This window comes from Ixodes scapularis, unplaced genomic scaffold (assembly GCF_016920785.2).
Source record: "Ixodes scapularis isolate PalLabHiFi unplaced genomic scaffold, ASM1692078v2 PGA_scaffold11__112_contigs__length_91849675, whole genome shotgun sequence".
NCBI lineage: Eukaryota > Metazoa > Arthropoda > Arachnida > Ixodida > Ixodidae > Ixodes > Ixodes scapularis.
In genome coordinates this window covers 36,130,320-36,274,498 of record NW_024609837.1, presented here as the reverse complement: position 1 = coordinate 36,274,498, position 144,179 = coordinate 36,130,320, and the positions used below count along the sequence as shown (strand labels likewise).

The 144,179-nt window shown below is 45.8% G+C and overlaps 1 protein-coding gene across 1 annotated transcript; it reads left to right on the top strand.

The window, feature by feature from the left end:
- Window positions 1-25,974: 25,974 nt before the first annotated feature.
- LOC8031585 (motile sperm domain-containing protein 2) lies at window positions 25,975-137,887 on the top strand. The gene is made up of 14 exons (XM_029985572.4): window positions 25,975-26,095; window positions 57,875-58,021; window positions 64,411-64,497; window positions 72,392-72,546; window positions 83,743-83,803; window positions 85,421-85,459; window positions 87,547-87,671; window positions 106,543-106,611; window positions 107,146-107,267; window positions 119,645-119,747; window positions 121,174-121,270; window positions 123,570-123,696; window positions 125,785-125,995; window positions 137,524-137,887. Exons 1-14 carry the CDS (start codon window positions 25,975-25,977, stop codon window positions 137,674-137,676), a joined length of 1,617 nt encoding a protein of 538 aa, XP_029841432.3. The 3' UTR covers window positions 137,677-137,887.
- The last annotated feature ends 6,292 nt before the right edge of the window (window positions 137,888-144,179 follow it).

The window sequence follows — 144,179 nt, the reverse complement described above, 5'->3', positions numbered from 1 at the left end:
GTGTCATTTATTCGGATAACGCTTTGACGTTTAAGCGGGCCTAGAAGGAGCTATGCTAACTGCGGAAGACTCCGAGACCTTGGTGTGATGCATCATTTTGCCAGTGCTGGCATACACTCTCAACAAAAGGGTTGTCGTAGGGTACTACACCTGGGGTCGTCAGAAGCCGTCACAGATATCGCTACCCCCCCCCCCCCCCCCCCTTCGTTATACTAACAACCCCATGGGCAGTCACACGGCACGCAATCAGCAGGTAATCACAGTGAGCACCCCCAAAAGCAACATGGCGGCTGGCGAGCGACAGTGGAGCAATACGAGTAAGGCCTATCGAGCTGGACTGCTTTTTGCTAAAATACGATTCACAAGTGCGTACGCCCGTTCGCTGCCTTCCGTGCGCACAAAGCACTCCGAAACGCGCCTCGAAGCACCGGCACCGCACCTAATACGAGTAGGGGCGACGATGTGAGGGGGGGGGGGGGGGCCGCATTCGAGGGGGTTTGTCCGCGATTGCTTTCGCGAGGCCGGCTGCATTTACTTCGCGGCCAGAAAACATTCAAAGAAGGAAACAAAATAGCGACAAATGGAATAATGTCTTTATTGAACAGAGCATCTGCTTGCTGTGCTTGCCGCAAGTGATCCGGCGTTTTCGGTTGACAGCGGCGAGGCGAAGCATCACCGATTTAAGCGGCGTCGGTTCCGATCGTTCAACGCTCCTGCTCACCTGTTAGCATTCGTTATCCACTTTTAAGTCCCTGGTAATCCTCACCGCGTCTGTGCACGCACTTGGCGCTATTCACCGCACGGAACACCCATTCAACTGGCTATGCGACTGATCCCATTTGGACGAGAGGCCAGAGAGGCCGAGAACCGAACCAGACCGAACTATGGTGTACTAGAAGACTGGGCAGTGTAGCGAGCGCCGGCGGAAGGGGGGCTCTTTCAGCGATGACCAAATCGGTGGCCGCGAGAGGGCGCAACGTGTAGTAGGCGTGCTGCCGGAGTGCGGAGCGAAGGCAGCGGTAGCGCTTGGCAGGCTTGGCGTTCCGCACGAGTTCGATTGTTTCGTATGGTTTGGCTAACTACTTACGGTATTCTTTATTTCTGCTGTTTCACATATTATTTATCGCACTAATTCGTTGCCAAATGCTTTGCCCGAGACATGCATCTTCGGGCAGGACGCCACAGTACACATCCCGACACTGCTAGCGCGAACAAGACATTGGTGCTTTCTCGGATTTACTTCAAAAGAGTATTAGTGGGGACGAACTTTTATCACCTGCATTATAGACCCGAATGAGCTTTTTCCCCAGCAATTAGAACTTTGCTGAGATCTTTTGGTTTCTTATAGAAAACCGGCGGTCGCTTGTTCGCGCTAACAATGATGCGTTCTGAATAGGCGGGAAATCCATCCCCCAGGGAAACGTTCGGGAAGTCTCTTGAAAGAGACGTCCCAAACGTATGTAATCCCCTGGATAACGTAGGATAAGCATGTTGTTGGCATGATACCTAAACAAATGCGTGCTTTTGTAACCCTATAATTTCGCTGTCACTGTAGTTGTGATCAATGCGTGGTTGAAGCGCACTACCCTAATGAATTGTTTCAACGTTTGGGAAAACAAAATAGGGCTTACAAAACGGATTATATCGTGTACTTTCGGAGGCTGCATGGAGGTGCCACTGTGGACTCTCGCAACTACTTCCACGGGCTTTCGAAGGAATTTCCAGCACTATACTCGGCGACAACTTTTCTTGGCAATGCAGTGGAGGGTACAGGCCCGCGTCCCCTCTCCCATATTGAGTGTGCGCGGGCTCTCCTCTCCCCGGAAATAGGGAGAGGAGGAGAGCCTGCGTACACTCAAAATGGGAGAGGGAACGCGGGCCTGTACCTTCCACTGCACTACCAAGAAAAGTTGTCGCGGAGTATAGTCTTTATCATGTTTGCTGTTACTACGTAGGGTCTTCAAACAGGACTGTGCGATTAGTTAGAAAAATGTATCCACTCACCAGCTCTGGTAGTAACCACAGTGGATAAATTCTTATTTATCCACTGAGCACCAGCTATATTGATATGTGTTGGCACCAGGGCACACAGATAAATTTTAAATTATACACTGGGCGCCAGCGCACAGATGAGATTAATGAGGTGCACCCAAGGATTCCGGAGGCGACGGTACTTGCTTTTCCCAAGAGCTCGGGAGAGGGGGGCTCCCGAGCTCCCCCGAAGTCGGCGCCTGTGGCGTTTTGTACATTGTACCTCTACATTCTCCAACGTGAGGTCAGGATCTTGATGAGCTTTGACATCTTCAGGATAAATGACTCAGTATCTTCCGCTGGGCCATAAAACCCTTCAATTTTCTTGTGGTTAAAAAAAAAGAGGCCTTTTAGCACGTCTTCATTGTAGAGACTGAGTGCTGGGCCAACCCTCATCTTTTTAAAGCCGTTAGGAAAAAAAATAATTTGCTTATGTGAGGCCATAACCTTTAACGTAAAAGTTTTACAGTCACTTCTCCAAGCCTTTCTAATGCAGTCAGCGTGCACAGGACCCTTCGGTGTGTCCAAACCAGTGTCTATAAAACCGATTTAGCAGATACTTTAGAACGCAAAAAGTCAGAAAAAAATTTAGAGGACGACTGTCATGACTGCCTGAATTACATGAAGCAGAGTCTCCCTGTCACTCCTTTTAATGTTGCGGGACGCCGACTGACGCCGATCGAACCCGAGAGGGGCACGAAAAAGGGAACGGGCTTCTTTGCAGGACCGGTAGCTACTGTTGCAACCCGGCACGGGCCCTAGGAATTGAGGTTAGGGAGGGGGGGAAGGGGGGGGGGGGGGTTCGGGGGGGCATTGAGAATATAAGAGTCGTTGCGAATTAAAGGGGTGCTTCGGAAAAACAAGGGTACACCCCCGTAGAGGGGTGTCGGGAAATCACTGCCCCGACACAAAACACGTCCCGTCTCTCTTGTCCCGCCGTTTTTCCGTCATTGCACGCGTTGTCTACATCCCACTGAACGGCACCGATCACAATCTATTTCACTCAATTATTAAAAAAAAATAACTGCAGCAAAACAAGGCGACGACGCGAACCACGCGATCACAAGCAGTACGAGCACACGGCAATCCGAGCGGGAAGGAGCACGCCTGTTACCCGCAGCGCCCCCTGGCGTCCTTGCGCGCCGTCATCGCTGCGCCGACCTCCTCCCTCCGTTGCTTCTCGGCGCGGACGACACACTGCCCAGTTCTAGTACACCATAACCGAACCCTTTGTGGCTGTACGTGGAGCCATGGAACGCCTCCATGTTTTTCACTCAAATAAGTAGACACATAAACGCGCGACTCCTTGAATTGGGCGGCGACACGCGCCACCTAACGGACAGTGCTCGAACTAAAGAAAAAAAGAAACCAGCAATTGCTTTGAACGCCCCGCCAGACAATGCCGTATGCACATACCCCATACCACACTCATACGCGACATACAGAACATCACAGCATTTTATACAACAACGCATTCAGAAATAGCACAAGATACAACATCACATATTGACATTCTGCATTCCTATACACACCTGTAGTCGACACCATTGACATTCTGCTGTATTTTATGTGACCGATTAGGATGGTGACCACTGTCATATTTTGCATAAATACGAAAAGACTGTGCAAGATTTAGCCGTATATATTCTTTTCCTCTACTGCCCTTAGGAAAGCGCTCGTATCTCTAATGTAGGGCCATTGCAAAAGTGAACTGCAGGTTATAAATAAATTTGAATAGTTGCTACACGTCACATTTTGAACAGTTTCGTTTTCTCGCTTGCCTACACTTCGAGTATACAGAAGCCTGTTTAATTAATTGTATTAATTATCGAAACTAATTTCTGCAATCACAACTTTCTGAACACACTGATGCATTTTCTTTTCTCTTTTTACATATCCCGACTGACTTTAGCGGCGGTTGGGTACACGTTGAGTACACTGAGCACGCGCAGGTGATTTTAGCTCAGGGGGGTAAAGGTGGGTGAGGAGGAGTGGCTAATCCCGTGCGCCGACACCCGGGGTCCCGAGTGAACGATCGCAAAAGAGAGCGACAGAACACGAGAGAAAGAAAGCAACGTTGTCATGGTAAACGCGAAGAGTAAAAACTCTCAGCAATATAAACAGTGATAATTTACGTTGTAAACTAAATTCTGAGCTATTCTGACGCTTATAAAAAGCAATAAAGCCATTGCGCTGCATTAACTGCCCTTCTGTCGAAATCTCGAAAATCTGGTGGTTGCGCAGTTTTGTATTCCTCAACCGCGCCCACCCGCGCCCCACTTGCGAAGCCGGGTATATGGTTTAGTTTAGCGTTAACGCGAGGCCGTACATCTGCGCGCTATGCAAAAAGAAAGCTTCGAAAGGAACGTGAATATCTTACCACCGGTAAGTTCGTGGATTGTTGAAGTTCACGAAACTGCTCTGATGATGTAACCGTGTTTGGGACCCCGAGGGTCTGCCTGCATGATCCGCCGCTTGCGGCAGCCAGAATGTATGAGAAAATGGCGGAGCTTTTCCTCTAGAGTTAGTATGTATGATCTCTATGTTTTAGCTAGAGCACTATATAGCTCCTTCGGAGCAGAGTAGCGCAATCTAGAACGCCGTCTTTCGGCGACTAGCGGCGAACGCCCGGAGGTTCCAACTGCGGTCAGAAATGCATGGAGAACGTGAGAAAATCGTTGTTTCTTCAGTTTTGTGGGGATGTGCAGAATGGAAATCATTTTTGACATAATAATGAAACATTTTAGAATAATATGCGATAAGTTTTGTGCCATACAAGGACGTAACTCTTTTTTAGACATTGCCTGAGCGGCATCATGCAGCAGACGACACGGCGACGTCACACCATTCACGTGACCCGCTCCGGCCAACCCGAAAAGCCGATCTCCGCTGCGAGCAAAAATCGTCTGCTTCAAACGCCATTGCCTTGGAAATTGCCTTCTCAAAATTTGCACACGCATCCGATATTATTAAAACTTTGATAAAGTGTTTAGCGCTTTACTAACTTCACGACAGGCTAGTTTTGAAAAATGTGAACTCGCCGTTAGTTTTTTAATCAGCCGTGTTATGTCGATCTCCATATATTCTCCCATAAGGCGGGCCGCCTCCTGGAACCCTGAGTACCACGTGACTCGCGCCGAGCCGCTCTGTCGGTCATGTTGTCAGCAAAACACGGGGTTCAAAGGATTGCGCTACTCTGCTCCGAAGGAGCTATATAGTGCTCTAATTTTAGCGAAGCCCGTCCGCCGGTCCTCCCGGAAGCGTTATTTCAGTTTTCTTCTTTTCGCTAAATATCCGTTCTATGCGCTCGCGGTCGCGCCAAGAGGACAGTGCAGAATTGCTGCTTTCGGGCCCGTGCCTTCACCTGCAACGAACGCGAAATACGTATGCTAAATTATCTAAATCCTGGTTGAGACAGTAGTGTTTGACTGCGTGCGTCTGACTGCGTTGCGGCAGCAAGAAATCAGGACATCCCTGCTGCTTATATCGCGTGCCAAGATGATTCCTTGAATTGGATTCCACGCTTGATACGAAGCACAGACGTGCCGGTGAGTGGCTTTCGGTTCTCGACGCAACGCTGTCAAACGCTAGTGTCTGAACCGGCCTTGTTTGAAGCATTTTTTTTATCGAGTATGCTCGATGAAATGTGCCAAATGAACCAGAGAAGGCGAATCATGTACCTCGAGACAATGAAATAGTGAAATACACGGACATGATCGCAGATATCTGTGTACGTTCGTCCTGTCCGGCCTCAGTCGTGGTGTTCAATGCTTCATACTTCACTGCACTTGAAAGCAAAACAATTGGGTATGACAGGCGCGCAAGTTCGGCGGAACCGAGGAGGCCAGTTGCAACGGATCTGCACGCAGAACTGACCGATCACACCTTTATTGAGAGCACGCTCTTTACTGAACCGCACAATAAAAGGCGACGAGAGTATCTCGTCCGGCGTACATTCAAGTCAACTCACGCCTGTGCGTTGCTTCCTGTGCTTTTCTAGAGATTTGGTTAAATTCCTCGAGCACGACGCCAGCTGCCAGCTGTTTACTGCTGTACATGGTAAAACCCGAGACGGAACCAAAAAGGACAACCGCGATACTTTTTATCTGCCTCGGGTTTTAGCAGGTGCCTACCAAGGTTGCCTGTACTTCTTTGTTTTCTGCCAGTTTAGGCGAACTGAGCCACACGCTTGTTTCGACCGGTTCAAATTTGAATAAATGATAACCAACGTACAAAGAAAACAAGTTTCAAGTACTTTTTGAGATTTTTGAAGTGACTTTTACTATTGAACGACTGCATGCACTTGAATGTTCAATTCAAGAGTTTATAAAACGTGACTACCCCATGCTTGTCACCTGCCAACAGGGTGCTAACTCTCAATGGCTCGAGCCCAGTGGGTTGTTAAGTAAGCCTGTGGGGTAGTTACAGCCGTCAAAACGCACGATGACGAGGGGGGGCGCTCACTTTTTTTTAGAGTGTAGAGCGGCGGTTTATTGTCGAAGGAGCGCCATGAAAAGGAGGATTTTATAAGAGGCTCGTGCGCTCGGTGAAAGTGCCATTGAGGAAAGTAATCGGGAAGCAATGCCTAAGCGAGGAGGAATTGACCATGGTTCTCACCGAAATTTTAGCGGTGGTGAATTCGCGGCCAATGAACTTTGTTTAGAACGAGCTTGGATAGGCCGATCCCTTCACGCTGGCGAGCTTTCTCATGGGTAGACGGCTGACGACGCTGCCGGCGGTCCGTGGGTGGCTGCTCGCTACGGCACCGGAGACACTTCGCGGTCTGTGGCGACAACGAAAACTGGTCTTAAATTTATTTTGGGGGGACGTGGGGGGCGGAATAGCTCCGAAAACTGAGGTCTGCTTACGTTCATCACCAAAAGCAGTTTCCCCCGCCCCGAGTGGGCCAGTTGGTTATTTTGAAAGCCACTTCCTCGACTGCTTGGAAGCTTGCCGAAGTTGAGGAGGCTTTTCATAAATATGACGCAAGGGTACGTTCATAAGAAGATTCGCGTACATCGCGGTACTATTCTGCGATGGCTAGTTCAACTTATCTACCCCCAAGAGATGACAAAACTCTAGAACGTGCTCGCGCCAAAAATGGCAGTAATGAAATTACTGTAATTGAATTACAGTAATAAATTACTTTTGAGAGCAATTTGTAATGTATCTAATTACTTTTTGATACGGGTAATTTAGTAATGTAATGAATTACCCTAGTGGCGGTAATTGTAAGTAAAATCGTGATTACTTATTGGATATTTCAGGCATGTTTTTTCTTTGCAAGGAAATTAACAAAAAAAAAGCAATTCTTGCACTTGCAAAGAAAATGAAGCTTTTTTATAAACTGACTACGAAGAAAGAACAATTGCGGTTTTCGTTTTCGGCCGCTGGCTTGTATGACGGTCGGAATGGGTGCCTTTATGTGCGCTTTGCTTGAAGGTCGGACTAGAAAGTCGTACCACCTAAATCCTGCTGGGTTTGTATTGCTGTGACCAAGACTAGGCTTCCCCAAAACATGGCTTTTTTCCCCCTTGAAGATTATCTTGCCCTGAAGTTCACACAAAGAAGACACAGCCCACAGGAATAATCAATAGCTAGGCAATCTGAACCCAGACGCATCCGGGGATCAACAGCGTGCCCAGTAGAGACTTGGGGAAGACGTGAACCCACAACACAGGCAGACCCGAGGTAAGTCGGTTCGGTTTGGGAGGACATTTCGGTTCGCCTTACCCGTCTTTTGGTTTTGCCCACTGGCTTGGCGTGGGGTTGACGGTTGTTACTTTGCAAATGCAGAGCAGAGTGGGTCCTTTCTTTTTGTTAAGCTCCTCCTTTAAAATATATAAAACAGTAACTTGAAAGTAATTTATTATTGTAATTCATTACTTTCGTGTAGTGGTAATTTGTAATGTAATTTAGTTACAGTTCAGTCGTTTTTAGAAAAGTAATTAGTAATGTAAGTTAATTACAATAATTGAGGAGTGTGTTGTAACTGTAGACAACGGCATTCGCTTGCCTCTGCAGAGACGATTGGTTCGAGGGGTGAACTGAACTTTGTACCGCAGCGGCCGTAGGCAGAATGCAGACGAGACGGACAGAACGAAAGCAGTGACGAACGCGATCGGTCGCCTTTGATTGTTTCTCTTTGTCTTGTGTATGTCTTCAAGTATTAAAAAGTTGTTGATTTATCCGCATTTATCGAGTGTTGAAAGGGAAGTTAACGAAAGACTGCAACAAGCATGCCAGGAAGGATAAAATAACGCAGGAGACGTCATTAAGAAAATAGCCAACAGGGGGGACCGCAAGGCAGATAGATAGCTGTGGTACACCAGAGCTTGCCTTATACAACAAAGAGGACATCTTGTTGGGACCACCAAGGGCTTCGCTATCCGAAAAATAAATTTTAATTTAGTCTAATACCCACTCACATAATTCGTATGAGGGAAGCTCCAGTAAAAGTATGCTATGATTAACCATATCGAAAATCTTACTTTGTTATAAAACTTACTTCCAAGTCGGGTAGTCTTAGCATCCAATCCATTTGATATCTGGCTTCATTGAGAACCTCAGTTACATTTTTGTTTGTGCAATATGTACTAGTACCGTATACGTAATTTCTTGGTTTCGTTCCTTATAGTATCGCTATGAACAACATCAAGTTACTTCGCTTCTATTTTATAAAGTTTTGTCTTGACGCTGTTGACAAAGAACAAAATGAAAGACGTTTAAAGCTTTCTGTAATGCCGAATTAGAGCGCAGCTCTTGAGGAGGAGGGGAGGGCGCGGAGGGGAGAGTATGCCCCCCCACCCTTCCTCCCCTCTCTTTTCCTCTCCCGCTCCCCTCCCATTTAGCGGGAAATTTTCGATACATTTCCCACTAAATTCAGTGGAAAAATTCCCCCTAAATTTAGCGAGATAATTTTTTACATAAATATAGCAAAAACCAATTCCCCGCTAAAACTTAGCGGAAAAAGTTTCCCGCTCAATTTTGCGGAAAAAGTTTTTCCCTCTAAATGTAGCGGGGAAACTTTTCCGCTAAATTTAGCGGGAAATTTATTCCGCTAAATTTAGCGGGGAATTTTTTCCGCTAAATTTAGTGGACAACAATTCCCTCCTCCTCCCTCGTTACCCTCGTGACGTCACCCGTGACCCTCATGAGGTCACACGTGACGTCACATGGGACATAATTATGGGAAACGTCCCATAATGCAAAGCGCGGTTACGCCGACGCCGACGGTGGCAGCAACGCCGCTCAAGCCGGAAACGGGCCCCTAAGAGCTGCGCTCTAGAACGTCCAGGTTGATAAGGGAATCTGACCTAAGCGGTTGCTCCCTAAGCCCGGAGGGTTTATTAAAACGCGCCCTATTGTGCTCTTGACGCTGGCATTCTACTGGTTCATTAATAATGCAGCAAGCTCAAAATTTAGTCGTAGCAAGCAATGGCCTACAAGTTCAATTATAACACCGGACCCCCCTGCAAAAGCGACCCAATGCAAGTAATTTGTTCTTGTTTGTTTTGCTTTGAGAAAGGGGGGGGGGGGGGGCAGAACCCTTGGACTATGTAGTATGTTTTATTTAAAGAGAAGCAGGAAGAGCCCTTCCTTCAAAGTCCCCCGCTCGAAATGAATGCTCGTTTCCTCATCTCCACTCACCTCCTGTCCACTCATGTCTACCATTCGCTCTGCTAAAGTGGAGAGGTTGGAGAGCTACATCGGAGGTGCTTGTGCAGCCATTTTATTAACCTGCACCAGGCTATCTGCCACACACAGCATCATTGAACGCACCTGCGTTGCTCTGTCTGCCGGAGCTTCGGTGGAAGGGTTCAAGAACTAAATCAAAATTGTCAGAAGAGGATATATAACAGATTTAATCAAACGACGCGCGACACGGACAAGAAACGGGGAGAACGACATCGAAGGGACGAAGCAGAAGAATCTTGACATAAACAAGGTACTATTTCAACGATATATATTGGTTGCACATTGGTTGGTTTACTCGACCTGCTCGGGTAAATCAAAATGAACTACCATGGTTATTTTGAGAATCGTTTTTCGTCATTTTTTTTCTAGAGGACGTAGAAGGAATACACTCTAAAAAATAAGTTTGAAAAATAACTTCTTGGAGTTCTTCGGCTTGTCCATATTTTGCACCTTAAAAAGTTATTTTAAGCACCTTATAAAAAGTTCTTTACGAATAACCTTTAAGGAGTTCTTTTTCGAACTAATTTTTTAGGGTGTATTCCTTCTACATGCTCTAGAAAAAAAGTGACGAAAAACGATTGTCATAATAACCATGGTAGTTCATTTTGATTTACCCGATTTACTTCATCTTCGTCATCTTTTTTTTTTTCGCTATTATACACATGGAAGCAAAAAGAAAAGGAAGCTCTCTACGCAGTGGTAGCCAACGTTACTGGAGCGAGCTCATTCTCGCAGCTCTTTATTAGGGAGTTTTCGTAGATCGTTTTCGCCGTCCCGCAAGGCCCTCCGCAACCCGCTACGATAGCGGGAACTCCACAGTCAAGGCTATCGGCGCGCAGGCGCAGTAGCAACTTCTTCGTTGCGGAACACTCAGCGGAGGGGGCAGCGCGGTCTACGAAAACTCCCTATTCCCGCCTGCAGAGGCGAGTGGCCCGGGTGGCGGTCACGAGAACTAGCGGCGCTGTAGTCGAATCTTGCTTCCCTCTCTCGCGCGTTCTCTGCTGCCACTGCGTTGAAAACTTCCTTTTCTTTTTTTTTTTTTACTTTCATGTGTATAAAAGCAAAAAAAAAAATGATGAAGATGAAGTGTAATACACCACAGAGATCAGAGTCAGCGCATTGTGAGTGTTCTTTCTTTGAGTGTTTGAAATTTAGTTTTGTGTGCGCCTGTTTCCTTGCGCTGTGAAGTGTTAGTATGAATCACCGACTCGCCCAAGCTCAAGTATTGCTACTGAAGCTTCGTGGGCTAGACAATCCGGAAGAAGACTCGACTGCAGCGCTACTAGTTCTCGTGACCGCTACTGAGCCGTGGTCGCAGGCGGAGCTGTGAAACTGAACTTGCTCCGGTAACGTTGGTGGTAGTAGACAACACGCGAGACAGGGAAGCAAGATCCGACTGTAGCGCCGCTAGTTCTCGTGAACGCCACCTGGGCCACTCGCCTCTGCAAGCGAGAATAGGGAGCTGCGAAACTGAGCATGCTCCAGTAACGTTGGTCAAAAGATAGTGGCTTGGGGAACCTACGGGGCTTACGTCATGGCCCCTTTCAGGTATTACAAGCTCTTTGAACAAGGGCATGACTAGTGTCATTAAATAAGCTACGCTTCAGAGTAACGACACTTGGCCATATTGTGGGTTAAAATCGTGGCTACCAGTTATCTGAAGCTTTATCTAAAATCACAGGAAACGCTTTTCCGTCCTCCAAGAATGTTTAAACTGTCCGCGACAGAGCAAAGAAATATTGCATTAGCTTCCTATACCGGATCTAATGCTGAGGAAGTCGCACTTTTAAATCATGACGATCGGCAGTTGCGTTTGCTCTGTACAAGACCTAAAATGGCGGCGCCCACAACAATGTCGGGGAGCGGGGTGCCGATACTCTAAGCGAAGCTTATTTAATGGCTCTAGGCATGAAGTGAACTCGGGTGTAACGTTGCTGGAGCAAGCTACAGTAACGTAGCTAGGGTGTATTCTTTTTTTTTTTTTTTTCGTCTTTATTGTTTATTGATTTCAGTCATATCGAATAATGAACACATTATATCACACTACGCTTGTGTAATTATTTATCATAGATTTATTAACCTGACCCAGTACCTAAACCATTCGTTTGTCAATAGTAAACCTTCCAATGTATTTTCTAAATGGGAAGGTAAAAAAACACGGACATTGATGATGATACAGACGCCAACGCCGCCCTCAAAAATTTCTTGAACATTAGAAATCAGCAGTTTGGTCTGTCATCCGGCCGGTAGCGCTACAAAACACCCAAACCGTTTTTAATTGTTTTTAAAATTAGCTAAGCTCTAAATTTATCAAGAAACCAAAGCAAGACCATTGTCATAATCTAATACATTGCAATGTATATCTATTCCGTACAATAAATGTTATTAGATGCTAATAAATCTCTTTGATGTCCATAAAAGATATGCGTCAAAAACCGGTTAGTTTGAAGGGCTCTTGGAGCGTTATGACTCTGAAAATGAGGGAAAGAAAAAACAAAACATCGTCCACTTCTTGGCAGCCGTTGTAGTTTTAAATGTTCTAAAAATTTTTATTATGGTTTAATTATTTCCTCAGCGGCATTTGAAGTACCGTGATTCAAAGCACAAAAAAGTGCTAAGTTTGATATAAAATATGTAAAAAAAATAATTGACACAGAATTAAATTTTTCTTTGCATATCACCAATTATAAGCACTACATCTGTAGCTAATTTCATTGCCCTAGCGCATGTAATTAAAAACATATTTGTGCTGAAAAAGTACAATTTGAGGGCAATATTTGCAGAGATGAACAAAACAAAGTAGTGCAAATATCAAAAGTATACCGTTACATTTTGCTCCGACATCATCTTAACAATACTGCTCCAATGGAACTGTGTTATCTTTAACAGCTCGCTCATGAAATATGAGCCAGCAGAGCAAGTGAGGGTCCGCGCCATCAGATTCGCGACGCTACAAATGCATATGCACAATATAAACCAATACATACAAAATATCAAATGAAAGAGGATTGCATTGCCTTTCGAACAACATCAATCCCACAAAACAGTATTCAAAAGAAGATGAGTAATGACCTGCCAAAATGTCCCTAAATTGCCACATTCAGTGGGACCGTGGCCTTAATGAGCGTAGCATGTACGTGCTTACACTATACATTATACAACGTCAAACTTTACCCGTTTGCATGTTTTTCATTTTCGCACACCACTACTTGCGCTTATAATTCACCAAATTAAGACTGGTAAATTGCTTAAACTCTGTGCAAAAGCTATCCCCAGACCCCAAATCTTCGCCTGGCCAGTCATTGCATTTATCACTGAACTCGTATTAAAATTAATTCGTATCAATTATTGATCTCGGCTTTGGTCAAAATGAACACCCAGCTACCTATATGAGACACCTCAGTGCGCAAAAAATACTTCATTTGTTTTGATTTTTTAGTAATCTAATTCCTCAAGCTAGAACTTTGGAAACCCAAGTCTATCACGTCATCACGTTTTCCTGGAAACCCACAAAGAGCCAAACGCATGCACGACAAAATGGCCGGCCCGTCATATAAACCTGATCACTCTGAAATATGTGTAATTGGCCGCCGAAATCCCCGCGGGGCGCTAACGGCACACAGGCAATTTTTTTTTTTCAAAGCGTTAGTTGTTTTGTTGTGTATGTGACTCGCCCTTTGGCTCAGGACGATTTTCGCGTTTTGTACTGACCACATTCGCTGGAGACGTGAGCGCGGCGCGTAGGGAACTGACCCCTGTGCACGAGAACTGGCGCAGCACTGCACGTTCCACCGAAAGCTCGTGCAGAAGAAAACAAGTGAAGGATCAGGGATGTCAAATTCAGGATCCAGAAAAATACCCCACTGTATTGAATCAGCGCCACCACACCCAATTTCTCGCATTGACGTAACAGGCCTGGTAGGCGATCCGACCCCCATCTGTTGGTTCAGAATCCCACTAACCAAGGGTGGGGTTGCACCTTAAGCTGAAACAAAATTATAGTAACACGTTACCAGTAACACTGTTACTTGTAACGCGTTACTTCCAACACTGGCCTCAACCAACGACGGCGTGCGCTCGACTGCCTCGTTATCACGTGTTCCCTGCGCCTTCCCCATATTGACCTTTGATTGGCGTGTCCTCCTCGCTTTCCTATGCGCCAAAAGGCATTTTGCAATACTTGCTCGGCATGCGGGTTTTCGGCCCGCAACGCGTGGCTCAAATGCCACAGGCTCTTGCATCTTGGCGAGCGTATAAGTGGGTCCGAAAGCCACTACGCCTGAGTACGATGATCAGGAAGAGCCTCTTTCAGATAGCCCAGTCTTCAGCATAACGACACGTCGGCAATCTTGTTGCCTAAAATTAATTATCTGAAGCTTTACCTTGAATCGCAAGAAACGTTTTGCTGCGATCCAAAAATGCTGAAACAGTCCACAGCAGGGCAAACTGACATTGCTTGAGTTTCCTAACACGGCATCTAAATTTAAGGATGTAGCCATTTTTTTCTTAAATCGCATATTAAGCCAACTGCGTCCGCTCTACGCTAAGTACCAAAATCGCGGCGTCCAGGAGAAAATCAGGGAACGGAGTGCCGCTACTCGTGTGCGTAGATTCTTCTGTGGCTTCAGGTCAGACAAGCCGCCGCTGACATGGCAACGAACGGGCCGTCGTGGTATGGTGGCTGGAACGCGTCTTTCTGACTGGAGTGTTTACCACGTTCAGAGAAGTAGTCCCTCGATTTCCGCTCGGTGACGTCATAGAATTGTCATGCTGCCGCCGGTCGCGATCCTGGCGGTGTCCCAGCAGCGGTGATGGATGTAGCAGACACCTGTTCTGCTGCACGCCGCTCGCCAGTGTGACGTACAGTCTACGGAAGCTCCGGCAGCGAGGAGTTGGGACGCCGTGATGACGGCGACACTCGCGTTCGCTCGTGGTTTTCGCAGGCGATTCTACGACCAACCGCAGGGATCGCGACATCTGACAGCATGGCACCCCGGCTCTTGTGACGTCATTTGTTGCCACATTTGCACCTTGTATGGGCAGCGTAGGACGCTAAACACACCAGTCGGAAACGCGCTCCACGCACCATAGTTATGGAGGACCTTGAAGTTGTGTATTTTGTAAGAGGATATATATAAAACGGAATAGACCTTTTTCTTTTTTTTTTAAGAAGTGTTCTGCACATGCGCGGGTGCTTCTCACGTAGCGGCGAAGGCTCGAACTACTGTTGGCGTAAGAAAAAGAGGGTGGTTGCGCTACCTCTTTCCTGCCTTTTCCGCCATAGAGGTATTATAATGTACGCTAGAGGTTCAACTGGCGCTAGTGTTTATGCGACTTCCGGGAGGCAACTTGAAGCAGACAGCAACCAGTCTACATTTGGGCCGCTCCTGTGCGTTCCTATGGGAAAACATGCGTGCGTTTTATCTCTTCGTCAAAAAATAACCTGAGTAACTTTTATTTTTTTCGGGTTTACCGGATAGTATGTACCTTTATTAATATTGGAAAAGTGTAATTGCATTAGTTACAGTATTTTTCTTTACCACTGACCGATGTTAAACTTCGCTATATTTCTGGCCCAAACCTCTGTTCCATGGCAGGTATGTAAACACGAGCGACGATTCTAAGCAAAATAACGATCCAAAGGAATGTAGAGTGCGTTCAAGGTTCGCTAGCATTCCGGTGGCGCTTATATATTGCTAATATGCCCGTCCTGTCATTGGATGAAAATTACTCCGTCGTGCACCTTTACGATCGGTTAAAGAAACATTCAAACGCAAAAAATAAAGCAGGTGAGCTACGAAAGGTGTGTGTTTTTATTATTTTCTATGTCGGGCAGTATTTATTGGGCACCTCTTCTCTGGCTTCTCCCCATTTGCAAAGCTATGGAGCGTTTGGGTAATGATTTGAACCCAGAAAAGTCATCTTCGCACATATTCAGAACAGAAAGATTTAAGTCGTACTTATTTATTGTAAATCGGACTATATTTCGTGGCTTTTAATTTATTTTGATCTTCTGCATAAACAAGGAGTTACTTATCCAGTGTTACTGCGTAGTTCTTGCATGTCCCCTTGTCCTTCGTTCGTTTGGCACGTATATCCCCTATGGCGGAAAGCGCCGATGCCGTGTTCTCGCTAACAGTGTCTGAGAGTGCACATAAATACATGATCGAAGCGGTTTGAGCACCGTTTTTCATGCCACGATTTTCAAATAGAAACTCCGTATCCGACCAAATATTTCGTCTGCGTGACTGAGAAATGTTCTAATGTGCCTAGTACGTTCGGATTATTCGTAATATTTGCTCGTATAATCGAGCGCAGAGAGAAAATGCACTCGCTTTTTCTAATAGAAATGAATTACCGCAGGAAAATTTCCGACTGGTTACTGTCTGCTTCAATTGGCAGTAGCAAAATAGCGCCAGTTGAACCTGTAGCGTACATTATAAGAACTTTATGTCCTCCGCTACTCGTCTCCGAACAGGCAGGAAAGAGGCACCGGGATACGCCCTCCGAACTCCAATCGCACTTCGTGCTTTCGCCGCTTGGTGTCGTTTTTATGCGGAAAAAGGAAACAAAGTTCAAAACACCCGATTCAAAGAGAACAGCCTCAAAATGACCATCATCATCGTCATCATCATCACCAGATCTGGCGAAGTTTCCCACAGACGAGCTCCAATCGAGAACGGGCACATGACACACCATATTCGGGATGAACTTGTAGCTCATCGAATGCAGAGTGCCCTTACAAAAACCGGTAGTGCTTTTTTGTTGAAAGGCTATTGAAAAAAGTCATAAGACGATATGAATGTAGACAGTTTTTATCTGACTTTTTCTAGCTTTTCTGTTGAATATCTTTTGAATATTGGCCCTTTTTTCATATAAATGTCAACATACTTTCCTCGCCTGTCAGGTGCTTTTTCTTTAGCTTCTCAATCGAAAAACTACAGACGTTTAAACATTAAAAAAAATGCTTTACACTATAAATATTCATTCAGCGAAGTTTTGGTAGCTTACTACGGCTTTCCACTCTGCTCCGAATCGGCTGCAGCAAAATAGAGTAAACAAAAAACACGCAGTTTTTAAACATCATTTTTTATTTTTTATTATGTTAGGAAATAGCGTCCCTGGATATTTGAACGCGCTACATACACCCGACATATACACATTAACAACTAACAAAAACACAAATACCTTGATGCACTCATCATCTGAGTTACAGTCCCGTTGACTTCTCCAGAGCCTTAAATAGTCTACATTTTGAAGGTAATAATTTGGCCGGTAATTTCCTTAGCACTTATCAAAGTCACCAAGTACCCATCTCCTTCTCGGGAATCTGCCAAAGGGAAAACAGTGTTTCCAAGTTTGTGGACTTCGTCTCTTACTAAAAAGCATTGAAACAACTAACAATAATTCGGCGCACTTGCTAAAACAACATCCAAAAAATTACTCCTAAAAGTAATGTTATCGCTTCTCTGCATATCACCACTTAGGGCGAAGCGAGTCAAGGCAGTTGTCCCACTTAACTATAGTTATTTTGCTTTTTTTTTACTAGTTGACTAGTTTAGTAAAGCTAATAAGGTCACCATAGTCACTTTCAAGGTGAAAACGGCATGCCGTGTCTTTCGAACACCTGAACCCGAGCACGCGCTGATGCCTTCCGTCGTGCTTTGACTGTGCGCACGAGCTCAAGGTGCGCGAGAGGCTGAAGCAATGTCAAGGGTAGAAGGCTCGCCCTGGAGGCGGGACCCAACTGAAGCTACTCCCCACCGTTCTTATATTGTCAGAATCTATTAAGAAACTTAGTGACATTTGACATCTAGTCAAGATGTACTACGGTCAATAAAAAATCAACAGAAAGTCTGTTGACTTTCTGTTGATATTGACACTAACTACAGAGAGTCAACCGAACATTTTCAACTCCAAGTAAACAGAACGTCTGCAGTTTTTTGATAACACTATAACCAGGAAATCAGAAAAAAAAAAAATCAACGTAAAGTAGAAATGAAACAGCTCTCCTTTTACCTCAGGCTGAATAAAACCATCAGAAACGTTTCAACACAAAGTCAGCAACCTTTCTGTTGACCGAGTCAACAGGAAGTCAACACGTTTTCAATAAAAAAACCCTCAAAAATCATTTTTATTGGGGTGTGGCGAGTTCCCAGCATTTCATTAGCGCTCCTCAGCCAGCGAGACGGCGGCATTCGCCAATCAGAACGCAAGATAACGAATCGCAATGCAGGAAGCGTGAATTAACGCAAGAAGCCACGCCGGGGGTTTCTCGAGCTGCGTAAGTTCGTCTGTTTCCTGCGCTGGGGTTGCTGCGAAATCATCACGTCGAGCTCTGATCGGCTCTGGTTGAACGGATAGGGCGTAGACCGCGATGCTAGCTACCTTGAGGTCTACCTCCTATCATTCCGATTGGAGCCAATCAGAACTATGTGTCTTTCTGACGTCACCGCAACCCCCCTGCGCAAGAGGCAGACGAACTTGCGCTCCGCATAGTATGCGCAAACTGAACTCTCTGACGTCACAGCACTGCGGTGGCGCTGCTGTCGGCACTGCGCAAGCCCACACGCTACGCTTCACGCGAATCTGCGCACTGCCGACACCTGGTGTGGGAAAACGTTAACTCGTTCGTGAACAGTGTGTGCGTCTGTAGGGAAGAGAGATCTACAAGATAAGATTGGTAAGGGAGGAAGTGGGTTCTCAAAAAAGATGTTTTGGTTATTGGTTTATCTCAGTTATTTTTGGACAGGCATGCAGTTTACTATTCTGATATCATAACTGCTATTAGATTTCAGATATCTCTTCTTTGTCAAAAGTTATCAACAAAATAAAATATTAATTAGCTAATTTCAGGACGAGTTTTAAAAAAACCTTCTTATTAAAATTTTAATGACGAAGGGGTATCAACTGCATCCTAAAAGCTCCATACAAGTCAAAGTTATTTTTATTGCTTTAGCATCATATTAGCGTGTAAAAAAAATAAAGTAAACAGAATACAACTAAGAGACGTTAAAAGGACGTCTAATTATCAGATGCCAGTTCTATATACCAAAGAAATATCCTAATAAAAATAGTTTTAGCTTGCAGTGTAGTTCATTTAAAAAAAAAAAAGTACGACGTTTATGAAAATCGGTTGAGCGCAAGTGAATCAAAAAGCCTACCAGGCCGGAGAATATGCATAAAAAAACAAAGCTGGGAGAATAGACTTCTATATTTGGGTATGCATAAGTAACAATGATGAAGCTTTAGATGAATGAAATGACTTCGGATAGAATTGTATATAAAAGGAGAGACACGGGTAGGGAAAGCAGCCCCATATGCAGCTTTTCATTAGCCCTAAAAGCTTTTTTTTTCTTTAGGCATTGGGGAAGTGGTTGAAAAACGAACTTGACCCAGTCGCGTCCACCAGCGGCATCGGCAAATTCGACGGTTTTCGTCAATGCGGAGGTCTTCTTGTTCCAGGCACGTCTCATCTTTCTTTCTACTCTCTGCGTGATGACTTTTAAACGGGCATCCCCAGCCATCGAAACTCGAAGAGTGCAGGACGAAACAAAGAAGAACGACGCAGGAAGGCAAATATACGCGAAGAATGAAAGCTAAACAAAGAGGAAATATCAAAATATTTACAGGAACGATGCGAAAAAGACAGGGTACATACGAAACACAAGGGAAGCACGAAGAAAACACTGAAAATATCGAAATAGGAAGCAGAGAAATGAGATTGTAACGCGCGTCTCGAGCGGCGAAGCGAACGAAAGCGGACGACGCGGGAGCCCGCGGAGCGACATTGGCTGTGGTCCAAATCTCACCCAAATGAATCCGAGTTACTCCGGTGGGTCGTGTTACATGACAGCACAGATTGAAAAGCGCTGGACACGGGAAGGTTTTGGAACGCCAAAATACAAAACCTTTACCCTGGCGTAAGGTCGAGTAAATTTTGGGAGACGGCCTGGGACGCCGCGCCGGGGAAGCTGCAGGAGAGAAGGGGCACGTCTTGACCAATGAGAGAGCTGCGCCTCGGAGGAGCGCGCGCTTTGCCCAATCAGCGCCTTTCTAGTGCTCGTGACGGCCTTTCGTACGGCTTCGAGTCGGGTCCGTCAACGCTTACAGATTGTCAATATTTCCCCATTTAGAGATCGAATTGTTCATTTATATTTTGTAAGGACTATATAACCTCAAGATCGTGAAATTAGAAAAATGGCATTTTCGCGATTTCTCTTTTTTTTTTTTTTTTAATTTCAAGACCTGCTTTAAAAATACAAAGAAATCACATTCAGTTGTGGCTGAGCGTTACAAATCACAATAAAATACAATCATATTTTTTTCTTGCAAAATGGGTGCCGACCAGGGTATTAGGTGCAGTACAGTAAAAAAAAGCAAAACATTAAAAAGAAAACAATCTTTTAGAAAAAGCAGTGACAAAGAGACATATTCCTGGTTTTGTTGATTATTTTTATGTGATAGCATTCTTTAGCTACTTCACCCGGTTTTCGCGATACAGGATCTGGCCTATAGACCAATATCCATCTTGCCCATTTTTTAAGGGATTAGAAACGCTTGTCAAAACTCGCGTACAAAGTTTTTGTCATCGACATGAAATAATAACTGAAGCCAAAGTTGGCTTTGGAAAAGGAAGGTCGACAGAGTCAGTGCTCTTACTCCAGAAATAAATAATTATAAATAACATGCAAAACAAGCTTTTAACACTAGGTATATTTATTGATTTTAGTAAGGCCATTGACTGCCTCAATCCTCAAATACTTCTTAAAAAATGTAAGTGTTATCGAATACGTGGTCTAGCATTGTCACTCTTGGATTTCTATCTCTCAAATCGCCAGCAGTGTGTCGGCATTCTGCGGCGTGCCTCGGGAGAGCCATACTGGGCCCTCTACTCTTTAATATTTTTTTATAAACGACGTGGTAAATGTTAGTACTCTTGCGCAGTTTGTAATATATGCCTATGACACCAGCCTTTTTGTGTCGGGCGTAGACACATAAAGCTTAATTATTAATGGGAACAATATTCTCGCGCAATTTGGCGGATGGTATCAGGTGAATTGCCCTAAAAATATGGTAAACAAAACAAAAACAGTCATATTTCGGTAATCGAATAAGCATGTCTCCATCACTAAATCCCTTACCTTAGGTGGTACAGTAATCGATATAGTTAAGCACCACAAAACGCCAGGGCGTAATCTTCTCTGAATATCTCTCGTGGGATCGCCATATTGATAATTTGGTCAGCAGGTTGTGCAGAGTCATTGGCGTAATTAGAAGGTACCGCTCAATATTGCCTGTTAACATTAAACTCATGATTTATCATGCTCTTTTCCCGTCTGATATAAATTATTGTCACCTCGCGTGGGGCACAACAAGTTCGAATTTAAACAAAATACTGTTACTTCAAGCAAAGATACTACGTATCATTGCTGATATTAGCTACCTATATCAGATTAAACCGCTGTTCGAAATATTCAGGATTATTGTCATTAAAAATATGCACCTTTATCGTCCTTTGCCTTCCTTTTCGGAGCAAATGAATACATTGAATTTCTTTGGCGCGTCTCGGACTTGAATAAATAGGAAATCTCAATCAGTATGCGCTGCTCTGAGATACAGTATGTTCCTCATTCCCACACGAATTATGCTTTACAATCCCTTCGCCACACGTTACCTTATGTACTCTACAGGTACCATCTAAAAAGTACAGATATATACTCTCTGACTAGAGCTGAATTGTATATGTGTTTCATATAACGCGGATGTCTCTGTATGACATTTTTCTTTTTCTCGCTTTCGCATAATACGCATGCTGCTTAACGTTTGTGCGCTCTCACATGTTTACTCTGCTTATTGTTACTGAAGAACGTACCTAGTTGGCAAGAGAAACTTCATATGCCGTATAACGAGGTTTTTCAATGTATCACATTTTTCTCCCAGATTGCTATGCTTGCTTTGCTTTAGGGCTCCAGAACCAATCAAGTTACCATACGGTAGCTTTTTGTCTGGAGGACCGCCAGAGTAAATTTATGAAAATAAAGATTTCATTTAATTTTATTCAAATGCGCCGCGCGTACGCAGGACGTCCGCATCTCTCGGCCCTAGAGGCCGAGAGATCGTTTTAGGCGTCGTCCTTTAGGACGTCGTCCTCGACGCTGTTATGGACGTCGTCCTTGTAGTCATCCCAGAGGTCTTTCTTGACTTCGCCCTAAAGGTCATCGTACAAGTCATCCTCGACGTCGTGTTTGACGTCGTCGTCCTAGCAAGCAGATAAACCCGCGCTTCGCACACACGGAGCGGCAGTACGCACACATTCACATTTGCGCCCAAGAAGCCGTTATCGGTTAGAGTTTAGCTAGTTGGAACATGGTCAATGATGATGGTGAAGCTCCTTGAACATTGAGCGATTGCACAGAGACAGGACAAGACAGACACACAAAACTGTAATTAAAGTGGTGAAAAAGCTTAAATATGAAGCGATTTAAATGATACAGAAGATTAAACGTTTACACTGAGACGAAGCATTCAGTCAATTTCGGATTGGCGCGCTGGAGTCGCCCTTCCGTCAAATATTGCGCCTAGAACAATTCATAAAATAAAGTGTTCACACAAAATTCAAGTCGTCGTATTCACAGTGAGCTGTGTCTCGAGTCTCATGACGAATGCTGTCGCCATTCATAGACAACCAGCAATAGTGGTTGCTGTAGAAATTTGGTTTTTCTACACATGTCCAGCATATCGGGCGGCCTTTTGTTTTTCTGTGTAATCAAGAGAAGGGGACTTCAAACCCCAGCCCGCGGAAGTCCTCCGACCGACCCGCGGCTGGCCCTTCCAAGGAAACCCGGCCCGCGGTCCGCTTGCAGCAAAGCCGCTGCACCGTCGCAAATAGATGTGCGCCTAAACAAACACCAGAAGGAACGCGAGAAACTGCATCGTAATTGGATTCTCTCGTTATGACTGAACATTGTCATCCCCAGCATCATCATTCTTCGTGAACTGCTTTCTGTTTCTGCAGCCATTTTAAAATTACTTTGCGTTTTAATGTACTATCGTGGACACTAGCTGTTAGCTATAACACCGCAGCGGCGGCCGTCCCGTACCCCCAGCGCCTCATAGCAGGCGCCGTCCGAAACTCCACGCATGCGCCGTGTGGCGGACTCGCTCTTCCCGTTTGCGAGCACACCCTCGCTTTGTCGTCTGCTAGGCGCAGAGCAGGCGATGCCGCAGTGCTGCTCGTCTGGTACCCTGATCCTAGCGAACTGGTCTCAAACTCATTTTAAACCGGCGATTTTGATTGGGGGAGATTGCAGAGTCATTGAGGCATTATTCCTGTCTACGTTTTTTTTTTTTTTTTTTTTGCTTTTTCAGAAACAGGTTTTCGCAATGCATCTTTCACAATATGCGCTGGCACACCAGTATAAGCGCAGCAGGTGTGATACAGAAATAGACTTGTACTCCGTTTCACCTAAAGTCCGAATGCAGCGTGCGCTACAAAACGGCATAGCCAATCAAATAGCGGCAAAGGTGCAATGTCACGGAGTGCATCACCGGGGGACACAATAAGGTGCAAAAGTGAGCTTTTGTCGCTTTTGGTTGGCCCTATCGTCTCGTAGCGTCCGCTGCGCTTAGACCTAAAGTGAAAGGGTGTATAACTGCAAGTTTGTCCCATAAAAAAAAAAAAAAAAGTAGTCTACCGTGATATTACTATTAGTGGCGATGATTATCCTTAGCCAGCGGAGTCAGGAAATCAACCGTGGACACCACTTACGCGGTGGTTTGCTGAACCGTGTTCAGGGAAAATTGGCAAGCGCTGTGGCGTCGTCTGCTCCGTGCCTAGCAGACGACAAAGCGAGGGTGTGCTCGCAGGCAGGAAGAGCGAGTCCGCCATACGGCGCATGAGCGGGGTTTCGGACGGCGCCTGCTATGAGGCGCTGGGGGCACGGAATGGCCGCCGCTGCCGTGTTATAGCTAACAATGTCCACGATAGTACATTGTGTCCGCATTAGTTTTATCATTCTCGATAGTCTTTTGCACTGAGCGAATGTTCCTAAATTTTTGTGCGCTCTGATGTATGCTTGGCGAGCTTTCGGGGTCACACTTGTGGTGCAACCTCATAATTGGCTAAATATTAAAGTTCGAACTGAAATACATATGCATTCATCAAACTTAAGGTTGTTGGGTTTTTTTTTGGTTTTTTTCCTAACGGTTTCTCAATCATTATTTTTTAAATTCTTACCTAGGTTTATAAATTTAGTCTTTCCTCGTTTACAATTACTCTTTTTCTTCCCTGCCGTCGAGACAGCGACAGATACCTAACCCGGCCCCCTAGTCGAAAAGGCTGGAGACGTTTGATCTGGAGTGTCTCAATCAGAGTTCATTTGCCTAATGTGCTGTGAAAAGAAGCTAAAACAAAATTAAGTTCCTGAAATTTACGCGAGTACAAAGGGGGGGCCCCGTGGTTAACGTCAGAGCAAGACATCGCGAGCAGGGTATCTCTCTCAACGTTAAAGGGGTCATAAAAAGATTTTACAACTTTCGCTAAATACTACTTAGAAACGCTTCCTGACGTCAATAACTAAATACATTTGCTTTAGTCTTTTTTTTTCTTTCCAGGCAGTGACAGTCGCCCAAGAAAATTAAATAAATATAAGCATCGTTCATCCCCTCAACTCGGAGCCAGAACAAGCGTCTACATGGTCTGGTGCCTATCCTATGCCACCAACGTTAGTCATAGCCACGCACTGGGGTTGGCAAAGAGGAAACTTGCGTTTTGAGCTCCAGGGACTGTTAGAGTTCGGCTATCCTCATCACTGCAGTGGTTGGACACGAACCACTACCCGAGTGTCCGCCGAGGCATCGATTGTTACGAGCCGAATTCGAGTGCTCACGTAGTTGTCGTGTCCAATCCTTGAGCCACGCCCCACTGTCGTCAGGCGGGTGGTTTCGATCCCCCAATCACGTCATCAAGCTTTGCGAAGGCAAGACTGAAAGAAATAGTCCCCTTTTATCCTCGCAATTTCACCGCGACGAAGAAGCTTCTGAATCAGTGGCGGTCTGTGTGAGTATACTTGAGTCGTACTAAGACCAGCACGCCTCTAAGAGTCAGGAACATCCCTGCAAGATATCGTTTTATGACCCCATTAATTTAAATTTAATTTTTTGTGCATTTACATTTTTTCTCAGCAGTGAGCACAATTAACAGCAGAAATAAAATTAAGACACACAAGGAACCTATTCTGCGACGACACTTTCGCAACAAAGGACCTTGAAAAAAGACAATGACAATTTTCTCCCCTTTGCGTTTGTTTTTATTACCGCGCGCGAGACTCTTAAGGGGAAGCAGGAAGGAAATGCGATTCAGAACAGAGGCTCATTCACTACGAAATTAGACGAGAATAAATGCACGGGTAGCCAAAGTGTACATGCAGCAGCGTTTCAAAGGGAAAAACATAAATAGGCTCAAGGATTGGGCGCCGAAAGCACAAAAAAAAACATATATGGCTATAAAAAATCTAGGCGTCTACGTGATGACGTACCACAAGCACAAACATAGAAACTAAATAGTGTGAGAAAAAAGAAAAGAGCGGAAAAGGCGCCGAGAGAGAGAGAGAGGGGGTGGAGGAAAAGAGGCAAATGGCGTAGCGAGTCACGTGACCATACGCTCCGCAAGAACAGGTTTCGGACGGCGTCGGCCCAGGAAGAAACCTGCCGAAATGCCTCTTCTGCTATCGCAAACCGAAAACAGCGCGCGCACCGTTTTTAGCGTCTGCTCGCAGACGATGACTCCGCGTTCCTTGTCGTCTGCTCGCGTCTGAACCTTGCTCGCGTTCGTTGTGGTCCAGTGTTCTTCCTTTTTTGTTGTTGTTTTTTGCTGAGTCACCCGAGAGATCTGTGATGTTCTAGTAGACGGCTGACTTCAATTATTGGCGCGATTCGAGTCCTTTCGTCCCCAGACGAGGCCATTTCGACGGAGGTGCCTAAACTCGTCCAAGCCAGTCGCGTTTCTTGCCGCCTGCGAGACAGCGAACCTAAATTGCGACCGTCTCAGCTGAAGTCGGCTGTTTCTAGCGAGCCATCGTATAAACGTCGTGTGTTCTACGAGACCTATCACTTCAGCTCACGTGCGGTCAAGCTTCACCGGCGGTCAAGCCGGCTGACAGTGAGTGAAAGTGAAGCTGTCACGACGAATACCTTCTTGCGTCGAGAGCGGGGTGCTACGCAGCTGAGCGTGACGGCTAGGCCATGGTTCAGCTTGAACAGCAACAGAACGGCGACACGTTCGGCGAGACGGAGTACCTCGTTAGCCCCGCTGACATCGAGGATTTTCGAAAAGGGATCGAAGAGGAAGCTCAACGAGATCCAGGTATGAACGCGGGTAATGAGCTGTAGACCCAGCGAATTGACCCTGACCAACTGATTTGATTTACACTATTTGATGTCAGTATTTGAGAGAAGATCTAACTCTCACGACCCTAGTGGTTGACAAGAAAGTACTTGTTCGTTCTTGACGCAGCTTTCGGCCGACGCGGCCACACTCAGCGCCGGCATTTGCTTGGAGCTCATGTTCACTTAGTGAAACTCCGATTGATCGTGAGTTCAAGCCGAAAGCGGACGCAGTGCTCGTGTCGAATTCGGGCCGCAAACTCGATTGGGTAATATAACAGTATGAATACAGTCCATAGGCCTTTCATGAGAAACACCCAGCTGCGTGGCAAGCAAGCTGAAGTGGCATCTTTTGTCTTGTCGAAGTTTAGCATGGCGCAATATCTACAGGGTGTCACAAAAGAAATTTTACACGGTCTTTTTTAACGCAAAAATAAACTAGGCATCGCCGAACGCTCATTCTCCGCCCAAAGGTAGAGCTAGAGGTCACAACCCGATGCCAAAGTTACAGCCCAATCCGATAACTTAATAAAAAATTATAAGTGATTTTCTGAAAAAGTTAAATGGGAAAATGGAGCCCATTTTTGCCCGTTTTCGGTTTCTAGTGCAATAGAGCACCATGTGTTTGAAAACTCCGTCGGCCGCCATTTTCCCATTGAAATTTTCAGGAAATCACTTATAACTTTTGATTAAGCTATCGGATCGGGCTGAAACTTTGGCATCTGGTTGTGACCTCTAGGGCTACCTTTGGGCGGAGAATGAGCGTTCGGCGATGCCTAGTTTATTTTTGCGGTAAAAAAGACCGTGTAAATTTTCTTTTGTGACACCCTGTAGATGTGTACACATATAAAGTATACTAAATACTTTTTTTATTTTTTTATTAGGAAAAGTTAGAAGAACAAGTGACCGGCGACTGGGTTTGGTATATTTAACCGCTTATAATTTAGAGTCTCAATAGATTGACTTTTATACATCTCAATGAATTCTGGAAATTCCCTCGCTTATTTTGGGGTGATTTAATGTCAGTTGGAGCGACGAAATTCTGCAGAGAAAGATATTACTGGGTTTATTATTGGCACGGGCCAGTAATGAAACGTAAAAACTTGTCATCTGGCCATGTCTTCGATGATCTTGAAGTAAATATCTAGAAATTACGACATGAGAACAAACAGTTGGTACCAAAACGTATTTTGTCGCTTGCCTTACTCTCCATAACAATTTTGTGTCCCTCGATATTCACCGTTCACACGCGGGCCAAGCACGGCGGAACGAAAAAAGGGCGTGTTCGAGAATGGGCAGCTAAAAGGGGCAACTTTTGTATAAAACATACCCAGAGGGTAAGCGACTTTCGCAAAACGATTCACTACCCGGTTGCACATGCGCAGTCTTTTTTTTTTAAATTAATATTAAGATATCTCTTAACGTCATATAAAAAAAATATTTTTGCGGTTTATACTTTACAGTAGTCTTGTGTAAGTAAATAGAACTGCACTTCCTCATCCGAAGTTTGGTCTGTGATGAGAGTTTTGAATGCGACCAATATCAGACCATGCAGACAATGAAATATCAATCGGAAGTTTTTTCGTTTTTTTTTTTGTGCAGACTATAGTTGGTAAGGAATGATCACGGCAGTGCGTGTTTTTCTAACGCCCGCGGCATCCAACACGAGGTCCGTGCCTTCCGCCGTGCTTTAGGCTGCGCACCAGGGCTCCAGGTGCACGTAGACGCCGAAGCATTTTTGAAGGTAGGAAGCTCGCGCTAAGGGGCGGCGCCACCGAGGATTCTCCCTACCCTTCTCACCTTGTCAGGAACTAGAAACACAATGGACGAAGCAATGGTGCGAGAACGGTTTCGATTGTTTTATGAAGGTTAAGGGAGCATTCATGACGCACTGCGTAACAGCATGACGTCTCTTTTCTGGTCGCAAACGCTTTGGTAGAAGGAGCGAATGAAAATATCCCGGGGAACCGACGCTTTAGAACTTATTATCTTGCAACACATCGTTAAGTTCTAAAATCATTACTTGACGAAATTATTACATCACACTTCAGTAGTACAAGTGTCTTTACGATGAATATGACAAAGGTACGCAAGCCCCAGGTGACAGACTTATATGACCAGGGAATCCGAAAACTTGTGCCACGATACTATGGATGACACCGAAGAGCTTTTCGATTTTGCACGGACATACTATGTCGTAAACGAAAGGCGTTTTCAGAGTTTATATAATATTTATCGCTCTGGGCGCGCTGCTTCCTGACAAGGTTGATTAATTACTGTTCAGTGTAATGGAACAAGCAGTGAAAATGAATTTATGTAGTGAGAGATTGACTTACTCGTTTCAGTTCCGCTATTACGTGCCAGTCGTCCACATGAACTGGGAAAATATATATTACATAATAGCTAACGTGATATGTATTTTAATTTATTATTTGAGTAGATCGAATTCACTGTCAAAGCAACGTATATTTTTACTAAAACGGGAAAAATGACTAAACGGTTAGAGTTAGTCTATTTCTGCCATCTTTTCCACTGGATTCTCGAAATGAGAAAACATCGAGGACTTCTTTGAAAGAATTCCTGTTTCCGTCCCCGTCCTCGATGTTTTATCCTTTGAAGTGTTCGTATCTATTCACCAACACACTCGTTTTCAATTGTCTTACACTGGAATTGTTCTTTTCAATATATATATTTCTTTTCATCACCTGAAAATAAATTCTCGGAAAGCGAATCTTTCCAGAAGAGATCAGCTCAATCACTACTAAAAGTTTCGAAACTACTATCTGTAGCTCTCAATTTGCGAGCCCTTAAGAAAATTTATAATTGCGCTGGAACATACACGATCTACCTTGTATCTCCGTTCTAGTGTAAAATTTAAAATTTCATGTGTCTTAGCCTGCGTTCAAATGAAACAAAACAACAACGAAAAAATGCGAGCTGAGTAATATTTCACCCTTTTATTAATACCTCACTCTAACCTATATTTCACTTTAACCGATATTTTACTTTAACGAATCCGTCACTTTAATCAGACTCTCTTTACGCTACTGGTCAGGAAACGTTGGCTAAAGTTTGGTTAAGGACAAAAAATTGCCGCTAGGTGCGCCACTTTCTTTAGAGGTTCGCTCAAGTGCGTTTTGAAGAGGCTTATTTTTAATAACAAAATTTTTTTTTTTTTGTGTGTGTGGGGGGGGGGGGGGAGGGGGGAGGCATTTTCCTATAAAATGACGAATTCTAGATGCCATAACGTCCAGTAAACTCACAGCAATAGAAATACACTGACACAATTTTCTTTTGAAGGGCCGTTTTCGAGTCTCCGCCATTTCCATATAATGAGACCAATGAAAATAGTTAACTGCGTGGAGATTCTGAACGTTACTATTATTATTTTTTTTAGGCGCGGTGTAAAATATATTTTGACAAGAAATGAAAATATTTATGTGTAGGAGCCGCAAGGGGGGGGGGGGGGGGGGGGGGGGGGGGAGCAGCAATTGATGTTTAAAAACGCCGTCCGAAAGCGGGGTGTGTCTAAAAGAGGGTCGGATCACGATCCTTGATGAGACTTTGAATAGGGAAATCGGACTCCCATGAGCGTATTTTTTTTTAGCATGTTTACTGCTTGTGGGTTATCACCATAAATAGGCGATATCAGATTCCACTTGAGTGCCCCTTTAAAGGGACCCTGACACCCCTAAAAATAATTTTTTTTTAAATATTTTGCCAGACGATTCATTATGGTTGTCAGAAGACTAACCAATCAATATTTCGCTTCAGCGTCACATATATTTTTAATGAAGTCGAAAAACGATACTGCTCGAAACCGAAACCGAAACTGTGCTGGGGAAGAAGATAAAATCTAGAGGAGGAGAGGGAAGGCGGAAGTCAAGTGGCTGGGCTACTTTTTTTTTTTTTCCACAAACAGCGCATTTGCAGCCGTTTATAAGCCACAAAATGGGTATCATATTTCTTTTATATTTTTAAAATTGTGTGCGTGCCTTCGATGACTTAACGACTTTGATTATATTTGGTGGTTGTACCTAAACCGTAAAAAAACGGCCCGTGGCCACGGAGAATACAGTAAGTGCGACTCAAACCGGCAAGTTCTCGATCGGTTGCTTTCGGTCGGAAAGAAAAGGAATTTCGAGCCGCAAATCGTTTTCTGGGATAAAAACCTTGGCGAGCATAAATACCCAGTGTTCCTTTAAGGGGAAATTTTTGTTTGGCCCCTTCACTCTGTGTACGCTACTCTAAATCGCGGTAACGAGTGTTCACAAAAACAATCTCCACTACAATTTCTTTATACGCCTGTAGTTTATCATCTACGCAAGTACCGGTCATTTCTTATAGACTTCTAACGACAGAAACTACGCACAATCTTATTGAGACGTGCATGTCTGTCCCTTTGTCGTCCGTTCGTCAGAAAAAAAAACTATGTTTTTGCAAGCGAAAGAAAGCTAGACAGTTGAGCCTACGGGTTTGCAGTGCCTCTACTGGATGGCACTGCTTGTAGTGATGAAGTATTACGGTAATGGTGGTGATGAAAAAGTCAGTTTGAGATACGAAAACGAAATGAAAACGATATCATTTTGGAGATCGCATCAGATGTGGAAGCTTGTGCAGTTTATTTAGGACAGACTTCTCGTTGACAGGCTCCAAGCGGTGCCGGCTAGATCGGCGGCTCTGAGCAACGCCACCTAGACCTTAAGGCCTCTCCGCTCTTCTTATGACGTCACGCTATGGGTCCGGCCGCCTGCCATCTCCTCTATTTTTCAGTCATTCCGCAATGGCGGAGGAGACTATGCGGAAGTGCGTTTCATCGAATTCGTTTATATGGTCGAAGTGATTTTTGACCGGGATGATCAGTACTTGACAGTGTGTGATAAGATGTGTAATACTGTGAGATGAAAGGAATGTGCGAAAAACGTGGGCCCCTGGATACCTGCACGGAAAGGAATTTGAGGTCAGAATAAGCAGGAAACGGTTTCGATTAGTCTTCGTTTTGTTGAACTTGCAGAACGTAATTTGTCTTGACAACTACTCTACTGCTTTGTTTTATGGGATTGCAAGTCGTTTTATGCAACGGTATTTCTACGTGCCTTTCTTTAATGACTAAACGTTAAGTGATTCAAGTCCAGTGTTAGAATTCTGCTCCGCACGAGAGCTCACTAAAGGAAAGACGACGACGAACCCCCACGAAACACGGAACGATCTAGACGTTCGAAGCTGTGTGTACATACACATTAAATATCTTCTACCTTTGACGACGGCGTATTCTACGAATTTGACAACGTATTTGACGAAGTGCGAACAGCGTGGGTTAGAACTAGAGCCCCTTGATATTTGGATCTGACTTACAAGAATCGTCAAGTGCGAAAAACACGAGGTCCGTGCCTCGTGCAGCCTTGGGAAGCAAATGGCGCCGTAGCACTTTTCTGTGTTATGTGTATGTTTATACAGCCTGAGGTTACTCTGCCAGAACTTGGTGACATGGTTACCCGCTGTAGATGAGCAATTTAACCAGTGCAGTACAACCCCTGTCCGGGGGTCTTTAACGTGCATCACGCAGTAGTGATACACGACCGCACGTCGGTACGATGCTCAACCAGATCGAAACAGGCAGGGGTAGGGATTGAACTCAGGATCCCCGGGTTCTGCAGCGCGAGCGTTCGCTCCACGTGCTCCGAGTTGGTGTGCGCTAGCCCAATCAGTCACCTATCCACTCGACGCAGCACCGAAATAAGCCGAATGGCGGCACAGCACTCTCTCGAGGCGCGTGTTCCACAACAATTGTTGTCGCTACTTGGAAGAAACGCGAAGCGTGAATTTTATGAAGGGGCTTTAGCTAATAGAGAGTTTGAGTAGATCGTTCCCATGACTCCAAACTCAAACTCTTTATTTCTCTCCGTTTGGAGAGGTGAGACAGAGAAAAAAGCAACTCAGTTGTTGCTTGACGAGCCTCTGCCTGCCCACAGCAGCGAAAGAGGACAGCATGTACATACAAATGTTTTTTTCACCATCACACTTATAGCACAAAAATAAACAGCATTAGATGGGGGAGGGGGGAAGGGGGAAAAGTAATCGATTTAGCCAAGTTTACAAATTCCAGGGGCACTCTCTCAAAAACATGGAACGTACATTTTTTATGGTTTCATTCAAAACATTTACATTCAACTCACTCAGGCGATTTAAAAAAACGAGGTACTATATATTTCAATGTCTGAATTCCGTAGTTCGTTCTGGAGTGCGGCACTAACCATGCGTCTGCAGACCTAGTTTCATAAGTAACCTCCCTCATCCGAAGGTTGGAAATAGATATGAATATATTTTCTTTTTGGCGAAAAGATCTTTTCAATGCAATAAAAAGTTTATAATAATACTGATTAGGAATCTGTACAATATTCAATTTAATAAATAATGGACTAGTATGACTCCGATAACGATACCCGATACTCCGCCACCGCCTTCTTTGCGCATGCATAGTATCGTTATCGGGGCTATCGGAGGTATCGGAACGATCTACTAAAACTCTCTAATATCGCTTTGATATCGGACATCTTGTTGTTATAAACAACAAGATGTCCGATATCAAAGCGATTCCATCCGGGGTACCCCAGGGTAGCATCCTTGGGCCCTTGTCATTTAATATATATATTAATGACGTAATAAATATTGATAATGATACCCAATTTGTTATGTATGCCGACGACACCAGTTTAATTTTTAATTCTTCCGATATTAAACAATTAATAAATCATGCAAATAATTTTCTCGATAAATTAAACCAATGGACCCTGTTGAATTCACTAGCTATTAACAAGTCCAAAACAAAAGCTGTACTTTTCAGACCTAAAAATCAGAAATAAAATATTGAGAACCCCCTCATGATTGGGACTTCTACTGTGGATATTGTGTCCTCAGTTAAAAGCCTAGGAGTTGTATTTGAAGAACACTTAGTTTGGAGCAAACATATTGAAATAATTGCCAATAAACTCTCTCGCGTTGTAGGTATTCTTACAAAGTTGCGGATTTTTCTACCCACTAATATAAAATTGCTTATTTACAATTCCCTGTTTCTTTCTCACATCAACTACTGCCACCTAGTTTGGGGGATTACAACCACGTCAAACCTTACTAAACTCTTTTTACTACAGAAAAAAGCCGTGCGCGTTATCACTGGATCTCCCTACGATGCGCATACCGAACCACTTTTTAAAAGTCTTAAGGTACGTCCAGTTCACTTTTTATATATGATATACTGCTTAAGAGGTACTATGCCGGCAAAAAACTAAATAACAACAACATAGAACAATTATCTAGATTAACAAGAAACACTAACATTTATAACACACGTCACAGTGAAACATGGATCATTCCTCATGCACGTACGAATTACAAAAATCAATCTTTATGTTACACATTACCATTTGTATTAAATTCACTTTATAATTAGAAATGAAAAATAAGTGTTTCATGTTCCATGCAGTTTATATATCTAGATCTATTGTTTCACCTTGTATATCTTCGTGTGCATTGATTGTTTAATGTTTAGTAATTAAGTGATGCTGATGTTGCGTTACTCGTTTGTTATTGTGTATCATTACCAGTGCTGTTGCCGAATCTTCTTTGCTTGTTTTTTTACATTGCAATGGGACTATGCATATGCAGAGGGGGCTCAGACCCAGTCAAGCCGCACCCTTGCGGCTTTTTGTCAGAGCTCCATAGATCATTTGTTTAGTACTTTGTACTTGGTGATGTTAAATAAACTTTGATTTGATTTGGTTTTGATACTTGCCCGGCGGCTCGGCTTTGTCGAGCCGAGTCGAGATGACCTGAGAAGCCGGACACATCGGTTGACGTCACGGGATGTAAAGAGGAGGTATTAGAGAGGCCTTAGTCAGTCCAGGTGGTGGTGCTTTGAGCGCTCTTGTCCACGCGAGCGCCGCGCGTGGTCGCTTTTATATACTTTAAAAGGTTAAAAAGCGCGAATTGAAACATGGACCAAATAAGAAACACGTATGACAATGACAGGCGTTAAAGTGCGTATTTCCGATTAATGCAAAATCATTAACTGTCTTATGGAGCGAAGCCGGCATTGTCCGTAACCGTCTGTAGCAGCGAAACGGCAGTTAAATTCCCATTGGCCAAAAGCGCAGCAAATCAGATGCATCGTCACGGAAGCCGTGGAGCGGGCGGGGTTTGCCGCGCCTGCGCAGTGGGGGAGCGTCATGTCACCGCCGGAGCGACGTGTGAAAAAGAAAGACGTGGCGCGCCGCTTGTAGGAATGCGATGCATGCAGGAATGCTTTCGCATTTCTACTCATAAACAGTCTTAAGTGTCTTTAGCGTACGCTATAGACCGACACGCTGTTGACAAACAAGCCCGCATTTGCCCACACCAGGTGTGGGCACTGCGCGTGAGCAGAAAACAAATTTGGGAGGAGTGAAGCGTCTGCGCATGCGCTGTGCCACCGACAGCGCCACCGAAGCTGCATGACGTCAGGGCCGCGGGTTGGTCTATAGTTCTTTTTTCGTTTGTGTTTAGTTAGTGTTTAATAACCATTTAAATCATATGAACAAACTAGACCCAACCAGTTCCATAGCGTTACGGAGAAGCCTCGTGACCAGTAGAGTATTCGAGGACTCCTCTTTCACGAATGCTTTACTTGTAAGAGCATTTCATTTCAACAAATGCTTTGCTTAAACGAACATTTTACTTCAACGAATATTTTACTTTAAAGTAACTTTAGGCTAGATAATCGTTTCCAGCAAAAGTAGCCGCGGTTGTCCTTCTACTTTGAATGAAACAAGAAGCAACCCGTGTGCGGAATCACGTTCTCTTTCCTCAATAGCCAGAGCGGCAAAGCGTCATTACTACAGAGGGAAATGTAGGTCAGTCGAAGGGTTGTTGACTTCTTAGCCTTTCCTTCCCCGACCCCCTCTCGCGTTGTCTCTATTTTTCACTTTGTATTTCTCACTCTCACTCTTTATCAGCTCGTCTCTCACCCGAGTTCTCTGAACTTTGATTTTCAAACGACTCGAGCCCCGAGTGGTCTAAAAACGAAGGAAAAAACAGGTTGTTTTTTATCGGAAGTGTTTTTATATGCCAAACCACACCAAATTTGACTTTCTTGTTTAGACACCGCAACGTCGGTCTGCCTTTGAGGTATGGGAACATTGGTTGGGTGTAGCACGATTGCCCCGCGTGCAGTATCCCTGTCGCAAAAGCCCCGCTTCATTTGCCGGTAACGCTGTAGGGGACACATTTAACCTGTGCAGTACGACGTGCTGCCCGCGGGTCTTTAACACGCATCGCGCCGCGTGGTGATACACGACCGCACAATTGTACGATGCTCATCCTGATCGAAACGGGCAAGGGCAGCAATTGAACTCAGTTTCCCTGGTCTCAATGAGTATTTCAAGTCTACATCCAATAGCCCCATGAACAAGGCGAGATTTATGACCATATTGCCACGCGCGTCGCTAAGTAAGTGCGTGCGTGGCCGAGTGGTTACCGTGCTTGGCGTTCGTGCAGAGGTCCCAGATTCGATTCCTGGGAGTGGCGTGTCTTTTATTTATTCTTTCAATTTAGTGCTCTCGTAAGGTCGAAAACCTTGTCATCTGATCGAGGTACGAATGTTTAACGCGCCGGACGTTCTACGCCAAATGTTCCAGAGATTCACATGGGTACATAAGGGGCTCCGTGAGGCGAGCGTTCGATCCTGCACTTTCGCGGCCATGGACGCCTGCGGCGCTAGCCTTTTTCAATTTTGTTGTGGGCACAGGTTCGCCTTATTAAACGTTTAGTTATCTTCAGCTTTTGTCGCCTCCTCAATTGTCATTCGTGACATATTGGTGGAGGAGCGGGGTACCGCATTCCATGCCCGTGAAGCGTACCCCTCAGAAGATCTGTCGGGCCCGATCTTTCTCAAGTCCAAGAAAACTAATCCCCGTCGACGAACCCCGCGACCCGAGCCAGTCGCTGCACCCAAGGCCAGCCTCCGGAGTTCGGTCAACTACCAGAAGAGCCGAGGAAGAAGAACTCGCCGAAGATAAACACCAAGTCGCAGCAAGATAGAACGCCACCGACATCCATCGTCTATGTGCAGGGCCCACCACGGGCGCTGGTGAACTTCAGTGGCGATCTTCATGAAGATGTGGACGACTGGTTGAGGCAGTACGAGCGCGTCGCCCGGTTCAACAGATCGTGGCCTAAGCAGAGCCTACTGAATGTCTACTTCGCTCTGAAAGGAGAGGCGTGCACCTGGTTCGAAAACAATGAAGCGTCAATTTCGTCGTAGGTAGACTTCAGGCAGAGCTTCGACGCACCTTTGCCAGCCAGCAGCGACGTCAACGGTCTAAAGAACTTCTCCAAGCAAGAAGCCAAGGGCCAAACGACAGCGTCACAAGCTTTGTTGAATACGTTCTTCGCCGCGTGAACCGCGCCGACCCAAACGCTCCCGAAGAGGAAAAGTTGCGGTTCCTGATTTGGGGAATGGAAGAGAACATCTTCGGAGGCCTTGTGCGGAGCCCGCCTGCCACCGTCGAAGGTTTCATCACTGAGGTCACAATCATCGCACGTGCCCTTGAAGCACGGTCCTCCCACTACCAGACGCTTCCCGCCTTCGCTGCCCTCTCGCCGTACAGCAGCAACACCCCGGACATCCGCGAGATCATCCGGAACGTCGTCCGGGAGGAAATCGAGAAGCTACTGCACGCTGTCAACCAGGCTTCTTCGCTGTAGATAGCCAAAGTTGTCCACGAGGAAGTTCAGCGGGCATTCCAACTGGAGGCTCCTGCAAGCGTACCAGCACCCGAAGAACCCTCTCTGACCTACGCCGCGGTAGCTGGGAGACCGGCACCAGCTGCCCGGCAGTATTCGAAGCCACCTTGACGTGACCTACCAGCGACGCAGACTTTCCGGCACCGTGAAAGGCAGCCCCAGCTTGTCCGCATCGAACAACCAGCGCCTAGAAAGACAGATATGTGGCGCACGGCCAATCGATGACGGCTGTGTTATCACTGCGGCGAGGTCGACCACATCTACTGGAGGTGCCCGTACCGACAAATGGGCCTGCGAAGGTTTGCGCCGAGCGGCCCGCGACACCGCCTTGGGATATCGAGGAGTACCTCAGACGACCTCTGTCCCCAGTGCAGACTCTACAACGCAGTTCCCGTTCGCCGTCGCCACGACGTGCGCTTTCACCCTTCCGCCGCTCCGGGTGGGACAGCCTGTTTCCCCTATCTCGTCGGGATAACTAAGTGCGGCAACGCCTGCAGGTCGCATTGCCGAAGACGACCGAAGTAAAGAGCCTCCAAGAGCGCCGGAGTGCTCCCACTCACCCGATGCCACGCATCGCAACGACGCTGCTGCAACGGTGCTCGAAAACCTAAACGTTGTTATCGATGGCCACGACACATCGGCACTATGGACAGCGGAGCAGGCAACTCCGTCTGAGTGGGAGGCTCTCTCACCGCCTGCGAAATGTGACAACGCCACGGGATGGACCTCAAATACGAACCGCCGGAGGGCGCCTCATCACACCAGTCGGGAGATGCACTGCTTTCGTCGAGCTCCATGGTGAGACATGCCCTGTGAAGTTCGTCGTTTTGCAAGTCTTTGCAAGTATGATCGCGTCATCGACCTCGGGTCAAACCAGTTGACGCTGCAAAAGCCTATTCTGCCACCGGTAGGGCCTAATACGATGCCAACAGCGATCCGAGTTATTGCCGACCACGTGAACCTACCGCCGCGGTCGAGCGTACCTGTAACCGTCATAACTGACACAGCGATGTGTGGTGAAGCTCTTCTGAAAGGCAGCGTCCAACTGCTGCTTGAAAAAGGAATTGGCGTCGCACGAGGTGTAACGGACCTCCAAGAAGAACGTACAGCTGTTCTCGTGGCGAACTTTCAAGAGAGGCCGCAGCACCTAACAGGGTACCACCGTGGGCTACGTCGAGGAACTTCAAGCGCCACCCGTGGTCGTTACGATACCTGAGGAAAACTCGTCGTCAGAGCACGAGAGCACGTCGCCGCCGCAGCTCGACATCAACCCCGTGCTCCCAGCTCCAAAGCGGCGGCAACTGGTTGATCTAATCGCTGAATACAGTGGCTGCTTTGCCACGTCGTCGAAAGCTCGCAACAAGAGCAATGGCAAAACATCACATTGTTACCGACGGTGACGTGCACCCAGTCCACCAGTCTCCGTACCGTGCCTCTTTGAAAGAGAGGGAGGTCATCCAAGAACAGGTTCAGGAAATGCTCAATGAGGACATCATTCAGCCGTCATGCAGTCCATGGGCTTCACTTGTGTTCGTAAAGAAGAAGGACGGAACCTTGAGATTCTGTGTGGAATATCGTCTACTCAATGCTGTAACAAAGTAAGACCTCTAAACGCTCCCCGAGATCGGCGATACTCTAGACCAGGGGTGGCCAAACCGCGGCTCGCGAGCCGCGTGCGGCTCTTTGCTGGTCCAAGTGCGGCTCGCGGATCCCTTGTAAGGGACCTCTCCCCCCCCCCCCCCCCCCGGCCCGCCACTTTCCTTCTTTCTTTCCTTGGCCAAAGAAGGACATTTTTTCCCCCTTTCCCCAGGAAAGAAAGAAAATATTTCAGAATAGAAAACAGCTTGCACTTCGGCAGTTTTGTGCCACCATAGGTACAGTCGAACCGCATTTCACTCGTATGTTTCCACAGATCCTGTTCCTTTCATTGTTTGAGAGAGTTTGCTGGACCCTAGGGGGAAATGCATCAGGGACAGGGATTGTCAAACGATGCATGCACTTTGGCTTGGGGTCGAGGGAATGTTCTGTCTCCCGGCCTTTGTCACTTGCCGGTGATACTTGCCCCATTAGGTTAATGAATCTTCCCCCACATCGTTTATTGTTGAAGGTCGCGGAAACCCGGGTTGACCTCATTCATGGCATCCACTAGCCACAGATGTTATGTTCAAGTTCACAAGGGACCGAGAACATTCTCATTATTATTTTTATCGGCTCACAGTTGTGACCCAGAGGCTGCTTGGTTCTACTTTCGGGGGGGGGGGGGGGGGGGGGGGGGGGGGGAAGGGGGTGACTAGCAGCGGTTAGTGAAGGCTGTCTAAAACACTTGCATGGAAGGGCAAAACGTTTGTTGTATCAAAGTCGCGCTTCGATTGGAAAAGCAGACATGTGGAAAAAGTTCTAAATGACTGTCAGAATTCCATGCGAGGAGGTCATCATTTCTTCAGCTGCTTCTACGGTGTTCTACCTGCTCTGCCGAGACAAGAAGTTAACTGTTGCCTACGTCTAACCACCCTGGGCCAAGTTGTTACGAGGCTCTGCGGACGTCGTCGCAATGGCGTCGAACAAGAAGCGTAAGTACGAAGATGAACATGATTGTAAATCTGAGACTGGGGCAGAAAGGAGAACAAAACTGAAGGTAGAAAAAGAGGAGGCAACGTCTGTTGAGACGTTAACTCCTGTTTTTCTACCTTTTGTTGTGTTCTTTTTCTGCCCCAGTCTCAGGTTTACAATCATGTTCAACTTACACCAGCTCGCCTGAACTCTGACTATTTTTACGAAGATGAATATCGGACATTCCTTCCTGAGTGGGAGGAAGATTTCGCCTTCACTGAGAAAAACGGTAAGCCCCTCTGCCTCATCTGTAATGCAGCAATTTCGCACCACAAGGCAAGCAATGTTCGACGGCATTATGAGACCGATCACGAAACCTTTTCTCGGGACCATCCAGCTTCACCTGAGTTGAGAAAAGTCAAACTGGCCCAGCTCAAATCGCAACTTCAGAATCAGCAGTCCTTGATAAGACCTTCAGCAAGGAATCTGACGTAGCAGCCGAAGCAAGCTTTGCAATCGAATGGAACATTGCTCATACCAAGCGAGCTTACTCGGAAGGAGAACTTGTGAAGACTAACATCTCCAACGTCGTGACATTGTTGGATCCACACAACAAGAATCTTCAAAGCTTGGTCAACCAAGTCCCAATTTCACGACAATCGGTCGAAAGGCACATTTCACAGCAAAGCGCCGACGTCGTCGACAAGCTTCAAGAGGGCCTAAACAGCTGTAAAGCATTCAGCTTAGCCCTTGATGAATCTACGGATATACAAGACAAGCCACAGCTTGCAATCTGCGTTCGTTATGTCTTATCCGACGAAAGCGTGAGAGAAGAGCATCTGGACATGGTTGCCCTCAATAATGATAATAATTGGGGTTGTGGGGATATTTATACAGCATGTAGTTGGTCTGCCATTAAAGTTGCGACGAGTCACACGCTGTAGATGAGCAATTTAGCCAGTGCAGTACAACCGCTAGCCTGGGGTCTTTAACGTGCACCACGCAGTAGTGATACACGACCGCACGCCGGTACGATGCTCATCCAGATCGAAACGGGCAGGGGTGGGGCTCGAACCCAGGATCCCTGGGTTCTGCAGCGCGAGCTTTCGCTCCACGCGCGTCGAGCTGGGTGTGCGCTTCAGCCCACTCGGCCACCGATCCCCCCTGGTTGCCCTCAAAGAAACCACTCGTGGTGTTGACATTAAGAATGCGTTGTTAACAACGTTAGAGAGGTTCGACGTTCCTCTGCAGAAACTTGTCGCTATTGCCACTGATGGTGCGCCTGCTATGGTTGGTAAGAATGTGGGCTTGGTAGGTCTTCTGCGGAGCGATCCCAGCATTCCAGATTTTCTCCCAATGCATTGCATTATCCATCGCGAGCACCTGGTGGCGAAGCACTTCAGCTACAAAGACGTTATAAGCACCGTCCTTCGAGTCAACAACTACATACGATCAAATGCAAAAACCCACCGGCAATTCCGCAATTTCCTCGAAGAACTGGAACTTCATGAAGCACCCAACGACGTTTCGTTTTTTTGTGCGGTACGCTGGCTGTCAATGAGCAACGTACTATCAAGGCTTGTGGATCTTATGAAGCCAATTCAAGCTTTTCTGGAAGCGAAAGAGAAGCCATGTCCTGAACTTCATGACGCAGGTTGGTGTGTTGATCTCGGTTACCTCACTGACGTAGTTCAGCACCTTAAAACTCCAAACATGTCGCTGCACGGAAAAGAAAAAATAGTATCGGAATTCTCACGAACAGTCTTCAGCTTTCAAAACAAGCTCAAAAAGTTTTAAAACGACCTGAAAACAAAGCGCCTGATCCACTTCCCGCGGCCGAAGAGCATGCTGGATGCAGAACCCGAGTTTGAACTGGCCGATGCTGAGCTCGGAATATCTCGTAAAGCTCGAGGAACTCGAGAGGGACTTTCATTCCCGGTTCAAAGATATGCACCAACTCAAGCCCTTGTTTTGCCCTTCTGGTGAATCCTTTTATGTTTGATGTGTTGAGCGTCGACTGTCCAACCATGAAAAACTTGGCAGGAAATGCAGGAGCCTTGGAACTGGAACTGCTTGAACTACAAGAATACGAAGGGCTGAAGACGTTCCTGCAGTCTCAGAGAACTGCAGTATTCTGGGGGCAGGCGCCAGAAGCAAGGTATCCCCACGTCAAGCTCGCGGGCCAGAAACTCCTCTCCATATTTGGATCAACATACTGCTGCGAGGCTGTGTTCTCAACAATGAAAGCGGTAAAGTCAAAACAGCGCGCGACCCTAACGGACGACCACCTGACTGAGCTACTCCGGAGCGCAACGACGTCGTTCGAGCCGAACTTCAAGCGGCTTGTTTTACGAATGGGGAAGCCCAACACAGACACACAATGAGCAACCGCTGCATTAGTGTAATTCACTGTGCCCGCAGCCGTGATGAATGAAATAAACACAGCTACCACGCGCTTCACTAAACTGTTTCTTTTTTTTTTTTGGTTCATTGCATATGTTTCTTGGGGGGGGGGGGGGGGGGAGGGGGAACTTTTGGCCAAAGGCCCTAAACAAAAGTATGCCCCCCCCCCCCCCCCCCCCCCGCGGCTCTTAGAGGTTTGGTGGTTTTGTTTGTGGCTCCCAGGCCGGGTCAGCCTGGCCACCCCTGCTCTAGACCGTCTGCGCCACTCCCGTTACTTTTCGCCGATGAACTTGAAGAGTGGCTACTGGCAGATTGAGGTTGACGAACGGGACAGGGGGAAAACTTACTTCGTCACGCCCGACGGACTGTACGAATTTAAAGTGATGCCTTTCGGAGTATTCAGAGCGCCAGCAACCTTTCAGCGTGTCATGGGCACCGTGCTTGCAGGCTTAAAATGGCAGAGTTGCCTCGTCTACATCGACGACGTTGTTTTATTCGCCAGCAACTTCCGACGAGCACTTACGATGATTCCATGCTGTACTTCAAGCCATCAAGGCCGCTGGACTAACTCTGATGCAAACGAAAAGACGGTTTGCTTATGGTAACCTCCAGTTCCTAAGACACGTCGTGAACAGCGAGGGTGTTCGTCCTGACCCCAAGAAGACGCGCTCCGTATCCGCATTTTCCCCGCCGTCGGACAAAAAGGCCATAAGAAGGTTCCTGAGCGTCTGTGCCTACTACAGGCGCTTCGTTCTAGATTTGGCGAAGCATTCTGCGCCACTGACTTGCCTTACAAAAGACGCAGTAATGTTTCAGTGGACAGAAGAGCACCAGCGGGTGTTTGACGAGCTTAAACGAAGACTTCAAACACCTTCCGTCCTTGGCCATTTTTACCAGAATGCACAGGCAGAAATTCACACGGACGCAAGTAACACGGGTCTTGGCCTGGTACTGGTCCAGATACAAGAGGAAACAGAGCGGGTAATCGCCTATATAAGCCGGACAACGTCCAAGGCGGAGGGTAATTACTCCACGACGGTGCAAGAATGCCTCGCCGTCGTCTGGGGGATAACCAAGTTTCGCCCGTACGTGTGCGGAAGTCCGTTCCGAGTGGTTACAGAGCACCACTCGCTCTGCTGGCTTGCTTGTGAATCAGAAAAACTCCCCAGGACGCCTCGCCCGGTGGACTCTGCGATTGCAGGAGTTTGACATGACCGTGCTGTACTAGTCCGGCCGAAAGCACAGCAATGCCGACTGTCTGTCAAGGGCCCCCGTCGAGGCCGGTCCTGCCTGCACTGAAGACGACGACGACGAGTGTTCCCTCGGCGTACTAGATATCAGTGACATGACAGCACTCCAAACAAATGATCATGAAATGCGAGGACTCATCGAGCACCTAGGCGGGCAAGGAAGCGCTGTTCCCCACGTTTTCATATCAACACTGCCAAATTTCTCCATCCAATAAGGTGGGCTTAGAAGGAAATTTCAGCGAAAACAACACTAGGTGGCTGTTGGTGATTCCTTCCACTCTTCGAAAAGAAATACTTCAAACCTGCCATGATGACCCGACGGCGGGACACCTTGGCTACAGCAAAACTCTTGCCAGGATACGTGAAAAGTACTACTGGCCCAAGCTTGCGAAGACAGTCCATCACTACATCCGATCTTACCACGACTTCCAACGACAAAGGAAACTACCGACGAGACCGGCAGGACTTCTTCAGCATATTATGGCAGCTTCTGCCCCATTCCAGCAAATCGGAATGGGTTTACTTGGACCGTTCCCGCCATCGACGCAAGGAAACCGATGGAGAATCGTCGCGACCGATTATCTCATACAGTACGCCGTGAAGAAAGCCCTTCGATCAGGTATGGCTGTTGAAGTCGCCAAGTTAGCAAGAAGTCGCAGCCTCCGGCACGGTGCCCCCGATATCCTCATTACAGACCGTAGATCATCGTTCATGGCTCAACTGACGCAAGAAATCCTTCGCCTCAGTAGCACCTGCCACTGTCGAGCCACTACATACCATCCGCAGAAAAATGGACTAACAGAAAGTCTAAACTAAAGTATCGCCGACATGATCTCCATGTATGTCGACGTAGAGCACAAGACGTGGGACGAGGTGTTACCCTTCGTCACGTTTCCTTACAACACGACGGTGCAAGAGACCACATGAGTGACACCGTTTCAGCTGGTGCATGGTAGAAAAGTAACGACCCTGCTCGACGCGATGCTGCCCCACAAACCAGCTGACGATGCGTGCCACGAAGCCCAGATGGTTGCTCAACGAGCTGAAGAAGTTCGCCAGCTCGCCCGATTCCGGGTTCAAGATAAACAACGTGCCGACGCTACCCGGTACAACCCTCGTCCGATCGACGTTCGCTTCAAGCCCGGAGACCGTGTGTGGGTCTGGACCCCTATACGACGACGCGGTCTAAGCGAGAAACTTCGAGAAGTGCTACTTCGGCCCCTACAAAAGTCTTCGTCGATTCGGGGATCTCAACTACGAGGTGACGCCCGACGGAACACAAACTTCATCAAACTCCACGACCGGAAGTCGTTCACGTCGTTCGCCTCAAGCGGTAATATGAACGATAGGACTGTGAACTGCATTTTTGTAGTACGCTCGATAGGACTTTGTTTTACAAGCCTCCGTAGTTTCCCATCATTTTTTTTTTATTGTTTTGCTGCTCCATTTCCCGGCGCGTTGCATCGAGATGATGCTCGTTTTAAAGGGGGGAGTAAAACCACGCGCGTCGCCGAGTGAGTGCGTGCTTGCCCGAGGGGTTACCGTGCTTGGCTTTCGTGTGGAGGCCCCGGGTTCGATTCCTGACGCGTCCGACGCCAGCCTTTTTTAATTTTGTTTTGGGCACAAGTTTGGCACATTTAGCGTTTAGTTTCCTTCAGTTTTCTTTGCCTCATCACTCGTCATTCCGTACAATATAAGTAACGTTGATTTCCGACCTTAATTACCTGTTAACCGTTTAATACTCAAGGGCGAGCCACTTAATAGGTTAGATGCCGTTTTTGTAGTTGCTTGATGTTATGAGAATAATTTGCGTCCCTGAATAGGTGGCGTAACTTCGTTTCGCCACCGGTGTGCGCAGTGCTCAGCGAAACGAAGTGATCTAATGCAGCGCATAATCTCGGTAGAGTAACAGCGAAGCAAAAGAAAACTTGTCTGTACGTTTGTTTATACAGCCGGAAGTTAGTCTGCCTCAGTGGGTGTCTGGTGTCTGAGCTGCCGATGAGCAATTTAGCCAGTGCGGTACAACCGCTAGCCTGGGTTTTTTTTAACGTGCACCACGCAGTAGTGATTCACGGCCGCGAGTAACAGCGTCGCTTAAGTAGCGTAAAGGTTACTGCAACCATATATGGCTACACTATCCTAGAGCAACAACACGGCTCCGCCCTTCGGTTAATCTAGTAATCACTAGAGTCACCGTATCTGCGCGAAGCCGCCTATTCCACTTGTCCATTTCGTTTCGCTGAGAACTGTAGTACATTCATGCAAATATCTAGTTTTAAACTCCGCTTTCGTGGATTTGTGAAGACACCAAAATCACGAGCAAAAAGGCGATGATAGCTCAGCAAAAAAGAAAAAAGAAAATCGAAGTGTGTATGCTTATACAGCCTGAAGTTAGTCTGCCTTAACTGACGACTTGTTTCTCAGATGAGTAATTTTACCGGTGTGGTAGGACCGCTAGCCATGGGGTCTTTAACGTGCACCTCAAAGTAGTGATACACGACCGCCCGCCGGTATGATGCTCATCCAAGCCGAAATGTGCAGGGGTGGGGATGATAGCTCAGCACAATCTGTGGCACTTGCGGTGACGTCAATTTTGGTTCGCATAAGTAACCAGCCAGATCAAGCGGCCACGGCCGCTCGATCTCTCTACCATATGCGCGCGCACATCAACGAGTCACCTTCGGTCGTCAACTCATACGGCATCTAAAAATCACGCGGTACCCCCGAATGGCAAAACTTTGACCAGAGACTCGTCGTCTGACCCCCTGACAGCCCGCCAAGTAAATTATAAAAGCATTTGTAACGCGGATTGTTTTTAAGGAATTTTGGCGCCTTTTGCCGTAATAGATCGGTTAGGTCTCGTTACTTTTAAACGGGAATATTTGACAGAAACCCGCGTCGTTGGCGAAATAACAATTAAAGATTTTGCACCGTAGTCACTCACAACCAAAGAAGCGCAATTATTATCTTCAAAGTTTTTGTTTCCCGATTCGTACTTAGGCGGTCTTGTCGGCTAGTGCCGCAATTTATTTGGCTGCGGAATGACGGTAACATGCTCGGTACGGGGCACACCCAACGTTTCTTAAGCTGTCTGTAGTTTTTAAAGCGTTATCAGTCGCATGCATTGTTATGCTATTTTCACATTACGAACGCAAGGCGCCCATCTTTCATAACGGTACGAGTTCGTTCAGACCGCGATTGCTTGCATTCTGAAGTTAATCGTTCCGCCTCTTGCGCTTGCGTGTGTTACGAAAGATCGGCACCTCCCGTCCGTAGTGTGAACATAGCATTGTGAGTTGCGTGTTGCCTACGCGTTCTCTCGCATATTCTGTTCAACCCAGGCTCAACGTCGTCTTGTTGCACGAAACCGCGAAGACATGGACAGCGTGTTGGTTGTTTTTTTATGGAACGAAATCCTACCTAGTATTCATTTCATCTGTTGTTAAGCTATTTTTGTTTTGTTCATAGGCATCAAAATCTACACGGAAAAACAGACAAAAGATACATACCGGCGCGTACACACACACACAAAAACAAAATGCATTGCGAAAAACCAGGAAGTCATATTGGTTGCGGGAAATTATGCTTGTTTCTTTTAATCCATTTCACGTCCGCATGGTCAGAGGAAAGTCTGGAATCGCTCGTCCACTTTCCTACACGCTAGCAAAAAAAAAAAAAAAAATATCTGAATTTTTTTTTTTTAACAGCAACAAGTCTTTTTTTTTTTTTTTCTGTTTCTGATGTTCCCAGGCTAATCCGAATGGCTGATCAATAAGAAAATATCCTCTGCAGGTACTGACAGTCTAAAAACCGCAGAGACGTGTCGTGTCCCGGGCATCTTATTACCGTTCCGTGGCCAATGAGACTGATATATTAGCCAATAAAAAATTCGAACAACGAATCGCAATACTCGAAGCATTAACGAGTCACGCCCTGCGTTGCTTTCGCTGTCAGCGGCCATTATGTAATAACATATGTTCTCGACGCTTTTTTCTAAGGCGAACAATTAATTAACTAGGATAACGAGTATGACTTCGAGCGAAGTGATGCATATTTCGTTCAATGATGGGCTTTTTTTCGCGCCTTAATTAAACGAAGTAAGAGATCTGCATGAATTTGCCCCATGACTGCGTAGTATTTTCCCGCGGAGTTATGCCCTGTAGCTTAGAAGGTTGTTTTGCAGCTACGAACTCCCACTTGCTTCATCATACTGCTCAAGTATAGACGCTTTGCAGCAGCTCTACATCTTGTGCCGCCATAACCGACCTTCACTTTGTGTTTTGTATTATTTTGAACACTTCGCTCAATCATTCACGCAGCAGGACAGGCTAATGCATTAATAAATTCCACTGTGTCCTCTCCAGCATTGGCCTTTGTGGGGGCTCGTCAATGCCCGCTTCAGTGGCTTGGTATCTCGATTAGACGAGATAGGGTCAGCAATGGCGGCTGTAATCTGGCGGGTCTGCATACCCAAGCAGCACATAAACGTGAAGAAAACGTCGAAAGAACGTCGAAGACGTCTGTAACGTGACGTCGTAAAACGTCGAAGGTCCGGACGTTACCTTCCTTCGACGTCGATGAAACCTTTAAATGTCCGCGAGAAAAGGTGCACAGAAGGTCGAGGGGACGTTCCAAATGACGTTTCTTGCACGTCACATGCACGTCTCAGTGGGCCGTTGCGTCCTCCCTCGACGTTTATGATACGTGTGTTTACGACATCCGGACTACCAACGACGTTCACAGAACGTCAAGAAACCTTTCCAAATTACGTTCCCTAGCCGTCGTGGGAAAACGTTGTGGTCCCCCCCCCCCCTTTCCCCCCCCCCCCCCCAAAAAAAAAAGAAGGAGTAATTTTTCAGTATTATTGCGAAGGCAAGTTGCTATCAAGCAAGTACGAAGGAAGCAACTAAAACACAGGTTTGGCACGAACTGTTTATTTGAGCATGTTCAGACACGATATGCTATACGGAGCGCCTCCAAGAGACGTCCCTGGATGTGCCAGCCTCAAACATATAAAATAACAAACAAATTCACGTAAATAAATGAACAAGAGACGATGTCACGGGGCGCGGAATGTTCCACCGCTTACCTCGTTCGGCTTCTGATTAATGCGCTGACGCGCGTGGTTTAGCCGTCCTATTGCGCGTAGCTGCTGGTACTCTCACTGCGTGCACGGGAATGGTTTCAGAAGGGGGATCCCGTCCGCTGGGCGTTCTTGATTGGAATCGACGGAGGCGTCTGAAGGGTCTTGATCGGAGACTGGACTTGACGCGCCGTTATGTGCACTGCCACTTGTTTTCTGGGGGGCGTCATTCATATCCTCACAGGCACCGTGATCCGAGCAGCAGTACGATTCAACATGTGAAGCGTTATGGCCTTGAAAAAGATCCTCGAGGCGTGACTGAATACGACGGCGTTTTTGGCGATCACCGACTTCTTCATGGGGGCGACTTGACCGACTCATCCAATCGCAGCACTTATACTGTATGCAGACTCAAAAAAAAAAATCATGGCGACATAGCAGCCTGCCTCGTAGACCCGTAGACGTGACGGCCGGGACTGGCTTTCGGAAAAAGCTGGACCGGGTTCGAAGAACAGAACATTCGGTGAAATATTTTGAGAACGACTGAGAAAATACGCGCGCCCGGAACTTAGGCTTGTCAATTGTTCGTCGTTGCTATCTTCACCCACTTTTCTCTCTCGCCCTCTTCTTGCTGACTTTCCCGACGCATCGCATGGGGCTCTATGGAGATGCCACTGGCCCCTCCTCTGCCTACCTTTCCCCCTCTCTCTCGCGCCGTGTTGACGCCGGCCCTAGTTTTTTTTTTTTTTTTTTTTCGTTTTTGTTTTTGTTGACACTTAGGTGCAGGCTGGACTTGAACGCTTCTTGGACCGTCATCTGGGCCATTCAACGGATGGCATCATGTGTGCCACCTACACAAACTGTTGACAGTATCTACCGGATTTCGTCATTGCCGGGCATTTTATTTTTTGAAGTAGTGTTCAAAAATGCGCAAGTGTGCAGTGAAATTGTGCTCTGATTTTGTGTGTGCCGGCGTGCAATTTTCGTTTGGGTACGTCATCAGTGCCAAAGAAAGCAAGATCTGTTTTGACAGTCACGTAACAAGACTGCGCACCGATCTACTGAAAGCGCTAATGTGCTGGAAGTTGGTGTTGGGGATGAACTGTGATGTTGATGCTAATTTTGTGGTTGCACGCAAGTGATCATGGGTAACAAAACACGAAGAGAAATTTCCGAACCTTAAAACAATCCCAGGTGGTCGCGGAGCAATATGAATGCTCCTAGGAAATGATGCATGCCTGAAATCACCTGGAGAGGGGCTAGTGTGGCGACGCTCCCGTGACGCGTCCCAGGACCAAAGCAAGACGACAACACGAGTGCAAAAGACGAGAATGGCACAATTCGTTCCGGACGCCGTGGGGTTCACTTCCATGGGCTTGACTTCGCAAATTAAAACCGTAATAGTATTTTAAACAAACCAAAAATATAACAAGCACATGTGAAAGGAATGATATTCCCAACATGCCTTCATATTTTTTTCCCTTCAGTGTACATTGAGTTTTGTATATGCTCTGCCTAGTGTAATCCCATGCGCAATTAATATTATCTTGAAATGAATAAATTGATGCTTAAATAATTTTCTCAAACTCTCAAAAATTAAGTTTTGCTTGCGGCTCTTGAGCAGTGTCACTTTGAACACAGCTGTAATTAAGCTTTTAACAGTGAACGCGTACTATACGTGATTCTGCGGCTGGAGATGGAACTGTAAAAGCTAAAAAAACACCAAACAAAGGTTGTGGCATGACATCGCCAAGGCGTAAATGACAAGGCAAAAGTGAGACGTAATTTAGATATGTCGTCAACGTTGAACAAAACGTGAGTGGTCAACGTTGCCAGTACGTCCTGTATGACGTTTACGACAGTTAGGGCTGAACGCGACGTCGCTGGAACGTCACTGAGGGGACATTAATGTAACGTCACTGTTGACTTTATTTTAACGTCGAAGAAACGTGAGTGTTCGACGCTGCTAAAACGTCTTGTCGTGGCGACAATGACGACGTAGAAGTTGAAACATGACGTCGCCAGCACGTCACGGACAGGACGATAATGGAACGTCATTTATGAACTTCACTTCAACGTCAAAGAAACGTGAGCGTTGGACGTTGCCTGAACGTCGTGCATCGACGTCGTGGGAACGTTGGCGACGTTTGAGTTGGAATACAACGTCGTCACAACGTCACTGATTGGACTCTAATGGAACGTTATATAAGGACGTCACCTCAACATCGAAAAAACGTGATAGAGGTCACGCGGGACGTCACGGACGTCAGGAACCTTTTCTCGACGTTTCCACGACGTTTTGTGCTGCCTGGGTAGCATCTATAGTCAGGGACGAGTGACTGGGAATGCGCTCTAAGACACGGGAGCGCGTGTCTTAACGCGCTTCCAAATTGCACTCCTTTCTTTAAAAACGCCGCAGTAGGTTGCTCTCGAGGATAATGCTGCAGGGAGGAATGCTTACCGCAGGGTTTCGAATCTGGGTTAAGCCTTCAAAGTGAACGCATAAATGGGCTTGATAATGTATCGCGCTACAATTCACCAGACATGTGCCCAAAGGTAGTGGGAACATCGCATCAAACTTTCCAAGAATAAACTTACCTGAGTCAAAAGTGAAAAACAAATAAAGTGATAAGTGGTTTGCTTTCTACAGCGCCCATCTGCTTATCGCGCGCACGCTGACTGGCGCAACCGCCGAGAGATAGTGGCAGCGGCCCCTGTGGCTTATGGCAACTCAGCAGCTGCCCAGTCGCACCAAAAGACAACACATAGCTGGAACTACTCGACGAACCATCGGTTTTATTTGTTTTGTGTTCATTCAGTCCGTTTTATTGGAAACAAATAGAAAACCATGCACTTACCGTTATAGCACCGAAAAAGAGCGTGCAGTTTATGATTAGAGAAGGCTGTCTGCTTTTGGTTTAACCGAATGCCTGCCGAGCTGCCGTAAGCTGCCGTAAGCTGCCGCTGCCGTCATCTGTCTGTTATGATGATAATGCAATTAAATGCAAAGGTGCAATCGAGCTGGATAAGAATTACGATATTATCCCTGGAGAAGGGGAAGAAGGGGGACAAAAGACAAACACAAGTTTCTGAACACAGCTGGGTGAATGGTGCGCGATCGTAAAAATACGTCTGGTCCTGCCATCAAACCCACACCTCTCCATTTCCTGTGGAGCGCTGAGCTAACCAGGTGTTAGACGTCAGTATAGAGCAAACGGCTTTTATCAACTGCCACCAGTCTAACACCAACAAGAGTGAACGGCCAGCATCTTCACCTTAAAAATGCAGGCCGCTCACCCTTGCTCGTTTTAGTTGGTTCCAGCTGATAAAACTCGTTTGCTCTTCTAAGGTCTAACTCCTGGTTAGCTCAGTTGGTAGAGCACTCCACTGTAAATGGAGAGGTGGACCTGGTGAATTTTTCCAGTCGCGCAACAGCCACCTTGTTGTGTTGGAAGATAAGTGTTTGTCTATGGTCCCCCTTGTCGTCCTTCTCCAGGGATTATTTTCGTCATCTGTCGGTTGTAGCGCACGCGAGAAAGTGTGTGGTTAACAGAAAGGCGCCTTAGATAAAAAAAAACAGTTATTGTTTGTTTGTTTGCTTGGGATAGTTTGTTATTTGAAATTTTCATGCGACGCTTCCACCACCTTCAGGCACCTCCGTGGTAAATTGTAGCACGATACTTTACCAAACCACCTTCCGCGGTCACTTTGAAGGCTTCACCCAGATTCCGCATCCCGCGGCACATTTATTGTTTTTATCCAGGAAGCGTTTCCCCACACAGTCTAGCACTAAAACCCTTCATTGGTGTGTAAATATAGTATACATCGATTCGTGTTTTCCAGCCACATTTAGCTGTCGAACCTCGACAGATGGAGGCACACGGTTTCGCGGAGCGGTGTCCCTCTAAACGCCATTACGCTTATAAAGTAACGACTTACTAATAACATATCTGTCTTGTCACTTGCTGCTTATAGTAACTGATATACTAAGAATCGCAAGGCATGGCCTTTTATGTTCACGCCCCCTACCAGTGTTGTGGAATGGGCACCCCCCCCCCCCCCCCCCCCCCATTCCATTCCAATTCCATTCGGGGAATTAGAGTTTTCGATAATTCAATTCCTTTAAACTCCCAGGAATGGGGACACTGGGTACATTCCCACTCCTGGAATGGCTGAAGCGTTCCATTCCATACCTCTAATTTTTAAACGTAAAAAAGGCACTTGACAGCTACATTATTTTGCAGGGTTGGGCAGAAATACGCAAAAATGTATTCGGAAATACAAATACTGGGACAGATGAAAATAGTAGCTAAAATACTGATACTCAAATATATCTGTAAAAATGCATCGCGATAAGTATCGGAAATACATTTTAAAAAGAGGCTAGAAGTCTTTGGAAATACAAACACAGGAATACATTTTAGGGAGGGCAGTAATAGAAATACTTATAATGCAATAGATTTTTTCAAATTTCTTTGAGACACCAACTGAGATGAGGCTTTAAGTACGAAGTGCAAGATATTTATCCCAAAATTACTATCCCGCAGGCTTGGCACTTCGCTTTGAAGGTATTGGTTCCGGACGGAGAGGAGTCTCCAATGGGTTCAAAAAAAGGTTCCATCAAGGATTGACCGCGGTCCCTTCACTGACGTCCTGTCTGTCTGACGACTGATGTGAAAATACTTCGACCTCTAAATACATTCCATCATAACATCACCACTCCCTCTCCAATAAGGGCGCCCCTGTCAACACTGATCACATGACGTCACGGTGGAATTAACAAGTATTATTGTATCTGTAGGTGTTGCCTTGGACATGAAACTTTACCCACGCTGCTGTATGAAAGGCCAATACGTACTTTTGTTGTAGGTGACGTCGTTGAAGAACATGCAGGCAGTTGCATTTGGAAATTTCGAGAATAGTGAACCACCTGAAGCCTCCTGGCGCACACGTCTTATCTTCTGTTACGGTTGAAAAATCGATGCGGTGGCATCCCTGTTGTGACGGTCTTTCCTGCCGACCCTCCGCCTCCAACACATGAATGGTAGTCCTTAAGTTTTGCCTAGCATCATCCAAACAGAGACCTCGTGGATTGCGACCGGAAATGGTTGGCACAGGTGCGAGCTCTCTGAGAAACAGCGCGCACGAGACGAGTCGCAGGTTAACGAAGTCTGGGTCGGCACAGTGAGGCCAAGTCTGGCCTCCTTCCTGGTTATTGGATCACCAGAGCAGCGGGTCACGTTCACGTGGGCTGATGACGTACCCTTGAGCAGTGCAATATTACAGACGCAAACGCATTCGGATAGGTGTTAAATTTCACTGCGTCAGTCCTCCTACTATTTCAAGTCAAGCACTGCCAGACTTGTGTTGCAACGGACTGTGACTCAGCTACTCGGCCGCAGGCCAAGCAACACTTGCTTTGCTTTCCGATTTCCTGTTTCTCAAGACCCAACTAACTAGCAGCGGGCATTGGATGCCAGTAAACTATGACTCATTAAATCCCTACCGAAGGACCTGCGGTAGAAGATACTCTGACTCGACTCCTGGCAGGCTACATGATTCGAGTCCCGACTACGCAACATTTCTCAGAAGAGAGAAATAATTTGGAAAATCTGAAGGAACCTTGCTCAGCATAGTAACAATGCACCAACATCTCCTTGATTTTAATGCCCTCAGATATATGCATATATAAAAGCGTTCAGACTTGTATTTTGTTTTTTCGGGGGGGGGGGGGGGGGTATTTTTCAAGATATGTAACGAAATACATTTCATCCTGATTGCATCGCAATAAAAAGAAACATTCCATATGTATTTGATACAGGAATAAAGATGCTGGTGAAAAAATGTATTGCGATACAGAAATACAGATACGAAATGCATTGCTGAAATGCGATACTGCCCAACCCTGTTGTGCTGCCGGCCTAAGCCGCTGAAAGCTGACATTATCAAAAGCATAAACTATTGCAAAAAAAAAAGCTAAATTCCTAAAAAAAACACTGATTTTACTAAGCTCACGGTGCTGGATTACCTGGGGTGACTCGTAGCGTCCGCAGTGGTCCATCGCAAGGTGAAACAAAGTATGCAGAGACTAAAGTGAAAGAAAATGAGCGGAAATCCGCTTGATTGCTTGTAACCCTAACCCACCTGAATGCTAAAGCATATAACACAGAAAACAAGCATCGGAACGAAGAGCAAGTAAAAGGCGAACCTACACGTAAAAATGCAGTATAAAAAACATGCTTCGGAGCAAAGCGCAAGAGGAGTAGAGAGAAGTGAATCTCGTTTTGTTTTAATGCCGAAGCAAGCCCAGATTTCGCACTGCAAAGGAGTGCGCGCGAATGAACGTGGAAGGCAGCAGGGTTGGCCACCTGCTAAACAACGCTCCTCGAACTCTACTCTGTTTCAAGTTATGATTTACCGCAGGAACGGCTACAAGCACGAGCTCCTTGCTCTGGGGCACATCTCAGCGGCACAAGCTCTCGTGACTTAAGAGCAGCTGGCAAAGCCATAGCTTTGGCAGCTGCTCTTAAGTCACGAGAGATTGTGCCGCCGAGATGAGCTCGCGCTTCTAGCCATCGCTGCGGTACAACATAAGGTGATACGAGGTATATAAGAAAACATCAACTGATCCTCTTTTGGTGGCGCGCGAGTCAACGAGTTATCAGAGTTCTGCGAGTTATGAGTCGCCCCATCTCCCACATCTGTCTGCGCGCGCGCATGCTTTCTCCATGCCGTCGCAAATATAGACGCTTTCAGCGCGCGCCAAATTTAGCCGCCATAGCCGACCTTCTCTTGTCTTTGCGAGATGCCGAGCCAGTGAAGCGGGCGTTGATGGGTCTTCACAAAGGCCTATGCTGGAGAGGAGGACACAGTAACACCTAAAATGGCAATGACCTGTCCTGCTGTGGTAATGATGAAGTGAAGCGAACGGAATAAGAGGGAATATAAACTGAAGGTCAGTTATGGCGGCGCCCATGCACAGCGGCCTGAAAGCGTCTACACAGGGTGTTTCAGAGAACGCAGGCCAAATCGCTCCTGCGAAAACTACTCATCGCAACAAAAAAGGCTTGTGGCGTTTTGGTCCTTGGCCAGGGGTCCATTTAGGAAAATTATTGAAGTCCGGGATAATTAACTTGTTAATTATTTTTGCGTAATTAACTTTTTTAATATTGTGTTTAAGGGCATGGTTTCAATTAGAAAATTGCTCAGCATCATCGAAAAAAACTAAATCAACAAATTACAGAACAATAGAAGGCACGCGAAGCTTTTTACGGCTTTCTGAAAAACCGCACAAAATCGACGGGTTTTTAAGTTTCGGTTTGCTATCGGAGCGCATCTCAACCCCGGCGGCACCGCGCCCCGTGGAGAGATAGTGCAACCAACCACTGCTGCGCTGTCATCGCGCGACGCAGCAGAAGCTGGTTGCACTATCTCTCCACGGGGCGCGGTGCCGCCGGGGCTGAGATGCGCTCCGATAGCAAACCGAAACTTAAAACCCCGTCGATTTTGGGCGGTTTTTCAGAAAGCCGTAAAATGCTTCGCGTGCCTTCTATTGTTCTGTAATTTGTTGATTTAGTGTTTTTCGATGATGCTGAGCAATTTTCTAATTTAAACCATGCCCTTAAACACAATATTAAAAAAGTTAATTACACAAAAATAATTAACAAGTTAATTATCCCGGACTGTAATAATTTTCCTAAATGGGCCCCTAGCCCAGAACGAAAACGCCACAAGCCTTTGTTTGTTGCGATGAGTAGTTTTCGCAGGAGCGATTTGGCCTGCGTTCTCTGAAACACCCTGTATATATAAGGAGTATTCACTGGGCGCCATATTTGTGGGTGCTGTTTAGAGCGCATGCTCAGAACGAGCCCACAGTAATAGGCTGCTAAGACCGGCAATCTTCAGGGTGCGGAATGCACGTTCCAAAAGAACTGTGGAAGCTCGCCATCAGCACGCGCTCAGCAGTCGCGCACACGGCTATGGCCGTCAGTGAATAGTTCCTATATACTGCAACCACTCATTTTTTGCGGGCTCAATATTTCGCAATTTAGCTCAAAGCTGATGCTTTGAAATAATTCGCGGGTTCTAATTTTCGCGACGCGGTGAGATCTCAATGCAGATTCCAATGTGTTTACATTTTACCGGAATTGTTCGCGGGACCTACTGTTCTCAAATTGTAGGTGATTCGCGAAATTCACGAAAATGAGGTCCCGCGAAAATTAAGTCGTTTACAGTATATATATATATATATATATATATATATATATATATATATATATATATATATATATATAACGGGCATGGTGGCGGGAGGCCGAAGGCGTGGGTATAAAACTGAGAAGAAAAAAACCCTTAGTGAAAAACAGCAACAACGGACGATTTATTCTTCGACGTTTCGGCCGGAGTCCGGCCTTCGTCAGGAAGACTTCCTGACGAAGGCCGGACTCCGGCCGAAACGTCGAAGATTAAATCGTCCGTTGTTGCTGTTTTTCACTAAGGGTTTTTTTCTTCTCAGTTTTATATATATATATATATATATATATATATATATATACCGGGTGTTCATTTTTAATTCAAACAGATTTATTTAAAACAATCCGTAAAAGATGCACTGATACGGTTTGTGGAGGTGAGTTATACGGCCAGGGGGACATATTATAGGGGGCTAATCGTAACGATCAGTTGGCCAATTAATTAAAATTCGTTAATTAACTTTAATTAATTAGAATAGACATCAAGTTCCAATTACAAACTTGCACAGCGTCGCCGAAAACCACTAAGTCAGTCATTTTCAGAAAGACTTTGAGCGCGTGAGAAGCGTAGTAGTGCACTAAAGTTACGACTTGTGGAGCAGGTACAAGGCTGGGGCTATATAAGAGACGGAAAAATCGCACAGGCGCCTTACCGCAACAGCTATATATATATATATATATATATATATATATATATAGAGAGAGAGAGAGAGAGAGAGAGAGATAAAGCAAGACAAGAAGGACGATGAGGAGCTCTGCATGGCTGTTTCTTTCTTTGCCGCACCCTTCGTTTCTTTTGCTTGGTGCTTGGTTTCTTGTTTCGCTCTCGTGTAACACCAGTGAAGCCCGACGCTAGCGCGTCCATGGAAGGCGCCACCGTCACCCCCCCCCCCCCCCCCTCCCGCCTCTGCTCTTTGCTTTGACGCTTGTTTGTTGTATTCATTTTATTTCTGGACAACTGACTCGCTGACTGGCTCGGTATAGTTGAAGGTAACCCCCTCCCCCACCCCACCCCCCCCCCCCCAAAAAAAAAAATATATATAAAGAACTGGGCCCATTCCATTCCCATTCCATTACGGGCAAAAGGCATCTAATTTCATGCCCATTCCATTCCCCTCAACGTTGCCGCCATTCCATTCCCATTTCATTCCGGGGTCGCGAAAATGCGGCATGATTCCGGAATCATTCCAACTCTGGAATGGCAACTCCGCAACACTGCCCCCTACATTGTGATTGGCTCTCGAGTTTTTCTTATTGGAGACTGCCACAACCTTATTGGCCGTCGAGCCATGATTTGATGCACAAAAACCCTCAACTCTCTGCGTTTCTTAAGACGTCAGTCACTGGCGGCTTAAGAATATCGAATGGAATAAAATAGAAAATAAATATAATATATAGTAAGGATAGAACGAGTCTTGTCGGCGTGGTTGGTTTTCCCGCAGACCAGTTCCACCCGGCGGACGTGCAGAAGCTGACGGACAGCGATGAACTCTGCCGCCGCTTCATTCGCCAGAAGCGCCGCAACGTCGAAGATGCCCTCGCCATGGCCAAGGCGGCGCTCTGCTGGAGGAAGACGTTCGAGGTGAACGGTGAGTTCGGCCTCCACGTCTCTACGAGGGACACTCGTCTAACAACCTGACATTCTAACACAGGTTGTCGTTTGTTTTCTAAGCACTGGAGTGAACTTAGACTTCTAAAAAAATTTATTTTAAGACCCATTAATCTTTTTTTTTATGTATAAAGCCATTGTCTTGAGGAAAATGGCTTACTTCGTTTAGCTGCCTAATACGAGTGTTCATTTGTTTAATGTACTGTTATTACGTTTTTCTTTGCTGAGCAACCTACCGTCGTGTTCGGATGAAACGCGAACAGTGACGGAACTTCGAGCCCACTACCGGCGCAGACTCGAAGTTTGGGTTGTGCATGGCGAGGTTCAACGACATTGGAGTATAGGGCTGAATTAGGGTGGCGATGTGGGGTAGATGGTTTATACTGACAAAAGGGCAAACAACGCGCAAAAGACAGGGACAAAGTAGAGAAAGTTCTCACAGGACAAGCACTGACTCTCAACTGAACTTTAATAGAAAAAAAAAAAATGTTGGGACTCCAATCTGGGAAGGTGGTTGGACGGCGAAGCTGTGGTGTCACCTGCAGCGATTGCCCGCTGCATTATAAACCATTTTTTATGGTAAACACCTCCAGGTGGTGCTCCAGCCTTTGACGTCCCAGAAAATTTCCGGTTTATAAAAAGAGTGAATGAAGGCCACCTTAACACCGCTGCTTGAAATGTAGATAAAACGTTGAACCACCAATCATCCATATGAACGCCAAAAGAAAGGAGTGCGAATAGTATGTTAAAATGTTTCGAGTATTCTTGTAAACCAACTTGCCTCCTCCAGATGTAATATTGTACAACCGAAGGCCCTCATTAAATCTCCAGCTTTGTTGTTCGTGTAACATTTATGTTTTCTAGCACTGGTGACACAAGCAAGCTGAAGAGGCTTGCAAAGACGGTGCGACCGGAGTTCGCTTGGGACGCAACCGTCAGTTCATGTTTGTAAACAGCGAAAGGGTCTATACCAAATGATTGACGAATGAAAAGTAAATGCACTATACCAAAACTTTTTATATAAGAAAGGATAGTGACGTCCCTTCCCGCGTCGCAAGCGGCCGTCGCCGCGCTGTAAAAGAGCGCTGTAAAACAAAATCAGCAACACCGAACACATCACGGGGTGGTCAGTCAAGAAGTGTCTGAAAACGTCATATCTTGGCTGTGTAAACTCAGCGACGTCTGGCTGACGCATTTCGTACCTTCTCTTTTAATCGCATAGGCTTCTAAAATGTCCCTTGTCATTCGGTCTGTTCTTGCCAATAATCTCTGCCTCTTTGAAGATGGGTCGACACCCACATCTAGAACAATAAAGGTGTAAGAATCCCCCACCACTCCCACTTCTGATCGCAACGACAGGTGATGCTTGCTCAATCTCTGGTTAACGCATCTAGTAAAAAGAAGTACAGCTTTTTCTTGCCTACAGGCCGCCCTCGAGATGTCGTGCTACCATGTGGTTAGCAATAGTTTTGACCGGCGGGTAGTACGGCTGACAACGACGGGTTTCCCAACATCGATTTTATTGAGCGTTGCGGAAACCTTGTTAAGAAAACTAAAGGAGGCACCTCGCCCCCAGAGGGAAAGGCCGAGAAAACGATCGCATGTCATTCCGTACATACACCAGATTTCACACAACTTGAAAAAAGTTGCGCTGCGGTACGATGTACCCCTGATGCTTTCTGCCCACTGCAAGTTGCCGCAACTTTTCCCTAGAATTGCGAATAAAAATGATAATGGTCCCTCGCTCGGTAAGGTACGAAAATCAGTATGTTGACTGAAAGGTGGGAGTTGTTTATAATGTTCCGATTACGGTGTAAGAAAAGCCTACATATGTCAGACGGGCAGATGCGTTAACCACAGATTGCGGGAGCATGACCTGTCGTTACAGTCAGAGGTGGGAGCTGTTGGGGAAAGGGGCGGGGACTTATTTTTTATTGTGCTAGCTGTGGGTGTCAACCCGTCTTCAACAAGCAGAGGTTATTGGGAAGGGAAGAAACCGAATGACTAGGAAAATTTTAGAATCCTATGCGATTAAAAGAGGAGGTACAAAATATGTCAGCAAGACGTCGCTTAATTTACGCAATAAAGCCCATTTTGTGTTATGGGAGTAAATAAAATGAATTGAATTGAATTGAATTTTTAGACTCGTGTTGATTGACGACCCCGTAATGTGTTCGGTGTTGCTGATTTAGATTTGTATTAAAGTTCAGCTGAGAGTCGGCGCTTGATTTGTGTGCATTTCTTCTACTTTGTCCCTGTTTTTTGCGAGCTGTTTGCCCTTTTGTCGGAGTAGGGTGCCGCGAGGTTGCGCGTCCTACTTCGATGTGTTTGAACCTTGCCAAGCACAACCCAAGCTTGAAAGCTGCGCCGGTAGTGGGCTCGAAGTTCCGTCACTGTTGGCATTTATTTCAACACGATGGTACAAGCATGGTAAGGCCTCTTCAGGTAAAGTTTCATTTTTTTTGCCCTGCCACCCGTGAATTAAGATTATCATATCCACCGCCCTTACTGTGCGAGTTTTCCCCCTTTTAGGGGGGGGGGGGGGGGTTGCAGGACGCACAGGCAGTTATCCTTTTTTCTCGTTCCTTCTAAACGTACCTCCTCCCTACCCCACCTTCCCCCCAAACTCACACACACATACACACGCACACACCATTTCAGTTGAATTTTAACAGCGGTGATTTTGTTCTGCGTTTTTAGCTAAGGACTTCATATTCAAAGACGTCTTGACTTAAGCAGTTTTAATATGATGTTACAGCTCTAGTTGTACCAAGGAAAAGCGACAAATAAACAAGAAAAAAAAAACTATAGCTGTAGCACGGTCGCTCATTGCGGATAGTACGGTGCCGTACGTACCTGAGGCCGGAAGTACGACGTGGTCAATTCTTATAGTCGTCGTGGGTGGCATCGTGGATGCCACTGACGACCGCCACGAGTGCTCGGTGATCCGTGAAGTAAGTGGGTAAGCGCGGTGGAAGTTTCTAAAACCATCCAACATGACGTGAAGAAACTGGATACTTCCAAAGTGGGGGTTCGCAAAACGCGAGTAATGTTTGAAAACAAGTCTTTGAAGCAGACGACAGAATGACTCTCCCTTCGTCGCGTTGTTTCTGGCCGGATGTCGGGGCTACCCGTTCTTCTGTCTCCGCGCTGCGCTGTCGACGGGAAAACCCGACTTCCCAGGTCTCGCGCCAACAGCGGAGAGAAGGTTTTTTTTTCTTCTTGGAGCGCGCTGCGACGACAACGGACGACGTTGAAATCTTTGCAAAGTGTCGCCCGTTAAGGTGTAAATTAACAGGGGGGCTGTGTATACGACACGGCCGCAAGGTTCAGGCATGACAGCATCTACGTACCCACTACGTGTCTAGTGAAATGAAACACATGTATCGAATCTACCAGACATGTACAAATTACTCAGAAAAGGTAGTTAAGTTAAGTTACTGGGTATCGACGCCAAAAGTAATTGGAGTAGAGTAGAAATTACGCATTTGTAATTGTAATTGAGTAAACTACTAACTACTGTAAAAAGTACCGAGTTACTTTGAAGTTACTTTCGAAGTTACTTTCGAAGTTACTTTTTTATATATTTGTGGTAGCAAAATGAACAGCAGTTTTGATCAATGAAAAACCCTGCGACCCTAAAAGAAATGCAGTCTGTCTGTGGCTTGCGTTTTCGCCAAAATAGTTTATTCGCTCGCAGAAGCAATTGACTTTCAAAGGTCTTTATAGGAGAGTTTTCTTCTTTTCCTTCTAAGGACGTCCCCAGCCAAGCTAAATAGACGTCCCACCGACGGGCTGGATGGAACGGCAGCGTTGAATTTGAGAAACAAGCTGTGCAGGGTCGGGTAAGCGAGTGTCGGCATCTTAGGTGTCCATGACTAAACATGTGAGGTTTGCCTCGGGTAGAGGATCTTTTATAACAAACTTTCCTCCTTTTTTCTTTTTTCTTCGTCAAGTTGAGATTGTTATGACTGGCCCCTCTTTATTCCGACGTCGTTCTGAGAGTACGCTGAGCGAGTGCACCAGACCGTCAAGGATTCAAGTCTCGCGCCACTACGATGAGGTCATCCGGACGACTGCGCGTCCCGTTGTAGTGCTAGTACTACGCTACTGAAAAAAAATTGTTTTGGTTTAACAGATGATGAACCGAAGTATACTTCTCCGCTGACGCCGGGTCCAACAAAATGATCTCCCAAGGGTAACTCGCAATCCTCCCCGGCGACTACAATATTCTGATGCGCCTGACACGCCTGACAAGTAAACCGAAAGAGGAGGCCTCCCAGGCATGGATGGTCGGAAGGACGCGAAGGATTACGTGAACAAGCATCGTCGCTCGTATACAGTTGTAGCTGGAAGCGGGAACGTGCTCCCATGAACGGATTATCCGTGCCAGGGTTTGTGCGCGGGGGAGTCCGGCTTTGCAAAGGCGTATGCGCTGACGACAAGGCGACCATGGGAACAGGCGCCCAGCTGCGAGGTCATTCCAGTGGCGCCTCCCGTGGAACCTACCGCTTGAGTCAGAACTCACTAAAGACAAACAACCCGAAAACAATAACAACTCTCGGAGTGTCCCCGTCTTTCATGGTTGCAGCTGGAAACGCGGCGCCTGCGTGCATTACCGGATTAGGTCAATACCCGACCAAGGCTTGTTAAGCATCTCTTCCTGCGTTCGTGCGTGCCGGTGTTATGTTTTGGTTGCTCGTCGCCACCTTGGCCCAAGGACGCCTTCCCGAACAAGGGGGCCCCTTGTTCGGGAATGCCACTTCATCTGCCGGCGTCTTATTCATTTCTGCGCTCAAACTTTCGTGATGAGCAAAATTAGCACTATATAATTTCGAAAGTAGTTAGTAATTTGAGTAGAAGTTACCTGAAAAAAGTATTTAAATTAAACTACTAATTACCCAAATCAATTTGTAATTGCAAGTTACCAAGTTATTCGAAAAAGTAGTTAAACTACAGTAGTTTGAGTAGAGTAGTTGAACTACGTCCAAGTCTGAATCTAACGCATCACAGCGGCCGCTTTGGAAATGCGAAGTGTGTCACAAGATGGCGGCGCGGTTGACGTAATGTCAGCGTCGGACCTACTATGATAATCTCGTTGGGTGCATAGATCTCTTGTACAGATGGATATATCTCAATGCTTTTTTTACCCTCATGTTTAGCTTTATGACGTCTATCTGTGTCCGACATCTCAGCGATATGTATACAATAACAACGGAGACAAAGGCCTCGACTGTCAATTTTGGGCTCAAGTTTCAAATTTCACGTGGAATTCGTGACACAGTATTGTCACAAGTTATAAGTTGTAGCCTATTGTGGCGCGTATGTCTATTCAACTTTGAAATTACACCAGAAACAAATTTATCCACGAACAGGTATGCTGGCAACAGAGAGTCAAACTGCACTGAGCGCGGACTCGGATGGCTCGTCGGAAGCTCCGATTTAGTGTGCGCCTGCGCGGCAGGGGAGGGTATGTGCCTGTTTCAAACAAGTGAGGCATCGCATCAAGGACCGTAGCTACGTAACAACATGATATCAATTGCTTAATTGGTTTACATTCGAAGAACAGTAGGCTGTTATAGTGACGTTTGTCTTAGTTGCACAATGTTTCCGTACATAAACTACTTCAAATAAAACGTTGTCACGTAAAAAAAAAGTTTTTGTATTTGTATTACGTTTTATTTGTACTTTTGCTTGAATACAACACAACTATCATGATAATAAAATCGTTAGAAAAAATTTAACGGCACATCAAAAACAAATTTTATATTAAAGGCACAGGTAGAATATCACCGAACTTGAATAAAAATAATAGACAAAATAACTGAACCGTTATAGTCTCGTTGAAATGTGTCAAGTTATGTATACTGAGATGGGCATGGAAGGATATGTATTTGAAACTATATTCTGATTATATTGTTGAAAAAAATCTTTGTGTGGTACTTTTTAGGATAAGCGGGTGTATAGTGTAAAAGCTTCAGAAAGAATTTTACATAAAAGGACGTCTTTAGAAAGATTTGCTGCCCGTGATTTTCCTTCTATGTTGAATTTTTCTCAGCGTTTTAATACAGAAGGCCCGGTCGCCATACAAAAAATAGTTCACTCTCAAACTATTTAAGTGAAGAAACCTTAAGAGGACACATTTCTAAAGAGGATAGACTTATCTGTCATAGCCAACAAAATATATGAAGGTGATAACTTCGTTGCTCGCAACAACAAAAAATACGAGTGTAGGAGCAGGGAAAGCCATGCTCAGCGAATCTATTTCATTCGACACTAAGCCTGAAAAAAAAAAAAAAAAGAAATGTTGTCAACGCGAGTGTTTTTTTGTTTGTTTTTTCTTAATTTTTGTTTTATCCTCGCGAACAGATATCACGGTGGCGAACCTTCCGCAAGTGTATTTCGACTTCGGAGCCATGTTTCCGCTCGGGAAAGACAAGTACGGAAGTCAGATAAGTGAGTGGAAACGCCTTATTCTTTCATAACAAATATAGTATAAATCTCACAGAAAGTTAAAAAAATATGTGACTTCATTAAGGGCGAAATACGTGCAACACACTTCCCTTTAATGTAACGACAGTTACCGATACGTCTCTAGTAACCAATGATTTTTGTTTATCTCGGCATTTCGCTGTCCGTACAGCTGAAGTTGTTTAGTATCTGATCGGTCTTTACGACTATATTTCTTGACTATGTCAAAACATTTGGTGTAGGAGTAAGCGTATTGAATAGTAATAGTAATAATAATAAGATAGGTATGGGCTGAGGAAGACACAATGTATATTCAGGTCTGACTCAGCCAGGGAAGGCTTGTGTGGTATGGCTTGGCAGTGGAGCCCATACATCCCATCATAAAATATGTCTCAGCCAGGGTGTAAGATAGACAGGTGGGGAAACGGCCTTTATCTACCTCCGCGCCGTGACCGGATTGTGCACTCGTCTGCTTGCGGGTACGCCCGATTTCCGACAGATGGCGCTGCGGCGAGAGGAAAAAAATTGGAATCGAATTTGCATGGAACTCCATGGGAGAGTGCGCAAAATAAACCGAAAGCATGATAGTCCTCCATTGAAAATCCATGAGAAACCTTTCCTGTCAGTTTAGCCGGTCGCCAGCGTTCGCCCACTTGGAGTGAGAGTTTGCGGTGCTCCACATAGATGGCGCCACAGAAAAAGAGAAAACCGAGGGGGACACAATCCGGTCGCTCATTTGGCTCTCGTTTCTCCACCTGTCTATCTTACACCCTGGTCCCAGCAAAGATTAAAACTACTAAATAAAGTTTCTAATATTTCGTTATGTCTTTAAGCAGGGCTCTTGTTTCCCCACCTGTCTATCTTACACCCTGGTCCCAGCAAAGATTAAAAGTACTAAATAAAGTTTCTAATATTTCGTTATGTCTTTAAGCAGTCTTTTTAAATCCTTTTTGAGCTTATAAGTAGAAGTTGCTAATGAAATGTAACCCGGTAGTTCATTAAAAAACTTGGGAACGTAAAAGTATCTAGTGCTTCCCCATAGTGACTATAAATTCGTTGCGTTTTGTACCGTGCAGTACTCCTAATATTACAATGGACACCTTTTTCAATTTTATAATTACTGGACCGAACGCGTCTAAGAACAACCTTTTGAAGAAATAGAGAATAGAAACATTGCAACTTAAGAGAGACGAAAGCGTTATTACTAGGTTCAGTTGCTAAGCCAGAAAAGAAAAGTTTTAGCATTAACTTCAAAATACTACCAATTCTGGTATTCTACTGAGAGGAGCAGTTAAAAAAGAAAGTAACGCCACATCTAAGGACACTGTGTGCCAAAGCATTCATAAAAATTTCATTGCGAAATATTAAGCCAGCGAAAAATAAGTCGTTAACAGTATTCGATATCGGTACGGCCCAAATAACGTACAGTGTCATCCGCGTATTGTAATATGATACACGACACAACTTTGGGAAGGTCAATGATATATACGTTAAAAAGAAGCGGGATAAAACGGAACCTTGTGGGACTGCACAGTTAAGCGTGGCCTCAGCACTAGAAATACCTCCAAATGAGACTGGTTGTAATGGAGAGCTTGACACATTTCTCAGCGAAAAAGCAGAAAAACCTCTAAAAGCGATATCATAGAGTTTTTTTTTTTTTTTTCAAGTAGAAATATAGAGTTCACTAAATCCGATGCTTTCACCACATCAAGAAACGGCGCAAAAACACAAGAGTGGCCATCGAAAGCCGAATACAAAACGTCTGAAAATACGTCCAGCACAGATGACCTTTTATCGCCCAGAAACAAATCCGTTGGAAGCCGTTGAAATGACACTAGGTTTTTTTCAAGAAACTATTCATACAAAAGAAAATACGTGTCTTCTAGGATCTGTGAAATACACGGGAGTATGAAAATGAGTCGATATGAAAACAAATGATTGCCTGTTTCAAGTATATTGAACAATATATAACACACGAAACAATGAGTCTTGGAGAATGAGCACCTGCAGAATTACCATTTGGCTTAGAAATGCTACAAAACAAACTACCAAGATGATAAAATATTTTATATGACAGACTTATTTTGCCACGACATATCTCTTAAGAAACTGCGTAGCCTTGTCAGCATGCCTTGAGCGTCTATCTTTGAATAGAAAACGGGTATCTCAATTGTGTTCTGGAACCTCTGTTAGTTTATCTTTCTATGTGTGTCTTATTTTATACGAATCAGACGTCTTGCGGCAACATAATATTCAAAATATTATGTATTTTCCTTTTTGTTTCTAATACCGTCACTATCTGTGCTTTTTTGTATGTGTGCGAGTCAGCTTTGCTGTGAAAATGTCTGTTTGGGGACCTTTCCGCTTCCTCAAGCTGTCAAGTGACAGTTTTCTTCTTGTTTTTTGCAGGCCTCTTGCATTTTGTTCTTTTTGGTGCAAATAAACGTTAATGGTATTATTAATATTATTAGTATTAATAATTATATTACCATAATCATCATCCTCGTCATCATCATCATCACCAAATATACAGTGAAACTTGACCACGGAGCGAAGATAGGCATAAAGGAGAGCAACAAAAGCACAACTCCGTCTCAGATAGCATTATGTTATACCTGAAGTTCTAAGTTGGACACTGGGCAAGAAAGTTGTCGAGCTCGCTGACCGCCGCGATCGCCCACTACCAAGTTGCGATTGGCTAGCGCCAAACTCAAGCCTGCGCTGGCCAATCGCGGCGGACTTTTTTTTTTCGCAAACTTGACTGCTTTTTTCGCAAAGTTTCCAACTTGGAGCTCGCCTGTTCCCGGGTCAAACTTTTGCTGTGTTGTCACGGGCGAGCTCCTAAAGGCTGGACTCCATGGAGCGAACTTTCACGGAAAATTCGCGCGGCAAAAATCGAAAACGACGCGCCGTCGCCTGTGCGTTCACCACTGAACTCCACGAGACGAACAAGCTGCGAACACCGCCGACGGGAACGGCGCGACTGTCAGTGTTGCCATGGCGGGAAAAGTGAATATCCGTTGAAACCAACCACTTATAAAGCTTCGTTTAAACACGTCATAATATTAAAGAAAAAAAAACGCAAAACAAATTCCACGATGCGAGCCAGTAATCTATAATAATGTACCTTTGAGTCGTAATAAGCCTTCAAATGTTTGTTGGGAAAGAGATTGTCCAGACGGGCATCGGGGAGAATGCTTGGTCTGTAACACTGTGCATCGGTGCCAGGCAGAAGCCAATCCGCGTACCACGTCCTGACTGGCCGGTGCCCTTCGCCCCACGAAGGACGTGACGAACAGCCAGTGATTTGACGCCGCGACGAGAGCGAACGCCGCCGGGCCAGGTCCGTCGGTTATTGGCCTTATATTCGTTCCATAGTCTTCTCTCATTGAATGCATAACTTAAATAATAGTTCATAACGATTAATTGCGCTACACGCTTCTTTTTCGCTCTATTTCTGTTAATTAGCAAACAGGTCAGGTGATATACATATGATGGCATCACTCTAAGGTCATGATGTTTTTTTTAATTGTAGTCCGTGGGCTGGTAGCTTAAAAAAAGTGGCGTGCAGAAACGGTTTATTTTGCTAAATTTTATCAATTTTTTTTACATAATCGATGAAACCAATATAGTTGATGACATTGGTTTCACTTGAGCTTACTCGGGCCAATTTAGCCCGCTTTCTTTGAAAAGACGGCCGGTTCAGACCGGCAATCTTCTCGTCAGGAAACACCCTTTACCTCGAACAATTTGTCATTTTAGTTATGATCGATCAAGATTGTCTTTCAGCTGCCGAAACCCATTTCATTCTTCGAAATAAAATAGAAAATTCACATAACTCCCAACGACCAAATTTTTGTCGATTCTCTTTCACGTCTGAGAAACTTCCGTAATGAGTGATTTCACGAAGAAAAACTGTCAGTCTGCTAAAGCTCTATTTTTTTTAATAAACGTGTAGTCTTTTTTATTTAAACAGAAATCAAATAATTCTACAGTTTTAATCGGAGAAAAGGAAGAGCTGGTTTTAATAATATTTTAACCGATCAAATTATATAAAAGCTTGAACATTTTTACGATTCACATCAGCTCAGTGCGATACGGAAATTCAAAGCACAAGCAAGACGCAGTTGTTTTTAGACTGTATCCCTCGCGAAATGAAGCTTGGTTCGACAGGTGGCGCCATCTTATGCGGGATTTGTGTAATTCTGAGACGGCCCGCGATTGCCATCATTGAACCGGATCTCGAGCTCGAACGTCCGATTGCCTCGCCGAACCCTGCAGCAGAGCTTGCATCGAACAGTTCGGTTGTTAGGCCTTCCCAGAGTTTCCCATTATGGCTACCAGCCGCGCTGACTAGCAGCCGACAGAGGCGCCTCGTGTGCACTGCCCTGGGGCTATACACTAGTGCGCTTGGATTTGAGAGCGCTTCCAATTGCTCGATCAAGGTCACGTGGCTTATTGACCGCGTTTGCAACACGAGCTGCGAGGAGGTGGCGAAGGCGTCGAATGTCCGCAAGCATCTCCGCCTCTCGGCTGGCTGTACGGAGCGCAAGTTCGTCTTCTTCTTGCGCAGAGTTGCGATGATGTCAGCACGCCAAGCTCTCATTGGCTGATTGAAAAAAAAAAAAAAAAAAATGTGGGTAGACCTCGACGCATCTATCGTTGAGGTCGACCCACTATTCCCCCAATAAGAACCAAGAGAACTCGGCGTCGTTCTAACCGCAACTGCTGAGCAAGAAGCAGACGACTATCCGCATTATTATCACCACTCGAAAACGTACACCTGCTCATTTGCAACCAGTGGAGGCAGGAGGTGTCCGCCAGTAAATTTCGAGCACTCTCTATAATTTGATTTGCGTTCTCTCTCAAATCTAGGCTCTCTCTCTCTCGTATGCACCAACTGCACCAACGCGCTATTCTGACGTCATACACCGCTGTGGTGGCGCTGCTGTCTTAGCGGCGCGCGGGCAGATGCTTTATTTGACCCGAATCTCGCTTCTGCGCACGCGCGCAGTGCTCCTAAGTGGTGCGTGCCAAACGCGGACCTGTTCGTAAGCAGTGCGTGTTGGTCCCTAGTCACTTTTCCGGCATTTAAAGCCCAGAGTTCCACCCTTTTATGCATCTTACGAAATACACGGTGTTTGTTGCAGAAATGTATATGGCACAATTAACTGCTGACACACCTCCAGGATGTTCGCCACACGTTTGCTTCGTACACGTGTGCACTTCGAATATGTCTTCATACAGTTTCTGTACGACCAATGTGAGACGGGGCCATCATGCGAGACGTAAGAGTGTTTTAGGGAACCGTTTGTTGCACTTCCGATACAGTACGATGGGCCCTCCGGTACGAACGGCTCATATACGAGTCTTCTGCGGCAGCGCATGCGCAGTTCGTACCGGATTGCATATCGTACCGTATCGGATGTCCAGAAACGGTTTCCTAAAACTCCCTAGTAACACGCCTCGTACGCATCCGTCTTTTGTATGATGTAGGCTATAGCAGTGTGGCCGCGGCATTGGGGTCAGGCAAAAAATCCGAGTCAGTGCTCTCGAAACGCACGCGCGCCGACTTGTAGCCAGCAGAAGAGAGGTAGTGCGCATGCCCAGAGTGCGTCCCACAACCGGGTAGCGAAAAGTGACCACGCGCAGGAGGGGCGAACATTGGAATGGTCGGTTGGCGTTTGAAAGTGCGACCTCTGAGCGCCGCCATTTTGCCGCTGGTACACTGTAGAACGTCCGACGGTCAAGCCTATACACTATAGAGCCACCAAATAGGCTACGTGTTGAAGTAACGACGCTTAAGACGTCTATGGTGCTTGAAAAAATGGTTGCTAGTTATTCGAAGCTTTGTTGCCTTAAATGGCAGGAAACTTTATGTATGGTAAAAGGTTGAAAAGCGCGGAAAAAGATACGAGGACGAGTAGAAAACAGGAGCGACATGGACAGGTGTTGTTCGTGTCGCTCGTTTTTTTTTGTGTTTTTTCTCTTTCGTTTTTTAATTTTGAAATTGCCATCAAGCAACATTGGCGGACGCCATTTGTTGGGCAAGAAGCGTGTATTTGGATCCGAGTCTTTGCCAAATGCTGACGCAGACCTCGTGTCCCATACGTGACCGGACTCCTTTCGCGAACAATGGCGGACTCTGATGAGTGGCGCAGCACCTAATAGATGGCGCGCTCTTTTGAAGAGGGACTATTGCAGCCGCTCTGCACTAGGCACCAAAATGGCGGCGCCCAAAAGGTAACCTGTGCAGCTGGTTCCGATACTAGAAACATAGTTTATTTGGTGACATTAGTGAAGCCTGGGGCGCTAAACTCGAAAACACAAAGTTGGAGTCGAAAGTACACGGAGTGCGCCGATTGGACGCCGGTGAAAAAAGCGCGAAGTCATCGTCGGGATAGTCCAATCGGTGCGCTTCGTGAACTTCGGCTCCAACTTTGTGTTTGACGAGTTTAGCGCATAGAGTTATTATAATGTTCGCTAGAGGTTCAACTGGCGCTAGTGTGCTGCTCCAAATTTAAGCAGACAGCAACCAGTCCGAAATTTACTTACGGTAATGCATTTCTATGGGAAAAAGCGAGTGCATTTTCTCTCTGCGCTCGAGTATAAGAGCAAATATCACGAATAATTCGTACGTACTAGGTAGCTTGGAACTTTTCTGAATCACGCAGATGAAATAAATTGGTCAGTTACAGCGTTTTCATTTGAAATTCGTGGCATAAAAAACGGTGCTAAAACCGCTTCGTACGTGTATTTATGTGCACTGTTGGACACTGTTAGCGCGAACACGCGTCGGCGCTTTTGAGCATGAGGGACGCACGTGCCAAACGAACGAAGGACATGTGGAAAACCGAGACGGCAAGAACTATGCAGTAAGACTGGATAAGTAAGTCTTTGTGCATGCAGACGATCATAATAAATTGAAAGTCTCGTATTATAGTTAGATTTGCAATAAATAAGTACTGTTTTATTCTTTCTGCTCGTGAATATGTGCGAAGATGCTTGTTCTCGGTTCAAATCATCACCCGCAGGCTCCAAATCTTTGCGAATGGGGAGAAGCCATAGAACAGGCGCTCGATTAAAACTGCCCGACATAGGAAATAATGAAAAGACACACCTCTCGTAGCCCTCATACTTTTTTTTTTTTAAACAGATTGTCAAGATGCACGACGGAGTCTTCATATAGTGACAGAACGGACATATTAGCAATATATAAACGCCACCGGAATGCCAGCGAGCGCTAAACTCAATCTACATTCCTTTCGATTGTTATTTTGCTTATAATCGTCACTCGTTTTTACACACCGGCTGTGGAACAGAGGTTTGAGCCTGAAATAGAGTGAAGTTTAACATCGTTCAGTGGTAAAGAAAAGTGCTGTAACTCAATCAATTATACTTTCACAATATCAATAAAGGTACATACTATCCGGTACAACCAAAATAACAAAATTTATTCGTGTTATTTTACGGCGAATAGACAAAATTCACGTGCGTTTTCCCATGGAATGCACAGAAGCACCGCAACAGTAGACTGGTTGCTGCCTGCTTCAATTTGCCTCCCGGAAGTCGCATAGACGCTAGCGCCAGTTGAACTTCTAGCGTACATTATAATAACTCTATGGTTTAGAGCCCCTGGATGGATGGATGGATGGATGGTTAGATGGATGTTAACGGCTGTACATTTTAGGACTGGTGGTAACTTGCGCCACCTATAACTTTGTCAGGGCGTGCCCCTTTTTGTCAGACTGGTGCCCCGAGTAAAGCGTTTTCTACCCATGGTGGCCGGACTGGCTTTCGAAGCGTGGTTTCTCGCAAAGCGTGTGTAGTATACGATTGGGGGGAGTGTTTTTCTTTCTTTCTTTTGGCGCACGCGCAGTCGTGCACCGGGTGCGGCTCCATCGAAAGAACGAGAAGATGGCCAAGCACATGAAGCGCTTCCTGGTGTTCTGGGTGGAGAAGCTGCTCTACGAGCTCGACCACGTCCGCATCACGTTCATCCTCGACTGCAACGGCTCCGGATACGCGAACCTCGTGAGTGGACGGCTTCGAATTCAAAACCAAACCTTTATCTGGCAAATATATTTGCCAGATGAAGGTTTGGTTGTTTTTTTTTAGATCACATATGCTCTAAAATAAAGTTACCGCTACTTTTGGAGATTTTGTCGTCCGTTACACGGATAGCAGCAAGAATGCCTTCGAGACGTTCTACCGGGTGTCTCAAATAGCAGCCAGGCTCCTTAAATCGACCGCAAACATCGGTTCCTTGACCTATCGCGTTACGATTTTGTGCAGGGTCGCGCCACAGGTGCTGCAATCTTTCTATAAAATTTGCCAAGATCTAACTTTCCTGAAGAAAAAGTAAAATAAATAAAAAGGCTTAACTCCTATAAAAACGCAGAGTTGTCACCGGTCTTCAAACCGTAGGGCGCCCTATTGTTTGAAGACCGGTGGCTTATCTGCATCTATATAGGAGTTAAGCCCTTTTATTTATTTTACTTTTTTGACAGGTAAGTTTGATCTTTGCAAATTTTATAGAAAAAATGCACCACCTGTGGGCAACCCTGCACAAAATCGTAACGCGATAGGTTAAGAAACTGATTTTTGCGGTCGATTTAAAGAGCCTGGCCGCTCTTTGGGACACCCAGTGCAATAATTGAGAGCTAAAACAGAAAACGCAGATCGCATCGATTGTGTAGTTGCGTATGTTTTACTCCTCCGCTAATTGGAGTGTTGCTTTTGGCCGGTAAGAACGCCGAACGCCAAATTACGAAGCAACAAACATGACCACAATAAGACTCGCTTCTTAAGGAGATTACAAGAGTTATATGTATTCTAACGATGCAAAATAATGCAATATAAAGCACTCAATCTTGGGTTACTTTTAAAAAGTAATCAGTTACAGTTGCAGATAGTTTGTCAAAAGTGTATTTAAGTTGCTGTTACATATATTTAAAATTAAAGTAACGTGATACAGTTACAGTTACTTCTTCATTGTAACTTAGTTACTTTTAAGATAACTTTTTTTTATTAAGCTATGAAGACATCCACGAAAGCACACACTGTCTGCGATTTATATTTATTTGGAACTCAGAAAACTCTCATTTCACATTTTGATACATATATATACTGTTGCTCTCGCACGACCTTCTCGGATCAAAGCGTTTGCTGCTTCGATACAAGATGGACTAAATATCAAATGATGTAGTTAACGTTGTAACGCAGCAGCAACTGCTTTTCAAAGATCACTCAACTTTGCCCTTTTGATGCTGAACACATCCCGCCCTTTGCTAAAGAGGCGCTCAACGGGTGCGTTTAACGGCTGTGCAGCCGTAAAAAGCTTTCCTAATGGTCGGAAAGTCGTTGAGGCTGAAAAGCGCTGTCGAGGCTTCAGCCTTCCATCGTTCCGTTTCCATTCCCAGCGGTTGTGTTCAGAAATGAAAGTCGAAACTCAACCCGAGGTGCTTGCGAAAGTGAGAGAGAGAGAGGGCGTCCCGGCTGCGTATACTTTTTTTGCAGTATTTGCGGCGAGCAGTGTAGTTATCGCAACTATATTCAACAAGGTCAAAGTGCAGTGCATAGCCGGGCCACGGTAACACAATTGCCATTCGTCACTCATATTGGATTTAAAAAAAAACGTTTGAGAACGGTTATTTACCATCCAACTATTTTCTTTCGTTCTTGTGACGATCTCTCTCTTCCTTCTTATTTATTTAGAAAGCTCTTTTATTCCCGTTTCTCAGCTAATAGGAAGGGGTGATACCGATAAACAAACGTCTCCATTACAATAATGGGGAGAGAATCAGAACGCGAAACAATCTGGAACTGAATAAAGTAAAACAATACCTTTAGTACCAAACAAAATAAAGAAAGGAGTGAACAAAAAAGTGAAAGCCGTTTACAACTTCCTGTAACGCCGAATTGGAGCGCAGCTCTTGAGGAGGAGGAGGAGTGGAGGGTATATTCCTCCTCCTCCCTCGTGATCATGCCTGCTAGTCCTCCTCCCCTCCTGCTCCCCCTCCCTCTCTTTTACCCTCCCCCCGAGGTCACGTGACCCCCCCGGACCATACTAGACAATGAGGGGAGGAGGAGGAGGGGGAGGAGGAGGAGGGCAGAGGTCCGGGGGGTCACGTGACCTCGAGGGGACGGGATCACATGACCTTGGGCGGGCCGTCACGTGACCGGCGGGGGGTCACCCCCCGGGGTACGTGACCTTGGCGGGGGAGGAGGGGGGAGGAGGAGGAGCGGAGGGGGAGGAGGAGGAGGGGGAGGGGCGACGCCGACGCCGACGCCAACGCCGACGCCGACGCCGCACAGGCTGGAAACGGGTCATGTGACCCTCTCCCCCCGAGGTCACGTGACCCGCCCGGACCATACTACACAATGAGGGGAGGAGGAGGAGGAGGAGGAGGGGAGGAGGAGGAGAGGGAGGGGCGCGGTTACGCCGACGGCGACGCCAACGGCGACGCCGACGCCGCTCAGGCTGGAAACGGGCCCCTAAGAGCTGCGCTCTAAAACAACACAAAGTCGTCTCGGAACGCGTTCCTCTTTTCTTTGTAATTTCTTCTATGCAACACAGAACAAATCACTCGACCGTCGATCAGGGGCTCATGGCCCCCGGGGGCAGCTTTTCGTGGTATATAAAAAGACACAAAGAGGGCTCGCACATGGACAATTGCAAGCATAGAGGCTTTACACACGCGCAAGAATACAGCCGCCATTGCTAACCTTCTCTTGTCTTACGGAGATACCGAGCCACTGGAACGGGTGTTGACGAGCCTCCAGAAAGGCCAGTGCTAGGAAGAAGGACACAATGGAATATAAGATGGCAAAAACCTGGACTGCTATTGTAATGACGAAGTGAAGAAAATGGAATAAGCGGAAACAAAAACTGAAGGTCAGTCATGGCGGCGCCCATGCACAGCTGCTGTAAAGCGTCTATAGCGTCTCACTGGTGCCCACGCGTGCAAGCATGTGCAGCGTACGCGTGAACATAGCTTTGACAAGCTTTTAATTGCACGCACTTGCCGGCACGAGCAGGGACATGGCGGTGGCTTGCAATCGTTTATAGATTTCATCGGTGACCAGGGCGCGCCAGCTCAAGGACGCTCACAGCTTTGACTGCATTGCCAAGAAATGCTGCCCCTGAGTATACGGTTGATGCCGATCTTTTTTTTATCATTATTCTGCTTTATTGCGCCACCATTTTTATAAATTATGTATTTCCCTCAACATTTGTCGCTAGGGTATGCCCCAGTCGAGCTCCGTCCAGAGCCGTATGTTGCAAGAGTTTGACCAATGGACAGAGCAAAGACCGCCGCCTGCGCCCAATACCCCCCCCCCCCCCCCCCCTTTCCCCATTAGAGCGTAAACTAAAAATGCGAAAGGCTGCCAAATTCTCCATAGCACCATCTATTTTCTTCTTCTAAAAATGCTACACAGCGTCGAGAAATCAGGAGACACCGACGGCACAATATTGGAAACGACATTGAAAGCGTGAAATAGAAGCATTCAATCTCGCATCACCTATGTGCAGTTTGCTCTGGTTTGGAGCGCAGGTTCGTTTATTTTACCGTTGAAAATGGACGCGACGAAAACCTCACATGCGCCAAGCTTTCAGTCATGAAGAGTTACAGGTTTTTACTCTAGCGACGCTAAAACAGCTTAAATTATTCGAGTCGTATTTTTGGAGCTCCCGACCACCACTAGGAGCTTTTTCACAGCCTGTGGTTGGCCATGAGATGCTCACCTACTCAAACAAATGAAAGGCCAAACTCTCCAAATACACGGCGCTGGCTCCGGTACCGCGGTACGAATGCTCGGTATGCTAAAATCATATTTTTGCAGGATTTGAACGGTACCCGAACGCGCAAGCGCCGTCGGTCCACGGTAACGGTAGTATGGTAACTGTAGTACGGTAACGGTTTGCTAAAAGTCCCCATTGTTCACATGAAGGCGGTGACACTGCGTTTTTTTTTCTAGGAGTCGCTCTTTTGTGCGCGAAAATGAATGCAACGGCTGCTCAGCCCTCACCAGAAGAGATAACAATATTATTAAAAATATGCATGTTTTCCGATTTGAGTCACTTCAGCATTGCGTAAAAGTGTGGGTTCCATATTCGCAACGTTTCGTTTTTATTATTTAAGCCGCCGGTTTCTGATGTTAGGACACACGTGGACGTTTAGGAAGATGGGTAGACTTAGGAATGTCGGATGTGCAACGTCGAGCACGGTTGTTTTGTGTTGAGTTTTTTGCGGACAGATGAAAACCGCGAAATAACATTAATTAAGGAGTAATGCTACTTTGTTCTGCACAAACTACTTGATAGGCAAGAACACGATTGCTACATTCCAAGAAATGCCTGTGCGTCTACTCACCCGTAAAACACTCCAAGAGCCAATCTCTGCGATCAAAGAAACGAGCTCAGCGAATGATGAGGCGGAAAATCCGTTAAGATCTAAAAATGAAGTCTACGCTTTGGCATTACAGAATGCAAAGCGTCATGTTTGCATTGCGTAATGCCACAGCGCAGACTTAATTACGAAATTAAAACTTATGTTCTGCCTCATCATTCTCTGGGCTGATTTCGAAGATAGCAGAGATTGGCTTTTCGAGTGTTTGGTGGTTAAGTAGACGCGCAGGCATTTCTTAAAGTGTATACTTGTGAGGAGCACTTTAATGTACTTCTCAGTCAATGTTTCAGGTACCTCGTTGCATCACTAGAAAGTTCAGATACGTTATCTAGAATGTACCGCATCATTTGTCACTTGCGCGGTGTACTGCTTCGCTTTGCGTCGATTCCTGTTTGATTTTATGTTCTCGACGCAGAGCATGTTGAAAAGATACACACTCCCAAAGGCTGACGAACTCACAGTTACCATGTCGCCTATTCCGCACCTCGCCGTAAGCGTTGGTAGTACGAGACTGTGCAATGGTAACCGCACAACCGCACGGCGTTTATTTGCAGTCCATGGCCCCGTCGCAGTCTCGCTAGTGCACTGACGTTTGCCGAATTTTTGCCGGTTCTTTGCCGAACTTTCCCTCATAAGTTCAGCATGTGCCGAACTTTGCCGAATCTGAAGTTCGAAAGGTTCGGTACATCACGTAGTCAAACCCGCTGTAGTGTTAAAAATATAGGGTCCTTTTTTGCGGAAAGTATAGGTTTCTTTGCGGATACCCTTTAGACACTCTTTAAAAAAAAAAAGTATTTAAGTTATTTTTACTGTTGCTCTAAAAAAAGTAGCGAGTTACAGTTAAAAGTTATCAAAAAACTAACGCGTTACAGTATCGCGACACAAACATCGCAATACTATCCAAGATTGAAAGCACTACATGATATACGAATGAGGATTAGTTCTTATCCGTAACTATCTTTCATATGTGTACATTCTTACCTCGTGACCTTCGGGTGTGTCGGTGGTGCGGTGGCGTCGTTTACGGTATCCTGCGCTGTAAGCATGTGTCGAAGTAAACATATGCATATATATAAATAGATTGTTGCGCTGTAAAATAAGTGGACACAAAGCACTACTAGACAAGAGACGCCCGAGCGTGTAAAACCAAACAAACAAAATGATAGAAAAATGGTCAACATGCGATTACTCTGCCAAAAAACGTGCGTGTACAGAGGAACTCTACCTGAAGAGGTCTCGAACGCTGAAACGTTTCTTGTGTCTCACACGTTGTACATCGCTAGAAAAGAAAAGCAAAAATAGTCCGTGTTGCCTGGGAGTTTCTTTTCGAACACAGTCGTGAATGTAGGGCTGCAACGCCCGAGCGAAGTGAAAAAGGAGCGCCTTTTGCGTGTGCTGAATAAGTCTTGAGCAGGGTATTCATTCTTTAAATGAATACTTTGGTACAGTAAAAAACAGGAAGTGGGTGAAAGTGGGTCGTATCTACGTACGTTGGTTTAGCTTAGTTCCGGTATACCGGGCTTTTGTCATCGTAAAGGGCGTTGAGTCCGACCGCGTGTGAGGGTTGCTAAGCCAACAGGTGCGTCGACTCCAACAATACAGGATAAAAACTGGTTTTGTTGGAGCCGACGCAGCTGTTGCCATAGCAACCCTCACACTCGACCGGACTCAACGCAAGTGTGCGAATCGGCCTTAAGGCTGATTCACGCGCTTGCGTCTGCTTTCCACCGTGTGACTTAAGGCCCATACGCATATTCGCGTTAGAGCGCGGTGCGTTCCGTAGCGGCAAGCGGACGCGTTGCGTTGCGAAGAGCGCTTGCGCCAAACTTGTACGCACAGTTGTGTTGACACGCAGTCAAGAGCCAATAAGAACGCGCTATCGTCGCTAGCGGCTCACCAATTGTAAGCGAAATCCAAGCCAACATGGCGGCGCACAGCGACAGCGTCAAAGTGTTCGATCTTGGGATAATCCCGCTGGCTTCCCCGACGTTTTGTAATGCTTGAACCATCGCAGCCTTAGAAAATGCACTCCCCATCGCTCCCCAAAACAAAAAAAGCAAGTTCTGCGAGCGGAGAATCGGATACGTCTCGCCGAGTCGGCCGAGTGGCGCGAGCGAACACGTCACCCTCCTCGTCTCACTCGGCTTCTGATTGGTCGAACACACCGCAACGCTTCGGAAAGTTGAGCGAATCTCTACTCGCTTGCGTCGCGCTACGGAGCGTTGCGGGAAGGCGCGCGTCGCATCGCGAGCGACCGCTCCTGGCCGCAAGGACGTCGCAACGCACTCAAACGCGTTCAAACGCGAATGTGCGTATGGGCCTTTAAAACACCTCTTAAAATCCCTTACGAGGAGAGAGCGCACTGGTACCAGCTATTTGGCAGTCGTGTAAATTTTGCAGTTTCCGCAGACTTCCTTTTTTCCCTCATAATTTTTTTTAGCTTGAAAAAAACCTTTGGCAGCGTTATTCGCGACTCCCAATAACTATAGGTGACGCCACTCATTTTCCAAAATGGCGGTTATAGTGAGGGTCGGAGGTGCGAGCCGCTATTGAGCCTGTCTGGTGTGCTGGCTTCACTGAGCGACACACATTATTTATGGTAATACGAGGAAGCCAGAGTATTATGAGCGCAGATCACCTCATTACGCTGAAAACAAGAACGGTGTTTAGCGTAATAATTACTCCAGGAAGCATGTTTTAATTCTGGAGCAAAACCGAAACCAACCTCTATTTTGGATTTAATTTCTCGATATAGGTCTTAATTTCGGATTCTTGCATAACGTAAGATGTGTCTCACATCGTAATTATTTAGTTAGAAAAGTTCTTCGTGGAACCTTTTATTTTCTGACATACATGTTCGATCCAGGCTGATATTTGTAGTTGTTGTAGTTGTTGGAAAAATCAGTGCTAATATTTGTCCGTTCTCGCTGCCTTTTCTCGCTCAGATAATTGTCGCGGGAAGTAATGAACTGCGGGCCTTTAAAGACGTTTTAGGCATTTAGATGATTATTTGGTTTAATATTATTCCCAGCCCAAGTATAAGAGAATAATTCCAATTTTTACAATATGTCCACAAGACTTATAAATTAATAAACGCTATTCTCACGGCAACAACCCAAAGACGGAATTCGAGTCAGACAGCTGAAGTCTGTGTGTTTTTTATAGCAACGTGTGGCTCATGCGACTTTATAATGCATCCAGTGTTGGACTGTTTGTCTATCTTGATAACGATGTCAGAGTTTCCATACGCTAAAAAGAAAACAAAATTATACCTTTCTGAAAAGACTATTATGGTTATATGGCGAATTTTCGTGATCTTGGCGTTAATTGGGGCATACGTTGCCGAGATTTGCATTATTAATATCAATACTAAAATTCAGATATTTTAATACGTAATTTTTTAAGCTCTAATATAATTTGTGGCTTATGATCTCATTTCAAACGCGTGAACGAATATGACAATCAAAAGTGTGCTAATTATTATCACTGGTGCGAATTGCAGCATTTTGAATTACCAAGTAATGAAATAAAACTATAGTTCAAAATCAGTGTGTCGAACCGAAAAAAATACGGGTTCGGTTACGGTTCAGGTTCAGGTAAATTTATTTTGTTCCGGTTCAGTTCCGGTTCGATTAATTCGATCCACGAACCGGTTCGCGAACCGGTAGGGGCGCTGAACCGGTTCGGAAATTATAAATGACAAATTGCAACATCAAAATAAATTACAAATAAAACATCTGAAATCAGCACATTCGAAACGGGATACATCGTAGTGTAAGGCTCAGGGATTTCTACCAGGAATGGTTTCTTTATGTGCACTCAAAGGTTACCTCACCGACGTTTACGCATTCGGACTTCATCTAATTGGGTCCGACGCAGTAGCTGTAAAATCCGCGCCCTCCTTACAAACCCACTAACAAGTAGAACTCGCTAACTATCCCGCCACCTCGGCGTGTAAGCAATTGAAGGAACAGTGGGGAGAAAATACAGCTTTCTTTATTTGAACTAGCCTTCAGTAACTCAAATTAGACCCTTAAAGAAGTTTTCATTAAACAAGATACGGAATATGAAAAACACTTCACCGAACGCAACGCCAGAAGGACGTAATAGGATAAATATTAAAATAGAAGAGTTCTCTGTCTCACAAATATGTTAGCTTCTAAGGGCCTATACGAAACCGGATGCATTATTATCAAACTCCCACAGCCTTTTCTTTTCTCATTCCGATGGAAGCAAGCTTTAAGAACTCGCGCGTTCTAGAAACGTGTTATGAAATGAGCACACAGCAGCATTTAGGATTTACGAGATTATAGAAAAATGAAATCCCGTGACGCGATTTTTTTTTTTTTTTTTGCTCAGCCTTTTAATTTTCTTTCTTCCGTGCAAGCCGCGACCAGCGCAATACTGGTTCCTATGTCAAGATTCATGGATGCAGCGTTTGTCAAGATTCATGGATGCAGCGTTTATATTCCTAAGATTGAGTGGAGATTGAAAAATATGTAAGCGAGGTGTGTGTCAGTTGACGGCACTTAAAAAACAAAGGGCATTGATAGCACATTCATTGTCAACAGCGCGTGGCCGAACCGTTTTGACATGAGCCGGTAACCGTTATTTTTTTCCGGTTCAGTTCCGGTTCGGGTTCATCGCGATAACAATATAACGGTTCGGGTTCGGGTTCAGTTCCGGAAAAAAATACCGGTTCGGTTCCGGTTTCCGGTTCGGTTCGGTTCCGGTTCGACACCCTGTTCAAAATCAATGAAAACATTCTTGCTACTGTGAGAAATCGACGTAAAATCACATTAATTGTGGGTAAAGTATATCTTGCTATCAAAGTCGCGACTTTCGACATTCAGCAAAATGTCCAAAGTTGCCGCCAATATCCTTACAACCTCTAGCTCTACCCTTGGGCGGAGAATGAGCGTTCGGCGATGCCTAGTTTATTTTTGCGGTAAAAAAGACCGTGTAAATTTTCTTTTGTGACACCCTGTATATTTGATTTCGCAAATACCGCAAAGCATTTGCTCGAATGAAAGGCAGTTCCAAGGTCCCCTCATAGATTGCGACAGTGTGACCGTGTGTTCGCTCGCGGTGAGAAAAAAATTGGTGTGTGTGTGTGTGTGTATGTTTGTACTGTCTAGAAGTTGATCTGCCTCAACGGGCGACTTGTCTCCCAGCTGTAGACGAGCAATTTGGTCAGTGCAGTACAACCGCTAGCCTGGGGTCTTTAACGTGCACCACCCAGTGGTGATACACGACCGCACGCCGCGGCACGATGCTCATCTAGGTCGAAACGAGTAAGGGCTGGAATTTAACCCAGGGCCCCTGGGTTCTTCAGCGCAAGCTTTCCCTCCACGTGCTCCGAGCTGATGTGCGCTATCCCACCCGGCCACCGATCCCTGCGCTCGTCGTGAGAGATTGCAAGAGCTCGGTTCTAAGCCACAAGCCACAAATGTTTTTTGTTCATGTTGCTTCTGCTTCATCCTAAACAAAAAAAAAAAACAAAAAAAAAAAGAAAGAAAAAAAAAAAAACGCAGACGACGACAACAGGACCCGACGTAGCTGTCAACTGAATTCTGTAACGAAGATAACCACAGATAAAAATATTTCGAAAAAAACGAGGGAATAGACTAAAGATGGACACGCAATACTGTAGTCACTGGCAAGTTAAAAAACGCAGGGCGTGGTTTATTTAATTCACTCTTCTAGCTTCGTGATTGGTTTCTCGACGTTCCTATCGGCTGATGACGCAATCTCATTGGCTGTGGAGTGCCAACGAAATGCTTGGGATTCGCCATGCCCTACGTTTCTTAGGTCGTCTGGGATTATGGAGGATGGATGTATGCATGAATGGATTCTAACGCCTGTACCCATTATAACGGTTGGTAGATTGCTCTACCTAGCGCAGAAACCTTCAAACGGGCGAACGCAATTGCGTCTCCTTGGTTAGGTCGGGTACTCCTTGTTGCCAGTCTTGAGTAAGATATGAGTAGTTGTGAATCAACACGATTGCGGTGGAGATTTTCATTTGTTGGTGGAAAAGAGTCGGGGTCTGTCGCGCTCGTGTAACTGTGGTCGCTGGCAGTAAACGTTACTAATTCACTTCAGGTGTGGAACTCCCGCGGGGGAAAGAGAAAAGGGTTGACCCCCCCCCCCCCCCCCCCCCCCCCCCCCGCTTTCCCTGACTCCCTTCAGTCCGCCTCCCGTCGTTTGAAGAGCCATCTAGATTTTCGTTTCACAACTGTGTGTTTCATACAGTGCGGTGGAACGCCATAAAGACGCTGCGCTTCGAAACATACGTATTCCATAGAATACACTGCAGCTGTCACAGCAGTCATCCGGCGCGTCGAACGACTGGAGGCTAAGGACTTTACGGGAGGCGAGCAGTGGGAGGAGAGATGGGGTACTGCTCGTGCAAGGATCGTATAGGAGGAGTACCGCAACTGAGCTAATCTAGTAACGTCGCTGAAAAGTTAAGAAACACTTTGCTTCATCTCGCTTTGCCATTATTTGTTGTGTTCTTATAAGTCGATGCCCATGCAAAGGACAATTTGCATGACACTCTCTGTGTCGTGCTCCATCCTAATATGATGGTCCTGTAACATTGATCATAGAGACACTTTCTGGAGACATATTCAAAGCAAACATACATATGAAGCATTCATGCTTCGAACTTGCTTGAGGCGTCTCCGCAGATACTTTTGCCATCGTGTCCGCGGAGAAACTCCGCGTCTTTCGAACGATGTACGAGCAGGGCGACAGGGATTATAGGCCGTAATCGAGTCAACATGTCCTGGTACCTCCTTTTTCTTTTTTGCAGGATATGGACCTGATAAGCTTCCTCATTAGTCTCTTCAAGGAATACTACCCATGGGCTCTAGGTAACCCGCCCCTTCGATTTACCAGCCGCACCCCGTTGTCACGGTCTCGTGTTCTTTAGGAAAAAACTAACATACGAGGTGTGATCAAAAGCTTCCGAGACTGATTTTATAGCGCAGAAAGAGAGGGCAGCACAGTGATGCGCGCACAGCAGTCGGAGGAAGGGACATCCGTGTCTCGTTATACCAAGAGGCGTCGCTGTGTGAACGTTTGGAGCTGCGCTACGCGACTTTTTGTGACCCCATGCACGAGCATAATGGCGATCTCTCCGTAGGCTGCGAACCGAAGTGAGAGGGAACATCAAGTTTACGTCAAACTCGGCAAATCTAAAACAGAGACCTCTGATATGATTTAGAAGGCTTATGGTTAAAAAGCAGTGGGGCGTGCCAGGTGTCTTGGGTGGCGCACTGAGGCCTCAAGAATGGAGGAACATCACTGAAGTCAGGGAGAGGTCGGATAAGGTCGCCCTACGCTCTTACAGCGACGTTCTGCCGTTTCTGAAGCGCGAGTGCTACATAAAAGAATTCGCGAAATTCACTGCCTTTTGAAAAAAAAAAACTGCTGAATAATTTCAAAGGTTTCTGTTTTAAAGTTGCCGAGTTTGAGGCAGAAATGATGTTCGATCTCGCTCTGGTTTGCAGTCTATGGTGTAATCGCCATTGTGGCGCTGCACGTGGACACAAAAACTCGTGTAGCGCAGCCCCAAATGTTCACAGGGCTACGCCCTTTTGTATAACGGGACACGAAGGTACCTTCCTTCGACTGCCACGCACGCCTCACTGTGCTGCGTTCTCTTTTTACGCTACAAAACCAATCCTGGAACTTTTTTTCCTCACCTCGTAGAAGTAAAGCTATTTTATATCCAAGCCCAATAACGCAATATTAAACTCAACAACGTATATTCGGCTCGCTCTTAAGTTTTTTTTTAAAATTTCTGTTTCAAATTTACTTGCGATATATATCTACATAATTATAATTAAGTTTCGTAATATTATTTCGATGATGTCGATTTTGACGTTAATTTTTTAAGCTGTTTCGTAAATTTTCCCTGGCCAGGATTTGTTGTCGCTCTTTTGTGGAAGCGATCTGATTCAATTTCGAAGATATTATATATAATTTAAGAAGAAAAGTTAGAAAACAGAAAGCTCGTACACCAAGTTTTTTAATATAAATATTTCAGTACTTTGAGATAATTTCGCGGTTATCTGTACTTCAGATACAGTGCGTGATGCAGTATTAGTGTGAAAATGACATCAGGCGTTTTATCATTTTGTATGAATATTAATGACTCAAACACGAAATTTTATATTTTTTTGGTTTCCAAGTAAACAAAACTTTACTATATTGCGAGATTTTTTGTTTGTAAAAGGTTTTCAGCTTTTTAAACAAAACGTCGACAGTTTTTATTTACTCATTCATTCGCAAAGAAGCCTGCATCTCCGTGAGGCACTTTATCAGAGGGTGAGTTTATAAGCATTCCTAAAGAAGGGACAAACTAGCATTCATACTAGTCTTTTCTGACTACACATATATGTGTCTGAAAAAGTTGATTAGGTCCAATAACAGCTGAAGTTTATATGTTAGCACAGTACAATTTACAAGAACCGCTATCTTTACAGGTTTCATAATGGTGTACGACATGCCCTGGATATTTAACAGTAAGTCACGATTACTACATTATTTCTGCGATGGTTAAAACTGCTATTGTAAGTGTTTTTTGGAGCTGTTTCGAACTAGCATGCGCAAGTTTGATCGTCGATCAACAATGCAGATATTGTCATTTTTAGTTTTAGAGAGTGGGGTAGCCATGGGGAAGGAGAGACAGTGTGGCGTCAAAGTTGACCCTTCCCTGTGGCTCTACGCTAAAATTCAAACTTGGTTTAAATATGAATAGACCTTTTTCGTTTCTTATACAATAGGTCAAGTCGGAGGGTACCTCGAAATAAGCAAACGTACTTTTATTTAATACACTGTTATAATTGATACATTATTAATGGTGCTAATATTATATCACGCTTCTGACGTCAGGTCAACGTTGACAGTGGAACGGAGCAAGGTCAGCTGCCTCGCTTATCGAAAGAAACTTGGCTTTTGAGCATAGGCAATGCTCACAGCTGCTGTCGGCAAACAAGCTTGTCTAAAAAGTGTGCGGTCACAACCATACCTAAGTGAAGCACAGCATAAGTAGAATAACACTCAAACGTCTCAGAAGTGCACAGTATACGAAACCTGGGGTTCGAACTAATTACGGTACACAGCACCTTACATACCTCGTACCAGATCTACTAAACACGCACTTAAACACAGCAGAAATGGACCAAGCACACATTTCGTTTTTTCCATTAAAAAAAAAAATTTGAAATATATACTAAATTAATCATGATCTGCAGTGAGTACGAAGTTGACAGTTATGTTTATTGTGTCTGTTGTGGATTTTAAAGTTGCTGTATCTTTGTATGTTTATTCTGTTTATGTTCCCGTTTCTCCTCCGAGTGCTGTAAAAAAAAGGGCCGGAGCCTCGACAGAAGACAACTCGTCTTCTTTTGCCCCAGCCCCCCAGACCCTTTTTTGTGTCTGAAATAAAAGATACATACATACATGCATACATACATATTTATGTGAGCCGAAAATGTAGCATACACGTAAAGAAACGCGAAGAAACACAGCCCGACACTGTCGGGTTGTTTTTCGATTCATCAGTCACCGACAGGGTTAGAACGGCAGGATTGAGTGTCAGTTTTGCCGCCTACAGCGCGAGCTTGCTACCCTTGGACTACTCGTGAGTCTTGAGCATGCACGAGCAGTCGAAGCACAGTGGAAGGCAACGAGTTCACGCGAACATTCGAAAGAGACGCCCGCTTGTTCGCAACCTGTCACCGACTATCGTACATACCTAAAACTGTACATGCGAACGCCGTTTAAAAAAAAAAATGGGTCTGTATTTTTTGTTTCTTTTCTGTTGAGAGCTCTCAACCCAGAGGTAGTGAAATATTCAAATTGGTGCGAAAACGGCGGCCGGTGCATCTTCTATGTCCTACACCGGATGTTCGTCGTCTGCTCATAGTTTTGCGAGCTCTCTCCCAAGTGGTCATCGTTCCCATATTTCGTTAAAATTATTACTTCTCGCGATTATCCTGCTCGTTGCCAGCCTCTACGAGGAGTTCTCAGCGTTTCTACCTTCAACAAGCCACCCGGGAGCTCGCACGCAAAACCAGTGAGCGGACAACAAACAGACTGGGATAGGCATATAAAATACAAGGCCACCGCCTTCGCTTCGTGGAAATGGAGCGTGCTGGTGAAGGTACGAAGTTAGACGAGAATTTCATAAATTACGAGGACTGGGCGACACGAAACGAAACGTGTCGTCCGGTCCTCGTCATTTATGTATTTCTCCTCTAACACCCTTTGCTTCATTTTAAAATTTCATCACCTCTGAGTTGAGCTTTAAAGGATTTAGACATTAAACTTCTGCGAAACTACGTTCGTATGCCAAATTTAAGATATGTACGTTTTTTGGGGGAATGAATTTTTGCAAGGCCTGTTAAACGTACCGGTCGTTACGGCCTCTCCCTGAATGTAATACCACAAATAGGAATGACAAACTATGGCAAGTTTAGGCTGAACATTTGCTCGTGCTAAGTGTGATTATGACTTCATATGTGGAATGCGTGTTGAGCTGATTAAGTGCTAAGTAATCCGTATTTTTTGTTGACGACGGTCTTTTTCTGTACTTGTTATCCTTTAGCCGCGTGGAAAGTGGTGAAGTCATGGTTGCCAGCAGAAGGAGCCGACCGGATCAAATTCGTTGACCGGGACACCATCACAAACTACGTTCCACGGGAAAATCTTCCAGAGTACATGGGAGGAAAGGTAAAAGTGATCTCTTCTATCTTCTCTCTCTTGACGCTATGTAATTAACCGTCCTTGAAATTTAGCGTCTGTTTGTTGGTATAATTATTATACCCTTATCAATAACCTCTAAAGTATGTATCTATTCATTGCTTCATTTTCAGCGCTACACAAGCAGCTATACGTCTGTTTAGTGGTGCATTACGACGAAGAAAAAGTAAATTGCAGCGTAAAAGCAAAGTGAACAAATTGATACAGAGAACGCGTTAGCACGACCCTTGGAAGACGCCACATACGTCCTCCTTAGGGAAACACTAACGCTGACCCCGTCACTTTTCTGTTTTGGTTTTCTCTTTTGCTCCCTTTATTTTCTGTTTCCTCTTTTTGGCTTTGTTACGGGGTCAGTGTAAGCATTTCCCGAAAAGGGAGGTGTGTGGCTTATCCCAAGGGTCGTGCTAACGCATACCCAAAGGATCCACCAATGTATCTTCCTTTAATTTTTTGCCGCCTACTTGGACCAGCGGTAGTACTTGGTTCGCACTCTATTTCGTAGTCCAGACCAAGACTTACACGCTCCGCCCACCTGCAAGTTCCGACTCACTCCAGTTTCCAGTATCCGCGAGCGGATTGGCTTCCGCCCCGTGACGTCATCTCCCTCTTGCCTTTGTGCTTCACTACTCTCTTCCCCTCTAGGCGGCGCGCTTTCCTTTCCAATGCTTTGTCAACAGACGGACGCCGTCAGCGTTTCCCTATCATGTAAACACTAATTCTAACAGATTAAAAAAGAAAACGACGCTAACATATTTATGTGACCTCGATGCAATTTTGAAAACTTTTCTTTCCTACGAAAATATAATTATTACTAGATGGAGGAAGCGAATCGCCACAAAAGAGAGTCCATATGCTATTACTTTTGATGTGCAATTTATTCCGTTTGCATCGGCTATTATGAATGTTCCGCTGACTAATTGCCGGGTCAAAGATTAGCGCTTATTCTATTGTGACCCGGAGCACCTAAGCCTCTAATATCCGAGACAACACCTAACGTCGCACTTAAATGAACTGGTAAAAGCGAGCGAGTTGAGCATTAATACTTAAAATCGAAAGAATGAAGCGCGGAGGACAACCACGTTTTTTGAAAGAACGTGGTTGTCCCGTGCTTGTTCTCCGCGTTTTATTCTTTTGATTTTAAATATAACTTTACCCAAAATAATGACTTCGACGTCAACTTCTAAGCCGGACCTGAAATATAGAGGAGAAACCACCGAAAGTGAGCGTTGGTGTTAACGCTGCCAATTTACTCCCTAGCGACCAAAGTGAGGTTGAGCTCTTCGAAATTTAAGCATCACAAGTCGCATAAGCGCACGCTCAGTAAGAACTGCTAGTGTGAACTGCCAACTTTGGCGGAGAACTTGCACCGGGCTTCTACTGACGTCACATCGAACGCCTTTGTGGTGGCCTTTCTGCTGAGCGCGTGTATTCTGCAGCCAGCACATGTCGCTACAAAATTTGTTTTGTCGACTACAAGTAGGTATGACCACCAGCACGGCCGCGATGACTCGAAGTGCAAGCCATGTACCGGTCCAGAGACGAGCTATATATTACGCTTTTTTTTTTTTTTAAACACCGGAAGGCGGCGCTTTTGGCAGTGCACGACGCAGTGAATTTCCGGTCAAATGATGTGACAAATAATCACAACCGTAGCACCGATTTTTTAACGTTCATTAAATATTTTATGACCATTTTTTTTTATATGGTTAGCTAAAGGACCGGTTAGTGAGATATTTGTTGGGGATATTTTTATTACTAATACTATAAACCGAACAACCGCCTCTTATATGTTATGTTGAATAGCACAACATAAAGATCTCACTATATCCCCACCTTCCTGATTTCTTCATAACTTCATCGTCCCGGGACTTTAGGCATCAGCAGGCTCGGAAGGCCTGCCGAAACGGTGCGACAGGAAGTATCTTGGGCTGCAATAAACGGCCTGTGTTTGTAAACAAACAAGGGGTCTCTACTTCGCCTTACCAGTTGTGCGCAGCAGTATTAAGTAATGTTAGAAGATCGTCCCGATACCTGTGATAATGAAGCTCGAAAACGATACAATACGCGCACAAAAGCGTCAGCGGAGCGTCGGGCATTGTTATCGGAGTTATGGGAACATTCTACTAAAACTCTTTTTATCAAAGACACTGACTCGATCACGTACCCGTTAAAGATGCACGGTCAAGCTCATTCGCTCGTTTCCGTGCCTTACAAGACGTTCCACTTGACAGCGACTCCAATTTCGGGCCTGCACGTTGATAACGAGCCAACATTCAGCCCGACTAAAGTGCTTTTCACATCCGATGCTTTTCCTACATGTCTTAATCAAGCTCGAAGGCACATTTTCGTTTTCTTCCGATAACTATGAACGATGGTTCGAAGAAAGACTACTAGTTCGATCCTTGCGTGCTGTTCCACAAAGAGCCTAATGGCTGGGGCATCAGAGTCCTTAACCAGGAAGTCTGCAGACTCTTCCGTCCGCCGAGAAAGGAACACGTTCAAAAGAACGACATTAACTGAAAATGGTTTCCGGTAAAGAGCAGTGATTTCTGAGGACCTTCATTAGTCTCTCCTCCTTCCGCCGCTCGCTTGCTGTCAGCGGCATCCAAACTCCGTTCGCCCCCAAGTTGTCAGTGTGGTGGAAGCCAGGCGCTCGCCGGTCCGATCAAACGCCTCCCTTTAATCCCCTGACCCCCTCTCTCTGTTCGTGGGTCTGCTCAAGACGGCGATGACGTGGCGATAGAGAGACACGGGACTGGTCCACCGAACACGTAAAGCTTCCTCCGCACTCTCATAGTTTGGATGAACGAATGAAAGGTACCGTTAACGAAAGCCGTGTCCCCTTACGATCGTTTCTTAGTTTCGCCCCGTCTTTGTCGGAACCGATTATCGGGACCCGATACTTCGGCTAAATGGCTTCCGACAGTTTCGGAGGTGGGCTTCCAACCTTTTGGAACGCTATACCACGGGTGTGCATTTGAGCGTGTGTTTTATTTGTTCTGCTACTTTCATTTTTTTTTTATATAGTCTGTCGTGTTACATTGTGTTTTAAGTTTAAAACAATAGAATGCATGCACAAAAGCGTAAGCGGAGTATAGGCTATCGTTATTGAACTTCTCAAAACAATCTACGGAAACTCTCTTTATTAAAGGTACTGGGCGTGGGTGTGCGCAGTGCCTTTAATACCGCGGTGATAATGTTCCAATTTAGGAGTATCTAGCGGGAGCCTTATTTATGAAGCCACCCATAATAAGTACCGCCGACGTGTCCAACCTAATGATAATAAGGACAATCGGCCGAGAGAATATATGACGTCAAGTGGTAAGTATCATCTAAACCATGTAGTCGAGCGTACGAGAGAGAGAGAGAAAATAAGAACAGTCTTGTGTGAATCTGCAGTAAAATCCGAGTGATAACTGAAACACCTTATCGAGCCCTAACGTATCATATGTATCTTGCACTCATGTATCTCTCACTTTACATCGGGGAACCATTGCCAATATATCTACTGGGAGGGTGAATCACTCAGTCCACCTGTCAGATTACACCGTGGCGTCACGTGACATCATGGCGTCAAATAGCCCAATGACGTCACATGACTTTAGGATGGCACAAGGCGCCGTGACGACGGGACGACGTGACACCGTGGCGCCGCATTACACCTTGTCGTCACGCGACGACATCGACGGACGCCCTACTCCAACATCAGTTCAAGTTAGGAGGAAGAGCCCGCAACAGCTATCGCTGTAAAACCCAAGCTAAGGAAAAAGCATCACGCGATATGTGACGTGGCCAATGAACGAAATGGTGTTGCATCGTTTTCACAGGACGCAGACGGCCATTCACGCGAGGGCTCGTGCCGTCTCGTGCTTCACAAGCGCAGAGTTCCAGCGGGGTTGTTGCACGTGTAGAAAGGCTGAAGTCCTTTCGATGTATTGCGACAGCGGTGGTGTAGTTACAGTGTTCTAGAGGGGGTTGTAGTGGCAAGAGCGGCGGCCGCTTTGTGAAGATTTTTCGCGTAGACGACACCATGGCGCTGCTGTTCTGTGCCCTAGGAGCGCGCCCCGTCAGCCCCATCATCAGCGCTGTTCGGCGCTTACAACCGTGGTTTGACTGGAGCTTTTCGCGGTGCGAAACAACTGCTGATGTAGTTTTTCTTTTATACTCTGTTTCACTTTATGATGTACCGCAGGAAAGGCTACAAGCGCGAGCTCCTTGCTCTGGGGCACACCTCGGCGGCACAAGCTCTCGTGAATTAAGAGCAGCTGCCAACGCTATGAGCTCGCGCTTCTAGCCTTCGCTGCGGTACAACGTAAGGCGAAACAAAATATACTAAATTGTAGTTCTGCCTTTGGACTAATGCCTCTAGAGTGTGAGCTATCCTCTACTTGAAATATTCGCGTGTTTTGAGGGAGATTATTTAATTAATATCGACTCCCCCCCAGTAATGACACATCATGCAGCAACGCTATCACTTGGGCTGCAGGCTTAATAGCTCCGAAAGAAGTTCTGCGGTGCTACATTTCGGAGAAGCGTACCGCGTCACCCTCGTCGTCTTCTTCGTTCATCGCACACGTGCCATTAATTCTCCTAGGGCACATAACTCCAGCGCCACTCGCGGTATCTACGTCGACCGTCTTCACGCGCTTCATTGTAAGCGGGCGCCGCTCTTGCCACTACACCCTCTAGAACAATGTAGTGTAGTCAAATTGGCTGGTGAGATCGGCCTATAGGGAGCATTCACTGGACACCATATTTCGGGCGATGTTTAGGGCGCATGCTCAGAACGAGCTTACTTTAATAGCCTGCTAAGACCGGCAACCTGGATGGTGTGGAATGCACGTTGCAAAAGAACTGTGGAAGCTCGCCGTCAGCACGCGCTCTGCAACAACGCACACAGGTATGGCCGCCAGTGAATACTCCCTATAGGGGCGTGGCAGGGTTCCAGAGCGCGCCACCTTCGGTTGATCATCAGCGCCACCGTGGCCAGGTGAGGCAACAGTGGGACGGCTAAAATTGTACAGCGTCGCCGGGGTACCCTCGCGAGATTACGTTATTACCAACCCCGAGAGTTGTGTTGTCGCGCACTACACTAAGACAGTTTTTTAAAAATCTCAAACGTTAAATGTATTAATGTGCATGCGTGTGTGGTTGTGTGGTTCTAGCATTAGGGGAGTTTTATTAGGTGCCTTCCTGTACAGGTTGAGACTAGCCAAAACGGAAACTATCAGAACAAAATTTGGCGTCCTAATATTACGGCCAAATTTAAATGAAAGCAATTAAACAAGAGCAGTTTTCATGTTCTTTTTGTGTTGTTTGCGCGAGATTTAAAATTACAAAAGCGAAAACTTCAACTTCGCCCAGCTTCCCTCTACAAAAGCGAAACTAAAAGCCCTCACTTACCTTTCTCAACCTCACCTACCCTTTTTTTCCCAAGTTAACTCTTCCCGTATAGCCGACCTCGTTTTGGGGATCATCTTGTTTCCCGTTTCCTCGTCATCGTGTTGGACATTTGTGGTGTCTGAGGAATGTGTTTTTTGCTCAAGCTGGCTGTAGTTTGGCGGTGTCGTACGCAGTTGCTCGTCACGAGCTGATGCTCGTTTTCGTCGATTGAATATGATATTCTCTTTTGCATTGAATGCATATAAACGCCGCACGGATACGCTTTTCTCGTGGTGCAAGTTCTTTTTTTTATTTTGGAGTAAACTGTTTTCCCGCAGCGGGGACGAAGTTAGAACCGCTTATATACACGGGTTGAAGTAGAACCCTTTCAAAAAATTAGGCAACCGCGAAAATCCGCTGAACGAGCCCAACAACGTTGGGCGGCCGAACACATGGTGAAGACCTCCGTTGCGGCCGGTACAGTTGTTTACACTGCGGCGTTTTTGCGTTTCCTCGATCCCTTCGCCTCTTTGTGGCGCAGGTAGCGTTTTGCCTATTACGGGTCATTTCCCAACTTCCAGCGTTTAACGATGACGAAGTATGTACATCGTTTCTACAAGAGCCGATCGGAGTCGAGCGCTCCTTCCCCAGAAGCTACAACTTCCTCGTTGAGAGCCGTCTATCCATCTTTTGTAGTTCTCCGTGTTTTTTGAAGAACCGATGAAATGAAATCTTCAAATACAATATGAAGTGTTATTGAAATGCAAGTACCAATTTGGCTGAGCTGGGCAATTTGAGTGGAATTAGGTGAATTTTACGTTTTGATGACTTCCGTCACCTTAAGAGCCGGAAATCCTCCCCAGCTCCCCCAGGCCCTTTCAAAATTTTCCACTGCACAACGCTTCTTCGCGTTCAAATACGTGTACCCACACGAGCCATTGTTAGTACACGGAAATCACGCGTTTCACGTACGACAAAGATTGTGTACAATAATTAATACAAAAGCAAGTAAAACTTTAAGTTGCTGTGGATATTGCACAAAGTTGGGTCCGAAGTTTGCGGAACGCGCTAATTGGACTCTCGCGACGCCGACATCGCGCCGAGCGAGGTGTCAATCATTAGAACGCTCATTTCTTCGAGACCAGCAGAATGTAGCAAAGTTATCGAGGCGCGCGTGGAGCGCGCTGATTGAACGGCTGCGGCGATAACGTAGCTCCCGTTTGTCCCTACATCCCTACTCCAAGCTAAGCTTAATGCTTTGTAGATTGTCCCTAGGTGACCTGTTAAAGCTCCAAATCCCTCCAAATATTATGTAAAAAAAAAGTAATTCGAAACCTCGTTTTTCGAAGTTGTCGCTGACGTCATCGTGACGTTTCAGAACTTTGCGAGAGCCGTGGTTTGAGCCCGAAATTTTCGCTTCGAATCGAGGCGAAGTTAAGCTTTGCCAACATGGCGGTGAAGTACGCTGCGGCCGAGCTTATTTTACGCCACCGTCGGCGTTGCTACCGATACCACCGGGACGCGGCGACTCCTTTCAACTCCCCGAAGACGACTTTTGGCGACAGTACCAGCTATCGAAGGCCGTTGTGCGTTGGCTGTGGGAAGAGCTTCGTTCGGCGCCCGGACTCCGGGTGCGGCGGACAATCGTGTCTACCATGACCGTGGAACAGCAAGTTCTCTGCGCGCTCCGGTTCTTCGGAACCGGTAGCTCTCAAGGCATGGTGGCGACTAATGAGCACCTGTCAGTCTCCCAGATGACTGTAAGCCGGGATGTCAGAGTTGTTGCGGCTGCCATCGTCGAGTGCCTCGGCAGCCGTTGGATTAACTTCCATGCGGAAAGCAAGGCCGCCCGCCACCAAGAAGGGCTTCGCCCGAGCCGACGGCATGCTTGCCGGCGTCGTTGAGTGCGTGAACGGGACTGATGTCGCGTTTTCCACTCAAATTTCACTGAAATTATTGTCTGAAAGAAGTTTACATGCCTGCACCACCAATGCGACGAACTCGAAAACGAAATTTAAACCACCGAGACTCTCATCGATCCTGTCCCGCGTGGTGGCGCTTTGATGTCTCCGGGTAAAGCTGCAGACGCTGCAGACGACGACAGGGTTTGCTCTAGATTTGGCAGCGTGTTGCTGTTTACGTTGTCACCGCGAAAATTGAATGCAAAGAAACGATTTATCTCTCATCGCACTGGCTCCACTGATCTGCTAAAGACGCCGGCTTTCGGCGCCGTATGCTCGTTCGTTGGCACAGTTGGCATCGCGACCGCTTGCGCCATCTCACGTCTCCCGTGCGAGACGGCGCCGTATTGTTTGAAGACCTTTAGTAGAGTGTACTAGAAGGACCGAGTGGGGCGACCAGAGTGCTATTTAGGTACCTCCGCATGTGGAAACAACCGGCTAATCCAAGCCACTTCGCTCGTAGCGCCCTCTCGGGCACTACGAGCGAAGCGGTTCAGATTAGCCGGTCTTTATGAAAAATGCGTTGCGTTCCAACGCCAAGATCGTTTCACAAGCGGCGGCGCCGAAAAACCGCTTCGGTCGTCTCATTCAGTCCTTTCTAGTACACTCTACGAAGGTGGCGCTGCAATCGAAGTGGCTTGGTTTCACCTGATCGCTTTCCACATTTTGAGGTGCAACTGAAAGCATGAGCGGAGCCTGTAGCTCGTCCCACTCGTTCCTTCTTTTACACTCTACCTGTAAAATAATTTAATTAGGACTTTATTCTTGAGTGAAAACGATGAAAAGTGAATGCTAGATCAAGAGAAAAACGAAAGAGCAGAAGGAGGAGAACGAAGTGTGAAAAGAGATCGGCTAAACGAATACCATAGAGTTATTATAATGCACGCTAGAGGTTCAACTGGCGCTAGTGTGCTGCTGCAAATTGAAACAGGCAGCAACCAGTCCTGAATTTACTTCCGGTAATGCATTTCTATGGGAAAAAGCGAGTGCATTTTCTCCCTGAGCTTGATTATAAGAGCAAATATCACGAATAATTCGTACGTACTAGGCACATTGGAACATTTCCCAGTCACGCAGGCGAAATAATTGGTCAGTTACGGCGTTTTCATTTTAAATTCGTGGCATGAAAAACGGTGCTAAAACGGCTTCGTACGTGTATTTATGTGCACTGTCGGACACTGTTAGCCTCGAACACGGCGTCGGCGCTTTCTAGCATGGTGGATATACGTGCCAGGCGAACGAAGGACATCTGGAATACCATGAGAGACGGCAAGAACTACGCAGTAACACTGGATAAGTCACTCCTTGTGCATGCAGACGATGAAAATACAGGGTGTCACAAAACAAAATTTACACGGTCTTTTTTACCGCAAAAATAAACTAAGCATTGCCGAATGCTCATTCTCCGCCCAAAGGTAGAGCTATAGGTCACAATTAGATGCCAACGTTTCAGCCCGATCCGATAACTTAATCAAAAGTTATAAGCGATTTTCTGAAAATTTCAATGGGAAAATGGAGCCTATTTTTGCCCGTTTTCGGTTTCTGGTGCCATAGAGCCCCATGTGTTTGAAAACTCCGTCGGCCGCCATTTTCCCATTGAAATTTTCAGAAAATCACTTATAACTTTTGATTAAGTTATCGGATCGGGCTGAAACTTGGGCATCTGGTTGTGACCTCTAGCTCTGCCTTTGGGCGGAGAATGAGCGTTCGGCGATGCCTAGTTTACTTTTGCGGTAAAAAAGAGCGTGTAAATTTTCTTTTGTGATACCCTGTAAATTAAAAGCCACGTGACATAGTCCGATTTATATTAAATAAGTATACTACTTTATTCTTTCTGCTCATGAATATGTGCGAAGATGCTTGTTCTGGGTTCAAAGCATAACCCGCACGCTCCAGATCTTTTCAAATAGGAAGAAGCCAGAGAACAGATGCCCAATAAAAACTGCCTGACATAGGAAATAATAAAAAGGCATACCTTTCGTAGCCCACGTACTTTATTTTTTACATTCGAATGTTCTTTAACCGATCGTAAAGATTCATGACGGAGTCATATTTATAGAGTGACAGGACGGGCATATTAGCAATATATAAGCGCCACCGGAATGCTAGCGAACCTTGAATACACTGTATATTCCTTTCGATAGTTATTTTGCTAAGAATCGTCGTTCGTTTTTACATACCTACCATAGTATAGAGGTTTGGGCCTGAAATGTAGCGAAGTTTAACATCGTTCAGTGGTAAAGAAAAATGCTGTAACTAAAGCAATTACACTTTCAAAATATCAATAAAGGTACATACTATACGGTACAACCGAAATAACAAAACTTATTCATGTTATTTTCCGGCGAAGAGACAAAATTTACGGGCGTTTTCCCATAGGAATGTACAGGGGCACCGCAAAAGTAGACTGGTTGCTGTCTGCTTCAATTTGCCTCCCGGAAGTCGCATAGACACTAGCGCCAGTTGAACCTATAGCGTACGTTATAATAACTCTATGACGAATACAGAACGACGCAATGCACATCGAACGCCTGAACCGATCACAACGTCTCTCACCAATGTAAATATTGTACATAAACCTTTTTATTCCTCCTCTTAACGATATTTAACTCTACCTTTGGCTTCGCCGCATTTCCATAGAAGCTAAGCCTTTTTCTTTCTTTTCTTTTTCCTCAGTCAAGTTCGCTCTTTGCAAATTTTACAAAAAAAGAAAAAAAAAACACCATCTGTGGGCAGCGCTGCACAAATTAGTATCGCGATAGGTTAAGAAACTGAATTTTGCGGTCGATTTAAAGAGCCAGGCCACTCCTTGATACACTCAGTAGAACTTTGCACGCCAGGTGCTCAAAGCTCTTTTCCAGCCTTTTGATAGGCTCGGCAGCCCGGCAAAAGGAGCGTATTCACCTCGAGATCAGATCGGCACGGCTCATGCGGTGAGAAGCAGAACTGCGCTTTGTTTGACACTCACTTGAAGCAAAACGAATGCCACGGACACGACGCCGAAGCCATCGGTGGCGCCAATGCAGCGCTCGCGCACTGGAATCAACTGCTAAGAGCTCGTGATGTGTACCTGTGATAGCTGGCGCTGTACGCAGAAGGGGGCCACCGCGGTGATAAGTAAAAAGACAACAAAAACGATGCCTGACTGGGCGAGTCAGTGCGGTCTTCGTCCTCAATTTGGAATGTTGTCCCTAACCTTGACTCGGGCTATGTGCCTGGCGTGGATTATCACAACTGGCGACGAACAATAAAGAACGGTCGTGCACGTCTTATCTGTTTGTTCCGCATTAACTCCAGCAGCCATGCCTGTCATCGGGAAGGTGGAACCGTTCAACTCGGCTACGTCGAATTGGACCGAGTATCGCGAACGCGTTGAATTATACTTCGCCGCGAACGACATCGCTGCAACGAAGAGGACTTCCGTGTTTGTGACGAGCTGCGGGTCAGAAACTTACTCGCTGCTGCGGAGCCGGCTCGCCCCTACGAAGCCTGTCGGGCAACATTGGCTGCGATTTTCGAAGCTTTGAACAAGTACTAGTCGCCGAGGGTATTGGAGGTGGTGGCCAGCTTTTCTTCTCGGCATCGGCGGGACGAAGTCCAGGTCAACGATTACATCGCATCGCTGAAGAAGCTTGCCGACAACTGCAAGTTCGCATCGTTTCGAAAGCGGATGCTGCGGGTTCAAATCGTGAGCGGAATCAACGACGTCGCGATGCAGACTCGCCTGCTGGAAACGGCCGAGTTGGACTTTGAGGCCGCGAGGAACACCTTAATCGCCATGGAGGCTGCCAGGAAAGATTCCCGTGCATTAAGTGCTCAGCTGGTTCAAGCGACGCTTGTGCAGGCCAGGTAATCGTCGAATGTTTTAAGACTAAGCCGACCAAACAGCAGGCAAGTGGATCTTGCTTCCCCTCACGTGGGCAGCGTCTGTTTTAAGCGTGAGCAAAGAGGGCATTTGGCAAGGGTATGCAAATCAAATACATCTCAAACAGAAAAGGCGAGACCCAGGGGTGGATCGAGACCTGTCCACAACGTGGATGACGAGCTGGCAGCGCCGGAATACAAAGCAGGAACACAGGAGCCGTACGACCTTTGCGAGCTTCGAGCGGCCGGACCAGAGCCAGTGCGTATATCGAAGTTGCCATCAAGGGAATGATATTGAACGTGGAGTTGGATATTGGTGCCAGCGTGTCAACCATCAGCGAGAGAAAGTTTACGGAGCGGTTCCCTTCGGCGACGCTAGAGCCATCGGACGTCCAGTTGAGAAGCTTCTTTTGCGACATGAAAACTGTGGTGGGTAAGCTTGAGGCAACCGTGAAGCTCAGCGAAAACGAGTGCGTCCTCCCCTTGTTCGTCGTAAAGGGCCCGTGTCCTACGCTGTTCGGAAGAAGCTGGATGAGGAAATTTAAGCTAGGAATCGCCAAACCAGAAGTTGTCAACGCTGTGACGTCCATGAAGAAAGCGGTGAACCAGTTTCATGAAGTATTTTCGGAAGGACTGGGTACCTTTGGTGGCGTGGCCGCCCAGATTACCGTACTGGAGGGTGCTAAACCAAGATTTCTTAAGCCACGAGTCGTCCCGTTCGCGCTACGGGACAGAGTTACTGAGGAAATGGCAGGAGGCTGGAGCGGGGGACCTTCGTACACGAATTGCGAACATGTTGATCACTTACAGATTAACACCACATGATGTCACGGGTTACATACAGCCAATCCGATTTACTGCTGGGACGAAAAATTAAGACAGCATGCGATGGACCTGTTTCGACCTTAGCTGGGGACCACGGGGCAGCAAAGTAGCTCAAGCAGAAGATATGATATGGCAAAGGAACGAAACCTCAGGTTCAAGCACAGCATGGTTACCAGGTATTCGCCAGGAACTTTCGTACAGGCACTGCATGGATACCGGCTGTGGTCACAGCCCAGGGAACATTTTCATCGGACCTCCGGCTGGCTGCCCGGCGGCAGTGGACGCGCCACCATGATCATCTCCGGCAGGCGAACCGTTTGCCGCAAGTTGACCACAGTAGAAAAGCTGGAACAGCTGCTGACATCATCAAGAACCCTGATATTCCAGGCACTGTTCCTGACATGTCCAAAACGGAAGAGCATGTTCTGGCACCTGATTTCTCCTGTCAGATGCCTGAACTCACCTGCCTAGAGTTTCAGCTGAGGGACTACTGCAGCCAAGGGCTGCAGAAAGCATAGCGTCCCCTCGTAAAACGATCATCACCACGCCTCCCCGTCGGGGCGCCAGGGTGCGTCGGCCTGTGCAGCGCTACTCTCCATTATCAATTGATTTGTTTTGACAAATTTTTATATCTCTTAGTTTCAACTAACTTTCATTTATTTTGGGTGGAAGGGTGTGATATCCGGCGCTGTACACACAAGGGCGCCACCGCGGTGGTAAATAAAAATACGACAAAGATGATGCGTTACTGGGCCAGTCAGTGCGGTCTACGTCCTCAATTCGGAATGTTGCCCCTGACCTTAACTCGGGCGATGTGCATGGCGTGGATTCTCACAGTACTTTTGCCCGTGCTCTGTGACGTTAGTGTTATTGCTTCTTCTCCAGCCGCATTGTTGAACAAGAAAATCGCCACCTGTCTCATAGAGAACCACGAATAAAAAAGAGCACGCTTAACCTAAATTCAATCTGGGTCTCGAGACGACTAGCGCAGCTTCTGCAAAGGTTCGCAAGATATGGCGAGTTCGGGGGCACATCAAATTTACAAAGGTAAAATTTATGTACACGACAAAGAGCGGCATGAAAACGAAAAAAAAATCCCTGCCAAAGCTAAAGCACGAGCAGTGCGGCATCTGAACTCGAGTTTAAAGCGCTAACGCGCGCCGACTTATATAAATCTTTCCCGGTTTCAAGAAAGCAATCCAAGAAATTCATACTACCGCTTCCTGAGAAAAGTTATATATGTTGTTTTGAGAAGTAACGAGGTATAATTCCCGCAAACGAGTGCATTTTCCCTTTCCACCCAGCGAACATACAACTCACTGCGTGCCAGCAGGCCCAAGCTACTCAAGCAAGCGATCAGGACCGATGAAGAAAAAGAGCAGGCTATTGCCCCCGCACGGCGGCGCAACGCGCATGACCACCTATTTTTCCCACGATCTACTGTAATCCTGACCTGAAGGGCCACCTATGGGATCAGCTGTTGCCGATGGAGTGTCTGGTTTCTCCGTTGAGGGCGCGGTGTAGAGGTTTTTCTTAGAGTGCCTTCATACACACGATTCTGGGACCCACACGGAGCTCACAGACTGCCTTCCCTGCGGCCTGGCACCCCTGCCACTAGGTGATTACCGCTCTTCCTTCCCTTCCGCAGGCGTCCACCACGCCGCAGAGCGGTGCCAGCGGCGGGACCAACCGTTTTCGATCGTAGCCGGACAAAACAAGTTTTTCAATGTTGATCTAATTGCCTCTGTCTGGCTGATTAGGTGGCGAGGGGCGGTGCCAGGAGGTAGAACGAGATTGTACTACAGCACCGAAGTGCTTTTATGTTTTTGGGCTCTGCAACTATGACGGCAGCTGGCTCCCCTAGTGGCAAAGTATTTCACATGCACAGTGGCAAAATCACGGTGGGAGAGCTATTGCGCGGACAGGTAAAGACCAGATAACGCAGCCGCAACTTGCGCGCCTCGAATTGACGTGCGGATATCTTAGGAAGCAGAAAGACCTTTAAGTGGCGCCATGCACTCATAGCGTTACGAAACGCTCCGGATTCTGTGTGTGTAATAAACACCGCGCGCTGCCACTCTCGTCTGTCGGCAGGTCAGGATTACAGTAGGTCGTGATTTTTTCAGTCTCCCCCGCCGAGTGGAACGGCCTGAGGAGAGCCCTGCGCGCCAAACATCTCGGAGGCCACGTCATGGCACACAGTTCTCAAGCAGAAATCTAGATGGCGCTTCAAACGACGGGAGTTTTTGGCGCGTCAGTACCATAGACCCTCGTTGCAAAGATATTGCGCTTCAAATATACATACATATGGCACTAAAGTCGCTCATACTGCTGGAGGCTAAAGACCCTCGATGTGTTTGCATTTGTCTTGCAACTAGCTTTAGATGCGCCAGAGCACGAGGTCGGTGCCTCGAGCGACCATGGGAAGCAAATGGCGGCGCAGCGCCGAAATACAGTGTTCGCTGAAATAAGCAGCCTAGTGCCACTAAATAAGCTACGCTGCTCATTTAGTGGCTCTAGAGCAGCCCTTGGAAGCCAATGGCCTCGGAGCACCCGCTCATGGCACGTGTCTTGCGCATTTTAAGAACACACAAAAATAGCGCAAAGTAAGAACATAGGAAGAAGGAGTAGACAGGACAGAGCAACGTTAGGACAGAGCGCAACAAGATTCCAATGTCTTGTGGGAAGTCATATGTGGGCCAGCAGGACGCTGCGTCAAAATTAGGCTAAAAGAACAATTTCTCTCTCTTAAATCTGGACAGTTGGGACATCTAGAAATACACGTGAGGGACCGGGAAATGTATTGAAAGGAGGCGCCCCTCTGCAAACATTTTACGATTGAGCTAAAAAAAAAAGTCTATAGTCGGTGTCACGTTAAGAGTGAAGTGCAAGCTCCTCCCTCCATTTTCCACTTTAGCAGAGCGAACGTTGGAGAGGAGGCGTCCTTCTCTCCAGCATTCGCTCTACTGAAGTGCAGAGAGTTGGGAGGAGGTTGCCCCCGAAGTCGAAACCTGCCATCAACTATTGGCGACGTGCGCGATCAAAGTGTCGCTGTGGTCGGCCTTCCGCGATTGGCCGAATGTTGACTATGACGTCAGCAGGAAATTTCTAATTGACACAAATAGGAATGATGTAAGAACTTCAATTGTGACGGTGTTGGCAGTGTTGGTTTCAGAGCGCAATGATGTCAAGCTTCCACCGTGCTAATTATAAACACCGTCGGACTTGTTGTTTTGTTCGTAAAGTAATGACGTCACGAGAGGAAACCATAAGAGGTCGACGCCAAAACATCTCGCCGCTAATAATAACGATGGTTGTGTGGCGCTAGAGCAGAATGTCAGTTTTAGTTCTGTCGATTCATTTTACACGGAATTATGAGCTTCCTAGAATTGTATAAAAATGATGAGCATAGTGATAGGTCCCCACATAATCAAAAAACTCACTTTTCTAAAAAAAAAAATTAAATCGTCTGTACGGTTTAGTACGGCCCTAAACATGAATCATTCTTATCTCTGGCGGCCGTGAACGACGAAGTACTGGCATTGTGTGACTGCGCGTGGGGGTTGCCTTTCGTGCGGTGTGAAACATCCTGTTTTTCTTCGCTTTTTCCCTCCCTCCAGCAGCGAAAGGCACCGGTAAGACTTTGCCGTGATTTCGCCGTTTTACGAGGTGTTACGAAGTCTTCGCTCTGAATCGCGCAGGCGCTTTGTCGACGTTCATCTAAAGTAGCCGTTTACGACTGTCCGTCGAGTTTAAACCGAGAGAAGCAGGCTGGATTGTTCGCGGGTCACAAACCTCGCGGGATTCGCTACGGATTCCAATTTTCTGGCCTGCCCCAAGGGCGGCCGCTTTTCTTGTTGTCGTTATTCTTCTTGAACTGTGTATGCTGCGGCAGAACGGGGGCGGCGGGCCGGCTTCGTTATTCGATCATCAAACTGAAGAAGAGTAGTAAGTCGATCATCAAACGCTTTGGAGGTCAGATTCCCGGCGAGGCCCGGAGGTTTCACAACCATCCGAGACCCTGTAGACTCGTGAAACACAAAGTTGGGGCCGTAGTGTTTACGGAACGCGTCGATTGGACTCTCGCGATGATGACACCGCGCTTTTGGCGCCGAAGTCTTGTCGGCGCGCCTTGCCAACTTTCGGCTTCAACTCTGTGTTTGACATGTCTAGAGTCCCAAGCCTCGCAAGAACGACTTGGGAAACCTACTACGTGACCATCTGAGTCAACTGAACGCGTTCTTGATTCAGTCGTGGGCTGCGGTCTACACATAGCTTGCATGTGACGTCATTCGCGGCCATGCCAGTATTTCATGAGCCGCGAGCGTTCGGTTCGCCGTGTTAGTTTCACACCGCAGAAGTCGTAGTTCGAAGAAACCAGTAAATAGAAATACCGTCAGTACCCACAAATGGCGATACTTGCAAGCTATGTAGGGGGGGGGGGGGGGGGGGGAGGGGGGCGGTATATTCACTGGACGCCATATTTGAGTCCTCTTTTCACTGTGCATGCTCGAAACGAGCCTACGTTTATAGGTTAATGAAGCCAGGTATCTTGTCGGTAAGCAACGTACGTTACAAAAATAACTGTGGTAGCTCACCGCCAGCACGCGCTCAACAACTGCTGGCTCGGCAATAATCGCCCGTGAATTCCCCTTATATTGGCGACTTCTCCGAAATCGACCTGCTAGAACAGAAAGCTGTCGCGGCAGCTTCGCTCGCCAGTCTTCTCGAGTGAATCTTCTTACAGCACCTGGCGGTCTGAAGACGAAGTCGTGATAGTAGGCTTACAAACCCGCGAAGAACAATTGGTGTTCGCGCGTTGGGCGTGTGCTTATCAGTGGCTTAGCCGGGGGAAGGCGGGGGGGGGGGGGGGGGGGGGGAGTGCTGGCTTATGGGCTTTTAGTTCTCCCTCATTCCGAAATCAATACGATCTTAAAATGTATACATGCATTTGTAACTCCCCCTCACCCTCCTCTCCCTCGTGCCCTAAGTCACGGACAATCCCAACTACCTCAACACCCCCCTCCCCCCTCTTCCACGCCACTTCCCAAAAAATGTTGCCTGCTACGCTACTGGTGCTTTGCCAGCTTTACCAGCTTTAGTCGCCTTGTGAAGCGACAACTGTGCGCGTGCTGGGCTGTGAATGTTAGACGTTGAGCTGTGATTTTGTGAACGTTGGAACATTGGCGAGTGCGCGACCAGAAGCGTCGCTGTGGTCGGCCTTCGTAACGACCCAATCGTTCACTTTGACTTCTTTTTTTTTTTAAATAAATTTTGCTTTCATCCGCAGAAATAAGGGCAATTCTCGAATGTCATCTTTGACGGTGTTGGTTTAAAATTGCGATGATTAGAAGCTTTCCTCATGCCTTTTACACACACCGTCTAACTTGTAGTTGCCAACTGGTGATAAGTAGCCATGACTACGACTCGTGACGTCACGGCGAGGCAAATCTTGGTTGTGAGGTCACAAACGGGGGGCCATAAGAGTGCGCCACCGAAACATATCGGGCACTAATTGACTTTGGAAATCGGGGTCAATTGGAGGTATGAGATATGCGCATGAGAACAGCTTATCTGTTTGAACAGCGTGGCATGAGCCACGTATCTTGTCGAATGGTGCTAATGATGTTAACAAGAATTCAGTCGTGGAATATAATTGCGCATGCACTGCGGATTACCGAACAAGAGCACTGTAGAGACGTTAATAGGCCATATACGCTGATCAGCCAAAACATTATGACCACCTACCTCAGACCGCGTTACTCACCTTTGAGACGCAAAGCAGTTGCAAGAGTCGTTTGCTGCGGAGTTCCATATCCAACAAAATACGATGGACTGTGTTCACAAAGGGACTTTTATCTTGACTTGCATTGTATCTATCTCCCAGGTGAGTCACAGGTAGCCGCCTATTTTGCCTCACTAAACGGGAAAGCTTCCGACGTTTACATTGTGATGAGGCGAGGACGTGCAACACCTCGGAGTCTACTAAAAAAGTTTATCGTGTTTTTCTTTTTCATTTTTGATAGGTATTATCGACGGCAGCTCGCGAACTCTTGTCGAGTTGTGCAGTTTCCGAGATACTTGTTCCGAGCCGTCGGGAAATCATGATTTGCCTTTTGTTAAAGTGGCCTAAATCAGCAATCGTTCCCATTCCATTCATGAGTAGTCAACAAAGTAATCCCTCTGTATCCCTGGCAGCCGTTAACTATATCATTCGCGTTAGCAGGTGGTAAACAACGCGGATGGCGCGTAACCTGTACACGTTTGCAAGCAGGGCCTCAAGGTGCCGCCATCTTCGTCGCTTGGGGTGCGCTTGGGCGCGGCCATAATCCGATTACGAACCAGCAAGGTGTCGTAATTAGATAAGGGCAGCGTCCAAGCGCACCCCAAGCGAGCAAGGTGACGATGCTCTGTGGCCGTACTTACAAACTTGTACACCTGTGATCAATCACACAGTGTTGGGATGGTCGTGATGCTTTGGCTAATCAGTGTAGACGACTCAAGCGTTCTCTAATGCGCAGTTCAGGGCACGACATGGCAGGCTTTGTCTATCCGCAGTTGTTTTCTAAATGTGAGAGGGCTACGATTTACATTTCAAAAACTAAATACATCGTCTATAATTTTAAGCTTGCGTGTTCTCCACTGCAACAACCGTCAAATGACTTTCAGGAGATACCCTCCCTTCAGCTATCCCGATGGGTATAATTAAGGTTACCCATTTAATTTTCCTATTTTTTTATCAAAATAGGCATGCAGTTGCCTATATTAGCGCTTGTTCTGACCTGTACTTCTGCATTCTACTGTCGCAGGAGAAACTTCCATTCCGGGAATACACGTGGGACGATGTGGACTTTCTTATCAATGCAGCTAGCCCCAAGGTATGTCTTCATGTACACATCAGCCTGCGATTTAAACTTTAAAATTATTTTATTTACTTGACCAACGTAATACATAATAGGGTGGCACAAGCGGATACGACGCTGCAAAGCGAGCCGAATGATTGACTCTTTGTAAATAAGGATTAACGTTGTTGTTTTCCTTTTTTCTTGGGCTTATGGAAGGGTAGTATGTTTTACGAGATGATTAGTGCGTTGTTTATTGGTTATTGTATTTCAACCGCAATGAAAAAAATAAAAGTTATATATAGATAGAGATATATAAGATATGCACTTGTTTCTTCCTTATTTCTGAAAACAATAATGAGAAACTTTTGCTCTTGTTTTTATTTTTAGGGAGAGGGGGACGTTCCGAGTTAAGATGCCACTTGATAGCTTCCCCTTCAGTGACCCTCCAGAATCATTACTGAAGGAAGAAATTGATAAGGTTTTTTTTCCGCTAATAGTGGCCGGACTTAACGCATGCCTGGATTCGTCCTTCGTGTTACTTCGCAATGATCTGGTCAAACTGTGCAGGTGATCAGCGAGCGCATTCCGCGCACCAAGGAAATCGAAGAATTCTACCGCAGTCGCTTCGGTATGTTTGACGCCCGGAGCACCACGGCCACTGAAGATGCCGTAACGCTCATCAAAGTCGAGTGAGTCTCCGGTGCTCCCTTTTTTTTTTTTTTTTTTTTGTCCACCGATTTGGCGGCATCGCGTTTGTGCGATATCAGTACCTATACCGATAAATACCGATTGACGTAATGCGCATAATGTGCTGACGGATTGACGGAAATGGAAACCTCAAAATTCTGACTGACGGTTCGAGTTTGTTCGTCTAATTCGATGTAATCCTACCTATGCAATCGGGTTGTCATAGACAATATTTTCAGTTATCAGCTGTGACAAAATGCAGCTAAAGAGAATATGTTTTTGTTGTGTTTGTTTTATGTTTTCACCAGTTTCTAGCCTCATTTCCGCATTTGCCTTGGGCAACGACCGATAGCATAACGACCGGCTTCTTGTGGCTGATTACGAGCCGATGCACTGCTTCACTCTCAAGAAAAAAGGGTGCAAAAAGGTGTATCGTTACACCCTTTGTTCCATATAATACACCCCAAAACTTAATTTCGATGTACAGAGCCCTATAGTCGAACAGACGGCCCCGAATTTTACGAGGGGCTTGATAACGGTGTGATGTAACTTTTTAAATAGCTAAAGTACGTATGAAAGACCACATAAAGAAAACACTGAGTTTTTGCAGTAGGGCCAAGAAAACTCCGATAATGTTTTTGTAGTCAGTAAACCGTACATTAGCTATTTTAATAAGTTGTACCACACGGCTATCAAGCCCCTCGTAAAATTTGGGGCCGTCTGTTCGACTATGGGGCTCTGTACGTCGAATTGAAGTTTTGGGGTGTATTATAAGGGACAAGGGGTGTAATAATACACCTTTTTTTCTGAGAGTGTGCGCAGCCTGTCGCAAACAGTCACAAGAAGCTTAAAAACCGGTTGCGGCGCAGTCGGTGATAGTCACACGCGAGTGTGTGGGCAAGCCTTCAGACTCAAAGCTTTAGATGACCGTAGCAACCGGTGTTCTCAGATTTGTTCCTCTGTTCATCTCACGAACTGAGTCTAAAAACCCGTTCACATATTTGCGTTTCGCCACGATTGACTGAGACAAGACCGGTTTTCCAGCCTCTGTGACGGCTTAGGACCGCCTGCGCTGCAATGCAGCCGGTCGAAAGCCATTACAAGGATCTTAAACACTAGTCCTCGTTCAGTCGATTCTAGCCAAGTGCAAGTGTGTGAACGGGCCTTTACTCTTTACATCACTGTAGTTTATATTGCACCATCAGCGGATAATTTAAATAATCTTGTTGTTCCTCAAAATAAAAATGTAAGTTAGGAACGTTAATCGTATATATATATATATATTTACGAACGTCACCCGGAAGCCCTCAAGTTGCATTAGTGACGGAGGAGTTCGTTAATGCGAGGGGGACTTCGCTGTTATCAGTAATAGTGTTATCGGCATTGCTGCAGTGTTCAGAAATGGCTGTCTCACCGCTCACCCAGTTTTTTTTTTTCTTAAAGTTTTTGCACACTATTGGCCACGCAGACGAACTATACACCAACACGTCGTTGACAAACACGCCCGCGTTTGACAACGACAGGTGTGGACACATCGCATGCGCAGAAACGACAAATGCTGTGCCGTGTTGTCAGAGAGCTCAGTTGTTGTATAGACCTTTTTTCGCGAGGGCGCTCCCATCTTGAATTGTCGTCACTTCCAGTATGGGCGAAAACATTGTTTTGCTGTCGCCAGGCCGATAAAAGGCATTTAGGACATAAACGTAACCGTCACATATTCTCGTTTTGCCTCCCCTCTATTTATTTACTATTCGCAGGTTGAAACGTTTTTATGTTATTGTCGCCCATACCGGGCATGCCTACTTGGCAGTCGGGGGCGAGAATATGCGGAAAGGGTCTTTAGTTTTTGGGTCATTGTTTCGCACTGAAACACTGAACACTGAAAAGAAAAACGTTTTTTTTTTTTGGAAGGGCATAGATGCAAAGCTTACTTTTTGTAATATTATCACGAAATAAAAGAAAATATTTCGTACAATATTTACGCCGTTAGACGCGAATTAGTCACGGCACGCTCGAAACCCCACTCACAACAGATCAGTGGGCTCGCCCATAACTTCTCGATTGTCTTGGCTGCTTGGCTGAACACGCTAAGAAGCTATAGTGTTTCCCTTTCGCGACATCCGGTGCGTCTAGTCTGGCGTCTGGAAGCGCCTGTTAATCGTGCGAGCAGGCGCGTGGCAGCCACTGGCATTGTCTGCTATTCCACAACCGTCTATCGTCGTCTGCAATGCTCGTGAGACGCCGACAGGAAAGCTGCGTGTCGGCATCCGTTTTCGCCTCCGCCCGTCTGCCATTCCGCCCCCTTCGAAAAACTTCTTCAACGCTCAGAAGGCGCGACCATGAAAGTCACGTTCTAGCGTTTCATCATTCGCGAGCCACGGTTCAGTACAAGCGTCTGTTCACATCTATTGACGTGCAATGATAAGCGGCCGACAAGACTAAAAAAGAAAATCAACAAAATAAATATGCAGTCTTTCTAGCTTTACTGTTCTGGTTAGTTTATTATTTTTTCATGGCATCCGCGAGAAAAATAAGTGAGCGTCATGACGCACAGTTAAAGCGCGACGCAAAAACAATAACAAAATTCGATTCGGTAGGCCAGGTGCACTGCAAAACTGGAGAGCTACTTGTGTTTCGAAGCGAAATGACGGGAGCATAGACAAACCAACGCCCCATTGCCTCCAGTCAAATGGCTTGCAAGTTCTTACCAGCGTAGGTGGGTATCTTTTTGGTATCAAACCATAGTTACGATCAGAACGATTGCACAATTCACGGAGCAGCGGGGCCGCTTTTACTAGAACCAACATCTTTCATCACCAACACGCGGAAAGGGACAAGCCAAGACGGATCGACCAACATAGTTGACGCGGGATGCTAGGCTGAGGCCAGTCCCGCTACGAAAACAAGCACCCGCACCACACTTCCGAAGGCGCGTACTTACGACATTTGTTTGCTGCAAACAAGTTCGGTTGGTCAAGGAGATCTTCCTCTAAACACTTTGGTGAACACAGAACGACTCGCACTCATGAAAGCAGACAAGCTCGACGAGGTGTGCTGGTTGATCCCTCCGCAGACGCCGGCCCTCCATGTCTGCTATCGCTTGAAACCAAATCGGACAACAATCTCGGGATATTTTCGTAAACAATAATGACTAGCAACAGAAAGAATAAAACAAACTCCGGACAAGGGACGACGAACATTCTTGTCCGGAGTTTGTTTTATTCTTTCTGTTCCCAGTCATTGTTACCAACACGCTCTTCAGTTAATGTGAATAATGACTATCTAGATTATTTGTTTCTCAAACATAACAATATTGTCGATTAAAATACAATTACGTCCCGGAGATACAATTTGACGACCCATATTTAACTTGTCAATGGTCTCTCTGACCAATAAGAGTCGAGAAAAGGTGCTTAGTCTTGTAAGCACCCGGGCGGGGCGCGCTGATTTATTCCCCCACACCGACCAAATTTGCGTCTACCGGCGTAAATATTGCTCCATTTTGTTTTTCTGCGTGGAAAAATTTACAAAAAAAAAAAAGGCCACATCTAAGCTCTTAAATAAAAAAAACTTTTTTTTTTTTTTTTCATTCTATTGCTTTTTTAAGGCGACGGCCATTATTGGCTATGTTTAATAGCGGATCCTTTGGCGTTTCGTGAAGGGTTGTCGTGGCGCTTGGCGTGACGGCACATGACATCATGGCGTCCCTCAACGTCACATTGTCAAGCAACGTGACGTCACGGGACCACGTCAAGTGACCTCATTGCGCCACGCGACACGGTGTCAAGCGAAGTCACGGTGTCGCGTGACTCACGTGGCACCGTGACCTTTAGCGGGAACATTTCGCGGGAAAATTTAACGGGACTATTTATCCGCTAGATTTATCCGGAAACTATCTGTGTCCGGTGTGATTTAGGCTGGTCTGCATGTGGACCGCAAGTCATTTCTAGGGCGTGGCTTATGGTACAGACGCGGGAATTTTTATAAATTGTTTTTGTTCGTCCTCATCCATAACCGCACAGCTCACACATCCGGCATGTGGAACTAAAAAAAAAAAGAACAAAAAAGCAAGGCATGAGAACTGGGAACGAAGTAATAGAATATAGAACAGTCGAAGCAAGAGTGAATGATCGCTGTGGTTATAACGCGAGCATCGTCCCGTGGCGTGTTGAAAGCACCAACTATGTTCCTCCGCATACCAGAAGTTCCTTCATTCAAGATGGCGGTATTCACGGAGAAAATATCTATGCTGTACTACAATTTATATTCATCATTTCTTGTAATACAGAGGGTAATCTACGGCGTGCCTTGGTATTTCTTTCATTCTTGGGGCCAATCTATTCCTGAATTGTCCCTTTCCACGTGTACGGGGCTCAGAAAGGGTCTTCCGTCTCTTGGATGCCTGAGCTCTATTATCGAGGCTTTCTTTTGTGTGGCGCTCCATATATATCACACCCGGAGCGGTGTTTTGAGCATCATTATTATATTTCTGTTTTGATAGTCGTTTATTGTCTGAGAGAGAGTGAGGTAATGTTGTATTTGGAGAAATTGTTCTTTAGCATGTTTTCCTATGTAACTTTATGGGAGCGCTTGTGCCAGTTTATTTTCAGATAGCGTGGTCGTTCGCTCGTATGTGATCGCGCTACTGATTATTTATTTTTCCCATATACTGCGTGTGTGAACATCTGTGGATCCTCTATAGTCGTCATCAATTTCGTCGTTTCTGCCGCATTCACTGAACTTATGCCTTAAGGTCGTGAAACGTGTCTACTATAAGCCACACAAACAGCATCGAGGAAGGAAGAAGAGAAGGCGACATACCGGCTTAAGCCAGCAAACGTGCAAATTTAAAGGGGAACGCCCCCAACGGTGATCAAAACAGCGGCTACCGCCAAATCAACTGCGTTTTTCGCCCACTATAGTCGGAGACAGGTCAAGAACGATGTGGAGGCTCCTCCCACTTCTTTCCACTTTAGTAGAGCGAACGGTGGAGAGGAAACGACCTCCTCTTCACCGTTCGCTCCGCTGAAGTGGAAAGGGGTGGCAGGAGCTTCCACTTCGTTCTTGACCTGTCTCCGACTATAGAGTGGCTTGGTTTCCTTCGTGTTTGGTAATCGTTGGAGGCGTGCCCCTGAAAACCGGAAGCCAACCCCCGCTTTAGCTCCAGTGCCGTCATGACCTTCACTCGTGAAGGTCATGGCCTTCACGAGGCCTTCACGAATGACGTCACGAGGGGGGACTGAGGGAAGGGGAGGAGGAGGGATAGGAGGAGGGGAAGAGAATGAGAGGAGGAGGGGTAAGGAGCGGAAGGATGGAGGAGGGGGAGAGGGAGTATGAGGGAGGTTGGGGAGGGGAGGGAGGAGCAGAGGGTACCGAGCAGGAGAGGCATACCCTCTTCTCCATACTCTCCCCTCCTCCTCCTCAAGAGCTGCGCTTTAATTCGGCATTACAAGGAGTGATAAACGTTTTTCATTTTTTTTTCTCATTTTACCTTTCTCTTGGGCAGCAGTTACGTGTCTTGGAGCACCATAGCCTCAACTAATTTTTGCTAGTAAACTCCAATCAGTCTGCCAACCGTGACCTGTAGGAAGACCGTTGCAGTGTACAATTATTATAACAATTGGTGAATGTTATTGGTCCATTCTTGCTTCAACGCCGCGAGGTTGAACGATGTGTATGTTTTTATAGGTCTGCTTACTTTACCACAAAAACGTCCATTTCGTTTTAAATTGCTCACCCAAGTATAAAAGCTTCAGGCCACAGAGCAAAGCGACCGGGCATGCTGGAAAGGATGGCTGAGGCGCAGCTTATAACACTTGTGCCATTTCGACGGGAGAATCGCCGCTATACCCTACGAATTCAATATATTTCCCTACACTTCGTCTTTTCCGTCCAAATGGTGTGCGTTACAATCCGGGGATTATCCAGTGGCCCGCGAAATCTGCAGCCGCACCGCGGGGCTTAGGGTGGGCTCCCAGCGAGCCTTTCAGATCGTAGCAGAGCAATAATCTTTGTCGAAATGGAATTCCCCTAAAGCCGCTTTGCAAAACCCTCTTCATGCAGGCTGTCCGAGGTAAACACAATGCGTATATTTTTTTTTTTCTCGAACTGTTTCCGAAAGTTACGTAGGACGAGATATGAGTTTTTTTTCATACCCTTGGTCAGTTTCCCGGATTTCCGTTTTGCAATATACATTTAGTTCGCGCGCTTTCCTGATGCTATAAAACCAAGCACGTTATGATTGTTTGTATTTTATTTCTGTTGACCTTTATACGCATGCCAGCGCCAATAGGCGCTTTTGAACATTGAAGAGATATAATATGAGCCCGAGTTCCCTACGGCAATATTTATGTTTGTGACTAAGCTTTCCGTTTTTATTTATATAAGTCAGCGCACTGCAGCTGCGAGGTTTTCAGTTTTCGCAAACGTAAATCCGTCATGTCAGCCTCTAACAGGAAAGAGACTCTTACCACGTTCGTCAGGTATCAAGACGCTGTACATTTTGAAAAACAACCGTCTGCACAACAGGGTTTGTGCAGTTCGGATGCCTCGTATCGATTACTCTTCCAACTAATAATATTCGACAAACAAAAAGTTATAGGTAACCGATAAAGATACTCAAAGTTTTTAGAGCGCAGTCTTTTTGGCGCCCATTTACGGGTTTCGCGGCGTCACCGTCGACGTCGGCGTAACCGTGCGTGTTGCATTATGGGAATAATGCAAGCGGACATAACCTAGCGTTGCATTATCACAAAATTTCCCCGCTAAAGTTAGCGGCTGAATTTTCGCTAAATTTCACGCTAAATTTAGCGTGAAATTTTCGCTAAATTTACGCGATAAATTTTCTCGCCAAATTTAGCGGAAAATTTAGTGAAAATTTCCCGCTAAATGGAAGCGGAGTATGAGAGGAGAAGAGGAGGTTACGGAGAGGGAGGAGGGCATACCTCCCTCCGTACCCTCCCCTCATTTTCCTCCTCCTCAAGAGCTGCGCTCTAATTCGGCGTTACAGAAAATCCGTCTTTCGTTTTTTATCTTTTCGCCAGGTATGTCACGAACCTCGGGTCCCGCAATGTCGCGTTAAAAAGCAATATCCATTGTCCGCGTTTCTGGTTTTGCAAGCCAAAAAGATAGGTACACCAATATAATACGTCCTTCCACTCTAAATCAAGTGTGAAACGTATGCTTCAGGTGGTCGTCCTTGGCTTCTAGTCCATCAGATTGCTTCTTTTCAGAGCCGTTTATCGAACTCTGCTCCTTTTTAAAAGTGCACGCCATCTAGCGGATGCTTCGACAAGCATCCGGGTTAGTTTTTGTTTGGTCATGCACTTGTAGCAGATATTTAACGATTCCAGGTCAAAATGACCATCGAGACGAAATGTCCAATATTGGACGTTTTGACCTGGATGGACATTTTGACTCGATAAACATTTCGTATCGATGGACATTTTGACCTGGATGGACATTTTGACCGGTTAGACAGTTTATCTCGGTGAGGCATCTTTTACTAATGGTGCTGATATCCACTTGTATACATGTGTAGTACAGTATTTACACACGCGTTCTTGCACAAACGGTCATAATCTGACATCTTGCGCAAATCTGAGCGAATTGTTTTCCTAATTTTTCGACAAACCATATTTTCCTTTGCCAGACGTTTGGGAAAGAACAGCTTTCTCTATTTCAAAAATAAAACAAACATTGTGGCCCGCTCAACTTCCGACAGAACGTGCCCAGTGGCTGGAATGAGATGCCGAATGCTCAAAGAAAAGTGGTAGAAATGTTAAAAGGTGCGAGCGAGTTTCAAGCAAAAATATTAAAGACGTTTACAAATCTCTGAAACGCGAAATTTGAGCGCAGCTCTTGAGGGGGAGGAGGGGAGGGTATGGAGGGGAGGGTATGCCCCTCTTTCGTACCCTGTCCTCCTCCCCTCATACTTAACTCACCTTCTTTTCTCCTCCTCCTTTCCTCCTCCACCTCCGTACTTTCCCCACCTCCTCCTCCGCACGTGACGTCAATTTTCCCGCTAAATCCAGCGGAGAAACTGAATTGGTTCATATGTTACGTGACACCAAGTCATGTGATGTCATTTTTCTCACTAAATTTGGCGGGGAAGCTGAATTTGTGTTGAGGTCCCGTGACGTCAATTTTCCCTCTTAATTTAGCGGGGAAACTGAATTGGTGTTGAGGTCACGTGACGTCACTTTTTCTGCTAAATCTAGCGAAGAAGCTGATTTTGTCCATAGGTAACGTGACACCAGGACATGTGACGTCACGATCCCCGTTAAATTTAGCGGGGAAACTGAATTGGTGTTGAGGTCACGTGACGTCACTTTTTCTGCTAAATCTAGCGGAGAAGCTGAATTTGTTCATAGGTAACGTGACACCAGGACATGTGACGTCACGATCCCCGTTAAATTTAGCGGGGAAACTGAATTGGTGTTGAGGTCACGGGACGTCACTTTTTCTGCTAAATCTAGCGGAGAAGCTGAATTTGTCCATAGGTAATGTGATACCAGGACATGTGACGTCACGATCCCCGTTAAATTTAGCGGGGAAACTGAATTGGTGTTGAGGTCACGTGACGTCACTTTTTCTGCTAAATCTAGCAGAGAAGCTGAATTTGTCGATAGGTAACGTGACATCAGGACATGTGACGTCACGATCCCCGTTAAATTTAGCGGGGAAACTGAATTGGTGTTGAGGTCACGTGACGTCACTTTTTCTGCTAAATCTAGCGGAGAAGCTGAATTTGTCCATAGGTAATGTGATACCAGGACATGTGACGTCACGATCCCCGTTAAATTTAGCGGGGAAACTGAATTGGTGTTGAGGTCACGTGACGTCACTTTTTCTGCTAAATCTAGCAGAGAAGCTGAATTTGTCGATAGGTAACGTGACATCAGGACATGTGACGTCACGATCCCCGTTAAATTTAGCGGGGAAACTGAATTGGTGTTGAGGTCACGGGACGTCACTTTTTCTGCTAAATCTAGCGGAGAAGCTGAATTTGTCCATAGGTAATGTGATACCAGGACATGTGACGTCACGATCCCCGTTAAATTTAGCGGGGAAACTGAATTGGTGTTGAGGTCACGTGACGTCACTTTTTCTGCTAAATCTAGCAGAGAAGCTGAATTTGTCGATAGGTAACGTGACATCAGGACATGTGACGTCACGATCCCCGTTAAATTTAGCGGGGAAACTGAATTGGTGTTGAGGTCACGTGACGTCACTTTTTCTGCTAAATCTAGCGGAGAAGCTGAATTTGTCCATAGGTAACGTGACACCAGGACATGTGACGTCACGATCCCCGTTAAATTTAGCGGGGAAACTGAATTGGTGTTGAGGTCACGGGACGTCACTTTTTCTGCTAAATCTAGCGGAGAAGCTGAATTTGTCCATAGGTAATGTGATACCAGGACATGTGACGTCACGATCCCCGTTAAATTTAGCGGGGAAACTGAATTGGTGTTGAGGTCACGTGACGTCACTTTTTCTGCTAAATCTAGCAGAGAAGCTGAATTTGTCGATAGGTAACGTGACACCAGGACATGTGACGTCACGATCCCCGTTAAATTTAGCGGGGAAACTGAATTGGTGTTGAGGTCACGTGACGTCACTTTTTCTGCTAAATCTAGCGGAGAAGCTGAATTTGTCCATAGGTAACGTGACACCAGGACATGTGACGTCACGATCCCCGTTAAATTTAGCGGGGAAACTGAATTGGTGTTGAGGTCACGTGACGTCACTTTTTCTGCTAAATCTAGCGGTGAAGCTGAATTTGTCCATAGGTAACGTGACACCAGGACATGTGACGTCACGATCCCCGTTAAATTTAGCGGGGAAACTGAATTGGTGTTGAGGTCACGTGACGTCAATTTTCCCGCTTAATTTAGCGGGGAACTGAGTTGCTGTTGAGGTCACGTAACGCCAATTTTCCCGCTAAATCTAGTGAAGAAACTGAATTTGTCCGTAGATGAGGTGACGTCAATTTTACCGCTAAATGTATCGCGGTTACGCCGACGTCCCTCAACCGGGAAATGGGCGCCTAAGTGCTGCGCTCTAAAAAATTTAATTAAAACTGAAATTTTCAATTTGAAACTAAAAGTTTCATTTTGAAAATAAAATTTTAAATTTTAAATTGAAAATCCCGCTACATCTAGCAGAAAAACTGAATTTGTTCATGGGTGACGTGACACATAGTCATGTGACGTCCTTTTCCCAGCTAAATTTAACGGGGAATTAAATTGATGTTGAGGTCACGTGGCGTTAATTTTCCCCCTAAATTTAACGCGGTTACGCCGACGCTGGCGGCGACGCCGCGAAATCCGGAAACGGGTGCCTAAGAGAAGCGCTCTAAATTGTCAATGACGAAATAAGGCGCGTTCGATGGCTTCAGTTTCACAAAGTTTAGCACTTTGCAAACAATCACAAACAACTGGTCCCGCGAATCGTTCACCCCACGCTAATTATTACGCGGTATACCACTCTAAATCTCGAAAATTCGTTGGACGAAGACACCAAATATCGAACACGCGAAAAAAAATAAACTCTAATTCACAGTATCCACTGTCTCTGTTGGCCGATAGTTCAACATTCAGATACATAATGCAACGTGCGTCGGCGATCGAGCGCGTGCGTGTCCGAGTGGTTACCGCGCTTGATTGTCGCGCGGGAGGCCTTGCTTCGATTCGAGTTAGTGGACTGCCCTTTTATTTATTCTTTAAACTTGCCGTTCTCGTAAGTTCGGCAACATTCTCGTCTAATCGAGTTCCGAATGTTCTGCGCATCGAAAGTTCTACGCCGAATGATCCAGAAACCCACCAGGGGGCATAAGAGACTCCGCATGGCGAGCGGAGTCAGTCTCGCCCCAGCGTTCGACTCTGCTGTTACGCCGCTATCGACGCCCGCGACGCTCTATTGTTGTCGTCTGTTTCCTTTCTTATTTGGGCACAAGTTCGCCCCAATAAACGTTTAGTTTGTTTCAGTTTTCGTCGCCTCAACAATTGTCGTTCGTGACAATATAGCGTTTTCGTCTGAAAACCTCGGCTCCGTTGTCGAACTGCTGGACATACCTTCTGGCAAATTTTAATTATGTTAACGCTCAGGAAACAGGTTTGTATCCGTTCGCAACGGTCTGCCTATTGGTAGGACCTATGGTTCGATATAATTAAAATGTGACACAATTGCTGTAAAAGTGTTGTCATTTAGATGAGATAATATCAAGAATAAGTGATGACAAGGATTAAAAATGAACGATTTCGAGAATACTTTATTCGCTCCAAACGACGGGCAACAATTTTCTGGCCCGTGTTCCCATTTTGAAATTCGGAACATTAATGCCCTAGCCTCGGTTGAAAGTGACCGAGCTGCACGTGATGACGTGTGTAGCAGAAGCTTTCAAGTAGAGCTCCAGAACAAATTGCACATTGTTGCCCCAAGCAATGTTACACTCCACCGCACCACAAGGTCCCCAAAGCAACAGAGTATAGAATAAACCTTAAACTGAAGATAAACTGAACTCACACTTCTGGATACCTGGCGGAGCGGAGGAGGGCTAAAACAATTTGTAAAAGTCAACTCGTAGCAGGGCTATTGGTCACATAAAGAAATTCGTCGCATGACACTTCGTCATTAAGTCAACTGGTCCAACACCGAGAAAAGGATGGCCTGGAGCGTATATGTATAAAGGTAACGTTTAAAATACCTCTTTATTTCTTCGCACACTTTATGGTTTCGAAGTTCTCAGTCACTTTTGTTTTCTGGGTTCCGAGTTGAACTTTGCTTAGTAATATACTTTTTTCCGGGTTTTCACAATTGGCAAATAAAGAAAAAATAAGGAATCGATTGACACTTTGATTCGGTGGACATTTTGACCCGAAGGGTATATTTTGACTCGGTGGTTATTTTGACCCTATTGGACATTTCGTCTCAATGGACACTTTAATTAGAAACCGTTTTGAACCCGACGGCTGCGTCCGAGTTCCGTGTGAAATCGTCTCAGCTCGAATCGAAAACGAGCGCTACGTGAGCGAAGTTCTTCTACTTCGCTGACGCCTTTACTTTTTCTACGAAGAAGTAAAGGAGACAACCTCTGGTCCTTCAGGAATGATAGCGTCGTGCGTGAACATAGCCAAGATGGGAAGCCGTCGGAATAAAAAAAAAAGGAACAAAACGTTAATGTTAATTACAATTGAAGTCATGCAAAAAAAAAAAAAGAAAAAAAAAGTTCAAAGTAAGATGCTTTTTTAGTCCGGTTTTTCTTAGTGTTCATTCTAGCTTTATAGGTTCGCACAGTATTTTTTCTTTTTTGCTAGAAACGCAACACGTCGACTGGATCACGTTCTAACCCTGTTTGTATCCGTCCATGATCACGAAGACCCGAGACGGACCTGGTGTTCAACGCCGACGAGCCCGACACCAACAAACATATCGGAAGCGTGGTGCTCACCAACACTTCGGACACCCACGTGGCGTTCAAGGTACGTCCCCCTGACTGGCCGCTGCACGCCCCTTTGTTAATGGTCCGCTGCCGGGAGCGTGTCTTTAGGGAGTTTTCGTAGACCGCGTTTCTTCCTCCGCTAAGCCCTCCGCAACGAAGAAGTCGCTACTGCGTCTGCGCGCCGATGGCCTTGGCTGTAGAGTTCCAGGTATTGTAGCGGGTTGCGGAGGGCGTTGCGGGACGCCGAAAACGATCCACGAAAACACTTTTGACGTCCTAGCGTTCTGTACGCCGCCCCGTGCATGAAGATCGGTCGCAAAGCGAATTGCAAATGACGTCACAGAGGCCGACGTTGTCGGGTGTCGCGATCCTGGCGGTTGGTCGTGAAAGTTTGGTCAAAAAGTGAGAGCGACCGCGAGTGTCGCTGTCGTCGCGGCGTCCCAACTCCTAGCTGCCGAAGCTTCCGTGGTCTGTCAAGCTGGACAGCGTTACCTGTAAAAGGCCATTTTTGGACAAGGTAAGGACCATTTTTGAGGACGCGGTAAGCACTCAGTCGGAAACGCGGTCCAGGCACAATACCCTTGTTGGACCTGGATATATTTTTACGGCGTGAAATACTTTTTAACGCTACTCTCTAATCCCAAAATTTGGTCCTTCCGTCCGTCCGTTCGTCTGTGCATTTTCCGTTAAATTTAGCGGGGAAATTGATGTCACGTGACCTACGCGAATTCAGTTTCACCGCTAAATTTAGCGGGAAATTTCATGTCACATGACCTCACGTCACGGGACCTACAGACCCATAGACCTTATCCATTTTCGGCACAGTCTATCGGCACGTTGTCGAGAATGCTGGGCTCAAAGCCTCGAAGATGGCGGCCTCTTCGTCCGAGTTTCGACCCAACTCTGAACAAGGAGTTTTAAAATTGGGGTGACCGTCGGATTAGAAAAAAAAATATAAAACAATTTCGCGCACGCTGACGTTAAAAAATGTCTGTTATCGATCACATTAAACAATCATTAAGTGTGCGTTAAATCTCTTACTTACAAAGTAGCAAAAACTATTTTAAACAACAAAGGAACTAAAAATACACGTTCAGCGAATTTTGGAGTTTATTATTCAAACGCGCAGCTTCACAATTTCACCGTGCAAGGCGCTGGTGTTCGGCAGGGTTGCAGGAGTCAGCACTGACATAAGCCTGCCAGGCTTATGTCAGTAAATAAATAAATCTCCGACGAATTTTCAGATGTTCTCTTCATAATTCCGGGTGCGCATATTCTAAAATCCTTCAGTAGCACTAGCGTGAGCGTGTTCCGCTTTTATTCTCTCCGCGATGACAATATATTACAAAAGAATTCACGCAGAAACCAATTGCCGTCAAATCGGAGTACTAAACGGTACGGCCACAATTAGCGTTCTGCGATGCCCGTTCAATTGGGACTTCTTTTTTTGTGTTTGTTTGCTTCAGATCAAGACGAACAACATCGACGGTTACAAGGTGAAGCCCTTCTTCGGCATCATACCCCTCAACAGCACCGTGAGCGTGAATGTCGCGCAGAACCCAGGTAAGAGGGCAACACACGCGCTATTCCTCTTTTTCTTTTTCCTTTTAATTAGGGAGTTTCAGGGATCCGCTTTTGCACATCCGATACTGTAAGAGGGTATTCACTTGGGCAATTTGGTGGTACATTTTAGGATTAAAAGCTCTAAAAAGAAAACAGTAAAAGAAGACACACACACACTAGAGCGCACTTGCAACTGAGGTTTAACCTTACTTAAACCAAAGAAGATACATATATGCCTTATCAACAACTATCCACGTCATGTAAACACATTGTCCTATAATCTTCATATAATCTTTCTAGCTTGATCTAACAAAGGACTTTGGATACGCCACCTCCGAATCGTACAATGCTATCGATGGTGCGCTCATGCACGTACGTGTCGCCGTCGCACTTCCTTATGAAAAACGCCTCGGAAATTTTCTAGTTATTTTGTTATGATTCCTGCTCGGGATAACAGTTTCCTGAAGCTTTGGGCCACAATCGCTTCAGTGGCAGTGTGTTGCAAGATTCCCCGAGGGCGACGATCCTACTGCCAGTGCGTGTTCCCTTAGTCTGTCGTTTATGCACCTTCCGGTCCGTCCTACGTAAACCCTCCCACATGTTAAAGGTATTCTATACACCACCCCTTCCTTGCACTCCACATATTTGGTTCCGTACTTCTTCTTACATATATCTACCCTTGAATCTCACCTTTCTATTCTTGCACGCAGTTCACCCAATTTCTGAGGCGCTGAGAGTAGTACGGGAACTCCATGCTTTTCACCTACTTTCTTCAGACTATGGCTAAATTTGTGCACATATGATATAACGGTCGGTCTAATATTCCGCCTGACCTTCCCAATACCCGTTTCCCCTCCCCGAAGTTTTCGTAACAATCCTTCTGCCACATGTTTAATAAGGGTAAGTGAGTACCCTCCATCTTCTAGTTTCTTCACCTGTGCACTAAAGCCGTCCGGTATTTTTGGTGTGCGCACTACTTAGACAGCGAGACTCCCAAGCACGCAGTGGCATTACCTCTCTTAATAATTTTAGAGTGGTTTGAGTCGTAGGGTAACACCGCTTTTCTAGCTCTGGGGGAGTACATCCAACACACATGGGACGGTAGAAATATCAGTTTTAGGTCCAAAAATTATAAAATGCACTGTACAGGATCTTCTATAGTGAAGCTCAGACCAACGGCGCAGTTCTTAAAAAATCCAACATTTTTTTTTAGAATAAACTCTGCTCTTTTTTACTTCCTCCACCTTAACGGAACAGTAGCACGTAGTCGTCTACATACCTAAACATCCGGATGATATTACTATTTAGTTTAGCTTGAATGTCTCTGTCGCATTTTGCCAAAAATAAATCACTCAGCACTGGAGCCACGTTCGTCCCGATACATAAACCTTCCTTCTGTATAAATTGCGAACCTTCAAACGCAATATAGGTGGATTCCAAGTAGAAGCTCAACACCTCCAAGAAACTCCTTCCATTGATACCACATTCGTTTTGGAACTTAGTTTTCCCATACGTATTGACTGCTTTTCGTACACTTTCGAAGAGTTCCCTATGAGGTATCGAGTAAAACAGGTTTTCCACATCAATAGAAATCGCGATACAGAAACCTGGGATAGAGTTTCTCAGAAATTTAACCACGCACTCTGAGTTTTTTTTTTTGTTTTTATTATATAACGAAAACTATTTATGGTCTCTACTGCGTCTCCTCCCTTTGAACTTGGGCACCATTGTTTTTTTGTTGCAGTTTTTTTTATTTGCTTACTAATGTTTACCTGTAAAGATTTGTTACTGTTTACCTGCAAAATTTGTTTGACTTTCTACAAGATAAATTCGTATTGCTTGTCTAAAACTGTATCGTTCCTCCTATCTGATGTATTATTATTACAGTCGTGTTTTGTTGATATGGGATGCCATTAATATGGGTATACCCAGCTACATAGATAAAATTGTAGGAGATGGACTGGGCAAGTGGACGCGTTTTTGTATCGTCATTATGAACAACTCTCATTAGGGACGATGTCTTAGTGAACGGAAGTGTCCATATACCATTAACGAGACATCACTAACTCGTTTTCATGCATGTTATAACGATGAGGTGTAAATTACGACCTATGTATTTTGTACCTTTTACTGCAGAAATTCCTCTCTGCGATTGCAGCATTCATAAATAAATAAATAAATAAGTCATGTGCCATATTGTGCCAACACTTCATGCCTAGCAATGAAAATTGCAATTTTCGAATGGTGGCATAGTAGGAATTTTTTAGCACCTGTAAACAAAACCGTCTTTCCTCGACAGGATCGGAGTTCCACGCGTCGGACAAGTTGCTCATCATGACGACGGGAATCGACACTCTCGAGATCACGCCGCGAGAGCTGATCGACCACTGGAGAGCTGTGGCCAAGGAGAGCATCAAGGAGCACAGGTATCAAAATATGAGTCACCACCTAGATGGGAACATTTTATTCATTGAAAAACAGAAAAGTGTTTAATTGCCCATCTTCAGGGGAAACCGCGATTTGAAATAGGATGGCACGAATGGGAGTCCACAAGGGATCATTCGCGAGAATAGGGATATTCGCAAAAGCCAAAAAGAAAGGTAGAAAAAAAATTTTTTGGATTTTTATCGTGGTGTAGACATTGGGGTAATTCCTTCAATCCCTCACGTCACAACATTTTGTGGACCTTTCATTTCAGCAATAAAACAAAAGTTGGTTTCTGCCTCACGGTGACCCTTTATTGAGTATGATAGAGAGATTCGGTGCTCTGCGCCTCCACTAACTGTCTTCGGGGAGCACTTCCTCAAACACCTCGACATACCACGCTCATCTCGATTACGACTTTACTGCGTGCTGCGCGGATCTAGTCATCAAAGATGCACTTACGCTGCCGCGAACTTTACCTTTTCTACACCGCTCTTTGCTGCGGTGTCGTCTACAATGACCGAAGCCTGAACGATTGTTCGCGGCATACTTTCCTAGGGTCATGATTCGTTCTTCGGTGTCGGATTTTACTGACCGACACCGCAGTCGCATTAATGCCGAACCGAAAACGTTAAGATGCCCAAGACTTGGCACACAATGTGTTTCTTACGTCGTCAGTAACTATGGAAGTAGTTTACCGCCTTGATGACTCCGAAGCAAAGCGCTAGCCTACAGATCTTCAGCTGCTTGGTTATAGTCCCGAACGAGGTGCCCGCAATGTGACGGAGGCTCGTTGCAAAGCAGGCGAGGTCTAACCAAGATTTTAATTGCAGGTAAAAAAAAAAACAAATTATCCTTAGGTGGTCGTAATTATTCCTCTTTCCGTCGCTGGTGCGTCCCAGGTGTGCTTCGTTGATTTGGCACGTAAAACCTCCCCAAAAGTCTAATTAAGTCATAGTCGGTGATAGGTTGAGAACGCGCGACTTTATCGTTAGTGGATCCTCGAAAAGTCATAAGGGCAAACACATTGAAGCTTGACGACGAAATTGAAGAAATAATAAAAATGTAAGACGAGGACTTGCATTCGGCCACAGGGCTATGCAAGGTGCGCCAGCGCGTCCACAACACGTGACCATGTAATGTTAGCTTCGGCGTCAACAAGACGAGACCACGAAGGCGGCGTTGTGGCTTTCGATCATGCACGAACCACGTCCGAAAGTTATGCTCCCTTCACCCTTAAGCTGAGACTAGAAGCTCCGCCTTCAGCGCGAGCCTTCTGCACTTGCTAACACAACTGTGAACCCGCAGGCACGCGCAACCAAAGCACTGCAGAAGCCAGCGAGCTCGCTCTGAAAGCGGAGCTTCTAGTCTCAGTTAAAGGATGGACGGAGTATAGCGTCTGCCAGCATCTGTTCACGCGTGTAAAAAATGAGCAAAAAATGTACAGTACGTGGCCTTAACACCATATCGAAACGCCAATCATGCATTTCATTGAGCTTTTTCGTTCGTGTTTCCATTCGTAGCGCATTTCAGCAACGTGAGGAAGCGTAAAAACGCGCGATCAAAATGCGTCCTGAAAATATTCGATTGGGCTCGCGAGGAGCGCTGCTCAAAGTAGGAAAGCTTCATGTCCATTGAAGCCAGAGCGCTCGCTCTCAAGGCGAACCTTCTATAGGGAGTATTCACTAGCGGCCATATCCGTGTGCGCCGCTGCTGAGCGCGAGCTGACGGCGAGCTTCCGCAGTCCTTTTGGAGCGTGCATTTAGCACCATCAAGTTTGCCGGTCTTAGCAGGCTATCAATGTGAGCTCGTTCTGAGCCTGCGCTCTAAACATCGCCCTCAAATATGGCGTCCAGTGAATACCTCCTATACTGGGTTTTTATCTTGTCACCAACCATAGGGTTACTGGAACCGAGGGCATGGCACCTTATTTTCACGTTTTTCGCTTCGTGATTGGTTTTTCGTCGTTCTTAATGGCTAATACCACAATCTGATTGGCTGCGGGGTGATAATGAGGTTCTCGGAATGCGCCGCGCCCTGCGTTAGTTTAAGAAACTGTCAGTGACCATATAAGCATGTTGTGTCTGTAGGCTCCGTTGCGTGAACCCCGGGTTGACCACAAGCAAGATCAGTCCTGAAACGAAAGAGCAGTGCCTCAAGTCCCTACCGCTGACCGCCAGGCAGGCGGCCCTGGCCAAAGACAAGTCGTACCAGTCCTTCTGCCCTCCGGTACAGCCGTCGCCCACCGGGACCAACCAGCTGGGGCTGATACAGGACGTCGTCGGAGACCTCCAAGCTAAGGTGAGAGAGTTCGAATGTCCTGCCTGAACGTCTCGGACATTTGTACCAAATAGGGCAATTGGCGACGTGCGTGACCAAAAGCGTAGCTTTGGTTGGTGAATTCAAGAAGAGTGGCCCCGCAGGGGGCACCTGTGAAAGCAGGTGTTTGGAGAGTGGCGTCTCCACGGACCCCGAGCTCCGCAGGGGGCGCCTGCACCTTAGGTGCTAGGTGCTTGGTGAGTAGCGTCACCACGGACCCCAGCCACTTTGGCGACACCACAGACTCTGAGTAAAAGGGGCTAAGACCCACCCACGTCTGGCTGTGCGTGGCGAGCCCGTGTCCAGGGAAAAGGGCATCCTGGTGGTTGAGCTGAGCCCGGGGTAGGTTTGGACCCTTCGGGGCCCCCCGGGCGAGGCAACACACCACTTTGGCCCCTGCTTCCTATAGACGGGTGTCCTGGCTTGGCCCGACCAGGATGATTCAGTCAGTCGCCACATCTTCTACTATCCCCTCTTATCTTTCTCTTTTCTCTGCTCTTCTTTTATTCCTTTTCACCTTCTTTGGCGGCAAGGGCTAACCTTGGGTGGCGATAGACCCCTTGTCCGGATCCACACTAGGTTATAGTGCCTGGGCAGCACTGGTAGTGTAATGTTGTCAGCAAAGCCATATTTGTTATGGCACATTGCCTACCCCCGTGTTGGGCTCCGTGGTGGGTGGTGCACCCGGGGCACCGAAATTCTCTCCCATCTCTATGGGTACTAAACAAGAAACCTTTCTTGATCGGCCCCCCAAAAGGGGCCGCACCGAAGTACATGCGATTAATACTACTAGATCTGCAGAAAAATTTCCAAGATTCCTTGTGATGCACTCTGAGAGTGAGAAACCTTTGGCGAAAATGTCACCATTCCTTGTTTCCAAAACACTTGAGTCCATTGTTGGAAAGAACTTCTCTGCCAAAAAAATGACATCCGGAGATCTGCTCGTTGAAATTAAAACCAGTGAACAGAGCACAGCACTCCTATCACTAAATTCAGTTTCTGACTATAAAGTGACAGTCACTCCCCACCGTACATTGAACACAGTAAAAGGTGTGATTTCTGAAGATGACCTCCTCGAAAGTACAGAAGATGAACTCGTAGATGGCCTCAGTGACCAAGGAGTTGTCGCTGCAAAGCGAATCTCCCTTCGTCGAGAGGGGCAAGAGATCAAAACAAAACATGTTATTTTGACTTTCGAGTTGAGCAAAGTTCCCGAGTCAATCAAGGCTGGGTACTTGAACTGTAGAGTACGGCCATATGTGCCGAACCCCAGGAGATGTTTCCATTGCCAGAGGTTCGGCCATAGTGCCCAGAGCTGCAGGGGCAAGACCACGTGCGCCAAGTGCGGTCAGAACGATCACCCGTCAGACAACTGCGCAAACCCACCACACTGCGTCAACTGCGGCGAACCACACGCCGCTTACTCCCGTTCTTGTAAAAAATGGAAAGAAGAGAAGGAAGTAATTACCCTCAAAGTAGAAGGAAACATCTCATTTCCTGAGGCTAGGAAGCGACTTTCTTTTCTACAGAAAGGATCCTTTGCTACGGTGACACGCACAGGGGGCGTGTCACCGAAAACCTCGGTGGGAACCCAGGTCTGTCCCAAAGACCTGGCAGCCCCGCCGACACCCCCTGCCCCCCCAAGGTCGGCTCCACGACCACGTTTGTCGTTGGAGCCAAAAGGTTCACGGTGCCTGAATGGTGCTGCCGCGCCTCTCTTAAAGGAGGCAATGGACACCATGGCACCAAAGGAGGTATCCCCTCCAAAGGCATCAGGGGTGGTGCCTCTCGCACCACCCTCAGTCCTTAAAGAGGGTCCGTCGCAGACCACCTCCTCTAAGGAGCTGGAGCGGACACCCTCCTCGTCTGCTCGCTCTTCAGGCCGAGGCAGGGCTTTGCCCACTCCCGCCTCGACCAGCTCTCGAAAGCCTGGCCTGCTGGACGAGGCATACTCGACCGCAAGCCAGCAGTCAGTAGATGAAATGATGGATGAGAGCATGCCACCCTCTGACGACGACCTGGTCCCTTCAGGTGCTGAGTCATCAGTACCTTTTCAGGTCGTAGAAAAGAAAAAGAAAAATAAACTTCCTAGAATTTTGCCCCCAAAGGGATCGTAGTCCCTTTAGAAATGAATCATAAGCAAGTGTCCACTTAGTTATCTTGCGGTGTCCTAAAGGCCAGTTATAATTTTAATTTTAATTTCCAGTTTTAATCTTCACCATGTCTCTGTTTTTACAGTGGAACTGTCGTGGGCTTTTTTGTAATTATGATGATGTCACTTTTTTATTAGACGAACACCGCCCTGCTGCCTTCTGTCTGCAGGAGACGCATCTTAAAGAAACTAGGTCAAATGTACTCCGCCATTATCAAGTGTTTAGACAAGATAGGTTGCACTCCTCTGTGGCGTCTGGTGGTGTTGCAGTAGTTGCCCAGCGCACAACCCCATCTGCCGAAGTGGCTCTCTACACCACTCTCGAGGCTGTGGCTGCCCGAATACTGCTAGACCGGGTGATTACTGTTTGTTCAGTGTACATATCACAGGCATACCAGCTGCAGTACGAAGAGCTAGAGGATCTTGTTAGTCAGCTCCCGGCTCCATACTTAATTTTAGGCGATTTTAATGCACACAACCCATTGTGGGGGAGCGGTAAACGGGATGCTAGAGGAGCACTTGTTGAACGTTTTCTTCTTTCCACGGGACTGTGCTTACTTAACACTAAAGAAGCCACACACTTTAGTTCAGCAACCAGGACTTTTACTTCCATCGACCTTTCTATCTGCCATCCTTCACTATACTCGCTGTTTTCATGGAGGGTCATCCCAAACCTATATGGAAGTGACCATTTTCCAATTATTTTAGAGTTTAACAGTCCTCCTGCTGGTCTTCAAACGCGTACCCCTCGTTGGAAGTTTGAGAGGGCTGACTGGGCAACTTTTAGCAGCTCTTCAGTTTTAGCTTGTTCATCACTTGATGATCTTTCCATCGATGATGTCACTCTGCATATCACTCGACACATATTACAGGCCGCAATCATCGCCATTCCCATGACGTCCTCGCATCTCCCAAAAAGGCCGAAGGCGTGGTGGAATAAAGACTGCCGCCAGGCAAAAAAGGAACAGAATCGTGCATGGGGTATCTTTAGGCGTTACCCTACTTCAAGTAATCTGATTGGTTTTAAAATAAAAAGGGCCCAGGCAAGGTTTATTCGAAGACAAGCCAAGCGGCAAAGCTTTAGAGGATATGCCTCTTCAATCAATAGCAGTGCATCTATAAAGGAAGTTTGGGACCGCGTGCATAAAATTCAGGGTTCCTACGGCGCTTTCTCTGTCCCACTCTTGTGCCGGAATGGAATATGTCCTGCAAGCCTTGACGAACAGGCTGACATTCTTGGTGAGCATTTCGAATTTGTTTCTAGTTCCGAACACTATACGCAATCATTTAGGCGGCATAAGCTACATGCAGAAAAAAAGATTGTGCCTACGACCGGTGGTTTGCAAGAGCCTTATAACTCTCTTTTCATGCTGCACGAACTGCAGATGGCTCTCGATTCGTCCGGACAGACTGCCCCTGGACCGGACGGTATCCACTATCAAATGCTTCAGCACCTTCATCCATCTACTCTAGAGCTCATCTTGTATCTTTTCAACCGAGTTTGGGTCGAGGGTCTTTTCCCATTGTCCTGGAAGGCTGCCGTTATTATCCCCCTTTTAAAGCCAGGAAAAGATCCTGCCTGTGCCTCCAGCTTCAGGCCTATAGCACTAACTAGCTGTCTTTCGAAGACATTAGAAAGGATGATCAACAGAAGGCTGATGTTTTATTTGGAGAGTAATAATCTTCTTGACAGGTACCAATGTGGCTTTCGTTCAGGACGATCCACGGTCGACCACCTAGTTCGTTTTGAGACTGTTGTGCGAGAGGCATTTGTAAATAAGCAGCATTGTGTCTCTGTCTTTTTTGACCTGGAAAAGGCATTTGATACAACCTGGCGCCATGGCATACTGCAGGATCTGTTCAGCTTAGGTGTACAGGGCCGAATGTTAAGTGGCATTCAGAGTTATCTTCAAAACCGGACTTTTCGCGTGAAGCTTGGGACAACTTTTTCTAGAGAATTTTCGCAGCAAAATGGAGTACCTTAAGGTGGTGTACTTAGCGTCACTCTTTTTATTGTGAAGATGAACTCGATTGTCCGCGCAATAGCTCCATCTGTTCATTACTCACTGTACGTCGATGATCTGCAGATTTCTGTATCGTCTTGTAATCCATCCATATGTGAACGTCGGCTCCAGCTCACAATCAACAACTTGGTCAAATGGGCTGATGTCAACGGTTTTAAATTTTCTCCTGAGAAGACCGTCTGTGTGAGTTTTTCACGTCGCCGCGGAGTTTTGCACGAACCTTCTTTGACTATGTATGGTGTTCCTATCCCAGTGAAAACTGAACACAAGTTTTTAGGTCTTATATTTGATTCCAAATTGACTTTTGTTCCGCATGTCAAGAGCCTGAAGATGAAATGTTTTAAATCGCTTAATATACTTAAGGTCCTGTCGCATGTGTCCTGGGGTGCTGACCGTCTTTGTCTCTTGCGTATCTATCGGTCGGTCGTTCGATCCCGTCTTGATTACGGTTGTATTGTGTATGGTTCTGCCCGGACATCGGTTCTCAAAATGCTGGACCCTGTTCATCATCAGGGGTTGCGGCTTGCTACCGGTGCTTTTCGCACATCTCCTGTTCTTAGTCTATACGCAGAAGCAAACGAGCTCTCTCTAGAGAAAAGAAGATCTGAACTGGGCTTCACATATTTTATGCGAATTAGATCGGTTCCTAACCATCCAACCTTACACTGTATGGAACGAATACGCTACGAGCGAACCTTCAGTAACAAGCCTTCAGTTGTTCCACCTCTTGCTATGAGGGTTCGCAATTCTGCGGAGTCTGTAGGACTGGACGTGTTGCCTCCAGTTGTACAGTGTTTGAGTTCGGCAGCCCCTTGGGACCTAGTTCCCATTCAGTGCGAACTGGAGCTAACGAAATTCAACAAAAAAGACACTCCTCGCGAAGTCCTGAGACAAGAATTCCTTGAGCTCCAAGTACAGTATCACGACTTTATAAGCTTTTACACTGATGGTAGTAAAACTGATTCCTCTGTGGGTTGCGCAGTGATCGGGCCTGGGATGCAGCTTGTCCGGAGAATAAATGACAGTGCCTTTAGTTTTACGGCAGAGCTCTATGGCTTACTCCTCGCCACAGATAAGATCCTTAAACAAAAGCTTCACAACTCAATTGTTTACACCGACTCACTTAGTGCTTTACGAGCTCTTGCCAGAGTGGGAAATGATCGCAATCCACTCGTAATAGAAATAAGGAACAGGCTAATTTCAGCTGCAAAACGGAAAAATAAAATAATACTATGCTGGGTTCCTTCACATGTCGGAATTGCCGGAAATGAGGATGCTGACAGAGCAGCAAGTACTGCTAAGGATCGAGAAGTCGACCTGTGGAAAATACCTTACAGAGACTATAGGCATGTTCTGAAATTTTCCATAAGACGCAAGTGGCAAGAGGAATGGGACCGAGAAATAAACAATAAGTTGCGCGCAGTAAAACCACTACTTCAGGAATGGGAGAGTGCACGTCACCGCGAGCGTTTTTATGAGGTGGTTTTGTGCCGACTGCGAATTGGTCATACCCGTCTAACCCATGGGCATCTTTTGCGTGGGGAGGATGCTCCGGAGTGTGAACACTGCTACATTCCGTTAAGCATCCTACATATCTTACTTGTATGCCCTTTGTATGACCAAGAACGCCACAGACACTTTGCTAAGGTTTACCAAGAGCATACACCATTACATCTCGCCCTTTTACTCAGTGATGAGCCGTTGATTCCACACAAGTGTGTTTTCAACTTTCTTAAGGATATAAGACTCCTGGACCAGCTATAATTTTAATAGTTCATCGTATTCATTGCCACATCTTATGCGCTTGTACTTTCATGATCATTGTTTTATTAAATTACAAGCTACTATAGCTCTTTCTTCTCTTCAACCTTGATTCAGCAATAGTCCTAGTTGTTGGCGCATTATAGCCTTGGTCGCTGCTGCGCCATTAAACCCCAATCAATCAATCACTCAATCAATCAAGAAGAGTGGTTGTTTGGGTGAGTTAGTTTGACATGTTATACAATCTTGTGCGCAGCAAGGATGAGGACAAAAGAAGGGAACAGGACACAACAAGGCGCAACTTTGAACTGAATTTCATTGAATACGTGTTCCGGTATTTATAGTCTCAACCATCGTCACAATGACAACAAAACGACGAAATCAAAGGAAAACGACCACACAGAGCATAATTGAAAAATAACACTATCTCGGTTCTCAGAAAACACAATTCCTCCTCCGATAACGCAATCGACGGCACAGCAACACACGTGTGTCCTAAATAATCAATGTGCTCGGCTTCTACGATTTCGCGTGTTAACGCTAACTTGCATTTCCCAATTTTTACGCATCCATCCAACAGTGGGGTACAACCGCATGTCCTGCAATGCAAGTCAAGAAAGCCACCGTTCTTTTTTTGCACGTTGTTATTGTGCTCACGAAGCCGATCATTTAGGCAGCGCCCCGTCTGCCCGACGTAGTGCCTGCCACAGGACAACGGAATGCGATAAACCACACCATCTGTACAGTCGACAAATTTGGTTCTGTGCTTCTTTTCACATCCGTGTTTGGCACGCACGCCAGGCTTTGATAGTTTGCTCAGGTCCATGAGCTTATTGGGCGCAGAAAACCCTACCTTTACATTTAATTGCATTGCTACTTTCTTTAAATTGTGGGACATATGGTCTCACAACAACTTTTTCTTTTTGTCTTGCTAGCTGGCTCGAAATTGTTTTTCACGAGACAGCGCTTTCTTAGAAGGCCCTCCGCGACCGCAACAAGAATGTGTTTAGGGTACCCAGCTGCGAGCAAGCGCAAAACTTGCTGATGAAAACCACTGGGGATCGAATGCTCACAGGACATTTTTAGTGCATTGGTGAAACACAGGTTAACAATACTCGTTTTGACTAGCTTGGAGTGGGCTGAATCAAACAAAAGTAACGGCTTATTCGCAAATGGCTCATAAAACCAACAGATGTGGTCGTCGAGAAACAAAAATCTGATGTCAAGGAATCGAATAGTGCTGTCCACAGGTATCATGCGTGACCTCGAGTGTGCCAAAACATTTCTTAAAAGTGGTCAGGGTTTTGGCAGTCTCTGCTTCAAAAGCGTTCGTGTCAGATGCGATGAAAACTAAAAAATCATATACGTACCTAAAAACTTTTTTTACTTTTCATTCCTGAAACCGGCTATTAAGAGTACTGTCAAGTTGTGCTAAAAGTTCATCTACGTACCTAAAACAAAAGTAGTGTTTTCATCGCCCAATAAGCTCGTGGACTTGTGCAAACTATCAAAGCCTCGCGTGCGGGCCAGACACGGTTGTGAAAAGAAGCACAGAACCAAATTTGTCGACTGTACAAATGATGTGGTTTATCGCATTCCGTTGTCCTGCGGCAGGCACTACGTCGGGCAGACGGTACGCTGCCTAAATGATCGGCTTCGCGAGCGCAATAACAACGTGCAAAAGAAGAACGGTGGCTCTCTTGACTTGCATTACAGGACATGTGGTTGTACCCCACTGTTGGATGGATGCGTAAAAATTGGGAAATGCAAGTCAGCGTTAACACGCGAAATCGTAGAAGCCAAACACATTGATTACTTAGGAGACACGTGTGTTGCCATGCCGTCGATTGCGGTATCGGAGAAGGAATTGTGTTTCCTGAGAACGAGATAGTGTTGTTTCCCAGTTATGCTCTGTGATGGTGGTTTTCTTTTGCTTTTGTCGTTTTGTTGTCATTGTGACGATGGTTGAGACTATAAATATCGGAACACGTATTCAATAAAATTCAGTTAAGTTTCGCCTTGTCGTGGTCCTGTTCTCTTCTTTTGTCCTCGTCCTTGCTGCGCACAAGATTGTATAAGCTGTGGTTGGTCTTGCGCGATTAGCCAAACGCTCACTGTGACGTCATTAGTGGGATCATTTCTGCTCTCATCGGCGGAAATGAGAGGAAAGTCAGACTCTCAGCTCTGACTTTGTTGATTTAGGAAAAAAACGACTGGGCTTTTACCGTGATTTCTACACACCATCGAACTCGATTTTAATAATATTGACCTTGACGTCAGGGATAAAAGCCACAAGAGGCCGCCAAGACAAAATCTCGTCGCCAATAGCTGGCGGTCCCCGTTGAGCATCGCGGCAACCCACAAACAAAGGGTAGAAATCGGGACTTGTATTTGCGCTGGGGTCTCTAACCCTGTCCACGTCCTCCGTCCTGAGCTCCTGCGCGGCGAGGTAAGAAGACTGTCACAGTTTATCTTAACAAGAAGTTAAGTTGGGCTAGTTGGTGCATTATGAAAACTTGGAAACAGCGCGAAATAAACGAAGGCAAAGAACGAGAAGTGAAAGAACACGACGCTGACTGACAACTGAAGTTTATTCCTGCGAGAAACAGGAAGGAAAACATAAAAGGTGCAACAAAGATCAAACATAATCCACCCCCTTGAGGCACGCCCCAATGCTTCAACAAATGTGCCGAATTTCTTAATAAAAGACACTTCGTCATTTTCCTAAGCCACGGACGGGGCACTAACATACGTTTCCTCTCCGTAGTTCTTAACAATTGTATAAAAAGAACAAAGATCTCCAGGAAGCTTCAGAACGACATCAGACGTTTCTCAAAAGACATATCGCATTTCTTGGTTTAAAACTCCTAGCTACGGGAGCCAACTAATCAGCTTCTGAATTGATCAGTTACCGCTCGTGGTATTCTCAGTGTGGCGCATCCGTAGTGAGGACCGACCGGCATTCTTACCCAGCCTCAACACGTACGCAGCGTGACAACGCGCCTTCGGACCTTTTTTGCAGTTGACTCCTACGAGGTAGTGACAAACGCCAAACGTTGCACCTTAAGCAGTCGCTACGAATAGTCAGATTCAACTACTATAGTACTTTGGGTACTAGCATTTTAAATGTGAAAGAAAAATAAAGGCTCCCTCGGTGCTATCTGCTTACCAGTTTACCGCTCTGAACGTTTCACCTAGCTGTTTCTGGGGAACAGAGGATATAGTGCGTGAACCAACATCACTTCAGTGATGACTATAACTATTGCCTTGGTCTTGCCCTTAAGCGCGTGTCTTCTGCAGCACATAATCCTTACCACCGCTTTTTTTTCTCGACTAGAACAAGTAGAAATTATTGCCATCCCAGTGTGTTGCCGTGAAGTACAAAACATCTATAATCAGATGTCTTCAGCTACAAACTACTACAGGCGAAGTCGCAGCGCCACCCAGAGGGCTGTACTTTTTCTATTGCTCTATATCTAAAAAAAAATGATGGTTTCCCTTAACAGTTAAAGCCAACCCGCGTCCAGCATTGTTCGGTCTGTGTTGTCAAATGACGCGACCCGCCGGAGTAGCTAAATGCCTCCTTTAGTAAAGTTTCGATCACAGCCTAGGATGACATCGAGGCGGAGAAATACGCTTTCCACTGGATTCTAAAAAGAAAGTTGAATCAAACATTATTGTGTCAATCAACGAAGGCACCAGTATCTCGTGGCGCGGCGAGGAACCACAAGATATGAAGAGTGTCATCAACTTTTAACGATACCAGAAAAAAAAAACAAAAAAAAAAAACGAGGTAGCGTTTATAAAGATCAGTTTCTAGAGTAGAAACGCTTAGTTTCTATAGTCCGTTGCAACTCAAGAAGGTACGCCGAGGGGAAGGAAGGCCGCGGAGGAGGAAGCAGACAGGACGCTAAAGAGAGGAAGAGGTATGCTTGGGAGAAGAGCGTGTTGGTTTGGGTCATGGATGAAGAAAGAGTAAAACAATTAAAACAGAGATGAAAGATGTGGTTGTGTTGTCCCTGTTTTAATTGTTGTATTCTTTCTTCATCCAAGAGGAAGAGGGTCCCCCCTCTCTTCTCCAGCATTCCGCCAGCTTCCTCCTCCCCGGCCTTGCATTCCCTTCGCCCTACCTTCTTGAGTTGCAACGACTATAGTACAAATTAAACGATAATCGGTTATAGCGATTCAATTTTCGTGTTTTCTTATTATCGTTGTAAATGGATTGCACTGTGGAAAACTACAACCGCCCCCCCCCCCCTTTCTCCTTAAAAATTCAAGAAAACAAAATAGTTTTTTTTTGTCTGAACTAAAAGTGGAAAAAACGAACACAGAATTTCCGGACCTGTCTTTCTTTTCAAAACATTCAAAATGTAAGGCATTAACAATCTTTCCGATTGTTTTAACGTATATATAAATGCATGTAGACTAGAGGATAAAGTACGTGCGACAAAACGCTCATGAGGGGTTTACAAATGCGGACCTCTTCTTGAGTGTCCGTGCAAGTTTCCAATGCATTTTGTGTGCTGAGAGAAACCTAGGTCTGCCTGGGTCCCTTTGAAATGTATCGCTTGTCTGATATTTGTGGTAGCTCCTACTTTGAAATTGTAGCATTTGATGATTTTGCTGGTGCTAACGGTTGAGGAAGATTTTTATACCCCTATTAGTGACCAGTTTATTGTGTTTTAAGACTAGTACAACGTAAGTTCTCGCTGGGTGTAAAAAGTTCACTGTTACAAATTTCATCCTGAAAATAACTCCAAAGTGCGTGTTCGCAAACACATCATCTTTCGCTGTGTACAAAAAAAAACAAAACAAAAAAAAACGAAGAAACTGGTCGGAGTCTAGACATTTGCACATGCCACTACTGAACAAGCTAATCACCGAGCGTGCAGAAATACCTATTTCAATTGAGCTAGTTATCACACGGTCATTGATTAGTCAGCTCTGTGTATGTCTTGTCCTGCCCCTGTGTGATTGTTTAGTGTTCAAGCTCTTTCCCCGTCATGAGTGTAGAGAAATACACCTCTTTGTGCAATGGAACTTAAATATACTAATATTTTAGTCACTGCTCAATTCAAATTATTCACTATAATATGCACAGCGTTTTAGTTGTCTGTTCAGTTAATACAATTGCTTAATTGTTCCGCCAGTTTTATTACTATAATACACATTGAAAATAGCCTTCTTATTTCCCTGCTATGAATATGTAATTTCTCCTAAAGTTTCAGTATTTCTGAAATAAAAAGGGGAAAAAGTACTTTCTTTTTAGGCCATCCAAGATTTTCGGAAGTTTTACGTCTCCATGGGGGCACTACTGTATTGGCATTCATTTACTGAAGCATGTCTGAACCTGGTGTGGGCACTGCGCAAGCGCAGAAATCAGATTTACCCGAAGTGAAGCGACTGCGCATGCGCCGCCCGCGCCGACAGCGGTGCAACATCAGATCCGCGCGTTGGTGTGTATGTCGCGCCATCTATTGGAAGACTCGGCCTGTAAACGGGACGTCCGCACCCGACTCAAGCTGGGTAAAAGAAGCCTAATAAAATTTATTGCTCGCTTTTCCCATTTGCAGATCGGCGACGTACACCAGGAGGTGAACAAAATCTCCAAGCGCCAGGAGCACTTGGTCGTTTGCATGGGGGCAACACTGATCCTCCTCGTTGGCAACCTGGTTGTTTTGTTTCTCGTCAAGAGCTGCCAATCCGCCAGGGAGTGGTACTGCTGAAAAAAAAATAATAGCAAAAACGTACCAACTCGGCGAAACAGCTCAAGCATACAGATCAAATTAAATCAGCACCGCGGAGAAAAAGACAACTGTAGTTTAATATATGCCTTGTACTCATATGTGTGCAGAGAAGTAAAGACCAGTGTATTGCAGACGGGCGTTCCTAGTCCTCGTTCGCCGTTCGGAACAATAAACTTGTTGTGATTATTTTGTCAGCATTTTTTGAGGGCGTCAGCTGACGTCTTTGGTGACGTGAAAAGACTGTGACGCTGGCCGTGGAAGCGGCTGTGCTTCGTAATGTTCGAAAAAAAAAAAAAAAAAGTTTTTGCGCATGCATGCCGGCTGAACGCTGGCTTCTATTTAATGGAGAGGGTGGAGAAACAGAAAAAGAGAAAAATAATAAGAATAGAAGTGTATATAGGTTGAGTTTGGTCAAATATTGTATCCGAAATAATTACGGCTCCTGGCGGGGGAAGCGGGGGGGGGGGGGGGGGGGGGGGCAGTTTTGTAAGTTGCTCTTTTTGAGACAAAAATAACTTGAAACCCTTAAAAACCCAAATGCAATCAAGCAAGAATCGAAGCAACGAAGTATAAATAGAAGCCCAAGACAACTGCAAAGGAAAGAAAACAAAGCAAGGAGCAAGAGGGGCAATTTTTATATAATTTAATAACCGCTGACCAGGCCTCTTCTGTTGCTAACGTCTGACTAGATATATGTCTTCTCTTCTAATTGGCATTGAAAGAAAATTAAGCTGTTTTAGTGCGTACACTCTTCATATTCATTTATTCTAAACTGGCTTTAAGTCAGCAGTGCTAACGCAGGAGCAGACAGGGGTAACTTTATTTCATTTTTTTATCGGTTTCTTAACCAGCCCAAGTTAAAACCTGTATGGCTGGTTGGTTGGGACAAAAAAGAGGCGGTCGGCGTACGACTGCGAACCATCAGCCGAGTCTGTAGTTGTCGGAGGTTGCATTTTTCTTAGCGGTAAAGGGTGATGCGCAGTCTCTTATCCTGCTGCCCATTCTTTTCTGTTTCCATGTAGCAGATGCTGGAATGCGCGAAGGTTGAGCGGCTCTGAAGATCTTGACTGTTGGCGTGTTTTAATTTGAGTTAGCTTCTGGCTGGGTCCAAGTCACAGTGACATCGTTTTATATTAAAAACTATAGCATCCTTCTATGTGTATTTATTTCAACAAAAAAGGCAAACGTGCGAAGTTCTTGTACGGACAAAATAAATATAACAAAAATATGACGCCTTCCTTGTACAGCACGAGGTGTTTCAACTCTAAAATGTATTATGCCTACCTTAAGTTCTTGAAATTTCACACGGTAAAGCTGACCTGCTCGGCGCAAGCTCGGTGAAAGTTCGAGCTGTTTATATAATGGCTACGATTTTTCCGCCTCGTTGTATAACTGAAGTTCCGCCTGTGCCACCCCATACTTTTATTTTTACGGCGTACGCTTCGACTGACCTCATCTTTTCTTTTTTTTTTCTTTTTTTTTTTTTGCGGTGTGCATGCGTTTTTTAAACAATTTTACTTTAGCCAAAATGGTAGTATTTTTTCCTTTGCCTGCCGAGACAGGATGACTCACGTTTCTTTGTACTCAGCCAAAATCAAGCAATACGGGAACCAGATCTGAGGAAGGCAGATTATTGCGGAAAAATGTAAGACTCTGGCGTTTCCATTGTTAGCGCTCCGAGAAAAAACATCAATTTGTGGTCGCTCTCCAATTTTGTGCGCAGGTTTCGTTCACTATTAAGTGCGAGATTTCTGGGCAAACGGCGGATGTCGGCATATTTTCAGTATTGAGGCTCAATTTTCCAGTCCGAAATTGTGGCGTGCGTTTGGGTTGGCTGTGGTTACACACGAAGAAAGTATCGCTACGGTTTTCCGCACGTTCGATATTGCATGCTTCGTCGAGCCATCCTGTATTCGTTTAAAACTTGCGACGTAAGCGTTTCTTTCGTTTTGTTCCGGGCGCGTAGACTTAACAAGCGCTCGCCTGAAACCATTTTTTTATGAAATCCCGAAAGTTTTTTATGTGGTGAAGGTAGGGTCGGAAAAGTTTTAGGATCTCCATTTGTTTGTCCGATTCGGTACGCGAGAATAATAAATTTATTAAAAAATGGCGCCATGGTTTTGTGCAATATCTTGGAGTTTGTTATTCGACAGTATTTCGTTAACAATATACCTGTTATACAGGGTGGATTCTCTTTATTATATACATATTTTTTATTAAAAAAACTTTAAACCTATAGCATTGCGGTATGTGCAGATGAGTTATACGGCCAGCCGGTCACTGCGTTATGAAGATAATGTGTCTAAAAATGAGCAATTAACTAAAATTTACTAATTAACTTTTTGGATAGAGGATTCTGTGCACATGTTGATATATGCGAAATTAGGGGGAGTCAATGTCGAAGGCAATCCCAGTTCTTTCAAATCCTGGATTGAGTATGGGGTTCCAGCTATCCGGCGCTAATTTTTACTCTAGAAACTCTCTGAAACCAAGTACACACGCTCGATGCGCGCCGGAAGGACAACCCGCGTTTCATAACCCGAGGTCCACTTGGTTATGACCGCATTTGTGTCACTTTCTTTTTTTTTTTTTAACAGCGGGACAGAGCTGGCGGTAGGTGCATTAAGACGGCAATTTGGGCCAGTTGGTTCATGATCGAAGATAGGCGCCGAAAAAAAACAAGGACAAGAAGAGACGTAAACACTGGCGGTAGGTGCTCCGCGGCTGGCCAGACAAGGCGACAAACCAACTTAGCGACCATGACAGGTTGCTTACCAATGCGTTATCGGTCACCAACGTGTTGATCGATGAGTGCCAAGCAGTATAATGGAAAACTAAAATCTTGGTTGTGTGTTCGCAGCAACGGTTTACAGCGCAGAACATGACGGCCATTATCCATAATAAAAGATTTGCGCGTAGAAGAGCAAACCAAGGCGTAAGAGGTGAACTCTTTGCCGTACTGCTGTTTCGCTTAGTGCTCGGAGGTACTCTACGACGAAGAAATGAAATTATTGCTCCTCGCAGCAAAGGTGTTCCCAAAATGCGTCACCGAAACGTCAGCGGAGGATGGCAAGGGCAGCTTGACACACCTTCATGTCGTCCACTGCGTGAAGCGGTGGCGTGTTACTTTGGTAACCCGAAGTGAAATAGGTTTTTGGTCATGTTCTTTTCTCATTCTCGCCTAATAGTTATCGTACAAATGCAATAAATGATGTTGTGTGACCAGCGTTTCTTTTTATTCTATTGCTTATGATAAAATATATTTGTACAAAACAGACCGTTTTTAATACGTATGTTAGGCTTCGTCGGCCTCTTCTGCTGTGACCACTGTGGTGAAACTATGATTTAGATAGGTTTGCTGATTCCTGATGGATATCGACGGCAACAAACAAAATAACTTTTGTACAAATTATTCTCAGGCTAGGTCTGGTTTATGTTTTCAGACATTAAATCATTGCGTACAGCAGAAAAAAAAAAAAAAAAAAAAACTTAAAAACAACCCGTCTGTCTGAAAGGTAAACATAAATTATGCTCTCGAAATGCCTTTCTTCTGCCGCATTGCTTTATATAAAATGCTCTTGCATTGAAGCCACGGGACGGTGGGCCATAGGACTATTGCTTGCACAGGCGTTGACGATCCTTTGCTTTAGGTCCGTAATGTCCCGAGGTTCCGTTAACAAGAGCTTTAATACGGCCCGGAAGAAAGAAGGCAAGAGGTGTCAGATTTGGTGACCTTGGAGGCCTGAACATCGGTTCTTTACGTGCAATCCACCTATCTGTAAAGTTGTGGTCGAGCCACCTTTTAACGTGGGACGAAAAACGCGGTGGTGCTCCATCGTGCTGAAACCGCGTTCGCAAAAAATACTGTAAAGGCAGGTCTCAGGCAAAATCGTCAACGATTCCACTAAAAATACCCTCCGTATAATTTCTCCCAGTAAGATTCCCTTCAAAAACGTAGGGTCCTGTAATTGTGTTGCTGAGAATTCTGCGCCAGACGTTGATGAACCAGCGGACTTGATGTTTATCTTGTCTGAACCAATTGTGGTTTTGGTTTGAGGAGTATTGTGCGTTGTGTAGGTTAACATTACCGTCGCGGCCAAAATTCGCTTCATCCGTCCAAATATTTTTATGCCAACGGTCCTTGTATGACTCTTTCTTAATAAGGGCCCAGTTGCAAAATTCTAATCGCTTTTGGAAGTCCACATCAGTGAGGTCCTGGGGAAGGTTAACATGGTATGGGTAGGGGCTATGCCTCCGTAGCACATTTCAAATGGAAGTAGCACTGACAAGCAATCTCTCGGGCGCTGGCGTCAGGGTTCACTGTCACGTAGGCGAGGATGCCGATTTCAATATCTTCATTTATAGTGGCTCCCTTCGGATGTATTCTGCGAAGTACGGAACCCGTCTTCCGAAACTGCAAAAAAGTTTCGGAATCGTGGTATGGCTGGAAACTTGACGGCCCGGGGGACGAGAAGTGTACAGCCGTTTGGCCAGTCGGGCATTGACGTTCATTTCAACATAGTCCAAGACCATGTCAATGTTTTGGGTGATAAAGTACCTTCGGTTCAATTCGGAACCCATCGAAGCACCGTGCAGTACGCTTAATTGAGGACTGATGAGAACATCCGTGAGTCATACGCTAGAAACAGCTTAAGTTTACAGCGTGTAATCCAAGAAACCGTAACAATGAGAGGTCTGAAACATGTCTTTTATGATATGCTTGTCGCTTAAACAAATTAACTATTCACACAAACAGTTCCAATGCGTCCTGTTTAGTATAATTTTTTCACTTTTAAATTCGCTTAGAATATGGGCGTCGCTGATAGCCCGCTAAAAATAAAACTTATCAAGGTCACTAAGTTTGTTTATTGACTTATCTGGCCAGCCGCCGAACCTCGGGACATTACGAACCTAAAGCAAAGGATCGTCAGTGCCTACTGCAATCGGCTCTACTACGCTGTGACAAAAAAAAAAAGAAAAAAAAGTGAGCTGAATATTATGATAACCACCTGGGTCTCGGGTAATGAACGGGGTTTTCCTTCCGGCGCACTTCGAGCGTTTAGTTTCGGTTTCAGAGTTTCTGGAGTCAACATTTGGCGATGAATAGCTCGAACACTCCGTGCTCGATCCCGGATCTCTAAGAACTGGGCTAGCTTTCGACATTGACTGCCTCCGATTTCGTAATAAAACATGTGCCCTGGACCCTCGAATTAAAATGTTAATTAGTGGATTTTAGTTCAGCACTCGTCTATGAGATGCATTATGTCTTTAACATAACGCCCGCCTGGCCGTATATAACTGCTGCACTAATCGCAATACTGTAGGTTCTACAGTGTTTTTTTTGTTTTAATAGAATTATGTAAATAATCAACAAAAACACTCTGTATATTGCTTTTGAGCTATCTACTCCATGTGATGACATTCCGTCACGTCTCGTGTAGGCAGATCCCGTTAATATAAATGCTGTATTTCCTCGAATAATAGCCGCACTTCTTATGAACGAGGCCTGTGGCTCTGCTTTCCCGCGGAGCACGGGAATAGTTAATCACCGGTATCGGCAATAAAAATGGCAGTGATTTAAGGAACAGAAATAACGTTTTTACCCAAATTCTCTAGTTGCTCAGATCGCATTTTTATAGAGAATCATGGTCTCGTGTAATAGAATGAACTTAAATAAGAAAGAGATTCCCGCTTCAAAAGGTTTTCAATTGGAAATCTTTCTTCTGGAAAAGCTCATAAATACAACCTTGTGGCGACAACCTTAAAAATATACGAGGTGGTTGTATTCAATTCGAAAGTACTTACTTAAAACAAAAAGAAGAAAAACTTCGTGAAAGATGCACTTTAATGCGGTCAGTGCGGGTGAGTTATGCGGCCAAGGGAATATAATGCCGGTGGCTAATCCTCATAATAAGTCAAATTATTCACTAAACCTTGCTGATAAACCTTTTATAGGAGAAATAAGCACATGGTTTTAATAAGAATCCAGATGAGCGTCATCTGAAACTCTAGATCATTAAATTTGACGAAGATCTCTTACACGTGATAAGCGCTGTAGTGCGCTAAATTTCCACTCGCACAAGACGCGCAAAGCTGGTGGACCAAAGTCGGGATTGATAATTGTTTCATCCACGTTTTTGGAGCGCCAGCGTTGCGAATGCTGCACGGGTAGAAATTTCACCGCACCGCCGCGAATCATACATGCTCCAAGCTATGCTAAAATTGGCAAATTCTGTGGTTTTAAATGGCGCTCATCAAGTCTTTCGAGATAAAATCAGGTTTATTTTCCCTAATTAAGAGGTAATTATCAGAGCTTTATAAATCAATTGACTTATTTTGACAATTAACCCTCTCTAATATGTCCCCTGGCCGTATACCTCGCCTGCACAAACTGCATTACTCTAAATTTAACGACTTTTCTTAAAGTAAACTTGTCGGAATTAGAATGAGCACGTCCTGTATACATCCTCAAATATGACGAT

Coding starts and splice junctions, on each gene's coding strand:
- LOC8031585 (XM_029985572.4), top strand. CDS start 25,975: ATGGTTCAGCTTGAACAGCAACAGAACGGCGACACGTTCGGCGAGACG. Junction 85,460..87,546: donor CATGCCCTGGATATTTAACA/GTAAGTCACGAT, acceptor GTTATCCTTTAG/CCGCGTGGAAAGTGGTGAAG. Junction 106,612..107,145: donor TCAATGCAGCTAGCCCCAAG/GTATGTCTTCAT, acceptor CAAACTGTGCAG/GTGATCAGCGAGCGCATTCC.